The sequence below is a fragment of the Cricetulus griseus genome, assembly GCF_003668045.3.
Source record: "Cricetulus griseus strain 17A/GY chromosome 1 unlocalized genomic scaffold, alternate assembly CriGri-PICRH-1.0 chr1_0, whole genome shotgun sequence".
NCBI lineage: Eukaryota > Metazoa > Chordata > Mammalia > Rodentia > Cricetidae > Cricetulus > Cricetulus griseus.
Window position 1 is genome coordinate 57637469 of NW_023276806.1, and position 144179 is coordinate 57781647.

The 144179-nt window shown below is 40.9% G+C and overlaps 1 protein-coding gene and 1 non-coding gene across 2 annotated transcripts; one reads left to right on the top strand and one right to left on the bottom strand.

Annotated features, from left to right (window-relative positions):
* Positions 1-12593: 12593 nt before the first annotated feature.
* Wars2 (tryptophanyl tRNA synthetase 2, mitochondrial) lies at positions 12594-84865 on the bottom strand. The gene is made up of 6 exons (XM_027393780.2): positions 84761-84865; positions 38486-38743; positions 26145-26225; positions 23690-23775; positions 15244-15362; positions 12594-13675 (listed from the first exon to the last, which is right to left on the bottom strand). The coding sequence occupies exons 1-6, from the start codon at positions 84848-84850 to the stop codon at positions 13227-13229; spliced, it is 1083 nt and encodes a 360-aa protein (XP_027249581.1). The 5' UTR covers positions 84851-84865; the 3' UTR covers positions 12594-13226.
* Positions 84866-112708: 27843 nt separating this feature from the next.
* On the top strand, positions 112709-112833 carry LOC113833228. The gene has a single exon (XR_003480795.1). It is a non-coding gene; the product is annotated as a small nucleolar RNA SNORA44 (small nucleolar RNA).
* Positions 112834-144179: the final 31346 nt, after the last annotated feature.

Consider the following 144179-nt stretch of genomic DNA (forward strand, 5'->3'; position numbering starts at 1 on the left):
ATTGACCACTTCATTCTTACACTGATTATTAAAATTAAAATATCATATCTGGTATACCTGCTTCTATCTATTTCCCAACACAATGACCGGCATGAACTTTATATCACTTTAGCCCGCCACAGCTTCTCAATTCCATATGCTATACAATAAAGTCAGGCATCCTTCCAATAGCCTATAAAGCATTAGCCTCACTACTTTTCTCCTCTGCCCTCATCTCCCATCACACTCCTTCTCTTTTGCCCTCTTCTAACCACAAAAGCTACTATCCTTCTCTTTAAATGAGTCAAGTGTGCTTCTGCTTCAAGGTCTTTGCATTTGCTATTCCTCTGGCTGGTTGGGTTTTCTCCCAGATATTACAACACTGCCTTCCTCACCCCATTGAGTCTTCTGTATACATTTTATAACAATATTTGCACATCTATTTTATCTTTTTTCCTTTTAAAAAATGAAAAATAGATCTTTCCCATAAAACACATTCCAATTACAGTTTTCCCTCTCTCAACTCCTGGATCCTTCCCACTTCCCCACCCACCTGATTCCATATCCTTTCTTTTTCTTTCTCTCATTAGAAAACAAAGAGCCATCTAAAAATAAAAACAAATAGAAAAAAATAGTTGAAGAAAACACACGAGAAATACACATTTGCAAACAGAAATCCTACAAAAACACAAAATCACAAAGCATAATATATGAGCAAAAGATCTTCAAGGTAAAAAACATCACAAAGCAAAACATTCTATAAAAACACTATTGAGTTCATTTTGTGCTGGCCATCTCCTGTTAGGCAGGTTTTGTACATCTAGTGAGACTCTGTAGGAGAAAAATAAGTTGATGTGGAATAATCTTTTTGTATACTGTGAAAATGTGTCTTTGCCAAGGCACCTTCTGATTGGTTTAATAAAGAGCTGAATGGCCAATAGCTAGACAAGAAGAGGTTAGGTGGGATTTCCGGGCAGAGATAGAGAAAGAAGAGGAGATGAATCGAGGCCAGGGGACATGGAGAGGAAAGAGAAGGTGAAAGATGAAAGAGAAGTAAAAAGTTTCGAGACAAATGTAGATTAATATAAATGGGTTAGTTTAAGTTATAAGAGCTAGAGGAACAAGCCTAGCCTATAGGCCATGCTTTCATAATTAATAATATGTCTCGTGTCATTTTTTGTGAGCTGGTGGCCCAAAGGAAAGCCCATATATATTGTCTTCCTTTGTGGTGTTTATCAGTTGGAAATAGCTTCCAGGTTAGGGGTGGGGCTTGTGTCCATTTCCCTTCTCAGTGCTGGAACCCCATCTTGCTTAGATCTATGCTAGCTGTGTGCATGCTGCCACCGTTTCTGTGAGTACATATGTGTGCCAGTCCTGTTGTGTCTAGAAGGCCTTGTTCCTTTGGTATCTTCCATCCCCTGTAGCTCTTACAATCTTTCTCCTTCCTCTTCTGCAGAGTTCCCTAAGCCCTGAAGGGAGGAATCTGATGGAGACATTCCATTTAAGACTGAGTGTTCTAACGTCTCCTCTCTCTTTGCACATTTCCCAGTTGTGGTTTTCTGTGTTGGTTTCCATCTAGTGCAGCAGGAAGCTGATGATGGCTGAAGACACTGATCTATGGGTATAGCAGAATGTAGTTGGAGTCGCTTTGTTTGCCACTCTGTTTTTTTTTTTTTTTTTTAAGCACTCTGTATTAGTTTGCCAGGGCTGCCATAACAAATATTATAGGCTGGGTGGTTTGGCTGGCATTGTTTCACAGTTGTGGAGGCTAGAAGTCTGAGGTGAAGGTAGAGACAGGCCTGACTTTTTCTGAGGATGACTTCTGCTTGTGTTTCCATGTTCCCCTTTTCCATGTGCACACTCCTGGTGACTCTCTGAACATCCTACTTTACTCTTCTTTTGAAGAAAGGTGAAGATTGAGGTTTCTGTCCCACCTGGTCCCACAGCCCTTTTGCCTCAATAAACACACGGATGGATGCTATATTAATTATAAAACTGTTGGCCAATGGCTAGGACTTCTTACTGACTAAGCTGTAACTACTAATCTATATATTTCTACATGGCCTTATCTTACCAGAGAAGCCCTGGCACATCCTATCTTCCCGGTCTCTATATGGCATCTCTTTGAGGCCTCCCTCTCCTCTCCAGCATTCTCCTCATCTCCTAGACCCACCTATCTTCCTGCCTCTACTGGCCAAACAGTGTTTTATTCATCAACCAATAAGAGAAAACATAGATACAGAAGAACATTCCCCATCAGAAAGGTATCAGTTGCAATACACTCTGACAGACTCAGGTTTTAGGCTTTTAAAACAATATATGTATATTGTTTAATAAATATAATATAAATTATACATATAAAATTTCATGTGTATGAGTATTTTGCTTTCATTTATTTCTGTACACCAGGTGTGTGTCTAGTGCCCTTGGAGTCCAGAAGACAGTGTTGGATCCCCTGGAACCGGAGTTATAAATGGGACTGTTAGCGGCCATGTGGGTTCTCGGAATCAAATCCAGATCCCCATTAGATCAACTAGTGCTCTTAATCACTGACCCATCTCTCCAGCCCTAACACAGCAAACTCATTTTAAATGTAATTATCTCTTTAGAGGGTCAATCACCCCCAAATAGTCTCAGTATAAGGGTAAAATTTTATGTCTTTTTTTTCTCATTGCTGTACAGCCAGGGCCTAGTATAATGGCCAGCAGACACAGCAGACACTAAGTAAACATTTGTAAAATGATGTAATACTTTTGCACACTTCTCTGCCCCTGAAACCATTTGAGCTGGCAACCTCTAACCTCTCTCCAGTCAGGGCTATTTTCAGTCAATAAGTCTCATTTTTGCATCTATCCTATGTGCAGTAGTGTGCTTCAAACTAGAATGATCTAACAACCAAAGGCCACAATGAAAAGAAACCAACTTTTTTGCAATAATTTATGCTCAAAAGTACTTTTAAAAAGTATATATAAAAGAGGCAAAAAGAATAGTAACATGCAGTGCAAATTTAAACTGCAAAAACCAGGGTAATTGGCAACACAGTGATCAGGGACAGATTATCTATAAAAAGGGGATAATGATTCAGAAGCACATTTGAAAGTTATGAGAAGAAAGACAGGGATCTCTGGGAGCCCCATGAGGCCTCCTGTGGATGGTTTGAGGCTCAGGAAGGAGGTACCTGCCTGGTAGTGCCCATGGCATGATGGTCCTGGGCATTAAATGGAAGCCGAGATGTAATTCTTGTAACATGAGTTCTTGTAGAGCCTTATAGAGGAGCCCCTCTCTAGTGTGACCACCAAGTTCAATTTACTCTCCATAAAAATGCAATAAAAATCTCACTTGCCTCCAGACTGTGGAATACTTTTAACTCCAAATTATTGGAATGGAGATTGTAATTAACAATATTTTTGGAAAAAACTTAGATGAAGTTCTTGAAAAGAAAAAAGAAGTGGAGAAAGGAGACAAAACAGTACCATTTTGCCAGAATGGATAGTAGTTTAATGACACTGCAAGATTAAAAGAAAAACATAAAGTCGGGGCTAACATGATTTTATAGCAGCAGATGGTAGACATGCAAAGTAAGTTTTGAGTTCCTAATAGTGGGTAGGAGAATTTAACATACACGTAGTTAGTAAGGAAGCTGGGCAATGCTATCTACCACATTATCATTATCGTGGTTTAGGTTCAAGTAATGTCCCATGCTTGGCTAGTTTTTGATGCACAGAACATTTCTTACGTACTGAGCCATATTTCCAGCGTCTCTCCACTGAACACTTCTGTGTGTTACTCTATCCAAAGTGTAAAGCTCCAGTGCTGAAGACAGGAAATAATTTTGCTTTGTCTACTAATAACAGCACTTTTTGAGTGTTTTTCCAGACAGGGTTTCTCTGTGCAACAGACCTAGCTGTCTTGGAACTTGCTTTGTAGGCAAGACTGGCCTCCAACTCACAGAGATTCTCTTGCCTCTGCCCTCCAAGTGCTAGGATCAAAAGCATGTACCATCACTGCCCGGTTGATAACAGCATTTAAAAATATTAAAATTTATTTATATTTTATGTATGGGTGTTCTTTGTGTATACCTGCATGCCAGAGAGGGCATCAGATCCTATTCTAGATGGTTGTGAGCCACCATGTGGGCCCTGGGAATTGAACTCAGGACCTCTGGAAGAGCAGCCAGTGCTCTTAACCACTGAGCCATCTCCTCAGCCCCTAATAACAACATTTTAGTAAGTGTTGAGTTTGTTAGTTTTCTGTTACTGTAAGAAAATATCTGATATAATCAATGGTAAGGAGGGAAGTTTTATTTTGGCTCTCATCTTTGCAAATTTCAGCCCATGGTCAGTTGGGCCCATTGGAGTTGGGTCTATGGAAAGTCACCTCATCATGGTAGAAATCCGGAGAAAAACTGTTCACCTTGTGGCTGTGACACAAAAGCAAAGAAAGAGGAAGGGACTAGGGTCATGACATTCCTTTCAAGACCATGCTCCCGATGACAAGAAGACTCTCCCCACGATTTACCTCGTATACAATTGTGAGGACAGTTATCCAAACCAAAGTAGAGTTATCTAAGGATTTCAATTATCTAGTTGTCTCTTGCTAATGAGAATAATGGCATACTAACTTTATTCTCAAAACACCATTCTTTTATGAATTGCATCTACTGTATCCCTTCCATTAAATCATCCATCATGTCTAAGATGTGAAGAGATTTTGCATGAAATATGTAAACACAAGAATTTTCACTCTTATTCAGTCTACTTTCCACATTAATTAATGCACCACATTAATCTAGTCTGGTCAAGGGTTCTGAGCACTGAATGTTATAGAAGTTTCCTTCCATGATGTTCATGTCAGTTACTTTCAGAAATAATGTGAACATTCCTAACTTGTGCTTAATACAATTTTATGACTTTCTCACTCATAAATTTAATCCACACTCAACTGTTTTTATTTCTAGACCATATAACCCTTTACAGGCTACTAAGTACTGTAATTTTACTACCCACTGTGTAAATAACTACCTTGTCTTATTTGTCTCTCTTGGCTTCAGAAACTCTTCATTAATTCCAGTATTGGGGATGGAGGGTCTGTTTACTCTATCTGCAACTGTAACCAATTAGTTTCCCTTTTATGATTTGCATACACTCAAATGACCTTAGGTTTTAAAATTTCTGTAATCACATCTACAAACAGAAACAATCTAAGATAAATTGTTCTGAGTGAATCTGATTTTTTAAAGAGGAAAAGACAGGAAATAGCAGAGAGTCAAGATAATAAGTGTTTTTATGACTGATTAACTCTCACCAATGTAAACATGTTGAAGACGAAGCCTGGCTTTTATTAATTTTGGGGGGTGGTTTATTCTCAACACAGTGGTTCTTAAGTGTCTATATATCCATTTTGCCTCCAGTTAAAAACTCATAGCTAAGCTTCATTGCCAGTTTCTCATCCAGTAGCTATTAGGTGGAGACTGGATTTGCATAGTTAACAAGTACGTGCACATCTGGTCTTGGGTGTGGTGATATTTTGTTTATGATCTAACAAATAAAGCTTGTCTGAAGATCAGAGAGCAAAGCTAGCCACAGCCATAGAGGCCAGGTGGTGGAGGTACACACCTTTAATCCTAGCTGTCTCACTAGGTAGCCATTCAGACCAGGTGGTGATGGTACACATCTTTAATTCCTGTACTTGGGGGACAGAGGCAGACAGATCTCTGTTAGTTCAAGGACACCCTGAGCTACATGGACTTGATCCAGTCTAAAAGAGAAACAGAGCTCACACCAGCGGTGATCTCAGTACTTGGGATCCACAATTTTAGATCCCAGCACTAGAGGGGAGTATAAGGTGGGAGGAGACAGAGCTGAGTGCAGTCTGAGTCAGTCTGAGGAACAGTGCAGTCTGAGGATGCAGTCTGAGGATAGGATCACCCCTTTAGTCTGAGCATCGGTAGAGGTGAAAACTCTCTAGTGACTGGCCACTTTGCTTCTCTGATCTTCGGCTTTAACCCCAATATCTGTCTCTAAGTTTTTATTAGTAAGAACAATTAGAATTCGTGCTATACACTGGTGATCATAGTTACTGGAAGTCTGCCTTAGCACATGGAATGTTGCCTGCACAAGGTTAAAAGCAAGCTGTGGAGGGACCATTGGGCAAGGAACTAGAATTGTTAGTGCCTAGTGAAATGTAACACATAGAGCCCAAGAGGAAGCCGCTTAAATGTGACAAAGGTTATTAATCATATAGAAGGGCAAGTGTGGTGGGTAAGACAGGCAGATAGGCAGCAGGACTTACTGAGTCCAGACAACCAGTGTTGAGCCTTTCCACCCTTCCTTTCTGTTTTCTATCAGTGAGTCAAGTGTGCTGCTCTAGGAAGTGAGGCAAGGAAAAGCAGTTTCCTTTATAGGGCTTAGACTCAGAAGTTGCTTGTCACCTTTAATTTTCTTGGATTTTGGCTAGAACAAATTCATTGTGTTGGATAGTTTTATGTCAACTTGACACAAGCTGAAGTCATTTGAGAAGAGGGAACCTCAATTAAGAAAATGCCTCCAGCAGAACTTGCAGGAGTAGTAGCCAACCAATCACTGGTCTAATTTGAGGCCTACTGCCACAAAAGGTAGCCCATGTCTGACACTCACTGCCTGGATGACCAGGAACTGGAACCTGGATAGCCCAGAGACCTAGGACAGAAAAAGAATCAATAAAATGTTATTCTTAGTGCTATTCTACTATACTCACAGGTTGGTGCCTTGCCCAATCATCATCACAGAGGTTTCTACTGGAAGCTGATTGGAGCAGATGTAGAAACCTGTAATGGGTCTTTTTCTATCCTACCAGCCAGCCCCCAAATGAGACTTATTATTAATTATAAAAGCTTGTTTTTAACTAGCTCCTATAACTGAAATTAACCCATTTCTGGTAATCTATGTTCTGTCATGTACCACCCATCCTGCTTCTTCCATGTCTCCTGGTATCTCTGTCTTTCTTCTTCCCAGAGTCCTCTCTGTCATCAGAAGGCACAAGTGACCTCTTTCTGTCTAACTATTGGACATTCAGCTCTTTATTACACCAATCACAGCAAATACATCTTCACACAGTGTGCAAATACAGTGTACAGTGTGCAAATATCCCACAACAGAGACCCACAGTCAAACATTAGGCAGAGAGATATCCCAAATAAAAGATCTCCATTGGGTTCCTCACCTTGGAGCCTGGGAAACCCTGCAGAAGAAGAGGAGGAATAATTGTAAGAGCCAGAGAGATGGAGGACATCAGAAAACAAGGCCCACAGAGTCAACTAAGCAGGGCTCACAGGGACTCACAGAGACTGAAGTGACAATCACAGAGCCCGCATGGGTCTGTGCTAGTTTCTCTGCATAATTATTATGGCTGTTTAGATTGGTGTTTTGTGGGACTCCTTACAGTGGGGTAGGGGTATCTCTGACTCTTTTGTCTGATCTTGGAACCATTGTCCTCCTACTGGGTTGCCTCACCCAGCCCTGATATGAGGGGTTTTGCCTAGTCTGATTGTAACCTGTTATACTGTACTAGGTTGATACCCCTGGGAGGCCTGCTCTTTTCTGAAGAAAAATGGAAGAATGGATGTGAAGGAGAGGAGAGAAGGGGAAAGGATAGGCTGGAAGGAGTGGAGGGAGGGGAAATTGCAGTTGGATGTATTGCATGAGAGAAGAATTTTTAAAAATGCCTCCATAAGATCAGGCTCTAGGCAAGCCTTGTAGGGTATTTTCTTAATTAGTGATTGATGGGGGAGGAGCCCAGCCCATTGTGGGTGGTTTCATCCCTGGGCTGGAGGTCCTGGATTCTATAAGCAGGCTGAACAAGCCAGTAGTCAGCAAAGTCTTCCATCTTCCATGACCTTCTATAATTTCCAGCAGAAGGTGTTGGCCAGATTAGAGTTGGGTCTTTCCACCCCCAAAATTCTGGATTAAAGGCTTGTCTTCCCTACTCAAAGATCTGGGTTAAAAACAGATCTTCTCACTTCAAATTAAGCACAAAATCCCTCACAGTTGGGCCCCTCTATTTTTGAGTTTTAGTTAATTCCAGATGCAATCAAGATGAAAACCAAAAACAGCCACCATACTTACCTTACTGCAAGTCAGAAAACATAGGACTTACCTGGGGCTGAGAACTCTGCTGAATTTCAGAGAGACGGCTCCATCACTAACAAGGAAGAAGGGGAGGGTGAATGCCGGAAAAGAGCTAGCAGTTACTCAAAATCTATGACAAATCTATGAATAAAGTAATGAAAACCTGAGCAGTAAATACAATAAGGTCTTTTATGCATATGTATGTATGCTAAATAAAAGAAGAATCAATACTGGGTTTGCTAATTTGGGTTTCATATGGATCAAACAATAAAATCCTTTCTGTTGACCTAGATGTGTCCATCATATCACAGTGCATTGAGAACTCTTTCCTTAATAGATGGGTGTGGAGCAATGGATGATTGATGAATATCCAGTTGTAGACTATGTCAGGCATGGCATAAAAGTCATGATAGTGGCTAGCACAGAAATAACTATAGGGGCTGAAGAGATGGCTCAGTGGTTAAGAGCACTAACTGCTCTTTCAGAGGACTGGGGTTCAATTCCCAGAACCCACATGGCAGCTCACAACTGTCTGTAATTCCAGTTCCAGAGGACCTGACACCCATGGCAAAGCACCAATGCATATAAAATAAGAATTAATAAATTAGAGAAGAAAAATAAATAACCATAGGGCTGACAGTAGGGGAGACACATGGAGATAGTTACTATAGAATGGTGTGAAAGGACACAGGAGTTCAGACATGCCGTGACTACACAGAGGTCATGCACTTCTGACTTCAGTGGTGTCAAGTATCAATGGAGACTGTGGAAGAGAGTAATAAATGTACAAAATCTCAGAAAAGACCTTCCCTTTGGTGACAGTGGCAATGTGTGAATTATAAAGTGCTCAACCAGAAGGATTGCTTGGCCTTGGGGATATATTTAAAGAAAGTGATGGATAAGAGAAGCAGGGGTGGTAGCTGGTCTGGCATCACCTTAGATGCGAAGAAGAGGAGCAAATGTGAGATGTCCCAGGGCAAATGTTCTTGACCATTCTACACACTTATCAGAGAATTGTTCTTGAGCTGAGCTTGCGGCTGAGTAGGATTGAAGCTGAATAACACCAGCAAGCAGAGAGGGCCGGGCTAACAAAGAAGAATCTGCCAAAGGGTCAACATCGCTCAGAATCTCATTATTCATCCATTCTCTCTGTAAGGACCCAGGGAAGAAACCACCCTGAAGCAACTTGGTTATCTTGTATGCACATGAGTAGATCTCCTCTTCCAGGACACACATTTTCTTCTGGAATAGTGCTTACGAACAGGATACTCCTTGCTCACTGACTATCCATGACCAGAACACTTCTATACCTAGGGCTAGCTCCCATAGCCACGTCTAGATAACTCACAAAGTTTAATTCAAAACAATCATCAGACAATACCTTCTTATTGTGAGCACATTTCGGGATAACACATTTATTTGAATTGACAAAGTTCAAAGAGCTTTTCTGTGGGACATGCTAATGTGGTAAGACCTGACAGTAAGAGCCAGCATACAGCACTTCTTCATCACGGTACCCATGCACCTAAAACAGGACATGGCTTTCTTCCAAGGTAGAGCCTATAGTTTTAAATATTATTCAAAAAGGGAAAGCTGTTAAATCAGAGTTCAAAATAGAAACATAAGACACATCATCTGCTTATTAGAAATACCTTTTGAAATGATAACAGTAAATATGTTGGTTAGGGTTGAGAGTATTCTACAGAGCCAACACACTAATATTAGATATGAAATATTTTATTTATGTGAAGACCACTGAGTGTGACATCTTGCATGGTTTGAATGTGGTTTAGTTGTGAAGTTTCTGGTGGAATATAATCCCAGTTGTGAGGTATGTAGAAGCACAGGCTGGAGAGACAGCTTGGCAGTTGAGAGCATTCATTGCTCTTGCAGAGGAACTGAGTTGGATTCCCAGCACCCACATGGAGGTTCACAACCATTTAAAACTCCTGTTCCAGGGGATCTGATGCCCTCTTCTAACCTCTATGGTCAGCAAGCATGCAAGTAGTGGATAAATACATACATGAAAGAAAAACACTCACATATAAAATAAAATAATTAAAAAAACCAACCAACAACAACAAAAGAAAAGAAAATATTTTCTCCTATCCCTGATCTATGGCGTGTTTCCCCTGAGTATTCATGTTGATTTTCTCACTCCCAAGCTATACCAGCATTTGCAAGCTTGCATCTCCGAGTGTCTTCTGCTGAATAATAGGTGTATTGCATTTCCCTCATTGCTCTCACAAGGTGGATCCATCATAAACATGATGACAGTGTTGAACTGTGTATCTGAGAACAAATTTGTAATGCACAGGACCCCAATCTCCTTCCTAGAGAAAGAAACAATCCTCATGTAACCAACAAAACAGAATTGCAGGTGCTGGAAAATTGTAATTGCTAATGATAGGCAATCTGTTCAGATCAGTCTCTGGGAAGAACAGACTATTCTTCCCCTGAAAAAAAAAATAAAAAAACCACCAAGTTGACAGAATGAACAAAAGTGATCACACAAGGACAACACATAACAACGCAGACAAGATCCTCATGTTAGAGAGAGACCAAGAACTGCCACATGGCACAGTCATCCCCTTTAACTCACAATAGACACAGGCCACTTGGCTGGGAACAAAGGCTGAGGGCTGTGCTGTGGGCACAAATGAAGTTTTAGGGAATAATTTATAAGAACAGTGAAACAAGTAGGAAGAACAGGAGAAACAGGGGGGTGCAGAAAAGGAAAATGTAAGAAATGAGAACATAATGGAGCTGAGGGGAGAAGACAGTGGACTAGCAGGGTCAGACCACTGCTTAGGGCTGGCTACTCAAGGCATCCCTCAGGTCTCCATTAGAAGAAACTTGAAGCTAATAACATGATTGTGGCTTTAGACACATCGCTGAGTAGGCTTTCTCACTTTAAAGAGTAGAGTTGAGAACTCGTATCTTATAGGGTTGATGTAAATGTCACATTGCATCAGAATATGCTCAGTTCTCAGCGTATGGCAATGCATAATGCTTGATAGTGCGTTGTGTAAGTTTTCTTTCTTTCTTTTCTTTTCTTTCTTTCTTTTTTCTTTTTCGTTCTTTCTTTTTTTTTTGTGCAAACTATATGGTTAAACTATACTGTCTTCAGGAGGACCCCTCCAGGAAGAGACCCATACCATGTTCTTGATTTATTCCAAGCACAAGTAAGCTCCATGCCTCACCGCAGTGTTGTCCAATAAGCAGGTCCACGCTGGGCAAGTCCTCTATCTGTGCTATCTGGCACCATACCAGTACACTGGGATGCAGCGCCTCCTAGTCCCTGTCATCTAAGTGACAATGATATGTGTTGTGAAATCAACCTTAAAATTAAAAAATAAGCATTTATTTGTGTGTGGACAGGCTTGTGTATGCCACCGTGGTGGGTGTGTGTAAGTCACAGCACAGATTTGGGAAATCGGTTCTCTCTATTTACCATGTGGCTCTCAGAGACTGGACTCCAGTAATCAGTCAGGCTAGGTTGGCATCAAGAGCCCTCTTGCTGGCCCTTGCAAAGTCAATCTTGATATTAGGCCTTGGTGTGCAAGCCAGAACTGCCATTTCCATTTTCAAGTGTGAACATGGAAGTGCAGATCTAGTTTTGGGTGGTTTGTTATTTCCTAGAGACTGAGGTAGACATGAGATCTTCCCTTCATGGGGGATATCAGAGGCTTCAGCCCTCACTCCCACTGGAGTCTAGCAGAGACAAACAGGCATCTCTGCAATCTAGAAACAAGGCCTTGGGACCCACTTTTGGGGATTTGAGGGGTAAATGTTACCAAAGCGAGCTGGATCTGGATTTTAAACACACAGCTATTAGCTGATACAAACAAAATCATTATTTTAGGCATTGTCTTTCCAGTACCCACCTTCAGAACTGGAATGTTTGGAGGTTCAACACTTTGTCCCTTTGGGCTTTGGGAAGAGTTCTTAAAAAATGCTGGTCGTGGGAGTAGGGAGAAAAGGCTTCACTCTTAGATTTGATTCTTATTTAGTGATACTGTACGAGCTAATACTACAATCTGCCCCTTGGTTCCACTATGTGTAAAATGTAACTCTTCTCCAATGTGTTCCAGAGGGAGGGGTTGCTGAGTCTAAATTGAGGTGATCGTAAAAATCAAGTGCATATTAAGAACCTGATCCAGCTGGGTGGTGGTGGTGGTGGTGGCTGAGGTGGCGCACACCTTAAATCCCAGCATTTGGGAGGCAGAAGCAGAGGCAGGTGGATCTCTATGAATTCGAGGCCAGCCTGGTCTAAAGAGCAAGTTCCAGGACAGCCAGAGCTACACAAAGAAACACTGTCTCAAAAAACCGAAACCAAACCAAACCAAACCACCCCGCCCCCCCAGAACTTGGGCCCTGTATAATAAATAAATGAAAGTGTGGCAATACATAGCTCTCAAATGATGACCTCTTGAATCTCTGAATGTAAGAACAGGTACTTGCTGGAATAAGTCAGTATGGCTTCTTAGAAAACAAGTAGAAGCTAAGTAGATTATTTTATTTATTTATTTATTTATTTATTTATTTGTTGTTGTTGTTGTTTGTGTACTTACACCATGGTACACAAATGCAGATCAGAAGACAACTTGTCAATTTTCTCTTTGCACCACTCTGATCTTGGTGATTGAACTCAGACTGTCAGGCTTGGCAGCAGGTGCCTTGAGTCTGAGCCACCTTGCTGGCCCAAGTTAAGTCGCTCAAATACATGAGGACGAACATCATCTCAGTGACACATGAGCTGTAAGAATCAACCTATCTTTATGAACTCAAATTATAAACTTTTAGCATGGGACCTCTATGCACAGCTGTAAAAAGGGTTCAGACATAGATAAAGTCCACCCATTACACTAAAGACTGTACAAACAAGGGCACATCAGAGCTCAGTTATTGTATAGCTGTCAAGTGTGTAGGGATACTTCAGACCCCAAAATGTACTTCAATTAACTGGGGGATAGAAAGCTGCACCTACTTCAGCTCTCTTCATTAGGGCATTTGCTGATGAAATTGGAACATTGATTGGAAGCATTCATCAAATGAAGCTAACCATCAAACCAAATATGTACAGACTAAAATCTGCCAGAGGGAAGTTGCCTTGACGGAGTGTAGTGACTGGCTGATTTCCTATAGAATCCCTACCAATTTCTTCACCTCCTCGAACACAGGATAGGCTAATTCTTTGGCTTTTGCAGACCCAACAAGTAAAACCTTCTTTAAATGGTCCTTATCCATTTTCAGTTTCTCAATTTCACTCCTGATTGGAGCAAATTTTTCAATCACAGCATCCGCCACCAGCAGCTTGTAGCGCGCAGTGTCCATGCCTGCGCTACTGCGCACCACCTCCTCCACCGAGAGGCCTGACACGGCTGCATGGATTGCCACCATGTTGGAGACGCCAGCTCTGCTCTCTGGCTCATAGGTGACCTCGGATGTAAAGTCTGTCACAGCTTTTCGGAATTTCTGTACGATCTCCTCTGGGCTGTCTGTTATTCCTACAGTGGCCAGTTTGTCAGGGTCTGATTTTGACATTTTGGCAGAGGGGTCCCGGAGGGATTTCACTTTCTTCATGGATGCTGGTGAAAACAAGACAAACCATCAAAAATGTTACAGTCTAGACCTCGAAGACACCAAAAACCACCAGAGATATCTGATGCACAAATAGTACACCTCCCTTGGGTGTTGGTGGCGCACGCCTTTAATCCCAGCACTCGGGAGGCAGAGGCAGGTGGATTTCCGTGAGTTGGAGGCCAGCCTGGTCTACAGAGCCAGTTCCAGGACAGGCTCCAAAGCTACAGAGAAATCCTGTCTCGAAAAACAAAAACAAAAAAAAAACTGGCACACCTTCACCTTGAAGAATTTGAGCAATTTATCAAATGTGGAAGTAAAGACAGCAGAAACAGGTCTTGCTAAAGCAATATCCACAGCATGTACGGGCAGTGGTTCATCCAGTGTGTAACTGACACAAATGGAATTATGTCGGTTACACTGCTTATGCTGTGTACACCTGTGGGATCCAGGGTTGGAACCCAGGTCACCAGACTTGCATGGTGAGTGCCTTTATCCTGCAAGCCATCTCTTAGGCTCTGTGAACATTTAGAATGTATTTTTAAATGTGTGTGAGTGGACTTGTGTACAGATAAACATGTGCCATGGTGAATTTGTGGCCACTGGGCAACTTCTGGGTATCTCTTCCTTCTGCAACTATGCAGCATCCCCGAGGCTGGCTGGGCCATTCTGTCTCCACCTCCCACCTTGCTGTAGGAATGCTGCAACTTTAAGCATCTCTGGCAATCCTTTCACATCTTTACACAAAATTATATATTTATAGACATATGCAAACACACAGTCATAGAACGAACACACACACACACACACACACACACACACACACACACACACACACAAACACACACGGCATCCTAAGCTGTGCTTCATAAGTCATTGTTATTGATAACTGTTTCGTTTATGGCTATTAAAGATGAAACTGAAGTAGGTAAAACAGTAATAGGCTGGACATTGAAATCTTATTGCTATAAAGAAGGGTGACGTCAAAGCCCGGGATACCCTAACAGAGCTGAGGCTGGCATTTCAGATGCAGTGTTAGACTGTCTATTCCAGCTTTCCTGTTAACTTCAGAAAACAGTGCTGGGGGGCCATCAGTTCTCTCATTTTGTCTGGAATATGACTGAGCAGTCCTCATTCTCCTGACATTTGTCTTACTGTGACTGTTAGGAATGGTGAAGTCCATGGGCTTTGGGATCAGAAGAGCTGACAGGACTTACTTAGCTCTATGATCAACTAGACATGTGACTTGAACACAGAGTGAACCTTGCTGAACCTTAGTCTGGGTATGTGTAAAATAGGGCATGTCATTTGTAAAATCTTATTTTATACACCCAATCTATTGAAACTAAAATTATGTTTTTTTTAAAGTTTCTCCCCATATTTCACAATTTCTTTTCATGTTTTCTACAATCCAATATCATCTTCTAGTCCCACATAATCCAAACAATAAGGATTCCAGTTAAGAATCCTGAAGCCGGCCTGTGAAAAAGCCAAATTTAGTCCCAATGAAGCTCCAGGTCTCCAGGCCACTCTTGAGTATGTATCCAGATCTCATAACCATCCACTTGTTACTTACTGAGAATGGACTTGGGCAGTGGAAAGAACTCCCCATACTTTTGGTTGAAACTTCGAGCTAGATCCTGAACAAGTTCCATGTGCTGGACTTGATCCTCCCCGACAGGAACGTGTGTGGACCTTTAATAAAACACAGACAGAAAAACTCAGCAAGCCTCCTTCTTAGCCGGAAATGATATTGCAAGCAGCTGTATGTCCTGTGCCTGCTTCACTGTCGGTGTTCAACAAATGTTCATCAACTACAGAGGGAACACCGAGACCCAAGTCTTTATCTGTGTGTCGGACAAATGCTGAAGAGATGTTTGTCTACTCTCGTTCTGTTTCTCCCATTGCAACAGAGTATAGCCATCAACACCAGCAAGACAGGACCCTGCCAGGAGGGAGCCATGGCATCTTCAATAGCACATGCGCTGTGCATAATTGTGTTAAAAGCCACTCCTCATCCCTCACCCAGTCAGCACAGATTACTTCAGCCTAGACCAGATGCTTTTACCTCAGAGCTGCGGCTCACACTTGAAAGATACCCCCACCCATTCTTCAAATTAGAGATGGCAGACAGCTCTTCCGGCCAGAGATTTCCTCCTCATCAAACAAGGAATGATTCAAGATCTTTCGGCAATTGAATCTCCAGGACTGATGATAATGAAAGAAGAAGAAAAAAACACACACAAACCACCTTTCACAACTCATTGTAGATGTTTTTAGAGAAGGAAGAACATGATTTGAGAAAAAAGACTGAGGCAACTTGAATTTTACCTAAAAAAAAATTTATTTATTAAGAAATGAGGATGTGCGACTGGAGACATGGCTCAGCAGTTAGGAGCGCTGGCTGCTCTTCCAGAGGACCCAGGTTCAATTCCCAGCACCCACACGGCAGCTCACAGCTGTCTCTAAGTCCAGATCCAGGGGAATCCAACATCCTCACACAGACAAATGTGCACATAAAATAAAAATAAATAACAAAATATTTTAAAAGAAGAAATGAGGGCGTGAAAAAAAGCCCCACTCAGAACATACAGAATCTATTTATGATGATATCATTCCTGCATGTGCAGTTCAAAGCATGGGATTCTGAGGAGGGGGGTTAAGAAGAATGCCTGTGGGTGGAGATAGGTGATTTCAATGTTTGACGATTGGCTGTGGGCTTAGGTTTGATAGCACAGCTATAGCTTCAGATCAAGGAGTCTCTCCCTCTTTCCGAGCCTTCCATTTCCTCTGCAAATTGAGTCAATGATGGTACCATCCTCTTCTGGCTGTTTCTAGGGTTATCAAATGTACCTCCTGATAGTGAGAGCTCCATACATGGAAGCAATTGATATGACAAAACTCATTAATGTCTGATAGGATGAAGGGCACAATGGCAAGAGAGAGATGTAAATGGCCTTTTGGGAGGCATACTAACTTCTCAAATAAGATCTTTATTTTAATGGTCAGCTCACCTTGCAAGACAGAAATACCAATGCTCAACCTCAGAGATGGCCACAGAGCCGGTGACAATCCAGACTTGGGTACAAAATATATGTGAAACTGACAGGTGACTCCCAAATATAAAGTGTTTGATAGGACGTCTGAGAAGTTGGACATGAGAAAACCAGAGCAGTGAGTGAAAAGGTGAAGGTGTGGCTGAGGCTGTGAACCAGGAAGTGCTTCCTCCTCTTTTGAGGTCAGCAAAAGCAGTTCAGGGAAACTGCAGAGGGCCTGGGAGAGCTGAACCAGCCAGAGCAGAATGCCGGTGGCTCTGCGTGGTAGAAGTGGCATGGATACTCCATACCCTCTGCTCAGTATGGGGCTCCTCTCTGGGCTCCACAAGCACATGACCTGCTTTTGTCAATTTTTCTTCGACTGGTCTTTGCTACTCTTACCTAATAATTACAGTGAGGCCCATATGCAGAGGTCACCTTGGCTCCCCCAGCCCAAATTAGCCAACAGAGCAGGTTAAAAAGCAATTACAGTAGCCCATAGGAAATCACAATGGACTGCAACTAACACAGAAAAAACAATTACCATAATCAATACACTTTAAGCACATCAAAATGAATATTTCCACATGTCAAAATGGTTCCAGATTCCCAAAGCCACCCCACTAAACAGAAAACACATTTAGTTTTCATAATGACGCGGTGTGCGTCTTGCCTGATGTTGGATCCTTGACTCTTTTCTTACAATTCTGTGGGGTTTTGATATTTTTTTTTACAAGAGGATTAAAACCATTTTAATTTTTTTCACCTGTTTCTGTTGCTCCACGTGGCGCTTGCATCTGACTTTGGTTTGTTTGTTTCGGGTCCCTCCTCCCTCTGCGGCCGCTGCCGCTTTCACCTCCTGTAATTTATCTCGGCCTTCGCTTCTCATCCGTTGAGTTCACACTTTACATGATTCAGCCTGTCTTTGATTCCACTCACTTATGGGGCTTATTCTCTTCACGTTTTCAACCTCTCTCCTCATAGTCTGCCTTTCACTTCAAATAATTTAGGGCTGTGCTTTTAAAATTTATATCCGACATAATGATATCCATATTAATACGTCCACTCTTTCTCTCCTTCCTTTTTATTCCCTCTCACCCCGGCTGTGCTTTCTCAGACACAACATAAAACAAAAGTCTTTCATAATTTTGATTGTTATAACTTCTGTCACATAATAATGCCTCTGATCTTCTTCTTTGGTAACTGAACCGTTTTTTTTCTTCTGCTTCCATCCTTATGGCCTCAAAATTTACTTGGGCTCTGTCCCACCCCTTGGTAGCATTAGTGTCCAGATGAATGAGCCTTGCCTATGTAGATCTTGCTTTTCCCTACTTGCTTGGCTCTGCCTGTGAGGATACTCAGCAGGCTGGGAAAGGGGCTTGGAGTTGTCTTTCTGTCACAAAGGATTGGTTCCCCCTCATTGATTGCTTACTGGACATGCTGCGATGATTCTCCGTTACAGCAATTACTTAGTAGACACTGATACTAATTAGATACTGAGAGAAACTAACTTCTGACTAGTCCTCTCCTAGGACTGCCCACCTCGAGCAGGGCAACATCATAATGAATGTGTGGTTACCTCTGACATGTCACTCATGCATATTCTATCTACTGTGAAGCTGTATTTCTTTCTTTACCATCACTACCATGCTCTAGGCTGGTGCAATGGCCTCTGAGCAGACTGTCCCAGCTGCTGGTCTCCTTTAATGCAGCTTCTTGCATTTAACGTTTCCTTTAGCAAGCACTGATGACACCCAATTCACTCTGTCCTTAAAGTACAGACAGCTTCCCACTCTTTGTGGAGCACATGTTGGCTTGTTTGTTGTCAACCACAGTTCACTCCCCTCTCTGGGAGCTCTCAGTTTGAGGGGATAGAAGCCTGGAGATTCCATTCCTCAGATTGCTTTCCAATGGAGCTTGGTTTAATAGGGCACTATGCCCTACAGCTATTCCAGAAAGAAAGAGAAGGAAGGACTATGCAGGCAGTATGATAGAATGAAGTTGGGGCTGTGGCTTTCAGCACATCGGAAGATTCCAGGACAGCCTGGGCTCACTGGAGGAAGTTTAGGAACCCTAAGATTTTAAGACCTGCTGTAAAAAAGCTGACTCCCAGTGCAGCACTCCCACCCCCCAGACAATAGGAAGACTCTCCTGCAAGCCGAAACCACCAAACTGAAATTCCAGGCCACTTATTCTCCTGTCTACATTTTGTTGTTTCTTGGCTTCCTTTGTACTTTAAATGTCCCCCAGAGACCATGCTGGTCCCAGTCTGTGGAGCTACTGGGAGATGTGGAACCACTTTGGAGCTGGGCCTACTAGAAAGAAGTTAGGTCACTGGGGTGTGGCCCTTGAAGGGGGTTTGGTGACCCTGGTCTGCCTCCCTAGACCTGTTTTTGGTCACCATGAAATAAAGCAGCTTTGTCCCACCATATGTTTCCACTATGACATCCTGCCTCCCTCTAGACCCAAATCGATGAGGCCAACCAATCACGTGCTGAAATCCCCGTCCCCAAGCCAAGACTGACTTAAGCTGACTTAGCTCAGGTATTTTGTCACTGCAAAAAAAGCTGACTAACAGAGTTTGGTTTTCTACTTACAGGTTTTAAAGGCCCACCTCTTCATTCTACAGTGTCATTTCAGACTATTTTTTAAAAACATTTATTTACTTAGTATGCGTACATGTGCACACACACATTTGGGCATGATGGTAGGCTTGTGGTCAGAAAAAAAACTTGTAGGAATCAATGCTCTCCTTGCACACGGGCTCTTAGGCTTGTGCTTAGGTTGTCAGGCTTGGAGATGAGTGCAATGCTCTTTTGAGCTTGCTCCCTAGGACCATATATATTCTGATCTACAATCTCTGCCTTCTCTCCTTTTTTTCTCAGTTTAAACTCTAGGGAAGCATATGTAACACGAAGTCAGGTAATCACTCTGTCTATGCAGAATTAGCAGATTTTCCCTGAGAGTTAATTTCTCTCTTTTTGAAATTTAAAAATTATTTATGTTACTATTTATTATTCGTTTTGAGGATGCCTCACACACACTAGGGAAGTGCGCAGACACTACACTACCTCACTCTGAAAGCTAATTTCTTTATGTGGATACCACCCACCTATCTTACAGAGCCGTCTTGAGAATCTGAATGGCATAATTCTATTAGCCACTAGGATGCCCTGGAGAACACTGCTCAACACTTGTCAGTCTTCCTTCTCTTCCCTTCAAGGGCATGTACGGTGGCACTGCCTAGAATTGCTGCATTACATGTACTTAAAAAAAAAAAAAAACCTGCTGAAGCTGGGCAGTGGTGGCACACGCCTTTAATCCCAGCATTCAGAAGGCAGAGGATCTCTGTGAGTTGGAGGCCAGCCTACAAAGCTACACAAAGAAACACTGTCTCAAAAAGACAAAATAAAAAAAAAGCCTGCTGAATATAAATACATTGTGTGTGTGTGTGTGTGTGTGTATGTATCTTTATATATGTGTACATATATAGGAAGAGAAACAAAAATAAAAGTAAATATTTACTTAATATGAGGTTAGCTGTTTATTTTTTGAAATTTCATGAGTATTATATTTATATCATTTCCACTCTTCCTTCTCCCCCCATCCTTTCCATGTTCACTCCATCTCTCTCTTAAATTCATGACATCTTCTTCTATAATTACTGTTACACACACATAGACACAGACAAACAGACAACCCCCCCACACACACACACCCTCCCTACTGAGTCCATTTAGTGTTTCTCCTATGTGTATGTGTTTAAGACTGACAAGCTGAGATTGAAAACTATTATTGGCTTTGTCCCTGGAGAAGGCTAATCTCCCTCCCTGAGAAGTCATTAACTGCCTATAGTTCTTCTTGAACCCATCTAAGATTTCTCCCATTCACGCTGGTATGTCATCTGTTGTTGCCATTGTGTAGGTCTTGTTTAGGTGACCATATTGTTGAGAAGTCATGGCTACAGCTTCCCTGTTGTGTCTAGAAGACATTATCTAGCAGTGGGCCTTGTGATCATCTGATGGCTAGCTATTTAAAATTAGGCACTCAGATAAGCAAGGAATGTATAAGTAAAAATTAAGAACTTTTGCTACTTGAGTGTTCTGTCTTTCTTCATGTATTAATACTATTTTGATGGTGCTAGAGACAGAATCTAGGGCTTCGTGCACACTAGGCAAGCTCTCTACTACTAAGCTACATCACCTACAATCTTCTTACTTTTATTTTGGTACAGGGTTTCACTAAGTCACTCAGGCTAACCTTGAACTTGTGACCTTTCTGCTCAGTCTGATAAACAGCTGGGATCACAGCCTGTACCTCCAGGCTTGACTTAAATTTCGGTTATTTATCATGCTCTCTGGATAAAATAATCTCAGCTCTCCATCCCTGGGTTCCTTCAACAATTCCAATGGAAACAATTACACATGTCTTTTATAAGTCTATCTGAAGCTGCTTCTCTATTCCTGTCCTCGAGTTTGTTCTCTGGCTTACTATACCACTCATTCTAATGCTGACTTTGACAAAAACAAATATGACACCTATATTTGACTTGCACTAACATTTTATGAAGAGGCCTACAGATTTTCTGGTGGATAGAAACCACAGATATTTTACCTGTCCTTCAATCTATCAACATACCTATGTTTATAATATAAATATTCCTAGACATTCTGGCAACTACTTTTCACAGATACAGAAAAATGTGAAACAAAACAAAAACCAAAAACTACTCCCAACTGCATAGGTGGTCTAGCCTGAGACTAGACAGAAGGGAACACTGGACTGCTTCTCTTAAAAAGGCATATGGATGTCCACATCTGTAATCTAATCATGGCATTAGAGATGACAGGAAACTTCTAGGCTAAGGAAGGAGACCACCATCTTGAAGATACACAATTGCATAGTTTTATAAAAAAGCAATTTTTTTATCTGTTTGCCCGCACAAACTGTCTCTACATATCAAAACATGGATGAGAACAGAAGAATTCTGCCACTATCATCCACCCTCCTTTCTGAAGTCTGGAAGAAATACTATTCCAACCACTGAGGAGATCAGTAAAAGTTAAGGAACACTTACAGAATGGGAAAGAAATGCCTATCTTGGAAACACTAAGTATTTTTATGAGTGAATCTTGCTGATGTTGGAAGTAGACTGAGACAGGAAAGCCAGCAGAAAACGTTAAGGTTTATCTGACACATCTGAACCACTTACAGTTTTGTGTATGATATGAGGACATTCACAACCTAGGACTTGACTCTAAAAAGGGCAGCACGTAAAACATACTTTGACATCTTAGGAAGCTGCTTCGCTAATGCCAGTCTTCTAAGTGTCCTCCTGCATCTACAAACTACAGAGTCTGTGTCATGTGCTATGGATTCTATGCAATTCACTCAGTAACTCCCAGAGGGGTTCCCTGTTCATCTGATTTGCAAATAAAAGAACTACAATATCGTTTTGCCAATTAGATTTTGGGCAACTGATAAATACATACATCAGTTGCCTCCTGACACTGTTTAAATTTTTGCAGCTTCAGTTACCTAAAATCAGCTGAGGCCTAAAAACATAACATGAAAAATCCCAGAAGCAAGTAGTAAGTTTTAATATGCACGTCACTGTAAGCAACACCCTGTCCTCCCAGCCCGTTATAAACCACCAATCAGCACTTCCATGATGACTATATACTTGGAGCCACAGAGCTCTCACGTCAATGGGCACAGCTTCACAATGGTTAAGTCACACCATACTGGTCCCAGAGTGCGCAGTCATTGTTGCTGGCAAATCAGACACATGGAAGGGAACTGGTGAAAAGATGAAGCTTTCAATGTAAGGAAAAGAAAGCAATCATGTATTAACATTGCTAAAATCTATAATAGGGGCTAACCTGCCTGAGAAGTTACAGAGTTGGAAAAAATTAAGTCTGTGCTAATTTTACCATACTAAGAAAGCATGATCAGCACTTACCCCCACTCCCTTCAGCTCACTGATGTCATTAAACAGCATGAGAAGCAAGGCAGGTCTAGGACAGAGCTGTATCTAGGGAACAGGCTGTAATTCCAGCTACCCAGGGGCCAAGGCAAGAGGAACACACATTTGAAGCCTGTGTGAATTCACAGAGTGAATTCAGGGCCAGTCTGAACAACTTAACCAGACTCTGTCTCAGAAGCCAAACACAAAAATGGGACTGTAGATCTATCACAGTGGTAGAGTGCTTGTCTAGCAAGCATGAAGCCCTAAGTTCAAGCACCACTAGAGGAAACAAAACAAAACAGATACAGGGGCAGAGCCCACACTCACATAACTGCCATTACAGATTGGCATTATGCCCGTTCTTGCCCACGGTCCTCCCTTCCTCCTTCTATTTCATCCTTTGCCCCACCCCACCTTCCCTTCTTTTCTCCTCCTTTGCTTCCCAGCCACAAGATGAGCAGTTCTTATCACTGCCATCTAGCACCCCACATAGACTCAAAGTGACAAGTCTGCCTGACCTTAGACTGGGAGTATCTCCGGGACTCGCTCCAAGCCTTACCAGCTACCGTGACTTTGGATTTTCTGCTGACCAATCTGTGCCTCAGCTTCCTTTTCTGAAGAACAGGGGTGATGATGACAAAGTTTACAAGACTATTAGGGTTCACACACAGAGATCACTTAGAAAGATCGATAACATGTAGTAGGCACTCTGTGCTAGCTCCAAAAAGTCCATCACTGAAACACACACAGATTTAATAGGCAGTGCTGACTTGCATACCTGGTCCTTTTTTCAGCCCCTTCTCCACAAGCCTGAAGAGTTAAAAAAAACACTATTGTGTGGCACATGCCTGCGATTCCTACACTCAGGAGCCTGAGGTGGGAGATTACACACTTACAAGGAGCGATGGCTATACAGTGAGACCTTGCCACGAGCAAACAAATGACCTCCACACTCACAGCCTTTCTCCTCTCATGGTGGAGTCCCTAAGCACAAGCCCAGGGCTGGCCCCCCTCCTTACTTGTAACACAGAATGTCTGCCGCCTGCAAGACCGGGTATGTGAGCAGGCCTACTGTTCCATCATGCTTCTGCCTCGCGGCCTTAGCCTGGAGAAACAAGGAGGAAGAGAGAGAAATCTGACTTGAACCTGATTTTGTTGCTCAATTAAGAAACTTAAAGGAAGCAAAATGTGCACTGGAGCCACCTGTAATAACACAGACTTGGGTCCCTTTTAGCAGCTCTAGGGTCATCTGGCTGCTTATCATGTTCATGCTCCAGGCTCCAGGAGAAGTAAGAGGGGGCTTTTGACCATTTGCATGTTATTTTATTTTTGGAGCTGGGGCAAAGCCCACCCAAGCTCTACCACTGAGCTATACACACAGCCCCTTGTCCCAGGAGGGATCCTGGACCAACTCTATTTCACATTCATTCCACTAAGGACAAAGGAATTTTCTAGATTCCAAATCAGCCATGTTCAGAAATCATTATAAAATTAAATTTCTCAAAGTTAACAGGAATCAACTCTGCCCCTCATCACAAATATTACTGGGTGAAGTTCATAGAAGATTAATCTAGAGAAGAGTAATTTGGAAAAAAACAACAAAATAACCTAATTTTTGAAAAGTTGCTATCAGTGTAGGCAAAACAGCTCAATGGGTTAAAAATGCTTGCCACAAACCTGATGATCCAAGTTTTAGCCTCAGGACCCATATTCTGGAAACAGAAAACTTTTCCAGCATGTTGTCCTCTAATCTCTATATGCCATCACTGAAGGCACATGCCAAAGCTTGCATGTAGAGGTCAGAGGACAACTTTGGAGAGTCAGCTCTCTCCTTCCACTGTGGGTTTTAGGAATCAAATCCAGGTCATCAGGCTGGTGCTGAGTCACCTTGCTGCCCAATTTGTGGATATATTATCACTATTATTTTTTATTTATGTGTATGTGTGTGTCTGTGTATATGCTTGCCGCATGTGCCTGCAGAGCCCTGAAAGAGGTACAGGATCCCCTAAAATTGGAATTAGAGGCTGTTGTGAGCCACCTAATATAGGTGCTGGAAGGGTGAAAAACACTCATGACTCCTGAGCTCTCTCTCCAGCCCTGTATCTTTTATATTAGCATACTGGTCCTTGTAAGTATAAAGGAAGCAAGGTGATGTAGAGAACAGTAGTATTTACTGAGTGCTGCTAATATGCTATAGATGCTTTACCTATCAACCCTCCAGATAACCCTGACCTCAGCAACCCTGACCCCAGCCTTAACACCACTCCTTCTGTGCTCACTGTCCCAGTCAGAATTGCCCTTAGCATATCTTCCCAGGATACTCAAATTCTGCCTCAGAGAACTTTTTACACTTAATTACTAGGTTGGATCCGAAATTAGTGGCATAGCGTTAGACTAAAACAGCAAAGTCTTTCCTAAAATTAAAATATGTTAGAGGACCCTATAAAGCCTTGTTTCCAATTCCTGGGATGTGGTCAACCTGCAGCATCACCATTAGTGTCTTATTTAATAGCGGGTCTTTGAACAGCCACAAAGCATCAATTTTTGTTGTAAACAACAGAGCAGAAGTTCATTTTTCCTAGTTTTGGATACCAGGAAGTTCAGGATTAAGACAAAGACTAGAGCTAGAAAAGAGACACCTGCTCACAACCCACCTCTGAGACTGATCAGTCTTTTGTGTCCTTATTTCCTTGCTTTGTGAGAGAGGAGAAGGGGCTTGTTTTAAAACAACAACCCTCTCATGAGGGACCCATCCTTCCCATCTGACTACCTCTCAAAGCCCCAGCTGCTGGGGGTTGGGTTTCAAAGCAAGGCTTGGGAGAGAGGCACCCATGTACCTAGACCATTCAGTCCAGGCACAAGCACTTCAGGGAGCCTTCTCTCTGCAGTTTAGGGAATAGCTTCTGAAGACCAACTTTTGAGGAAACCAGTATCCTAGAAAATATGCTCAAAAGAAGCTGAAACTAAAACTAGTGTTGACAGAGTTGGGACTACCTACTTCGAGTTAACTAATTGCAAAAGTAAATGGCAATAATACATGATGAATTATCTAATTTACCTTTCCTGGTGGAACTTCCTAAAACAATAATCTTAATTTTCTTTTGTGGGTTTGAACTGTTGCCTAGCCTCAACTTGTTTAAATGTTAAATATGTTCTTTCTGGGATGCTTGTTAGTTCCAGTGGAGATGGGAGACAACACCAGGGGCCAGTATTCCAGAGATTCTGATTGTTTGTTAATTATAATGTGGTAGGTTCAAGGTCATTACCAAGTCTATCCAAATACAGATAAAACAAATAACAAACAGGATTCTGAGGTCAGGAGTCTTGGTGAACCCTTCTAGTATCTGCATAACACAGTGACATGGACAGGTGAGTGGCATACCAGGGTGAAGAGTGAACTCAGGACTCCTAGAACCTGGCCCAGCTACAAACAGAAACCTTCCTTTCCATTAATAATCATGTCCCAGCACTTACCTTCCACTGGTGTAAATGCTGCAGTCGAGGCAGTCTGACCATGCAGGTGAGGATCCAGCTTAACTGAGTGTGTTCAGACACCTAAGGGGGGAAAATAGTAATAAAGGAGGTTTGTCATCTTGCACATAAGCAGAACTAATTAGACAAGATGCATTGGCTGAAATAGTTGAGAACGACCCAAGTCAAGATTATTAAAAGGAAACAGGTGAAAGGCTGGGTTGTGGTTCCTGGTGCATAGATCCTTACGTAAAGAAGTTATAAAAAAAAACAAAAACAAAAACAAAAACAAAACAAAACATCACCACCACCACAAAAAAATAAGCAAAGGAAAAAACCACCCAACCCAACTAATACAAACACCAGTCTATTGTTTAAGTCCTCAACATCCCTAGCAAGGAGGTGACCAGGGATGGTTCAGTGTCTTCAATGTGGATTCTACTACATCCAAGGGTATCCATCCCCTTGGAATGCCAGGCTTATCAATAAATCTCTCCTCTCCTCTCCTCTCCTCTCCTCTCCTCTCCTCTCCTCTCCTCTCTCTCCTCTCTCTCTTCCCCTCCCCCTCTCCTCTCCCCTCCCTTCCCCCTCCCCCCTCCCCTCCCCCTTCTCCTCCCTCTCCTCTCCTCCCCCTCCCTCCCCTCCCTCCTCTCTCTCCTCTCCTCTCCTCTCCTCTCCTCTCCTCCCCTCTCCGGTCCAAATCAGAAGTCCTCACTGACCCCTTTAAATCCATGAAGACAGCCACAATACTTTCCATGTAGATGGCAAAGAAAGGCACCTAACTCCAATGAACATTTTGGCCTGTTCACATCTGCAGTGATGAGAAAGTGGATTGGCTACATCACCTGTCCTCCAAAGGGGAGTCTTACAGATCTGAGTTCCACCTCTTTTGACTCCTTCTCCACCTTCATTACTTTCTTTTGTTTTCCTGGCCCCCACCACTAATCAACAAGAAAATACAAACTCTCCTCAACCTAGCTTTGTTTGAATCAAGTTTAATCAAGTAAGCAAAGCCTGGCAACAATTGGGATGATTCTTGGGTCCAGGCCATATTCTAACTGATGACCTAGAATGTAAGTCCTAAGCATCCCATTTCTGGGCCCTGGGGATTCCGAGTCTATTGATTGTGGCATTCTGTGTCCATATGATTCCCTTAAAAAGCAGAGACTCTTGCCAATTCTGCAAAGTGGCCCCAAATGTGTTCTCTGTGGGTTTTGCAAAGGGAACATAAAGGAATGGGGATGAACCAGCCCAGGCCTGTTTCACTAGCAAGGAACCAACATCTGGAGTAAGATATTCTCTCCCCCCCCCCCTTCAAGTTATAGAGAAGGAAGAGTTGTTTTTCACGTGTTTGACAAGGAATTGCTTTTAAAGTTTTGCAAGTGGCTGGATGGAATCTGTCATCTTTCTTCTAAGAGGCATTTGGGTTTCAGTAAAGGCAATGGCTATGACAGCACTGTCCAAGAAAATTGCTAACTGCTGCTGTAAACAAACAGCTCTCCACACAAACAGTAACCCAGGATGTAGCCAAGAGGATTGGAGTCGCTTCCAGTCACCAGAGAAAACACATTCCCATTGAAACACAGATAACACGCACTAGTGTTAGGCATGAAGAAGAGTGAAAGAGTCCTTTTTCCTCTTTATTGAAGGAGGAAAGGAATGAAAACACAGCAAGTGACTTTGGACGACATGTGGAGAGAGGCAAGAAATGCTTTCTCTTCCACATTGGTTCCAATGCTTAGCCACAGCAACGTGATAAAAAGCTTACCACTGTGTCTCTATAAATGAAAGTATTTTGCTTGGAGTAGCTTTTTGTTTGGCCATATGGAATGAAAATTACTTAATATTCTGCAGAGATTTTTATGTTTTCAAATTAGCATTACATTAATTCAAATAGGTTCCAGTAGAGAAAATAGGTAAAAAGTCAAAGCAAATTAACTTTTTGCCATTCATCTTCAATAATTATATGAGAAATAACCATCACAGTCAAGACAATCACACGGAGAGGTACAGTTTCCTTTTTGGAAAAAAAAAACAAAAGTGGTAAATACTTAAATTATTATTTTCCTATGTTGTGAAGCCACAAACTAAACAACTATATGATCTATTTTAGTCATAGACAAACAAAGGTACAGGGCAATGAATGGGCCTATTAACCATCCACCAACAAGTCTGCAGCCACCCACAGAACAAGACACATCATTCTTCAGCCACTGCAGTTTGCCTGTCTTGTTCATCCCTGTAAAACACAGGCTGCATACACTAGTACCGTATATACTAGGTACTGGCTGCAGTATGAACTTCCCCAGGAGCTGCAGAAAGAATAGAGTTGTAACCCAACTTGTTGATGCAGGCAAAAGCAATTCAAGGAAGCGGCTGCAATGGAAGCTAGATTACAGTAAATGAAGGGTAAGGCTACCAGACAAGATATGAAGATGGACACACAAGGATGGCAGTGTAGCTTAAAGCTTTGTCTTGAGAGCCAGCTTGAAGGCAATGCTGGGGGAGCACAGGTACTTTTATACCCTTAAGAGAAGCATGGTCCTCATCTGGGGGTAAGGCTGTCCTCTTGGACTGAGTGTGTAGTTTCAGGAGAAACTCACAGAAGGGAGGAATGGGACCTTTGCCTAGCCAGCCAGATCACCTCACACACAAGAGCTTTGTCTTTGGAATGAGATGACCTGGGTCTGAATCTTAGTTCTGTTACTTAGCTAGGTTACTCTGGGTAACTAGATACTCTAGTATCTGAGGAAGCTCTTTGTGCTTCAGTCTCACTATCTATAAAGTAAGGTCAACAGCAGTATCTACCTAAGAGTGCTTAGAACAATACTCAGCACAAAGTCAGTTACTACTACTACAGATATTAAAACAATACTGTCTCCCCATTCCACATGGTCACCTCAGAAGGCCATTCTTCTTCCCCTCTCTCTTTGCTCTTGTTTTCTATGAAGCTGGCCTTGTTATGTTCCCTCAATTCACAGCAACAAGGAATTTATTGAATGTACTGGGTAATGACATCCTGCACAATAAAAGAGACTGACTAGGCCTGGCGTTGGTGTCGCACACCTTTAGTCCCAGCATTGGGAGGCAGAGGCAGGCAGATCTCTGTGAGTTCGAGACCAGCCTGGTCTACAAGAGGTAGTTCCTGGGCATCCTCCAAAGCCACAGAGAAACCCTGTTTCGAGAAAAAAAAATCATAGAAACAAACTGTTCTGCCAGATGTGGTGGCTCACACTTTTAGTCCCAGTTCTTGGGAGGCAGAGGCAGCAGAATCTCTGGCAGTTCCAGCCCAAACAGTGTTACAGACAAACAAACCACTTTCCCAAACCCAAATCACTCCAGACTAAAAAACATATAAACTATTCTGTGAAAAAAGAAAACTGAAATATATTACTTTTGTAAAATGTTGTTTTTTAAGCCACAAAACCAAACAACATTATATACTCTCAATGAAACTGTAAGTACAAAATATGGGTTTGTGGGAAAATAAGTATCATTTATGAACTACTCTGATCATATGAAGTTCAGGATTGTTGTTGTCTATGATGAAAGGAAGAATATGTGAGGAGGAGAGATGAAAGGGCTGTACAAGGATTTTTTTTTTTTAAAGTTCAACTTTATCTACAATTGTAAAAGTTTATGGGACTAGAAAGATGAACCCAGGTCCTCTTCCAGAGGACCTGGGTTCAATACCCAGGATCTACATGGTGACCAAAATCCATCTGTAACTCTAGTCCCAGGAAATTCTACATCTTCTTCTGGCATCAGACACACAAGTGGTACACACACATGCAGGCTAAGCACACATACACATAAAATAGTTTATGTGGTGTGTGTATATGTGTGTGTGTGTGTGTGTGTGTGTGTGTGAGAGAGAGAGAGAGAGAGAGAGAGAGAGAGAGAGAGAGAGAGAGACAGAGACAGAGACAGAGACAGAGACACACAGAGAGACACAGAGAGAAACTGTAGAAACCAGACACTGGGTATCTTTCCTCTATTGTTTCTTCACTTCAGTTTTTGAGACAGGGTCTCTCACCAAATCAGGAACTCACAGATTTGGCTAGCCTGGATGGTCAGTGAGCCCTTGCAAGGGTCCATCTGTCTTTGTCTGGTTAGTACCAGGGTTACAGATGTGTGACTGGCTTTTATGAGGGTGACAAGGACTGGAATATGGGTCCTCAGGCTTACAGGGCAGGCACTTTACCATCTTAACCATCTCCCCAGTCCCATCATTTGTAGCGTTTTTTAAAAACTAAAAGGAACTGAAAGTAAAGATGAGAAACCATTAACAACACTCATCTCTGTGCTGAGAACATGAATGCTCCTTATGCCATTATCTGTATTTGGCTGTATTTTTAAAAGAAAAAAGAAAATAAGAAAAAGAGCACAGGGAAGCTGACTCCAGAGTATGTACTTGCTAGATATCAAACATACCTAGTCAATTACCCAGTTCAGTAATTCTTGGGTCATATCTCTAACACACCCTCAGGGTCCCTCAGGATGTCCCTATGTCCCACGAAATTGCTACCTTCCCACAAACAGGTCCTGGAAATGTTCGTTAGGACACTTGGAAGACTATTTGGACTCACAAATTCCCATTTATTGCTTCCTCTCGGAAACGTGCAATTTCATGCTGAGTTATTTTTATTAGACTCTTATCATCCCCATGACAAATCCCTTTAACAAGAACCTTGTTTGGGGATCTGATTTTAATTAAAAGAACACTGTACCAGCAATATACTCTCACTCTCCTCAGTTGGATTGCCTCCTGTCAGTACTCCGAGCTTGCCAGTGAACACTGGTCTGTACATTTCACGAATTCACTAACTTTTTCTTTGCCCACTATTTCCCAAGTTAAATATACTGATTCTATCTGCCTGCTTTTAACTCGAAATGTACCTCTAAGCCCTATGGCTTATTGTGTACATCTGTACCTCTGTGCATACTTTTCCTTCATCTGAAGTATTTTTGTCAGCTTTTTAAGGACCAACCAGGTAACAGATTGCTCTTGATTTTGAGTGCCTCACAGACATTGTATCTTTCTTATTTACATTCTGGTATCTATAGCTTATCCTTAACTTTGTCTCTTTTCATTTCAGAGTCTAACCTGACAGGTCCTCTCTCTGGAACCCCCCATTCTCATGTCAGAGGAAAAAAGCAAGAGAGCTAGGGCAAGTGTGGGATGCCTTGTGATAGAGAGAAAGGGAACAAAGTTTGATACCACACAAAAGTGGTCAAGAGAGGAAGCAAAGATAAAGCGGCTACAAAACAACCAGAACAAATAATGAAATGGCACTAAGTTCTTCCCTGTCTGCAATAACCTGAATAAATGGATTAAAGTCACCAAACAAAGGATATATTGGCTGAATAGGTAAAAAACAAGATTCAACTATATGCTGCCAATGGAAGACTGAGGAAACACATTAGCTAAATGTGAGAGATTTTCCATACAAACAATAACCCAAGAGAACAAGGTGGCTTTATTTATGTCTGACAAAATAGCCTTCAAGTACCACTCTTGTTTGGACCTGGTGTACACTCTACTCCTCATTTTCCAGTGGCTAAGGCAAATCAGTAGGTAGTCCCACTTCTTGAAAAACCAGAGGGTATGGAAGTGATAGCATTTCTGCTTTTAAAAATCTGAATTTTAGGAAACATGTACCTTTCATTCCCAATACTTAAAGCTCCTCCGAACAGATCTGTAATGAAATTAACAACATGGCTCTTTAATACTGTAAATAAAATGTGCAGGAATTCCCAAGTTTTATATACCTCAGTCTTAAGTGTGAAAAACAAAACTTAAAAACACTTTGAAGATAATAAAGAGTAGTTCCCCAACGTTAAGCCTGATGAGCATTACTGAAAACATGAGAACTCGACCACAGGTAAACAGAGACTTTTTTCTATAAGCTGTATTAACTACTTGACTTGTTTCTGGGACAAAATACCCAGGAAAAGCAGTTTAAAGAAAGGCTTATTTTGGCTCACAGTTCTAAGGTGTCATGGCAGGGAAAGTATGGCCACAGGAGCAGGAGGAAGGGGGGGGTCACACTGAATCCAGTGGGGATGCAGAAGGCAATGAGCGCCTGCCTTCAGCTCACAGTCCTCCTTTGAGCAGGTTCAGGACCACAGCACAGGGGATGGTACTGCTCACACTTAGAGTGGGTCTTCCCACTTGAATTATCCCAATTAAACAGACAAGTCAACTCTTGCCAGTTGTCCTCACAGTATGTGCATGGCCCCCCTCCCACACAAATAAATAAATATTTTAAAAAACTTTCCAAGTACGCAAATGACATTTCAAAAAGGACCACAGTACTGCTGTTTATAGTTATAAAAACAGGTTTGAAAAGAAATTCTGAATATTCTTGCCAAGAAAATGGGTAAATGAATTGTGACAGAGCTAGGACACTGTACAACAATAAAAAAATTGAACAAATCTCAGAAATGAAATAAGGACCAGAATAATAGATGCAGAAAGATATGCAGCAGGATACCATTTACATAGTTTGAAAATGTGCAAAGAAATAATACAGATTATTTATGGCCATATCACATGCAATAAAAAATATAAACACATATGTGGGAATGATAAATATCTAATAGATATAGGGGCTGTATCTAGGGAGGCAAAGTATCGAATGGAATTTGAGTGAGCTAAAAAGTTTCTGTTATATTTGCAATGTTTTATTTTGAAAATCAAAACCTGTATGAAGGAAGTTAATATTTCAAAAGGCATCCATCCATCTTCTTACTTTCTGAAGTAGTTGAGATACTTCTTTAATATCTAATATTCTTGAATATCCAAAACATTCCTTGCAAAGGAAAAAGTTTCCAAAAATATTTTATTAAAGAAGATAAAATAAGACAGCTATTAGCTGGATGGCCATCTGCTAATCCATCCACTTTATACAAAACTTTTGCAACATCAGGGAGCCTGTAGGCAACAACAGGCACACATGGCTGGTGATAGAAAGTTAGCTTTTGCCAAATGGGGGATACAGAGTTTTCTTTAAATTTTCTTGTAGACATTAAAGGGGTTTCAGAAAAATTAGTTATTTGTCAATTATGCCACAAATAAGAAGAGGTGACAATGACATTTATGCCAATGAAAGAGGCTATACTTTTCTACTCTTGATATGAATGTGAGGCAAGATCTCTTCCTGTAGGCATAGTCAAGCTATGGCTTGTTCTGGTGGCCCGTCAAATTGTCCTGTTCCTTCTCATCAAGCCCTACAGAAGCTAGATGTAGGACAGGAAAAGGTACCTGTGGTCCAGGTAGGAACTTTGTAGAGAAGGAAACACATGCAGAATCTGTTTGCATAATCATTTTTGCAACTTGTGGTTTATTCCATAGGCCATTCAAAAGCTCATCTCCCTCAGGAACTCTAGAGGTATTGCCAATTTTACAAATACATTCCAAAAGTCTGTTAGTCTACACAGATGTTTGTTCCTTTTCTATTACAAGCCGAGCATGCACTCCTTGCTGGTAGCTAACAACCTGGAGAGTTTTGCAATCATGAATGCATGCTCAAATGCATTTGCAAAAGACCAGGGTACATGGAGCCCATGGGGACTGCCTCATTTCTGGATCTGGCTTTCTACTTCTCAGGACAGAGAGAGGGAGCCAGGTATAACTTTGTGTGCACAGACTGGGCCAAGATCCATCTAGTCAATTCCTTTGGCCTTTGTTCAGAAACTGATTCCCCCATAGTACCCTTTAATTTATTATTATTATTGATTTTTGTTTCCTGGGAAACAAAATATAACTCTAATTAGAAAATGAGGCTACATTCCAAAGCTTCAGACTCCATCCTGCATCCCTGACTTTTCCTGAACGGTTCTGGACTCTCAGTAACTTGATATCTGATACCCCAAACTCTCCTTTTGTCCTGACCTCTGCTGGAAGCCAGTGCTGAAGTCTGAGTCTTCTGCTTTTTATCTTCCATCTGCAGGGTGATTATATTGTGGGGAACTGTCAGGGAGAGATGTGGAGACCTGTCCCTCACAGACATCTGCGGGACTCAGATTGGATCTGTGCTCAGGTCTGCCGAAAACAAAAGACAGTGACTTTGGCTTTGAGATGGAAACCTCTGCCAAATACACACATAGGTGTTCTCCCCACAGACACCCCTTCTCTCTAACAAAATGCACTTGTGAACATATTCATGTGCACACACACACACGCACACACACACACACACACACACACACACACATACTCATGGATGAGAAGGTCTGAAAACTCCCCACATATGGCAAACATATTTAGGAGAAGCCCTATGACTACAGGCCAGTGGGAGAGGAAGAAAAAGAAAATAATGGGGAAAATCTTCAATATGCCTAAACTGTTCCAGTCAGGCTGCTGAGAAAGAATGCAAAGGATTGCAGATGAAAATTATTGTTAAAATCAGCATTATAACATAGCCAAATTCTTTCCCCATTTTAAATGATTACTAGGACTTTTTCTGATGTACAACCAGGGCACATGGGAAAATCATCATTTAACCCAATGGCTATACCTTAGAACACCACGTTATATGGTAGAAAAAAATATTCTTATCTAACTCAAAATTTCAAAAACTATTTGTGAATAATTGTATGGTGGTGTCAGTCATAAATGACTTAACTGGCTTCAGTTCCCAAATCTTGATAATTATTTAATACGTTTATGTTCTCTCTGTTATATATTTACCAACCAAATGCCTACACACCACAAAACTGCCAAAATAAAGGAAGCAAAAGCGGGGGGGGGGGGCTAAGCATTACACAATGTAGATAAATGAACTATACATTATCTGTGACCTGTCTCTTATATTAGGACTTGATTGATCAAAATTTCTCAAAATTAATTTTTTTCAATACATGCTTCTGAAAGTCATCGATGAAAGTCAAGTAGATCACAAACACAAAATAAACTGGTGCTAAGTTTATGTCACCCTAGCAGTGTGGCAGAAAGGCTAGCCTGCTGTCCTCTGGGGCCCCACTGTTAAAGTCTTAGCTAAACTGGGGTAGCAACTGACCTCAGGGCAGGCAAGAGGCTCTGTTCACACCTCCTAGTAGAAAGATGCCTGCAGTTACCACACAGGTGATGGACTGACACTCTGTGAGATGAGGGCCAAAAGCCTAATGGGCGTTTCCCACTGGCCCCCTGCCTGAAGTTTCCGAGGAAAGAGCACAGGGAGGGTCGGCAGGCAGGAGCAGGGGAAGATCCTGCCCCATTGATTTATAAACATGATCACACACTCTTCTCACAGATATAACAAGATGACTCTTTTCTGCCCCTGCTTATTTTAGACTTTGCAGGTTCACTATCTCATATCTTTTTAACATTTACTATTAAAAGTCAAAAGATTACACATGTTGGCAAAATGTGGGAAAAGGGAACTTCCTCCAGGGATTGGTGGGAGTGGGAAGTACAGCCATCTTGGAGAAGGGTGTAGAGGTAACTAAAGGAGATCAAATAAAACACCTACGTGACCCTATACTGGGTCCCTACCCCAAGACTGCAAAATCAGGACTTCAGAAGTACCTGTCCTTCCGTGCTTATCACAGCACCTTTCACACGCTACAGACCCACATGTCAAGATATGAACAAACCCGCCTGGATGTCCATCAACAGACTAATATACAGCTACTATAGAATACTAGTCTGTCTTTAAGAAGACGGAATCTTGTCATTTGCAACAATATGGATAAACTGGATGGGCATGTGCTAAGTGAAATAACAGAAAGGTATAGAAAGACAAATGCCTGCTGGATCACCTACAGAATGGAAAGAAACTGAACTCATAAGCAGAGAGTAGAATGGTGGTTATCAGGGGACAGTAGAGGGAGAAATGGGAGATGTCAGCCAAAGCGTAGGGGCTGCAAATTATAGTTAGACATAAAGAACAACTTCAAGAGACCTATTGTAGAGTTGGTGAGACAGCTCAGCAAAGGCATTTAGCACACAAGTCTGACAGCCTGAGTTCCATCCCTATAACCCATAATGGAAGGAGAGATTTGACTTGCAAAAGTGTACACACATGCACACCAAAACAAACCCAAACCAACAAAATACTCAAAGTATAGACCTGGGTAGATGACTCAAAAATAATTTTGGGATTAGATGGTAATGTATATTTATCATCAACTTCAATAAGTGTAATAAAAACATGGTATTTCTATACAACATTTTCTTAATTTATAGAGAGGTACACGGAAATATTTAAGGAATGTTCTGATCTCTCACTTAAACAGTGCAAAGTTTCTTACATTGTGGGTTACTCTTTCTTAAGTGTTATAAGCTAAAGAAATTATCTCAATGACTGTACATTTTATATGCTTGTAGAGGTCACCATCAAAAGTCTGTTACAAAGAAAGAAATATTTATAATATGCTAATGTGATATTAAAATATTATCAAATGGAAATTATTCCTGGAGGAATGAGCCGAAAATACAATTGTTGAATGTGGCTTTAAAATAGCCATTAATTTCAAGATTACTTCAAAAAGCAACTTGGCAAGCAGTTATTGTGGGGAGATTAGACACATTCACCCCTAAGAAATATGGAAATAGGAACTTGTGGCTGAGAATGCTGTTTTTAGAAATAAGATCAAATAAGGATCAAAGGAAAGCCTGTATCAAAACCAGCTTAGAGAGAGTGAAGCTGATGTGCTCTGAGGTGACTCAAGAGGTGGCTTGAGGATGAGCAGCTCTGCAGTGTCAGAGGCAGGTGGAAGGGCTGAAATAAGCTGGAATTATAAACTATAAGCAGTTCTCCAGAAAGAAAGTGAAGTGCTTCCAAGGTAGGATGACTGACAAGGCAACAGGACTGGGAACCAGCAGCCTGAAGAATGTAAGACTGGGGCAGGGCAGATGACTCAGAGGTTAAGAGTACTGTCTGCTCTTGCAGAGGACCAAGGTTCAGTTCCCAGCACCTACATGGCAGCTCATAACCATCTGTCACTCCAGTTCCAGGGTATCCAGTCCTCTCTTCTAGCCTCCACAGCCTCTGCATGCACAAGGTGCACATATTCACGCTGACAAAACACCCATGTACATAAAATAAAAATAAATAAGTCTTTTTTTAAAAGTAAAACTATAGGATAAAGATAGCATAATAAATGTATGCAAATATTTGATAAGTAGGTGTGCAGAAGATACAGCTGATTTATTGGTGCTTTTTAAAAAGCAGAAGTTAATGAATTCATGGAAATTATCAAGAAGTCCACATTTGCCCAATATAGACACTTTACATTTATCCAACATTAAACTTGAAAAGTCATAAGCAAAAGCTTCCTGGTCAATTGTAAATCAAAACTAAACTAGGTAAGTTGTCTACATGACCTGTTTAATGATGACATCATTTCACATGTGTATATGAGTGACAAGCTTAGATTGATGACTATTTTTTTAAAGATATTCTTCACTTAATATGTGTGCATTCATGTATGTCTCTGTGTACTTGTGTATTTTGCCATGCTGGGGATTCAACTCAGGACTTTGAACATACTAGACAAACATTCTACCATCGAGTAATAAGCCCCTACCCTATTTGCTTTCAGCTGGTTCCTCTGTATGATTCACTGAAGTAAATTCTGGGCTAATAAAAACACATGTTAAAACTTACACTCAGTAGAAGTGTATGATCAAGAAAAGGGACCCCTTGACCGAGGCTATGTTGCAGGTTAAAGCAGATATGTAGTAAGGGTGTGATCCAGGAGGAGTTTTTATATTCTTTGCTAGTGTGTATCTAAATTGCTCTGTCTCTGGGCAAGATCTCTTCCTGCCTAAAGATAAACTGACTCATCCATAGTGAAGGTATGAGTCAAATATTTTGGCTTTATTTATTTTGGCTGTCTGAAGACTTTCTTGGCTTGTACACAAGACACTGGGGCTTTGTCTTCAAATTTCTTGGCTTGTTCCATCAAATCCTTTCAAAAGCTATTATACCAAGAATGAACAATGACAATTATCCAATAGGCCTTCCAAATTCAATATCCAATAAACCACCATTGGAAGTATAAAAAGTCATTGGTCACAAAATTCAATCCTGATCCCAGGGAGATTAGTCAACAGTGGGAAGTTATTGTATCCAGCACAGAAAAATGATCCCAGTGTCCAAGAACTAACGGGACATAACCTTGGGGTGGATGAAAGACTATAAAGTATAGCAGGAGAAAGTTGAAAGACAGTACTGAAATACAAGGATATTTAGTGATATGAATGCATGTAAATAGTAAACTGGAAACATCACACTAGATGATGTCATGCTGGAATAATTAAGAAGAGATTGTGAACAGGAGCTTAGAACTATGAAAAAAGCCAAGTCCTCTGGGCTCTGGTCTGAGAAGCCGACCTGAGACTGCTGGAAAAGGATACTTTTCTCTGGGTTTATGCCACAGGCAAGAAGAACAGCAGTCATGTCCAGTGTGCTCTGCTGGAGGACGCTAGGGTCCTGGGGGACGGTGATGGAGTGGAGATCAACGATGCTGTATAACACTGTGTCATACTCCTCCTGCAACTTCACCCAGCTCTCAATGGCTCCAAGGTAATTTCCCAGGTGGGGGATTCCTGTAGGCTGGATGCCAGAAAATACTCGTTCCACACTGTCCTTCTGCAACAAGGAAAAGAAAAACAAACATAGTTGCTTTGGAGACAGCATCCATGAATTCTATGTACCTATTACCATATAATCTTATCTCTACGGACTGCAGCCTGATGCTCTTTACCATGCAATGCTTTGTGCGTACTTTGTGTAAACCACTATGCTGGGTGCTAGTAGAGACAAATAGACATTAGAAATGTTTTTTCTTACTTCCAAAGCGTACAAAGATGCCTAGGAAGAGGTCTGCTTGGCCAAAACATTGTGATCTAGTTGGTGATAGAGGCTGTATTTATGCAAAGCTGAGGTACAAATGGACAGCAGTTCCCAAGAGGAAAAGCTTGGCTTTGGTCCCAGTGAACCTGTGCATATAGACACCATCTCATTAGAAATTAAATGAGCCTTAGAATTTTGCGTGTGACTTCACTTTTTGTAGTTAAAAAAAAAAAAAAGAAGGCCACATCAGGTTAAAATCCACTGTTAGTCATTTTTTATTGTTGAGATTATAATTTAATAGGTATGGCCTTAGGTTAGAATTAGAATTAAAAAGCATTTCATTTTAATATTTTAAAGTTAAAGTTATTTTCATGCTTATTTTGATGATCATTTAGTTTTAATTTATTAGAATTTTAAAATTCTGCATATTTTTCTAAATTATACAAATATTTTGTCTTAATCATGCCTTTCCTTAGAGTTACATTTTCTAGTGTTGTTATAAAAAATGAGAAGGAAGAAATGAACGAGAGTGAAATGATTTTTTCCTGAGTGGTTTATTGTCATATGGTGATGATTCAACCGTTTTGAACATTTATCAGTAAATGCATTGACTAAAGGTGCTATCAAACTTACTGTTGTTGCTTTAGTCAGCATTGCAAGAAAATCTCAGCCTCCATAACTTACTGGACAGCTATGCTGCTAACATTTATGCTCAGTTCTTTATGTACAGGAATACATTTAATTGTGTGCCTAACAGAGAATGGTTGTTACGCCTTCCACTTTGTAGATGAGAAACCAAAGCTCACAGATATCAACAGATTGTCCATGGTCACACACAGCAAGGAAACGGCAGATGTGGGATTTCAAAGTCTACATGGGGTGGTTTGAATGAAAAAGTCCCACATATGCTAGGGTAGTATTTGTGAACACTTGCTTCCCAGTGGGGGCACTGTTTGGGGGGAGATTTCTGAGGTGCAGCCATGATGGAGGAAATATGTCACTGGTGGTGGGCTTTGATATCACATAGCTGGAAAAGGGCTGTTTTGTCTCCCTGCTCTGGAATGCCATTTCTGTCACACAAAGGTATGAAGAATCTGGTTAGAACCTGAACTGAGAGATGGGTTGAGGCAGAATAGACATCTCTATGACACTACACTGTCCATACATCATACTACAGCTGTATCTTTTTACATAACAATAGCTCCTGAGAGCTAATCTACTTTAAATACGTGAGTGTCAAGGCTACTTAAGTTTTTCTTTTCTCTTTCTCCAAGAACTCCAAATTTGACAAATATAATCTGTTTTTTTTTTTTTTTCAGCTAGTAAGATGACAGTGCCAAAGTAGGATGTTACATCATATCTCTATGGTCCAGCATCAAGAATCTGGTCCAAGCAGTCAAGAGGAGATCCAAAAGATTTGTAGCTCTGAGGATATAAAAATGCCATTCAAGGAACTATGAACAAGTATAATCAAACCACTCCCAATCTCATCCCTGCTTCCCACACATGTACCCCCTTTAGTAAAATCTTCAAATCATAATTTATAAATGGTACTTAAAAATGTTTTTCAGTTGAGAATTGAGGGAAGTAAAGAGGGAAAAGGGGAAGAGCAAAGGGGAAGGAGGGAAGAGAAGATGGGGTCAGAGAAACAGAGAGGGGAGAGAAAGGGAAGAAGGGAAGAATGAAGAAAGGGAGGGAGGGAGGGAGGGAGGGAGGGAGAAAAGAGAGAAAAGGAACACATAGAGAAGCTTCCTCCAGTACCCAGTAGCTCCGATATGGGAATGAGCAAAGGGTTTTCAGTGCACTGAAAAATGATTAATGGGCATCAGGGCTGATTGATGAAGAGGGAAAAGTAAAGCAGAAAAACAAACTCTGAACTTCATAAATGGAAGCAAAGATACCATCCAGAAATACTTGACCAGGAAGAAGAGTGGCTGTTTATGGTAATAGAAAGGGTTATGGAGACCAGGAAAATTAACCTGAAAAAAAAGAATCTGAATAATTCCATATAAATCCCTCTATGGTCAAAACTCAGAAACTGTGCCCCAGGAGAACTGGAGAAAATAAATTCTTGAGAAGACTAGAAGAGAAAAGCACAAGAGGATCGACTGTGGGAAAAAGACATCATGAGCAGTGGGAACGGATTAACCATGAGCTAAGGCATCTTTTCCATTCTCTGGTTTCTGGGATTCTGTGCATCAATGCACGGGGAATGATGTTACCAAGAAGTAAGCGCAACAAGAAATGTTTTGTTCAGTTTTCAAGGAACTATTAAACAAATACAGCCTCTAAATGGGATCTGGATCTCTGGTCTTAAAAATATACAGAGAGGGTCCTGCTCTTCTGAGCTGAGTTTATGTTGCAGTCTGTTCCTCAGCAAGAGCCAGCAGGCGGTCTGACGGCATGGCAGGGGAGATATGCCTGGTACCATGAGATCACGGAGTTGGAATGTGGAGTTTGGGTGGTGGGAGGATGGGAGGGGGGTTCTGTGTTCAAAAGCACTATAGTCAGAGAAGAATGAAAATGAAAGGAGCATGGGCTTCCCAGTGGACAGCAGGCAAGCCAAAATAAAGAAAGAAAGAAAACACCCCGCCCCCCCCCAAAGAAAACAAAAAAACAGCTCAGGACTAGCCCAGAGGCATGCACTCACCCAGATAGGTGACAGAGCAAAGGGACTGCTTCATGATACCTCCTTGTTATTTTTTTTTGTTTTTGTTTTTTGTTTTTATTTCAGGCATATTTCCTTTACAGAAGCCACCTCCAGGCAATTAACTGGCTCACTTTAGAACCAACACCAGTAACGGATAATGATATAGTCCAGAAAAGAGGGTGGAGAACCCAAAGGTGGCATGGGTTCACCAGTTTCACAGAACTGAAACTCTTCTTACATAAGGCCATGAGCATATCCCAAACCTAACATTTTATTAATGTTAATGACCTCACTCAGAAGCAACTGAAAAATCTCAAACTGTTAATTATTGCAAAAGACAATGCTTGAGACCACTAAAGAGAACTTCTGCTGTTAATCCCAAGTGAGCAGGTTATATCAAAAGGGTAAGGCCACCTACTAGCCATGAAATGGTTTCTTCTTCCGTGTGTGTGTGTGTGTGTGTGTGTGTGTGTGTGTGTGTGTGTGTGTGTGTGTAACATTTCTTTATTGGAGGACACCTTTCAGGACTCAGATCTCTCCCTCTACAATGTCCCTGTGGGTCCTGGGGATCAAATTCAAATCATCAGGTTTGGCAGCAAGTGCCTTCGCCCAATGAGCCAAGGCACAGCACCATGAAATACATTAACTTGAAAACAGTGGTGGGAAACAAAGACTCAGCAGTCCCCACAAAGTCCTTGCCATGTCCACCTAGAGCATCAAATGCTCAGTCGTCAGACTTCTTAACTATGGTCAAAGGAGGCAGACCCAGAACTCAACTGAACAATCTCCATGTCTAGCTGGTTATTAGAATGGCAGTGAAGGACCACCAGGCCAGCCGGGGCTACATAGTAAGAGCATGCCTCCACAAAATGTTTTAAAAAGAATGGCATTTAGAATTATGTATGCATTTCTTTAGCATGTGTGCATGTGTATGTGCACACACTCATGCGTGTCCATATGTTGGGGCACACCTGTACCACAGTGTGTAGTTTCATGGAAATACATCAGAGGACCACTTGCAGGAGTTCTCTTCTACCACATGGATTTTGGGAAATGAATTCAGGTCTTTAGGTTCTGTGGCATGTGCCTTTACCCATGGAGCCATTTTGCTGGTCCAAGAATGGCGATTTTCACAGACTGCAATAAAGTAATAACATTACCAGCTAATGTGGATGGGAATACCTTTCTATAAGTCTGTTTACCTTTTCGGCTGTATATAAGTTAAAAGCACTGTTTAAAGCCCCCCCCCCCCTTAGCACTTGGCTAGATTCTCACTCTGCCATTTGTAATGTACCACTATCTCAGTTCTAGACTCTTGAGACATACTTTACCCCTTCCTGAACATCTTTCTACTGACAGTTAAAGACTTCAGAGTTGAAACAGAGGAGATCCTGTGTGGAAAAATATCAGGTGGCTCTCTGGAAGAGACAGCTGCTCCTTGGAAAGCTTTGACTGTGGCCCAGCACTGCTCTGCTACAGTCCACTTCGGCTTCCATAAAGTATTAGAACCTTGGTCTGTTGAGAAACACTCACTCAGCACCGAGGAAAATAGGTTCAGTTCTGCCTAGAAACAGAACTAGATGCACAGCTGGGAATCAACACAGTAAATGCCCAATTAGGACAAAACAGGGCAATTCTTCAGCCCCCTGCAGCCCCCCACTCCCCAAGAAACAATACACAGGCAACAACTAACATGCAAGGAAAAAAGAGCAAGAAAAGGGAATGACTGACCCATTAGACAGTAAATTCACTACAAACATCTAGGATGAATGGTTATACATTGCTAATCTGGGGAAAGGGTGTAAAAGGGATAAACTTAGATTATCCAATAGTTTCCTACAGGCTTATTTAAACCTCTGATTTCTCTCTTTCTCTGTGTGCACTGTGTCACTTTCATCTTGTGACAGAATGCTTTGGCATCACTTCCCAGTGAAGGGCTAAAGAGCCTGCAGAGAACCAGGTGAGAGGGATATAAGCTCCCCACACCCAACCCAACCTCACCCCACCCCAGTTCTGTGCTCCCTCTCTCAAACTGCCCTGCACTCAAGATTGGCCGGCCTTTGAATACCTCCATTCTTACTACCTCCTGCCCCATTCCATTTCTCAGAGGGGAAAGGTATCCTTCAGTAATGTTCAAAACAAAGCCAAGGGCACATCTCAGCTGGGACCAGAACTCTTGTTCTCTATACATGGCCAAGCAATGGTTCATTCTGAAGACACTTACTTGGTGTCTCCCTCTTTCTGAGTAAGCACTGGTCACCCTGTTGAAGGCTTCTAGGGATTACACTGGATTTACCTCAAGCCAAAACTGCTTCTTTTTTTATTCTTAACACACACAGTATTGGATTTCATTACTGCATTGCCAAACAAAATTTGTTTTTGTTAGTTCTGCTCTCCCCTTCATTGCCAAGTCCCCAATTCCCCTTGTGCCCTTCCACCCTTCCAACAGTCTCCTTTCCCCTTTCAAGTCACGTGTGCCCTATTGCCCTCTCCACATCCTTCTCATTTCACCACCTACACACACACACACACACACACACACACACACACACACACACACACACACACACACAGCATAGGAGGAGCCACATATGAAAGAGCATATGTAATTTCTGTCTGAGTCTCGGTTACCTTGCTTAATCCAATATTTTTCCATCTCTTTCCATTTTCCTGCAAATTCTTTTAAGTATTTCACGATGCTTTCTCACCAGTGCTATGCACATGGGAATTTCCAGGAAGAAGCAGAGCCTCTTAATGCAGCTTCCTCAAATGGAACAGCATATGAAATGAACATATGAAATTTGACTGTGGGTACTTGTATACTTTGGATTTCCCAGAGATGGATAATCAGTTAGTCTTAGAAATGCCAATGAATGAGCCTGACCTAGCAGTTATGGACCAGATGGACATGAAAGATGATGTTATGGCAAAGGCTGCCGCTGTGAGAGTGGAATACAGGTCCAGAAGCCAGATTCCATCATTGATACTATAATGTTATATCCTTGTAGATATTCTGCTGGTGGAAAAAAATCATATGGAACTTATTGGACTATTCACATCACTCTAGAACCAGAATTTATGTTAGCTTTGAAACAAACTCAAGAACTCCTATGATAACCTCATCAGGAAAGCTGGGAAAGTCCTCAAGCCAGTATAACCAGTGACCACCTTGTTTATTATCAGGGTTCTAAATGTTACAGTGCTCTCTCTACCCCAGAAGACTTAAATTTTAAATCCTGACAGCCAGAGTGTAATAAGTACAATTTTTAAAGATCATTTTATGACAGCAGAATAATGAAAAATGAAAGAAGAAAAGACACACAGGGGGCGGCCACTCTAGCTATTGGCATTGAGTATGGTGCTTTCCACGGCCACCCCTTGTAGCTGCCAAAAGCGCTAGGTGTAAGGAAGCATAATCATTTAGAAGTGCATGGACTTTCCATCAAGGATACCTGGCAAGAACTCCCTGTGTTCACTCTTGCTGGGGAGCAGAAGTGCTTTCAAGGAGAGCCTCTTACTGTATGAAACTTTACAACTCCCATGAAGGCTGTTCCATTTGTTATGCACAAGATAGCATTTCTGTATCTTCCCAAACTCCCACACACAAGACTCTTGACCTTATTAGGTGTTGGCCTTTGCTATGGGGTCTGTTCTATGAAATTGCTTCCAGAATTCTACATCTTTACTTTGTAGAATACATCCTCTACTACTACGGCTACTGCAAACCAATTTCAAGTTCACACAGAGTTTTTGTTTTGTTTTCCCCTCACCCTTAATAGCGATGAAATTTTTTTCTTCCACACACATACAAGAAAAAAGTAGGGTCTTTGGTAACACGAGTAGGATTAATGTCCTTGTAAAAGAGACTTCAGAGAAAGCTCATTCTTGTCTGTCCTTCCATCCCTTCTGTTACATGAGGGATCAACCCCTCCGGAGGGGAGAACAACAGGCACCATTTGGAAGCAGAGAGCAGCCTTCTCTAGGTATCAGAGACATATTGGACTACCAGCCTCTAGAATGGAGGAAATGTTTGTTCTTTATAAATTAGTCTACAGTGTTTTGTTAATGACACTGATTTGTTTTAACTTTTTTCCTTTTTTCTTTATGCATTTTTATGGTACTGGAGATCAAATCTAAAATAGTACTTATGCTAGGCAAGCAAGCAAGTATTCTACCACTGAACCAAGTCATCAGCCCTAGATTGTAATGGTTTTACAGATTTTTTAAAAACAAAGGTTGTTGTATATAATTTTTTTATGTGACCAATACATAGAAGAGTGCAAGGAAGAGCGTGGCATGTGGTTGGATAATGGGGGAGAGTTGAGGAGCCCTTTCGTTGTGCTTATCCCAACCAACATCAGATATTACTTCATAAAGGAACCTGAATCCACTTGACTCAAGGCTTTTCCTAAGAATTCATTTATATTTTTAAATTAGTGACAAATAGACAGTAGCACAAAGCTCTTCAAAAAGAAAGGCTGGGATAAAAGAGGAAATACTACACATTGAGTTAGCAAAAGTTTTCATTTCTTCTCTGGGATGAGGCTCCAACACAATGGGCAGTTCACACCATCCAACCACTCTGAGGGTCCCGGCACACTCCTTGGTGTACACTCTGTTCATCACTGTAGAATGCCTTATTCCTTTACTGCTAGGAAAACACTCCCTGATCACCATCCAACAATAAACTCTCCCCAATTCTATACCCACTAAATACACCCACACCAAGACACATGCAAGTACACATGCAGACAGGCACACACACACACACACACACACACACACACACACACACACACACACACACACACACTTTATCAGCCATAGTATCCCTCCCACAAGCAGAGCAGATCTCTACTTCATCAGTTTACATTATTGCACAAATCACACCAGAAACTTGGCAAATATTTTCTTATTTGCTTAGTAAATCTTTTTTCACCTAGGATACAAGCTCCTCTAGGGCAGGGGTTGTCTTTTTCATCTTCAAATCCCTAGAAAATAGCACAGTGCCAGGTGCATTATGGGCACCAAATAAATGTTAGTTAAATGTAAGACAAATGGTTTCTCTATCTCTCTGGAAAGATAACTATTTAAAAAATGAACCAAATGTTTCCATTGCAAGGCTACACAAATTTAGTTGTAAGAGTTTGTGTAAAAGTTGCTTTTCTGAAACTCTGAAACTTAATTCTCTAAATGGTAGTTAAGCTCCTGGGAGGTAACTCATCAAAGGCCCTTGTGCCCACAGTATCCCTTAAGGATGGGTTTTAACAGCATAATCTTGGCTATACTCAAACATCCACGAAATTATTTTTGTGGGAAAATGAAATCCAAGTCCTACACTGGGACATCAAAACCCATCCAGTGTTGTCTCCAAGTCTGTAATAGTAGGGGGAACAGTGTTGTATAAGGCGAAGTTTACTTTTTTATAGTCAATTGCTTCTAATTAGATTGGATGATTATTAGATATGAATGACAGATTGTGCCTTATGTAGAATCCAGGACTTTTTATAACACTGATAACTTAAATAAGGACTACTTAATGCAGTTGCCCTGAGGAGCATCCCTGGTAGAAAAGACGAAAAGCAGGAAGAAGATATCAGACCAGAGGCTTTCAGAGTAATGTGTATTCCTAGTACCAGGAATATCATTTGGGCACATATTAGAATCTCCTAGATCTACTCATGAAGAATTTTAACAGGCTTACCACAGAAGAGAAAATGGAGAAAGTTGGAAGGTCTGGGCTTTAACACGTCTCTGGGACAATTGTAATGCAAGCTAAAGTTTGAAAGCTTTTGAGCACTGTGATGTCTAGTGTTCAACTGAACACCTAGGAAGCAAGTCTCTGGGCATATTTGTGCAGGATTATCTAGATTACAGTCAGCTTCCAAGAATGCCTTTGAGTGGTTGCCTTGATTACCTACATTGATGTGGGAAGACTCATCTAATTGTGGCAAGATCCATTTCCTAGGTCGGGAGTCAAGCACCCTCTAACTGAGTACAGCACACATATATTCATTGCTCTGTTTCAGGCAATGAATGCCATGGGACCAGCAGCTTCAGCTCCCACCACTCTGACTGTACACCAGCGTGGGCTGTAACCTGAGTTAAAAATAAACCTTTTCTCTCTTAAGTAGCTTCTGTCAGAGCATTTTATCAGAACAACCAGAAAACTAAGGCAGACACCAGTGGTTTACTCTTTACCTACATTCAACTTTACAAAAGTATAGAAGGAAACATTATGTATGAATGAAAAGGAGACCATTCCATCTAAGCCTCCAGTTCTCAGTCTTACCTTGGAGCTTTAAAAGACACCAATGCCCAGATCCCATAGATTCTGATTTAATCAGAGATTTGGCATTAGTATCTTAAGTTTTAATAGCTCTCCAGGGGATTCTAATGTGAGATCAATGTGGAACAACCAATTATTTGATAATTACTACATAATTATTCTCCAAAGCTGCCAACTTGATCAGAAATACACACACACACACACACACACACACACACACACACACACACACACACACGGTTAAAGTGTGAAGAGTAAATTCATTTGCTTAAAATTTAGATCACAATACAGTAAAACTTCTGAAACAGTTCATCACTAATAGATGGCTACAAGTAGCCATGTAGCATTCATGAAGGTTATCGGAGAGGGATGTTGCTAGCTATTTCTGATCTTATAATGGAAAGAAAAGACACCCTGACAAGCAAGTGCACCATCTTCAGTAGCTGGCGAGTCTTACTTGGCAATGTCCAGTTTTATAAATCTTATATGGCTTGGGGATTCAGAAAGCATGAACAGCCGGAACTTCACAAAGGGATCTTTAAAACATGCCAAGTATAAGCAGAAGACAAAATTCTCTATGGCTAGCACACTCTGTTCTATCCATGTCTCTGTCTGGCAATCCTCCTTGGCTAGAGGAGTCTAGATTCAACTCTCAAGTTCTTTTGTAATTAAGTGATGATGTAGCACTAGATATCCTGTACTCTTGCATGACTATTTCTAAATAAGTATTCTAAAAATAAAACACTTGTAGTTATGATCTCCATAGACGGTTAGGTAAATTCTGTAGGGTACGAATTGCGTCTTACGATCATCAGTTTGGTTGGTTGACTCAAGCCTTAACTAGTAACAAACAGGTGGCCTTAATCAAGTAAAGCTGAGAGGCTACAAATTATTACACAAAATGTATGAAATTCTAGCACTAGGGAGGCAGAGGCTGGCAGATCCTGACTTGGAGGCCAGCTTGGACTACAGAGTGAGTTCCAGGACAGCCAGGGCTACACAGAGAAACCTTGTCTCAAACAAACAAACACCCCCAAACCATGAAGTGATTCATGACAATTTCAATGGTTCTGAAGCTTTAGAAGAGACATAAGGTGAATTTCATACATGGAATGTACAAAGAGTACAGAAAAAAACAGGTCTCGTGATTAGGAATCGAGAAACAGTGCCAGTCTGCCTGGATTCAAACCCTGCTCAATTGCCTAAGTAGTCATGAACATCCACAAATGAAGACAGCAACAGTACCTACCTTACCCAGCTGGGAGGCTTCAGAGGGTTTGTTAGTATGGAAACCAGTGGTACCTGGTTCGCATAGTAAGCTCTCTTCATAAGTTACCTAACCACCTATGGGGACCAGAAATATGAGTATTTATTTTTATCCATTTGCTCACTCAACATAAGGACATCTGTCCTATGGAAGTAGTCCACGAATACAGGATATCTAGTAAATGTCATCACTTAATTATAAAAGAACTCCGAGCACTACTATCCACCAGTAGGAGAAGTTTTAAAGAAAGTACAGTTTTCATTTTATGTAATACAAAAAGATTATATAATAGAACAGATAATATAGATACTGTATGTATTGATCCAGGGAAGAAGCCCAACTCTGTAGCCAGAACATGGCAGTCTAAAATGAGCTCTGCTGGGCACCTGTTGTACTTTGCTGTGGGAATCAAAGCATCTCTTTGTATTTAAGGGGACAAGGACACTGCTTAGCCCACAGTCATTCTGTATAAGTGTGGGTTAGCTAGACAATGCTGATAAGGAAGTTAGAATACTAGTGGCTAGGAGGGGATGGGGTAACTCACAACTTACTTTTTGATATTTTATATTAGTTTTCTAAGGGCATCAAATTAAAAAAATACAGTTTGTCTACATATAGCTTGAGTGATTGGCATGTAACTATGAGAGTCTCATACCAACGTGAATATCAGTAACAACCACATTCACTTTGTGTCATGGGAAGTAAAGTTATATCTAATGATTTATGCAGCTTGCATATTTAAGTTATTAATATCTGCAAACTGGAGCTAAACTGGAAACAATGTAGCATAATCTAAAGAACATGAGTTTTGGTGATCAGAGAGTGCTAAGGTCAAATTCCTCCTGTGCCTGCTAATATTACATCACTTAATGTGTCTGATGCTACTTTTTTTTTTTTTTTTTTTTTTTTTGAGCAAGGAGGCCCAACACTTGCTAACACTTGGTGAGTTTTCAGTGGGTAGCATAACAAGGGCTATGAATGCTGTCTCGATCCTTGCAGAAGCTCCTATGTAGTCATTTTGCAGAAGAACAAACTGAGCCTCAGAAGGATTGAGTGAGTAGTCAATGGACAGTAAGTAATAGACAGGCCGTGAACCACATATCAACTCTGGCTACAAATAGCTCTGAGGAGATGGTGCTCAATAGAATTATTTGCTTTTACGTCCTCAAGCCACTAATATTATTTCTACCTTCTAAAATACATGATCTAAAACCTACTTTAATTTTATGTCATGAAAATGGTCAAAAGGGACGTGTGACTCTCTCTCCTCCCACGTTCCCACTAGAGATAACTGCTTGATGTACTTGTGTTCATTGAGGAGTGGTGGCCCGTACCAGCGCAGGTGACAAGGACAGTGGTTCGTATTCATGTGGGCAGCAGCTTCGATGCTAATTCTAAACACAGGTGGTGAGAGAGACAGCCAACAGGAAGGGGGAAGGACTCGCCGCTGACATGAGCAACTGGGAAGATTGATGGCTTCCCTCTCTCCTTTTCCCCAATGCGTCAGCCTGGGGGCAGAGATGGAGGAGCCGCTGTGCTGGGGACAGTAAAATACACAGCACAGTGTCTGCCTTGCTGCAATGCTGATTAATGAGACCAAAATGACACAGAAAACAGGCAGTGCTTCGGAAGGAGAATTCACAGGCATTTCTTTCTTTAATGATTTTGACAAAGCGGTTCCCACAAGCCATCAGGTTTGAAGTGGAGCAACCTGTGGTTAGAGGGAGGCAGGGGCTGTTTGTAGGCAAAGTGTAGAGTAGGGGGCTTGTGATAAAGTATATTCACTTATTAGCCAGCTGGCTCCAAGTGTGTCACAAATTCCTCTTCTCTATCTATTTGGCTGGAAAATTCTGCCAAGTTCTAAATATGGTGTCTACTTACATAACTTAAAAAGAACCCTAGAATATACAATTGCAAACAATTCACCCTGTTTAAATTACTAGGCTTTTTAGAAAACAGTATTATTTTTCATGTTTCACTGCAGCTACATAAGATATACAATCAAACACTATTATATTATTCAGAGCAGAGGAATGTTAACAGTAAATACTATTGCCAACCTTTTACAGCCACCAACATGGTATATTCATTTGCATTTCCAACCAGCTGCCTATCAAGCATAACACTGTATCCCAAACCACTTCCTTCCAAACCTGCTCAGTATAGGAATGACATAAAATCACTCCTAATTCCTTCCTCTTCCTCACTATGTCCTATGGATTCAATCCCTGGCTCCTCTCATCACTATCTGTGTGATCTTTAATATTTGTGACTCATTTTCTTCTACTTCATGAGATTATTACAAGAATTAAACAGAAGAGAATACTCTTTTACTTTTAGTAAAAGTGCTTAGAAAGCAGCCAGTAATATTAGCTAGCACCATTATAGGCTAATTAACTACAAAAGTAATAGGGACCACAGTCATATCCTCATCTTTCCTCCAATGTTTGAATTGCTTTGGACTTTGTAGGACCCATACCATCAGATGAACTGTCTTTTCAAAATAGGGATCCCCCATTGTTTTTTTTCCCAGATTAAGCCCAAACCCCTTGCTTTAGTGTAGGGATCCTTCAGAGTATAACATTACATGCCACCAAAGCATGGCAGAGGCAATCGTCTCCATGAATTTATCTTAATTAAGCAAATGAAAAATCTCATGAGAAATTTTGGGTTGGTGATTTGCCTTGAACACTTCATCTTTAAATCAAGCATTCTTGCACTAGAATCAGTTACGTTTAACTAACACAGTAAGAATAGTCAGTATTCTTTAGGATCTGTAGTCTAATGTCCAAAATGGAAGAAATGTTTATATATAACAGCTGACATTGTTTCTGGGCAAAATTGAATTTACAGTATTTCTATTGCTTAGTTATGTTTCCCTACCAATTCATGTATGTATGGACCTAAATAAAATGACCTTTTTTTTTTTTTATATGAGTCTTTGCAGATATAAATAGGATGAGGCCATACTTGATTAGAGTGAGCTCTAATCAGTTTCCTTATAAGAGAGGATACAGAGATTAAAAAGGAAAGGCAACCATGTTTGATGAAGAAGTTGGAGTAACACAGCCCCACAGTAAAGAAAGCAGGGTGAAGACACTGCTTCTGTCTGCCTTTGATGCCAGAGCTGTAAGAGACACTCCAGTTGCACTTAGCAATGCAATCTTAAGAAACAAGATGCAAACAGATGCACAGTCTTCTGAGAAATGGCTGCCATCCCTTCTAGATTGAGTCTGGCCACTGGACCTCCCTTCCAGAGCTGCAAACGCCAGTGCTGTGGGCAAGGCAGAGCAGGAAGGAAAACACTGCACTGCCTATGGTGATTGGCCAAACCACAACTGTATATAGGTAGTGGTGCTGTGTTGCAAGCAGCATTATTGGACAGACCACATCAAATAAACAGCACAGATCAACTTAGAGGGTGTAATCACAGATGAAGTTGCTGTTATTTTGTTCTGGGATCAGTTCAAAGTTCCAGGGTCATATTTGCATTGATTCCTTAAAATTATTGCACATGGTTTTGGCTTAAACTCCACTTATTGCTTCCACTTTAAACAGCACCACTGGAATTTCCATTATGGGTAATCACTCAGAAAAATGTAAATGTGAATTTAGCAAATGACATTTCTTTTTCTGATGAAAAGTACTCACTGTATACCATCTTTCTAATGGAGTATCAGGACACACACTACTTGAATGGCCATGATCTACTGCTGTTCTCTAAAATAACTTTTGTTTCCTTTGAATTTTTAACAGATTCTTTTTTTTCTCTTTTTGGCATAACCCCTATAGCACAAATGGTTTTGAGATATAGGCTTCTTTTAACAAAAACAAACAGTGAACTGTTTCTTTAGCTTCTGAAAAACCAAGTACACATGTTTGATTTTTCTTTGAAGCTCTTTAGAAAGAATTCATAAAACTCTGTGTATATAATTAATAAACTGGGGGAAGGGAATTCAAATTTGCAAACCAATGTCAGCTGATCATTAATCCACCATCCCTCTTTATGTTCAAACGCTCATGTCAATAATCTCTGGAGTCTCTCAATGACAGCCCATAACGTTAGAGAACAAATAGCCCAATATATTTTTGACATGCCACATTGCTTCCTGCAGGTCCTATCTTTGGGTCTCTTATAAAAGCTTAGAATAAAACTGGCAACGTGCATCCAGATGAAGAGAGGACGTTATCAAAGAGGTACCAGTATCAAAAGCAATTCAGAGTTTCCAGTTCCTCAAACTCACTAATGAATGTTAATTTTTGCATGTGTGAGTACTCCCACCTCTTCCACTGAAACTCTGCCATCAAGGTCAGTTTTCTACTTCTGTTCAGTGGCGACATCCTGATTATGACTTACACTCACTCAGTGTGTTTGTATGTATATAAAATAACTTGACAGCCCTCGCTGTCTTTGAGCCTGACCAAATTCAACATCCTCTAATTAAGAAAGCCTTTCCTTTCTTGATTGTTTATAATTTTTTTTCATTCTGTTAAGTTAGTTCATTACATATTAGTGAATATACCTGAAGAAGCCCTCACTTGTAAAATAGCAGCACCGAGGTTTTGTTGCTCATTCTAACAATGCGTTCTCGGAGTCCTCAAGGTGTGAGTATATAAACCAAGACAGCTCTCCTTCTTCCTATTTTACTTTGGTTTTCGAACAACTCCAGAAGGCTGCCTCTATTCACCAATGGGTATTTATCACATTACTTTTGTAGCATATGCTTTTATTCCCGTATACCTTCTACACAGATCTACACAGATTTTATTTTTACCTATTTATTTTTTGTTGGTGTGTTTGTGTGTGTTTTGGCAGGGTTCTTCTTCTTCTTCTTCTTCTTCTTCTTCTTCTTCTTCTTCTTCTTCTTCTTCTTCTTCTTCTTCTTCTTCTTCTTCTTCTTCTCCTTCTCCTTCTCCTACTTCTTCTTCTTCTTCATTTTTCTTTTGGTTTTTCGAGACAGGGTTTCTCTGTGTAACTATCCGGGAGACCAGGCTGACCTTGAACTCACTGAGATCCTTCTGCCTCTGCCTCTCAAGTACTGGGTTTAAAGACGTGCACCACCACACACAGCTTTATGTTGTTTTTTAATATAGTAACATTCTATTTCTGAAAATATGCTTTGAGTCATAAAACTCTCTCTCTCTCCCTCTCCCTCTTCTCTGTTTCTAATGTAACCGCACTGCAATTTACTCATGGAGCTCTCACTCTCTGCCTCATAGGTAACACACTGTAACTTATCTACCCTACAAGTCTCACCAAGCAGTGAAATTCTGATCCCTAACACCATCAGAGTGGGTGAGTATCAACATATGTAAATGAATAAGGTGAATGGAGCAGAAACGGAGACTCTATGGGGTTTACAGAATGCAGCAGTTAGAAATCTTGTCCTGGGTTCTGAGGCGCTGAGGGATCCTAGCATAGAGGAGGATGAGCAGAAGACATAATCTGAGATCAGCATTGGGGTTTTTCAAAGAATCGCTTTCAGGCTGCCTACACAAAGACAACAAAATAACAACCACTAGAACATCTTCCTGTGGTCTTTGTTATTTATTTAAATTCTCTAATCACTACTCATATTTACATATCCATTCCTCCCATTCCCTTGCCCTCCCATCCTCCCACGTTCCCCACCACACCCCCAACCCACCCCCACCTCCTCCCCAGGGATAGTGAGGCCCTCCACGGGGGACCTTCAAAGTCCGCCATATTGTTTGGGGGAGGGCCTAGGCCCTCCTTGCTGTATCTGGGCTGCAATAGTACCCCTCCATAGGGAATGGGCTCCCAAAGTCCATTTGTGCACTAGGGTTAAAGACTGGCTCCACTGCTAGAGGTCCCATAGACTGTCTTGGCCTCCTAGTTGGTACCCACATTCAGAGGGCTTGGTTTGGTTCAATGCTGTTTCCCCAGCTTTATGATTAAGGTCTCCATGCTATCAGTAGGTCAGGCCCACTGTTTCTGCAGGTTTCTCCAGCCCTGCCTTTGCTCATCCCTCCTCCCTCTCCACAACTGGATTCCAGTAGTGTGGTTCAGTGCTTATCTGTGGGTGCCTGTTTCTGCTTGGAACAGCTACTGGATGAAGGCTCTAGGAATGGGTAGGCATCAGTCTCATTATCGGGGAAGGGCATCAATGGCATCCTCTCCATCATTGCCTGGCTTCTTAGTTGGGGTCATTGCTGTAAATCCTCTGATATTTTCCCTGTGCCAGACCTCTCTCCAAGAGGCATCTCCTTTCTTGCCCTCCTCTATTCCTCCCCTGCCTCAGTCCTCTTGTTCTCCTCATCCTCCCCTTCTTCCCTTCCCACCTCCTTCCTCTCCCCCCTCCCACTGTAGTCAGGGGTTCTTGTCCCCATCCCCTTCTTCGAGGGACTATGCAATCTTCTCTTGGGTCCTCCTCTCAGAATACTATGCACTTAAGAACTAGTCTTATAAGCCTTTATAAACAATTTCAAGTCTCTGTACAGTACAAGGAACCCCTTTTGAAGGTTCACAGTGGATTTCATGTGATACTTTCATATTTATTTTATCAATGTGCTGTTAAACAAGTATCCAAAGGGATACAGGAGCTCTGGGTATGAATTCAGCCTGATTTGATGAGTTCTGCATTTACACTGAGTATGTGTCTAGTCTGCAACACAGGGCATTTCTGTTGTTCTGGAGTCAAGCACTGTGTGTGTCCACCAGGAACACAGGGGTAGTCCTAATCCACCAGAGGAAGGAACACAGCAGGGTGCCATAGGAGGGGGGATGTTTTGAGTTGAGTTATGGGATGGGGTTCATGGGAAAACTGAGTGGAAATGTGTTTATGTTTTTAAAATCTGAATCTTTAAAAAGAACAAATTAAGAATCTCAAAATCAGAATCAGATGTTGGATGATGATTCAACACAACAAGTAACATCTGAAAACAAAATATTTTGAAATCTAGTTGGTTCTTTGTTCATCTGCTGCTGCAGTGGTTCAAGGGGTCAGGACTTCTACTGTGATGGTTCCTAACAACCAAAGAACAGGGAGAGAGGCTCAGTCCTTTCAGCATCCTCAAACAGCAAATGGCTAATGCTGACTGCTACAGACAAATGCTTGTTGAAGCATTGTAGTCATTTAAACTTTCTTTTCTGTAAGTAACCAATTTGGAGTATTCGTGTGTTAATTCAAATCAAAATAAGACACGTAGTACTTTTTATGAAGAATACTAAAAATACAAACAAGCCATAGTTTATTAGCCTCACCATATAAAAATGTTTTCTGTATACTATAGTTGTTTAATGTATAATTACTAGTGTTTCTTAAATTAACAATTTTTGTATCTGTGTGTTTATTATTTTCCTTTGAGTTTTATCATTATTGTTTCTGTTCCTGGTTATGGAATCCCAAACCTTGTCAAGTTTAGCACATCCTAAAGTCCTCACTGTGGAATTACTGAATAAATGAGTAAATAAATGATAATCACTTTTCCTTTTGTTATGATAGAGAAATTAGAGGCCAGAAACATCTTTATTTTCTTTTTTTTTCAAATACTATATGTCTCTGGGCTGGAGAGATGGCTCAGAAGTTAAACACACTTGCTACTCTTCCAAAAGACCCAGGCTCGGTTCCCAGCACTTACACTGTGGCTTACAACCCTCTGTAAGTCCAGGTCCACAGGATCCAATGCCCTCTTCTGGCCTCCATAAGAATCAGGAATGTACACGGTATACAGATATACATGTAGGCAAAATACTCACACACATAAAATAAAAACACATCTCTATCTTTTCACTTCAAAATCTTTCCCTGGTGAAAAGGCACATGCCATGACATGAGGAGCGTGATGTCCACTTGTCTAATTCAAGACTGCAACAGGCCTCCTAACACTCAGGTGAGACCTTTGTTCAGCTTTAAATAGGGAGCTGTGAGTTATCTCAAGGTCTCTAGGACATTCTGATGAGGAGACAAGGACCAGAAGTTGCAGGTTTCCTGGGGGCCACTGAAACTACCAATCCTGACCTGTATCTGGCATTCCAAGCAGGGCAGTTCAGAGCTATAAGAAACAAGGTGAATGCTAGCTTTAACTGCCCTGGCTTTTTATTTAGGACTGCTCAAATGAGTTTTTTTTTTTTCCACCTTTGTAATTTTAGTTAACATATTGATTTTCTAGATAGAGTCTTACACTGTAGCTCAAGCTGACCTTGTAGCCCAGCCTGGCCTTAAACTCATAACAGTCCTCTTGCCTCTGGCCCGACACACCTGACTTCTTTTCCTGCCTGCTTACCAGGTACTTAAAGGGTTTCTTACCCTGTGTGGAAACATAAGGAGGTATGCCTTGACCTCAGGGTATTTCTCACTTTCACACTATTTAAACACTCTAATGAGAGCCCTATATCTGCCATCCACCTTAATTTTGCCTACAATTTGGTTTCTCACCCACACTATTACTAAAACTCTTAATTAAATAATTTATTAATTTTGAGGCAGGACCTCACTATATAATCCAGGTTGTCCTCAAATCCCTTTGCCTCAGCTCTTCTAAAACATTTCTGGAACCACATGTGACCCCTCACCCTAGTCCATGCCTTCCTTGCACTGATGCTGCTTTCTTCACAGATCTCTTGGAATCTCTCAATTGACACAACTGTCATACTTTCAAAAGTCTACAAGAATGTCATGATAAGATCTACTATTTTATATATTAACTAACAATATTGACAAGAAGAATTGAAAAAAATCATAAAACACTGTTTTCATTTCCATGAAGCTTCACTGTATGGTTTATATTTTAGGACCCTTCATTTCTCCAAGTTTGACTTTGTTATTGGTTCCTGATTTGTTTATTCTCAGTAAGTAGTTTATTCTCAGTAAGTGGGGATGTGCCCTACAGCAGTATCTAACTTCCTCCTGTTCTGGTAGGTGATGTTCATGGAAAGAGAACGCCCTCTCTTCATCTGCTCTTGCTCTGGGTTTGGATGGAAGGACGCTGTGTGGAACTGATCCTCTTCCAAACCTGTGGCCGGGCCATGTGCTTACCAGGGGAGCTTAGCCTAGGAGTCAGCTCAGCCTGGTCTCTTGCACCCTCTATCTAAGGTAGCTGGTAATTTACACTTCAGAATTTGGTGTAAGTACAGGGTGGAGAGCTTGGGCAGATCAAGTTCATCAGAGCCACACAGTGGTTCGTCAGACCCAGGCCTCAATGACACCGGGTAGTATTTGGCTTCCTGCAGGCTACTGCTGCTGCACTCATATCTCCACTGGACCTTTCTGAGGAAGCAAACCAGTAGTTAGGGAACATCCCGGAGCTTCCGGCAGACGTCTGCATTCTTTTCTCCTCTTTGCTTCATTACATTACAATAGGGCTACAATACCTGCTTCTAATAACAAGTCAAATACAGAACCACATAAAAGGGCTTAAAAATGCCCTTTTCCTTCTTTATATTGGACCCAGCTCAAGACATCAGTGTTCAGATCCAGAAGTAAAAGGGTACACCAACAAAACTGCACTCATTCTTGACCTTGCTCTTGCTTCTACTTGTGCTGACAGCATCCTTCTGGATCAGAACATGGAAACATAGCAAGTCTTTTCAGTCACTATTCGGAACCTTTCCTCTCCTTCTAAAAGCCTTTCGGCTGACCTCCTTGCCTCTATTCTCTTCCTTCTGAGAATCAGATGGCACAGGATTATTTAAAATCATAAACTCAGTGAGCAAGGGAGGCCAAGATCATGAAGTGTAAATCTACAGAGACGGCTAAACCAAACTTGTGGGAACTCATGAACTCTAGACTGACGGCCATGGAGCTTCCATGGGACCAAAATAGGCCCTCTACGTGTGGGAGAGTATTGTGGAGCTAGGTCTATCTGAGGGGCCCCTGACTGAAGAACCAGTATATATCCCTGGTGCATGAGCTAACTTGGAGCCCATTCCCTAGGTTTGGATACCATGTTCAGCCTTAACTCTGGGGTGGGGGTGGGGATGTTCCTGCCTCAACTTAATGATCCAGGCTTTGTTGACCCCCATGGGAGCCCTTAACCCTGTGGGAGGAGTGGATGGGGGTGGGCGGAGAGGGGAGGTGAGAGGGGTGGGAGAAGGGATGGTAGGGAGAACTGCGGTTGGAATGCAAAATGAAATTAAAAAAATAAATTAAAAAAAATAAAGCTAAAAGCTGACATAAAAATATAAACTCAAATAGCAACACAACTCTGATCACTACTGCCTTCTCGATCATAAGACACTAATATTATGGAACTTAAATTCCAGGAGAGGACCTGAAAACAAGCAGAAAAAATATTATAAATGAAGAATGTGATTAGGAGCAGGAAGGAAAAAGAGTAAGATAGCAGCACAGTGATGGAGCATCTACTTCAGAGAGAGCATTCAAAAAGATTCCCGGAGGACATAACATCTGAACTTTTCCTAAAAAGTAGGAGAGAAGTGAGACATGGTAGTGCATGTCTGTAGTTCTAGAACTCAGAAGGTAGAAGCAGAAAAATTGAGTTCTTGCCTCAAAAAATTTAAAATAAAAAAAAAAGGTAAGGGAGAAGATATTTTAAAAAGTGAAAGGCAAAAATAAAACCCACAAGAACAAAACAGAGACCAGTGTCTCTGAAGTGCAGTGATCAGGGGGAGACCAGGAGGGGAGGCCAAAGAGCAGGGAGCAGCAGATGACTTAAGGTCTTGTAGGTTATAGCAAGGAGCCAGACTGGGAACTGACTCAGGGTGGTAAGGAGGGATTTGATCAGATATGCATATTTTAAGGATTACTCTGGTCTCTAGATCAAGAAAAAATGGAAGGCCATCAACAAGACAAGCAAAGAAGCCACTGGAGGAGCAAAGGCAAGCAGTGACAGTGACTTTGATTAGCCAACTTCCAAGAAAAGAGAAAGATATGGGCAGATTGGACCCATATCTGGAAGGGAATTAATATTTGCTGATGGAATGAGCAAGAGAGACGAAAGAGGATAATGGAGACTGAAGAAAATGATGGCACCAAGGATGAATCCTAAACCCTGCTTGTTAAAACTAGCACCTGGGAACATTTTCTATAATTGAACAGAAAAAAAAAATCCACAGAGTAAAAATCATCAAAAGTTCTTTTTCATATTTTCTGTATTTTATTTCTATCCCTTATTTCCCTGAAGGATCCCCTTTACCCATTGCTTCTCAGAGGACCCGACCCCAACTACTGGACCACTTTTAGCTGGGAGAAGCCTGCTTTATAAATAGCTCTTTGTGAAGCTAAAACACTGAATAATTTTAAATGTTCTGTTTCAGAGAATGAAAGCTTCGGGTGTTCCCTAGTCTTCAGGGATGCTTACTAGGCTGATGCAGATAAATGTGGTACACAAGGGAGAGCTGGAACTACATGGAATGCAACACCATACAATGGCATTGAAAAATTTACTTATTTATTTATCCATTTATTTATTTGATTTTTTGAGAAAGGGTTTCTCTGTGTAGCCCTGGCTGTCCTAGAACTTGCTCTGTAGACCAGGCCAGGTTGTCCTCAAACTCAGAGATCTGCCTGCCTCTGTTTCCCAAGTGCTGGGACTAAAAGCATGTGCCACTGAACCCAGCAACTTATTTTTAATTATATGTGTGTATTAGTGTATGCCATATATGTGTGGTGCCAGAGAGGGCATCAGAAGCCCTTGATTTGGAGTTAGAGGCAGTTGTGAGCTCCCCTGCAGGTGCTGGGAACTGGAGCTGTGCAAGAGCAAGTGCTCTTAACCACTGAGCTATCTCTCCAGTCCCAAACTCTGTCATCGAAGGCCACGAAAGCAGGTGTGATCAGTTAGAGAAGGGATGTGGTGGAGAACTCAGGCGGTATCCGAGGAACTTCAACAGGCTACTGTGTGGACATGTTTGCATCTCACTAAGTACATAGCAAGGAAATGAATGTAATTGCTGGATGTATGGTAAGAATATGATAAGAAGTTTTCTTTCACAGTGTCTCCACTTTATCCAACAACAGCAGGTTATATTCTCTTCTCAAGTGGAAAATCCACCAAGACAGACAACATCCTGTGCCACAAAACACACCTTCACAAGTTTAAAGATCAGAATCATACAACATTTGCCCTTACAACACAATGGAATCAAGCTAGATATAAATAAAAGAGTTTGAAAAAATGCCATGTACATGGAGATTAAACAACACCCTTCTAAATAACACAGTGATCAGAGGAAAAATGCTCAAGAAAAAATTTAAAGTATTTTGAATGGGTTGGACAGGGTGGTACCACCCATAATCCCAGTATTCAGGAGATAGAGACAAGAAGATTACAAATTCAAGGCCATCTTGGGCAACACAGCAAGTTCTAGACCAGCTTGGGCTACATAGTGAGATTCTCAAAGTAACAAAAGAACACTGAGTTAAGGGAAAATTAAAATATAGTTTATAAAAGCTTTCAATAGGCAACAAAAGTAGGGTTCAAAGGGAAACTTATAGTAGTGTATGCACATATTAGATATGAAAAAATATTTAAAATCAATAATCTAAGACTCAGCCTTAGGAAACCAGAAAAAAAAAAGTCAAGTGAAGTAAGCAGAAAATGAACATACAGCCCAACTTCCTTCTAAACCCTTACACTTATTTGGACAGACTAATGCTGCTCTCAGCTTTGGTCAGAGAAGCTTCTGACTGCTGCACAGGGCGATGGTGAATGCACAGACTCACAACTGGTTCATACCACTGAAAACAGCGACTGTTGAGTCATCGGCCCAAACCAGGATATTTATAAGACCCCTTTCAAAGACCAGGGAACATGGAGGAAGAGGGGGTGGAAAGACTGTAAGAGTTGGCAGTTAGGGAGGAGTCCTGTGGAAGTCCTCTGTCTTCTGGACAGAGCAATCCTGAACACACAGCAGCAGCTACCACATAAAGCCTGCCTGGAACAAAAGTGTGAAGGAGGAGGGAGACTGGCTGGAGAGAGGGGGGCGGTTAACAGAAGTGGGAGGGGAATGAAAGGGATAGTGAAGATGATTATTATGACAATGACACAGAGTATCACAATCATACGTATCACAGTGTAAAAGGAACAAAAGGATAAACTCTCAGAGAAGCAGGAGAGAGTAAACAATGCACATTAGATAAAATATCAATGTTACCAGGTTATGAGTGGAACTCTTAGTGGTACAGAACTAGCTTAATATCCACAAGAACCTGTGTTCATTCAGTCCCCCACAGTACAAAAAGGAAGGGAAAAGCCAATGAAATTGAAATTAGGAAATGAGTAACAATTTTTGTTTGTTTGTTTGTTTTTTGTTTTTAGAGACAGGGTTTCTCTGTGGCTTTGGAGGCTGTCCTGGAACTAGCTCTTGTAGACCAGGCTGGTCTCGAACTCACAGAGATCCGCCTGCCTCTGCCTCCCGAGTGCTGGGATTAACAAAGCCAGAAGCTGATTCTTTGAAATGATCCTTAAAAAGGATCACCAACTAAGAAAAAAAAGTTTTATTTTAAAAGTCTCTACAGAAAATCAAACAGGCAAAGAAGGGGGGGTGGTAAAATTAACATAATTAAAAGGTCATGTTTTTGGTCCTCTAAGGATGTCAATCATATTAGTAGCAGTATGCATGGATCTCTGCAGCTTTTCTTTCTCTGGCCACGCTATGTGCCACTGGAATAGAATGCAGGGAAAATACTCCAGGATGTAGGCACTGGAAATGCCTGTCCACCTAGGACTCCAGCAACTAGCTACATGGTGAGAGCAAGAATAACACACAGGGCTACGGCAGCTCAAAAAGCTTCTGTGTAACCTCATCACAGACGAATAAACTAAACAGACCACTAGACACTGGGAAGGGAGGGAGGAGCAGGGACTGGTGGGGATTAGAAAACAGGTGTGAGATAAAATTAGACAGAAAAAATACAAACAGTTCTGATGTTTGTAACAGAATGGCAACCATAGCCTACAATGTTTTATGACCTATTTCAAAAGAATTTGAAATCTAAAGTTTCTCAGAACACAGAAAGGATGTCTGATAAGATGCAAATGTTAATTATCCATATGTCAATATACATTGTAACATTAGTTAAATCATCATATGGCCCTATATAGATATGTAGAAATATTATTACTAATTTAAGTACATTAATAAATAACTTTTGTATATAAACAGAAAAAGAAACATTACATGAATAGACTAGTGTACAGAATAGGAAAAAAAAAGTCCATTCTAGATAGTCACTGGATAGGAGATTACTACCCAGAACATAAAAAACTCAAAGCTTTGAGTAACAAAAGAACAGACAATCCTATCAGTAAATGGACAATGAACTTGAACAGTTTTCAATGGAATAAGGAGAGATGATCAATAAAAACATAAAAAGTGAAAAGCCCACCAGGGAACTGTAAATCAACACTCAACTGAGATTCCATTTTAACCCCAGTTAGAACGGCTACTACTAAGAAAATACACCATAAAAGCTGGTGAGAGTGTAGGGGAAAAGGGCACTCGCGCGCGCATGCGCGCACACACACACACGCACACGCACACACTCACAAGTTTTACAAAGAATACAATCATGTCATTTGCAGGGAAATGGATGGAACAAAAGAGCATCATACCAAGGGAAGTAAACTGGCCCCTCAAAGACAAGGATCACAAGTTTTCTCTTATGTGTGCAAGTGAGAGGTGAGAAAAAGAAGAACATGAAGGTAAGTGGAGGGTCCCTACAGATGTGGAAGGGTGGTGATGGGGAGAAATGGAAAAGAAAAGCAGAGAAGAATACCAGCAAAGTGTAATATATGCATGTGCAAAAATAAATAGAAATATCATAAACAGATACTAATAATATAAAAAATAAAAGGAATATCACAATAATGGACACCAAAAGGCCAAAAAAAGGAATCCTGTGAATATAGAGCTCTATGTGCATAGATTTAGTAACATAGATTAAATGGATCAAATCCTTAAAATGCACAATTTGTTGAAATTTATACAATACGAAATGAGCAATTTGAATGGACCATAACCCTTAATGATCTAATAAGCATCTAAGGACTGTATCAATTCTCTACAATCCATATAGGACAGAAGCTGAGGGAATAATCTGACTCATTCTGTAAGTCTAACAGTACATAACAGTACATAACAGTACTCTACAGCAAACATAAATATAAAAATACAAGAAAACTATAGACCTATATCTTTGGAGCACAGATCTAAAACTCCTCAATAAAAATATTAGCAAGTCGAACCCCAAATTTCATAAAAAGAATCACACACAAGGAAAGAGAATTTATCATATACCTATTTGTTAGAAGAAAATTCCCACTAAAATCAGGAACAAAAGATTAATGTGAACTCTCACCACCCATTTTCAATATTACTGCAAATCCTTGATAATTAGGTCAAGAATTGCCTTTGTTCACAAATGACATGACTGTCTACACAGAACATTCAAAAGAACTAATAACAATAATAAAGACTCTACCTCCTAGAGTAAGTGATTACAAATAGGTGGCAGGACACAGGTTTAACAATGGCATTTCTATAGGCAGCAAGAACAAGTAAAACCTGAAGTGACACTACAGCACGAGACTGGCAAGGCAGCTCGGTAGGTGCACTTGCCATGAATGCCTGACAGCCTGAGTTTGATTCCTGGGAAAAAGCCTGATACTGTGGCACACATCTGCAATCCAACATTCCAACCATGAGATATGAGGCAGAAACAGGAGAAGCACCCAGAAGCTCTCAGACCAGCTAGCCTGGAATATGCAATGCAGCAGAAACAGGAGAGACCTGCCTCAACAAGGAGGAAAGCAAAAACTCCCAAAAGTTATCCTTTGACCCCCCCCATACACATATATGCACACGCTCTCTCTCCCTCCCCCATCATATTCTAAAATAAAAATATACAATATATTAGTACCTTCAAAATGCCTATATATAACTTTAAGAAAAAATTATTATAAGAAAAAATACACATATAATGTATATGCTCTCTCTCCCTCCTCCATCATGTTTTAAAATAAAATATAAATTATTGCTTAGTTAGGCCCTTCCAAAAATGCCTATATATATCTTTAAGAAGATACACACACACACACACACACACACACACACACACACACACACACACACACTCATATGGTCTACAAGAGGAAAACAACAACACTCTAGTAAAGAATACCAAAGAACAAGTATTAAAAAGTCAATTCAACCCTAGTTCAAATTCCAGCAAATTTGAACTCTAAAGTTTACATGGAGAAACAGAAAAGCCAATTCAGCTGAAAAAGAGAGTTGAAGTGCTAACACTGCCCAAGATTAAGACATTATATTGCTACAGCAATCAAAACAGTAGACTGTAAACACAAAACAAAACAAACAAAAAAGCTTTAGAGGATGGCACTCCCCATGTTTATTGCACCCCTTACTAGTCAGGACAGCACAGACTGGTGAAAGGACAGAGCTGGGGGGGCTAACACTACCTGTGTTTAACTCAATATAATGTTACAGTAGTCAAGACAGTGTGCATGGGTAGGACAGATAAACAGATCAATGGAGCAGAACAGAGCACAAAGTGTCAACTGATGTTTCTCATGTAGAAAGAGACAACTCAGCAAAGAAAAGAGTGTTTTCAACAACTAGTCCTCCTTGTGCAAAACAGACACAGATACTAAACCTTTGACAAAGAATTAACTCAAAATGAATCCCAAGTCTAAATAGGAAATGCAAAACCATGAGTCTCCTAAAAGGCAGGAAAACCATACTGACAGTGGGCATGGTAATGACTTCTTGGCACCAAAGGCATAATCCATGAAGGAAATAATTGATAAACTAGATACAATTAAAATTACAAACTTCAGTTCTACAAAAATTGAACCTCATGATAATGAAAAGACAAGCTACAGATCTGGAGAAAATATTTTAAAAGCTGTAGAGTCAGGGAGGTGGCTTAGTCATGTGCTTCCTGCAAGGGTTAAAGACAGACACAAGTGAGTACTGTTGCTTGAGCCCAGGACATGTGCACTTAATGTTTATTTTACTTGAGAGCACAGAAAAGGAAGACAGAAACCTTCATGGTTTCTGTAGCAGCAGAAGGGGTGGGTACTGCTTCACACCAATGCTTAAACCAAATTGGAATTTACTGATATTAGGAAAGAGAACAACAGATGTCATTCATATACATATATATTCATAATTTCATATATATATACATATGTATGTATATATATATATATGAAATTAAGATAGCATAAGGGTACATGGGAAGGGTTGGAGAGAGGAAAGGGAAAGAGGAAATGACATAATTTTAATTTCAAAATCTAAAAAATATTTATAAAACAAAAATAAGGTGAAGAACAACAGAGCAGGACAACCAAAGTCCTGGTCAGTGTGTGTGCCCTGTACACACACACACACACACACACACACACACACACACACACACACACGTACATACACTTAACAGAACAATGCTACTGCCTTAGTTAGGGTTTCTATTGCTGTGAAGAGACAACATGACCATGGCAACTCTTTAAAGGAAACATTTAATTGTGGTGGTTCACTTACAGTTCAGAGGTTCATTCCATTACCATCATGGTGGGACATGGTGGCATGCAGGCAGACATGGTGCTACAGGAGTGGCTGAGAGTTCTATATCTTGCAGGCAACAGGAAGTGAACTGTCTGTCTCCTGGGGCATGGCTTGAGCATATATGAGCCCTCAAAGCCTGCCTCCTGTCACACTTCCTCCAACATGACCACACCTACTCCACAAGGCCACACTGCCCATTAATGTCACTTCCTTTGGGAGCCATTTTCTTTCAAACCACCATGCTTCCTTACATGACAATAATGGACTAAACCTCTAAACCTGTAACCCAACGCCAGTTAAGTGTTTTCCTTTATAAGAGATGCTGTGGTCATGGCATCTATGAACAGCAATAAAACTCCAACTAAGATACCAGCATAGAGAAATCAAAGGAAAGAGAAGCACAGAAGACTCTGAGAGGAAACTTGTCCATGATGAGAAGATGAAGGTGGCAGACCTCCTTGGGGAACATGAGTAGCATATAAAACCTAGAAGCACCATATGTGTTTTCTGATGACAGCCAGAATTCAAAGACAGCCCACCTTCTTGGGTCAGAGCAAGACCTGCCTGGGAATCTGGAACCTGCCTTTGTTTTTTTGTTTTTGTTTTTGTTTTTGTTTTTTTTTGAGATATCAAATAAAACTTGTTTGAGATAGCAGCCTGAGGATTGTCCTTGACACAGGAAAGTAATTTTAATGTCAAGATTTTGAATTTTTCCTACAATCTTGTCTCACTGTAAGACACACAATGGCAATTCCCTACAGTTTTTGTTTTTGTTTTATTTTTTTCTAATCCATCTATAAATTTATGGCTGGGAACATCCTGAAAAGATCCAAAGCAAAGCTGCTGTATCAAAGTCTAGCATTACATGGCCTCCAGCTACCTTAAAATGCAGCCATACGCTCTCTGATGTCATAGTCTCCTCTCTATCTCAGGGAAGACAAAGGACATGCCGCTGCCATTGCTTCCTATCCAATAATAATAAAATAATAATAATAATAATAATAATAATAATAATAATAATAATAATACCAGCCACAATTGGCTCCAGTTGGTGTGAATAATGAGATATGGATGTCATTTTTCTGGATAACTGCCAGCAGTGTCATTAGCTGGCCAGATACTGGACTCCCTTATAAAGAAGATGATGAATTCCAATTTAAATGAGGTCAGTTTTAAGAAGATTTTAAATTGGGGGCTTGCATATGGAATGAAACCATCTATACATTAGAATCCTTCCCGCAGTAAGTCAGAGCTGTCCATGAGAAATGAGGCAGGTTGGGATGGAGAGAAATGGGCTTTGGAAATCAAGCCTGGCCCAATTAAAACACAGTCCTTTGTGGGGACGGCTATGATAGAGGAATCTTAGCTTTGACAAGCTGGCAGTAATCCTTGTGATCTATTTTACTGGGATATAAATTGTCACTGCAAAAATGAAACATACTACAAAACTGGAGTGCAGACCCTGCCTGTGATCATTAGGCAGAATGGACCGAGAGCCTCAAGCCTTTGATGCCCTGACATTATTTTCTGGATGGTGTCCAGCAACCCAATGCAGAATAGCTTTTTCTCTACTGTATCCAGATGGTAAATGGAAGAGATCAAATTCAACAGTTTCGGGGCTGACCTTAATGGATGTGAAAGGCTGGCTCCTCCACTAGCTTTCCAGGGATCGACGATACAAAAAGGCCTTTGAACAAAGAGACAAATAATTGCTTCCCCCCACACCCCTCTTTCTTCAAAACTAAGTCATAGAAGTGGTAATCTGGTTCAAATCCATCTTTTGGTTGAAAAAGACAGCCAAATATCTGATCAATTCTAATCACACATTCTTATGATACTTTCTACTAAGTTCAGATGGATGTTACTGTTAATATTTTGTAAAGCTTTCTCACTCCTGTCAGGAAAATATGCTCACTCCTATTGCCATCAAAACTTACTGTGTGTGTGTGTGTGTGTGTGTGTGTGTGTGTGTGTGTGTGTGATGCTGGGGATTGAAGGTGTGAGTGTATGAGAGTGTGACTACATGAGTGTGTGAGCATATAAATGTATGTGTGTGCACATGTATGACAGTAATTGTGTGTGAGTGCATGTTTACATGTACACTCATGTACATGTAAAAGTGTGTGAGTATCTGAGGGTACATAATGTGTGAATGATAGCGTGTGTGTGTGCAAGTATATGTGAGTGTGTGTGTGTGTGGGTATGGGCAAACACATGCACATATTCATCTATAAAACATTTTCCTAATTTGGCTTCCAGGATGCCTCTTTCTGCTTTTTTTGTTTTGTTTCTGTTGGTTTATTTTGTTGTTTTGTAACAAGGTCTCACTATGTAGTTCAGTCTGGACTGGAACTCTATGCTTCCGACACTGGCTTCAAATGAAGGTTTTTCTGACGCAGTCTCCCAGATGCTGGGACTGTGTATCTGTAGCACTATGTCTATATCTTTATCTTTTACCTATTTGGCTACTATTATCTTGCTTGGTTTTTCTCATCATCCCAACATCTTTTATTTTAATTAAAAAAGTTACAGCTCTCTCTCTCTCTCTCTCTCTCTCTCTCTCTCTCTCTCTCTCTGTCTCTTTCTCTGTCTCTCTCTCTCTCTGTCTCCGTGTGTGTGTGTGTGTGTGTGTGTGTGTGTGTGTGTGTGTGTGTGTGTGTGTATCTGCCACCATTGTGAAGGTCAGAGAAACTTTTGGGAGTTGTTACACCATGTGTGGCCAGTCACACTCGGGTCATCAGGCTTGGTCGAATTCACAGACCCAGCTTCTGGATTGCTTTTCTCCTCTCTGCTCTGTCCCCTCCCCATCCCCTCTTTCTTCCCATATTTTTTCTAAACAAACTGGGATTGCATACCCAACCTCATGGTAACTTTAGCATACTCTACTTAGAATTCCTATAAGTCTATCTCCATCTATGCCTCTGACCCAATCTTTGTTCTGAGGTATTTGGTTAAAAGTTTCCTGGAAGTGCTCACCAGGCATTCCAAATCAGCATACCTAAGTGAACTCCAGATCTTCTCCCCAGATCGTGTTTCTGTCACACACAGTGTTACCACCTCCGTTAAGTGCGAGTTCCTTCTGTTCATTTAGTTGTACTGGCTAGAGTTCTTAGAACCACAGCTGATTCTTTCATTCTCTTCCCAATTAGTCAGGAAATCTTGTTAATTTTACTTCCATTTAAAATACCCAGAATCTTATCACTCCATCTCTACCACGAAGCTCAACTCAAGGCACTGTTATTGTTTACTTGAATCTCACAGTTGCCTCATAACTGATCTCATTGCTTGTATTCTTGCTTTCCAAAGTTAAACTCTTTATCAAAGCACCCACAGTGAGGCTTTAGTACCTATGGCAGATGTTACCAGGATAAGGCCTTCTAATGACTTCCCAACTCAGTAAAGGCCTTTGTATAACAGCCCTGGCTGTCCTGGAACTCACTCTGTAGACCTGGCTGGCCTCGAACTCACAGAACCGCTCGCCTCTGCCTCCAGAGTGCTGGCATCAAAGGCGTGCACTACCATTCCTGGCAATGTTTTCATTTTTTTTAAAGACTCTTTTATTTTATGTGTATGGGTGTTTTGCCTACACGTATGCAAGTGCACCATGTGCATGCATGGTGACTGTGGAGCTCACAAGAGGGCCTTGGTTGCCCTGGAATTGGAGTTACAGATGTTTGGGAGATACCGTGTAGGTGCTTAGAACTGAACCTTGATCCTCCCTAAGAACAGCAAGTGCTCTCAGCCCTGGAGCCACCTCTCCAACCACAAGGCTACCCTTCTATTCTGACTTCATGCCCTGCTACTAAAACTAGGCGGCACAATGGAAAGACAATCAAGGACTCATAAAGAATTTCAGAGACATGAGAGCGGGAGAACTGGCTCTGCCCCTTGCTGCCTGTGGCATTGGCTGAGCTAGCAGCGGGCAGTGCTGGAGGGCTCAGCCTGGTGGTGAAGATTAGGGAGAGCTGGCAGGCTGACCAACTCAGCCACCATCCAGATGCAGTTGGCTATCCCAACATTCACCCCATCTATGAACTTCTAGGGCACATGAAGAGGCCAGTCCTGCAAATCCAAAGTTGCAAGACTTCCATAACACTGTGCAACAACAGGATACCCAAGAAGAGTCCCAGTGAGGATCCAGTATTGACAGTGTAGCAAAAGCCAGGGGCCTTGAATCAGACTAATGACTCATTGCAACAAACACTTGCAAGTAGAGATGCATGGACTAAAGGATGTGCTGTTTGACTCACTGTGACACACTACAGCTTCCACGATGAGATTTTTCTTTTTCCTTTTTTTTTTTTGTCTTTCTTTAACTTTAATTTATTTTGGGGAGGGAGGTTGCAAGGGAAAAGGGCAGATATGAAGGGATGGGTAGATCAGTGGCATTGGGGTACTCTCTTAAATTTACTGCAAGTTTGGGAATCTGGTTGTTGTCAAGCTCTACTATCTGAGGGAGTTCAATGATCAGGCATTTGAGCCATTTGGCACACTAGCTTCAGATACATTTGTTTGATTTCAACTCAACTGTCTAGTCCATGCTGTACCTGAGGTCTTGTTATTCTGCCATTTTAACATCATAAATGTCAATATTCTTCCACTTGGACTATGCACCTACGAGCAATCTCAGAGTCCCTTGCCACTGTGTCTCAACACCCAGGTGAGACTCCCATCATGGATTAAGGCTAGTAAGCTCACTAGATACTTAAATGCTAAACAGCTTTGGCAACAATAAAAATGTCAAAACTCTGTAGAATCTATGTATAAAACCAATTTCTAGTTTTAATTTCTGCTAGGGTCTCAACACTGCCTACACAACATTTTTAAAACCTTAGTCTATACAAGGTACCTGGTGCTGTCTTACAGCCCTACAAACATTGACTCATGTGATTCTCACAGCAACCATCACAGGTAGATATTATTGCCTTCATTTTTACATTTTTCTTTTTATAAAAAAAGAAAAAAGGTAGTGGAGCATACGAGGCCCAAACACTGGTGGTCAGGCTGAAGAGGTCATGCTGTTAACTCTGATCTTGCTCATCTCACAGATGAAGACAACAGTGTGCTTGCCCCAGAACCCCAGCTTCCATTATCTAATTATCAAATGGAAGAACTTGGATTAGAACAGTGTCTGAATTCAGAGCCCACACATGAACCCACTAGTCTACACTGCCTCCTCAAATCTAACCCCTTGAAAGAGCTAATGCTCAATGCCTTTAGAGTCCCTTCAGTGATCTCACCCTTCCAGCAAACTCTAGACCCACCCCCATCTCCACCTTCTCCTAGAGATGGCTTTCTCCCCTGCTGTTCACAGCCACTCTGGTCGGCATTTATTCATTCTTCCAACCTCTTCATCTGTACACTTGCTTTTATAGTCATGCCCAAGTTTCCTCCACCCTAAAGACTACCCCAAAGGTTGGCTTAGGATGTCATGATTAAAACCCCCTTTACCTTAGAGAGTTTGTGCTCAAGCAGGCTACTTAAAAGGGCTTTCTCGTCTCTTGTCTGTGATTAATTTCCAATAATGATTCTATAATTACTGATGTGACCATCCCTGAGTATAAATCAATTGCAAATTCTATTTGATAACCTTCAGTCTTTATTTACTCTATATCAATGCTTTACCCTTCAGTTTACCTTTGAAGTTCTAGCCCTCTTGGAGCCCCTAGGTTGACCCTCTGATGATTCTTCTACCGATTTTCCTTTTACATTCAACTTTTGCCTGTAGTTGAGGGTTTTTAGCAAATTTTTCCCACTTTTCATACCCACCCATCCTCCCTCCGTTTCTCCCTTCCTTTTCCCTTTCCTGTGTGTGCTGTATGCATGCATGTGCACCTGGGCATGAACCTGTCTGTAGAGGTCGAGGTTGGAAACTGGCATCAGGTGTCTTTCTCCATCACTCTGTGCCTTATTTCTGAGAAGGGGTCTCTCACTGATTGGCTAGATTGGATGTCCAGCAAGCCCATGGGATCATCCTGTCTCTGCCTCCCAGTACTGGAATTACAGGCCCACAGCCATGTCACCTTTTACATGGGTTCTGGGAATCTGTCTTAGCTCCTCCTACTGCTTGTACATTACCTACTGAGCCATCTCTCCATTCCCATATGACTTTCTTGCCACAGAGGACCAAAATTTAAGTGCTATTCAAATGATAGTAACTTCATTAGTGACCATGGCTTTGCAAAAACACTTCTTGAAGAGCTAGCCACTTCCCTCTCTCTCCATTCTATCTAGTAGGTGAGCCAATGGAAATGGCTGATCCTGTATCCTGCATCCACATGATCTAAAGGGAACATGTAACTTTCAAGATGAAAAATATCACTGAAACCTGATCAAAAGGCCCACTAGTTAGCATAAAATAAAATCAAGAGAACAAGCTATGTCTCTATTTAAGTCATAAATATGTTAATATATTCCCAATCAAAATTAAGGACACATGGTCTGCTGAAGAATTTCTGCTTCCATTTGCGAATGTGAAAAACAGCTGCTAGATGTCATGTCAACACTGAAACACTGGAACATCCAACACATTTCAAGGATTTTTGAGAACTAGTCCTGGTTTTACAGGATGTTTGGTCATTGAAATCACGTATTAAAATAGACAATGTCTTTGAACCCCAAAATTTTATGTTGAAACTTAAGTTACCAATGTGATGGTATTGGGAAATGAAGCAGGGAGGTGATTAGGTCATGAGGGGGTAAGTCACACAGATTACTGTCCTTATGAGAGATCCTAGAGAGGACTCTTGCCCCTCTCATCAGTGAGAGGCCAGCTCCCCATGAAAGGAGGCCCTCACCAGAAATGGAACTCACCAGCACCTTGATATTGGACTTCTCAGCCTCCAAAGTACAAGAAATTATGTGGCTGTTGTTTAAGCTACACAATCTATGTTACCGTAGCAGCCTAAATACTTAGACACATGAAATGTTACACCAGTCCTAGTCTCCCAAGAAACATGACATTCTATAATTATTCTGTTATTACATTGGGTTGATTTAAGGATTTACTAAACATATACATGACAAATTAGTATGTGAGTATAGCAATAAAGTTTCTCTGAGCAGATGTCGAAGTGCCATTAGCCACTGTGAAAAGAACACAGCAGTACTTGGTCATATAAAATCTTGCATTATGCTAGTCCACTCATAACCACGCTGCAACTAAAAAGCAAGGCACATTGCATTAGAAGTTTAGAAGTTTAAGCCTGACTTTACCATGTCTATCACATAACTGAAGTGAGAGGCAGGGTTGCTTTCTATGAGCACACCAACATCAACAGAGCAAAAAAGTGCTAGGTATGGTTCAACAAGCTGTCTTTTTTTTTTTTTTTTTTTTTTTTTTTTTTTTTTTTTTTTTGTTTTTCGAGACAGGGTTTCTCTGTGGCTTTGGAGGCTGTCCTGGAACTAGCTCTTGTAGACCAGGCTGGTCTTGAACTCACAGAGATCCGCCTGCCTCTGCCTCCCAAGTGCTGGGATTAAAGGCGTGCGCCACCAACGCCTGGCCTCAACAAGCTGTCTTAAAGAGACTTTCAATGTGATTGAATGAGAAACAAGTCCACAGTTAATAAATGAGATCACATCTGTTTCATGAAAGGTAAAATGCTTAATTATAATAACAACAGTGTAATAGTAATTATTGTATAGGCAACACAGCATATTTTATTGAACTAGACAGCCCCCCGAGGCAAAATTATTTTCAAAATAAAAGCTTTTCATCTTAATTGTGAATATGCTCACACTCCCTGTCTACAGAGGTAGCAAATTTAAGTACAACAATTTCAGTGTAATTAGCAGCACCATGCAAACTAAGACTAGAGCTGGCAAAGAAAAATTCAGCCACAGCAAGAGGTTAGAAACCTATAGCCCACTTGGAAAAGTCACTGAAGTAAAAATTGCCATTACCTTCCAGTAACATTAATGCCTGGATACATTGGGAAATAACACCACTCACCACTTGTGATAAACACTGAACATCAAATGTAATCAATTAAACACAAAATATATTAAAATGTATGGTTTCTGTTCTACAACATAGTTGATATCAATGCTATAGATTTTCTTATATATCACTGCATTGATTTGTTTTACACTGACTTCATTCAACAAAGAATTACTGGGAGTTTCTATGACAGGACTCATAGTACCAAGGATTTAACTAATACCTCATTTATTATACATATACTTATCATAGCTACGACTTAACAGGAAGGGCTCATCCTCATTTTTAGGACATGTAGGGGCCAGAAAGATAACACCTTGGGAACTCTATATGCTAAGTGAAGCCTATAGGTCATCTGTGAAACAATATATATGGAACTGCTTCCCGCTGGAGTGTCCAAAAATAGTGGACAGAACAAAGGTATACACGTCCATCTGTCTCAAGCAAATGTTTTTAGACATAGGCCAACTATAAAGAGGTGTGCACACATTTCTATAGACAGAGACAAAGTCTCATACAATTTCAAAATGGGAACTATAATTTCAAACTGGAAGCGATTACCTCCAGTTTCAGAACAAAATTTTCTAGAATGTTTTATTAGTTTTTTTCCCCTGCCATTTGTTTTAAGCTACTCTATGACTGATGTACAAAAGCTGACCATAAGTTTTTGAGAGTGGTGAAACAGCTAGGCAGCATGATGCATGCCTATATAACCCTAGCACTTGAGAAACAGAGGCAGAAGATTGCAAGTTTGAGCCTAGTTTAAACGACAAAGTAAGATCCTGTCATAAATCAAGTAAAATGAAATGAAAAAGAATGGTAGAATACAGGAAGAGATAGATGGGAAGAAAGGCCTTTCAAAAAAGATACATTACTGAGTAAAGGGGTGGCTCCAAGCAAAGGGAAATTTTATGCAGCTCTGGGTCAAGGATCCATCTTAATAGCGATGGCCTGCAGAAGATTTTAAATGTCATGAGGAGTACAGTCTTTATGAAGAGTTGTAAGTCTGCTTCTGCTTTTGGGAAATTAATCTGGTTGGGTGTCAGGGGAAGCAAGGACTGTGTGGTGATGGGGAAAATCCTATTAAGGTTGATAAAGTAGGAACAGCCCTCATCAAAATGGGACACCTACTGAGTACTAAACATCAGCGAAGGGACTTTATATATGTGGTAGTCTCAAATCCACACAGAATTCCTACAATGTGAGCATAATGACACTTTTGCAAATGAGAAAAGCAAGTTTGATGAGCTCAGGTAAGTCACATGGCATCACACAGACATGCCTGTGGGAGCAAACAGTCACTTGGTTTCTGCGATGTGACGCTTCCTTGTAATGAACAGCCCAACAGAACACAAGGAATGACATGTTCATTTAACTTTCTGATGTCAATAGTTAACATTCATGTAAATGTTTATCTTTTACAAACTTTCTTCACAGACTTACTGACCTTGCATGCTCCAGTTAGTGGCATGTGGTGGCTAGAGAATTACTACATATAGGAAGCCAAAGTTGTCTGCATAGGCTTTTTCTTTTCAACCAAAAAAACTAGATATGCAGCAGAGTGCAGCTACACAATAGTCTAGTCCTTACTAGTTCCTTAAAACTCTACCTCTTTACTGTATACTTGTCCCTAGCCCAAGGGACTTTTTCCATCTTGTAGTATTTCTTTTGAACTACCTGTTAAGACCAAATCAAGGATTTAAGCAAACATAGCCACTTCCCTTCACCACCGTATTTTTATGTGTTCCAAAAATGACTCCTGAGAGAGGATGAATATGAATAGAATGTCCAGTCTCCATTAATGGGGAATATAAGATAAAGTTAACAAAGAGGGCTTTGCTAGTGTATGATCAACTCTGCTCAACGGTGCTAATTTTAAAGCCTCAGCTCATCCTAACAAGTGCACTGATTGGTAATCACTCAAATCCATACTCTATAATTAGTGAATGCTAGACCTCTTTAAGCGCTCCATTGACAAGTGAGACTCCCTTAGAAAGGAATTCCTTATTCTCTGCAGAGAGGGCCTATGACACTAACTACTTCCACCTCTCATGCCTTGCCACCATGAGCTTCTACTCCTGGGAGAAAGTATTCTAGCCATAAATCACAACTACAAGCTAGACAGAGATCCCCAATCTTCCACAGATTTAGCACTTTCTACCGCCATCCTGCCTGCAGGGCTCCGTCCAGGTTGACCTTTCAGTTACAGGCAATACATAAATATAACTTCCTACATGCGCCTTGGGACTCATGTTTTAAAAGCCTTTTTTTTATATAAGGTAATCTTAGTGGCAGTGACCAATGGAGACAGAGATAAATTTACAAGACAGCTTTGCTCTGTTTATATAATTCATGCAGACAAACAAGACCTCAAGAATAGCAATAACATAGGTTGATTCCGAATGTCTACCCTGTATGTCACCATGACAAGAAAAGTAGTTTCAATGGAATACTTGTAGGCTCCAAAGAGGTTATCAGCAAATTAAAACGTATGGTTTCTTTTAAATATTTCTGCCATTTTATAGTTCACATATAGGGTTCAGAGTCAGGATAAATGGACTCACATGTTGATTCTTACACTTGCCAATTATATGATCTTTAGTGATTTATTAAATCCTCCTAGAATTCTTATCTGTGGACCTAGTTGAGTCGGGAGGATTGATAAGCTAGTATGTATCTGACAGTTTAAAACTAGCCTGGGAACAAGGCAGGCATTCAATTAATGTTTGCTAGCACTACGTCCTCCCCTCATTGTTACTTATCATTACCCTGAACAGCAACTGAAATCATAAGTCCTATCAGAATAGGGCCCCCCAATGAATTAAGTATTAAACTGATTTACTAGAACTAGGGAAAATACTCACTAATTTGAAACATGAAAGAACACTGATATATACTTAGATTGCTCATTATCACTGATTTTTTTTTTAAGAGGGGGACAAAGCATAATGGAAGTATTATCAGGGAGTATAAATTTTAGACAGCTAAATAATGAAATTCTCTGTCTTGTATTCAAGATTAGATGTGAATATGTGAAATATTTTGGACAGTAGAGAGTGTTATATTGGAATAAGATATTATTATTGAAGAGAAAAGATTCTATTTGAAAATGTCAACAAAACTCTACAATTTAACATCCCAGGAAATGATACCAGAGAGGGTTGTATTTGACCATTCAGGGCTGCACTCTCACTAAAGTTGTTTCACCAATGAGTCAGTCAGTACAGGAGACAGGAAAGAGAAGGAATGGACATCCTGGATGCTGGCTGCTGGCCTGTCATATCAATGGAACTAGTGAGAACTCTCATGGTTAGACATGTTATTGACTTGACTCTACTTCTCAGGAGGCCAAGGAGCAGTCAAAAGACAGTTTGTTAGCCAATCAGAAGTAAACTCAACTGATAATGGAGGGGCAGTTCAAGAGAAAAAAATTAAAAAAAAAAAAAAGCAAAAAAAGTGCTGGAGAGATGGCTCAGAGGTTAAGAGCACCGACTGCTCTTCCAGAGGTCCTGAGTTCAATTCCCAGCAACCACATGGTGGTTCACAACCATCCGTTATGAGATCTGGTGCCCTCTTCTGGTGTGCAAATATACATGGAAGCAGAATGTTGTATACATATTAAATAAATAAAATCTTTTAAAAAAAGCAAAAAAATTGGCTGTGTCAAAAGAAGAGAGAGCTATAGACAAATTTCAGTAAATGAAAAGAGGACCAAGAGAACTCACGTGATGGGGCAGTGCAATGACCTAGATAAGACCTTGCTGTGCTTGGTCAACTCCTAAATGGCAATAAAAGACAGGTCTTGCTAAGAAATAATGAAAAAACCTACAAATGCCAGGTCAACTAAATTAAGTCAAGCTGGAATCAGTGTGTTGTCTCTGTCTATAAATCATCTCTGCACCTACCATGTTACACCAGGGCATAGCAGCTTCAATCCCAAAAGAGTAAATCTTTCCTAAGAAAAATCTAGGAGAAAGACTTAGGCTTGGACTATAGTGTTTAGAAGAGAAGCTCCCAGATACTAGGGAAGCTCCCAGATACTAATGTCAAGAACACAATCAGGAAAAGTGTTCGTTGTGAGGAGGCTGGAGATCAGGTCAGGCCAAGATCCAAGATGAAGCTGTGGCATTGCCACGTGCCATGGAGAGTTTGTTCTGAGAAAGCAAGCTAGGAGAGAAAGAACAAAGAAGATGGAAAGAACCAGGGAAGGAAAACAGTACTTGATGACTACCCTATACTCATGGAACTTGGGTAAACAGAACAAATACTATGCTCTGCTTATAAAGTAGTCATGCTCAATTTTAGGTCAGCTTCCTAAAAAATAATCTATCCATCACATGTGGTCCTGAGCAACAAATTCCTTTTTATATTAAAGGATGCAGTCTAAGCTTGTTATCTCCTGTAACCTGGCAAGATTTCCAGTAGAGGGATTGGAACCCCAACCCAGACTCAAACCCTCTGACTTACAATTCTTACAATTTGCCCTGTCTATAAGATATGCTGGGACAAAAATGGTGCAGAAATTGTGTGAGTGGCCAACCAATGACTGCTCCAGCTTCAGACCCATGTTATGAGAGGGAGCTTATTCCTGACACTGCCTGGAGGATCAGGACCCAGAGACCTAGGATTGAACTAAACATGACTGGCAAAAGAGAAAAAAAGTCAGTGAAATGATTCTTAATGATATTCTTCTCTACTCATAGATCATTGCCTAGCCCAGTTGTCATCAGAAAGGCTTCATCCAGTAACTGACAGAAACAGATGCAGAGACCCACAGCCAAGAATTAGGCAGAGCTCTGGGAATCCTGTGGAAGACGTGGAGGAAAGATTATGGGAGCCAGCGGGGCCAAGGACAACACAAGAAAACCAACAGAATCAAGGTGGGCTCATGAGGGCTTACAGAGACTGAACCACCAACCAAAGAACTTGAATGGAACTGACCTAGGCCCTCTGCTATATGTTACAGTTGTGTAGCTTGGTCTTCTTGTGGGACCCCTAACAGAGGAAGCAGGAGCTGTCTCTGACTCTGTTACCTTCTTTTGGGACCCTTTCCTCCTACTGGGTTACCTCATCCAGTCTCAGTAGGAGAGGAGGTGTTGAGTCTTACTGAAATTTGATGTACTATGGCCAGCTAACATACATGAGAGGCCCACACTTTTTTGAAGAGAAAGGGAGGAGTAGTGAATAGGGTGGGGGGCTGAAAGGAGAGGAGGCAGGGGAAACTGTTGGGGCTGGAGAAAAATGAATGAGTGAGTGAATTAATTAGTAAAAAAGAAATTCAATATTGTATGATGGGGAGGTCCTTCTGTGTATATGATTGTCTTATTGGTTGATAGATAACGTACTGTTGGCCAATAGGAAAACAAGATAGGTGGGACTAGGAGTCAGGAGGATTCTGGGAAAGGTAGGAGAAAGTGCAGAGTCACCATGTGAGCCTGGGGAAGACAGGATGCGTCCGCTGGCGTCCGATAAGTCTTATAAAATATATAGATTTATGATAATTAAGACTTAGCTAGCATATAAGAAATCCTAGTCAATTGGCCAAGCAGCATTTGTACCTAATACAAATCTCAGGGGCAGTGGGGCGTGTGTGTGTGGCTAGGGAATAGAGGAGGAAGGATCAGACAAGAAGGACTATGGGTGTCCCTCTACTCCCTAAACTATTTCACTGATAAGAGGTAATTTAGGATAAAGTGAAAATGCAGAGGCAACTCCAGGTTTGCATCCCAGCACTGTTCTCTACTAGTTCTGTGTCTTGGGAAAGCCAACTATTCTCCCTGAGTTTGGTGTCTTCTTTCATAAAATGCATAGAATAAAAGTTAGAAAAACCGTTGGAAGGAATAAGATGAGGTTTTCATAGCACAGATCAAGATGTTTTAGCATACAGCATGTGCTGACTAAATATCATTTCCTCTTCTAAAAGATATAAATATATGTATGTGTAGGCATATATACATTAGTATATACATCTATATACACATATGCACATATCTATGCAAATATGTGTATCTATCTATGTACATACGCATACACACAAGCTCCTTTGTATAGACAGTTCTGCACATGCAGGCATGAAACTAATAAACTGAGAAGGAATCTGGACGGTGGTAGCACTCTCTCTTCAGCACTCCCTGCTCACGGCAGCCCTAAGAATTATCTATGGTTCTTCCTCGGTGTTTCCAGCAGAAACCTGCAGTGCTTTTTATTAGCTTTCCAAACACTTGAGGCATTTATATTTATACTAACTCAGTCCACATAGACAACTAACCTAAAGGACATTTTCAACAAATGTATTTAGTTCTTGAGATGAATAGAAACTGTAAGGTGATCCACAGAGCGCCCCCTTGCACTACTTAAAAAAGCAGAACTGAAACAGTCTGATCAAACCGGCACAGCTCTCAACTAACTAGACCCTGAGGTGACACTGCAGATGGAGCATCCAGCACAGACAGAACTGGAGAGGAACTGAGTCAAAGGTTACCAGGAACACCCCAATGTCATGGCATTATGATCAGAGAAACCTAACCAACAACAGTCATGGCATGTGGAGTGAAATGCCCATGGTAAACTTTACCATCTCAGTCCCACCACTAATTAACTGGGAAAGCACTTAAACAAATCTTATTTTCTAGTTCTTAATGCAGTAACACCTGCCTCGCTACCTAGTCAGAAACGTCTCTTCTGTCTACTTTTGCCAAAGCCCGTAACTCTGGTCTAACCACGAGAAATCCCTAGATGAACTCACATTAAGCCACCTTACAAAACATCTGCTTTGTACTCTTCAGTAGTGGCAAAGGCACTACTTTCAATAGTGAGAACCAGAGAGTAATCTGTGTTGGAGAACACACAGCAATGAAATGTGGGATCCTGCATTCCATTGGGGATGAAGCAATATGAGTACTGGGAAAACAGGCAAAATTAGAATTTGGTTTATATCTAAGGTGGTTAAGTTTCAGTTTTGATAATTGTGAGTTCCTAGTGCAAAGTCTACCACAGGCTAGACAGGAACTAATTTTGCAACTTTGGAAATCTTAAGCTCTTTTAAAAGTTTTATTATGTGACCAGAAATTTAAGACAGTGGCTCTTTCTTCTTTCTGAAACATGTTTCTTTCATCTAATGGTTACATTTCGACCATTAGCAGGAAAAAGAATAGGGCAGTGTTGGCCAAACCTAGGATGAGGAGGGCTAAAAATGAAACGAGGACTTTTTATATGTGAACTGAATGATTATAAATAATCTTGCAAAAATCTTCTAACCAAGAACATTTCATTGTTTTCAAAACACAATCATGAATGAGTGCTTAAAGAAGGGCAGATTCTGTGTTTGGCCAATGATGACAGGCTTAAATGTACCTAATGCCATCAGCCTTTAAACATCACGTCAGATTTTCATTTCTCTGACTTCGTGATTACTCTCAGCTCATCAGATTTCAACAGTTTTCTGTCAAGCAACACCTGACAAAATAAACCATTTGCACATAAATTGTAGACATCCACAATGAATATGGTATGATGTGCTCTTATTTGATTTTCTTCCCCCACTCCCCTCTTTAAGATACCAGAGACTAAACCCAGAACCTCTCCCATACTAGGCAAGCACTGGCCACACCTCTAGGCCCTTTCTTGATATTTTGTGTTTGAGTTTACATGTAGCCTCAAGGAGTCAACATGTCACATTCCTCATCAATGCACATTTCTTATCCAAGATATTGTTTAAAAAAAAAAACATTAAAAGAACTTAGGATTCACAGTCCATTCAGTCACAGATTCTAACAAAGCACATTATGGCTCATTTATGTCTTCTCCCACCTCAGGGGGCACGTGAACAGCCTAAACCAACAAACAAGTAATCATTCCTTGGTTTGGTAAAACCACCTATATGATAAATATGCATTTTTCTATTATACTATGCTCTTACAAAATATTTTTTGTTTTCTACAAAGGTTATGAGATGTCATAAAAATGTCCAGTGCATCTGGTTTGAGAATCCAATTCTTCCTTCACATATTTCTGCATCTGCTCACAAAATCCCTTGGACTTCAAAGGAAGTTTTTCAATAGAAAAAGAAGACACACAGAGGAAAAGTGGCCATAAATTTTTAGGAGTCCTTTTCCAAGGCCACTTTAATAATGGCCATATAGGACAGGTATCTCTTTCAGAAACCTAAAATGCCTAAACAGCATCAGTGACTACAGGTTTGTATGGAGATTTATGCTTTCAAATTTTTCTGGTTATAACAGTGATATATCTGCAATTTGAACCACATGAGACAAATGCTTGAACCACACGTAAATTACTTTTAATCACTATTTAGGATGAACAAAAACACAACAAAGATGTTAAAGGTTGTTTCCTTCTAGCCTTTATTCCTGTGTGTGAACACATGGACAAACACTATTGCAATCATATTCTGAATATAATGCTTAATCTTTTCCATTAGTCTTTCAGGAGGGGTTCATTAGTGTTTTTACACCTAGGTCATCATGTGTACTGGGGAAGCACCCTGCCACTTAGCTATATCCCCAGCCATCTTCTTACTTTTTATTTCGAGACAAAGAATCTCACTTAATCACCCGGACTGACCTTGAACTTACTTTGTAGCCCAGGCTGGTCTCCAACTTGTGATCCTCTAGCCTCCACTTCTGCCTCCAGACTATCGGACATTACAGGCCTCTGTCATCAGGCCCAGCTTGCCTTAGTCTTCCATGCCATCATTTTTAAGTGATAATGCATTATGACACAGCAGAAACAGTACTTTAACATTTAATTCTTTTTATTTAAAGTGAAATTCAGGGTTTTAAAATAGTAATCTGTCCTAGAAGTTCTTGGTTGCATACAATTTAATATGCCTATCAAATTTCTATTCTGAAGAATCAAATTCCCAAACCTCAAGGAAAACAGGATTTGAAGATTAAAGCTGGAATCAATTCTTACCTAACATTGTTTCTGAAAACTTAAAGTAACATTTGAATAGTTGTTTGCCCAGTCTCCAATATATTGTGTCTTTTATTCTTACAGAATCCTGTGAGGTTTACATTAATGAAGAAAACAGAAGTTCAGAGAATGAGTAACTTATGGGATGATTAGAAACATATCTTACATGTTGGTTTTCATCTGCTCTCACTGGCTATACTTTATCTTCACAGTCATGAACCCACAGGCTTGAAAACATTAACATGCCAATCAGTTCAACTCTTCCTCTATCCCATCTGCTACAGAAAATGGGCCCAGAGGATTGAGACTCGATCTATAACACAGTTAGTAAACGCCAGAAAAAGCCAGGAACTTCTAGGATGTTTTCCTAACTTCCAGGCCGGCTTGCTTTTCAGTGCATCAACTGTGACAAGACATTCTTGTGTGACATTTGTGCATTAATGGTGATGAAGACGCAGAGTGTCAGAACTCACATAGAAACTCAAATTTCCTTTCGTCTCTCAGACCCTACTGCCGTGATAACCTAAGTCAAAAAGCCATATTCAGGGATGTTTGGTGCTTGTTTGAAAGCATATCCCCTGCCACCGTCTGGCTTTGAGGGTAAAATGCAAATGTATTTTTGTCTCAACACAAACTATCACACTCAGCAGCAGTCGTGGTGACCCGCAGCGCTGTCAGGCAAGCAACAGTATGAAGCACCTTGGCAGCTTGTTGCCGCTGGTGACAGGACCTGGTAGATACAGGCCTAAGCATCAAGAAAGGACCAGAATGGTGCACCGGTACTTGCTCACGTCCCACGCTGCTAGCTACTGCACCAACCTAAACAGACCAATTCCAAGACACCTTTTCTGATTTCTCCGCTGCGCCGGGAGTAGCTGTTAGGGAAGGGGGGATAAAAACAAGACAGAACGGTGCTTAGAACGACCTCAGAGCAACTAGGTCTCTGATAACTTCACGCTCGTCCAGGGATGGCTTCCTGCGTTGCCTAGCAACGGTGGCCACGTGGCCGGGCGGCGCGGGCCTTCCAGAGGCAGTGCCTTATTCTGTCACGTGCGTCTGCGACGTCCCCGCGTCCGGGGCATTCATAGGCTAGTGGACCCCGGAAAGTGCAGAGCTTTCTTTACAGGAAGCAAGGAGGAAGAAATAAGTGCTGGGAGGGAAGGGGAGCGGGAAGGCGCTCGCAAGACTGGAAGCCTACCGCGGCCAGCCAGCCGGCTCGGGTTACCTGGGGAGCAGGAGCAGCTGCGGGTCCTTTGTGAAGTGCCCGGATGAGGCTCCAGCACTCACGCGCCTTCCGCACGGAGTACAGCGCCATCTTGGGAAGGGCGGAGCCGCCTGGCCCGGAATGACGTCTGCGGGCAAGCCCGAGCTGTGCTTACTGCGCATGCGCTCGTCCTCAAGGCGGCTGCTGGCGGATCTAGCTGCCGGGCATGTTTCTTGTGTTTGCAGACCAGGTGCGGCCTGCAGTGAGGTGGCACTAGGCTTTAGTGTTTTCCCTACAGACTTCCTCTTTGTGCCAACTACTTGGGGGAGACTCTGTCCCCTCCGGAGAAAGTTGTTGCTCTTTAGACATAGAAATAAAGGAAACCACCCACCCTAATCCAGGGCCATAAAACAGACCCAAGGAACCTGGCCCACTGGTTTCCTTGGAGACTAAAGGTGGCAAAAATTGGCAATCCTCCACGCAGCTGTTTCGAAAAGCAGTCACTGACTGACTCTGGAAGAGCTGTGTCCCTCTCCCCCTTTCTACTACAAAAACTTGTCAGATCCCACATGATTTGCTCTCCTGTACTCAAGGATACTGAACCTAAGGGCACTGATCTCTAAGATAAATAAAAATCTGCTCTCACGGTTTTGAGGTCAAACTGAGTCTATTTTATTTTCCTCCATTGACTTATTTCTTACAGGGGAAAAAACGCCAAGTAGGTTGCTTTTCTGACTTAGCTACCAGATGCAGCTGTCTATTCATGTCTCTTAACAATGAAGCCTGCTTCTCCTGCAGGACCACACGTGGCTTTTTGAGACCTATGTGGTGGCCATAGTGTCCCCAACTTTACTCTAGTGCCCTTTGAAAAACACTGATGATACAAGGATATGTGTGTGTATCTTGCCTTTAGAAAGTATGGGGTATTGGGTAGCAGACAAATAACACGGTGCACACAAATGAGGTGATGAGGAAATGCTTCTTGGTGGTTCAGTAAAATGAAACCAAAGATTCGTGGTGAAAGTGTTTTGTGTTAAGACTTCTGTCAGTGGACCTGAAAACTCTTAGATTAAGAATCAGTAAAAATATAACTGGAGCAGATTCGGCACAATCCCATTTCATTTCTTAAATTAGTCTAAGAAACACATACTGGAAATTATGAAGGAGTCATGGGAGATTATGTTGTATATGACGTGCCTATACTCCTGAGGAGTTGAAATCTAAGAATAAGATGAAACTCAAATCATATAATAAAATCTCCTAAGTGTGCAATTGACCCTGAAGTTCAAGCACAATTGTTGTAATTGGAAGTGAGCAGGGAAGGAATTATAGGTATGGGGTCATAGTTCATCCCTTAACAGAACATATCAACGTGATTTTGGTTTTGTCAGTTAAATTCAAGGTGCATGTACTTCCAAGTGCAATGCACTTTAACTGCATACCTAAGTGTGGACCTGAGGAAAGACTTGTACTACAAAACATGGTAATAGGAGTAAAAAAGAAAACAACAACAACAAAAAACAAAATGCAAGCAAGCAAACAAACAAAAACCCCTGATACAACTAGATAGAATTTAGAAGAAAAAAGTGGTCAAGAAATGGAAATAAAGTGGTCAGGAATTAATAGAAACCCAAAGCATATGGCATAGCTAAAGCCCAGGACAAAGCACATCAGGAGAAGAGATAAACAATATCCATGGCAATGTGAGGTTTTATAAATGTCTTAGGTGTTTCGTGTTCACACAGGAAGCAAATTATAACAATTTGTATAGCTATGTAATTGATGAGATTATAGGAATTAGCATTAGAATTCTGGCATTCTTAGCCATCCAGATTGCAGAATTGAAAAAAAAAAAAAAAAAAAGTTGTGAGACAGCCGTGCCACTCCAGTTCTGTTTGGGAGTCTTCTGCCCAGGCTCCTATGACTGGTAATATTTTCATGGGGAATTTTTCCAGGACATGTTCCTAGTAAAGACAGTTTATCAGGACTCTACTTCTGTACCACGATTTTTGAATAAATCGTCTGCTCTAGTGACACATTATTATGAAAATATCTCTTGTATTATTACGAAAATATCCCTACATACTTTTGCTGGACCTCACATCCAGCATAATAATATACCTTGAATCCTCTTAAGACTGCTATGCCAATGTGTACAATGTGTTTGTGTATGCTGCCTTTAAGAGAACAAGAGAAGGAGGAAATGATATCATTTCAAAAATAAAAGAGAGGGAACCATGTAATAATCAACCTTGCTTGCCTTGGATTTTCTATGAGCTAATCCATAGTTGTAATCTTCCATGTCCCTGACCCAGAGAGCAATGTATGTGGTTACTTGTGTGTTACATGTAGACATTTGTTGAAAGCAATGAATAGGTTGGAAGCAACCTTTTAAACAAATCCACCACAAATGTTATAAGTAGCAGTTTGATATTGTTTGATAGTTTTGTTTATTCCCGGGACAGTTCGAGTCAGTAAAGTTTCATTCTTTGTAAAATGGTGTTAAAGACTTCTATAAAGCATCCATCCCTTCCCCCACATAATGCTTTCTTTACTGTTCAATAAATACAGAACAAAAGCCCTTTGCTAGGGACACACAGACATAGCACAGATTTACATGACATCATTCAGTCAGGCACAGATTCAGATACATTCAACAGACAGATTACATACATGAGGCAATGGAAGACACAAGGAAAAATCTGGGCTTGCTCTTGGTAAAGATTTATTTATGTTAATGCACCATCCATGCATTTTCAGTATTTTGAGGTAATTCTTTGTAAACTGTAAGATGCGTAGTAGAGACTTAATAGTTAGTTGTTGCCTGGACAAGGACTATACAATATTTATTATACTCTAAGAACTTCATAAACATTAACATTTCTCCAATCGCTTAGGAAACTACCTTACATGGAGCAGTTATATGTTTTAAATCTAAATTTTATTTTAACAAGTTATATAACTTATGGTTTTAAAAAAATCAGAATACTTTTAAAGCCAGAAGCACCAACTGACATTAAAAAGACACAAGACTTGTTAGAACCAGTTCTACTTATTTTCGTACTTTTTACAATAGTGTTTTAGTATTGAAGGAAGAGTAACCAACGAGCTGCCACCTTCTAAACCATCTTCCAAAAGAAGAGTATACAGGTATTGCTTAGTTTAACAAATATCTTTAATAATGGCAACTGTGAATATTTAAAAAGTTCTACAATGCACTTTAAAAATATTCCCATACAAAATACTTAATACATTATAAAGGTTACAATGCTAAACTTGTTCATACAGAAGTTTATCCAAGACTGTTGTTTAAATGACACATTGCTTTATGACAGCATCATATGACAACATTTTACTTCTGGGTTCATTTGAGTAAGATGAAGTGTTTTCTTAAAATGCGATATAAATTAGTTCCTTGATCAGTCTTCAAACATTGTTAAAATATTAAACTTTTGAATTTTTAAATTTGTAGCACACACCATGTGTGTCTACATGTGTTTGTGTTTAGGAGTTTGAGCACTTGTTTAAAATTTGATTTCTCATCAACACTTTCATTTTATAGTAAGTTCTGGTAATTTTGCTCTCTTCTTAACATTCCCTGAAAATCCTCTCTTGCTAGAAACAACAGATTAAAACCAGACTGGCAGTTGAGGAGCTGTTTCTATTGCAACCATGTGTGTCAGAAAGGAGGATTGGGTTTCTTCGTTCAAGAACATCAAGGGAACCTCCACCTCAGCAGACACACCTCCACTCCTCAGTAATGGAGAGTTTATACCTAGTTAGATTTAAATGGGATAAGGGAAGAGTTTAAACCCACACTTAGCTCCAGTATTATAATCAGCCCCCAAGTCTCAAAGTATCCAGTTTTGTTTCTCTAATTTAATTCTAAGTGTCAGGTTGGTATTAGGTGTTGATCAAGGTAATGGAGAGGTGCCCTACATATTTATTCACTTAAAGAAAAATTTGGCAGACTGCAAAAATTAGATAGCTATTGTATTCAAAATTTACCCTAGGCATAACTCACTCACCATGACCCTTCATATTGAGTATGTTTTTTTTTTTAATGTGGAGGAGGAAATTCCACAATAGAAGAAAAACTGATAATTGTGGGAGTACAGCAACAGCTTTCTGACCATGTCATCTTATGCTAGAATCATTATATAAACAGAAATAAAAGTGATTTGTGGGATCCTACCCTTGTGTGAGATGACTGCCATGCATGTCAAAGGATGTGTGAAGCTGAAACAATGACTTGGTTACTGTTCTTTTTTGGTTTTGGCTTCACCTTAGTCTCGTGATTCATTTCATAGATTATGAAACTGGTCCATACATTGTACTTGTCACAAACCATTACACAAATAGGAACAAGAACATACACACACACACACACACACACACACACACACACACACACACACACACTTCAATTCCATTTTCATACTAGTGCCTTGCTAAGAAAACTGAGGTTAAATCTAGGAAGGTTTCACACAAAACCACATCTTATGTGAGGCTTTATGATCAGAACACTGAGTATCTAGTTTTTAGAAACGTGATGCTGGTCTCTTCATCTCTATATTAGAAGATACCATTTCTCTAGGTTTTTTTGGGGGGAAGGGTGGGTGCAGGGGTTTTAGAAACTATCTCATTGTGAAAATCATTAATAGACTCATTGTATACTTTGAAGGGTCACTTAGCAGTTTTAACGGAGACATCACTTTCTCTTCTGGACTGTGCAATCCAGTAAGATCAAGGGAGAAAGCAGGGAATGCAGATAGCAAGAACTTTAAGGGCTCTTGATTCCTACTCCACAGTATTTTGATTGAGGCTACTAGAAAGTGGGGGAAGGGGAGGCGGGGAAGAGATGGAGCATTCCCAGTAGGCAATTTGGATGCATCGATCTTCAGAATACGGACTCCTGTGGTTTTTAGTGCATAGCAACAGGAGGAAAACTAATTACATAGGATTACATGGGATGCAGGCCCAAGGGTGGCTGTTAATTTTTCATATTCTCTCCATACCCTTTCTGAGGCTGTAGTTTTAGCTCAAGAGAATGGCTTGAAAGAAAGGTAGAGAAGACAGATCCTTAAATGTGGATCTCAAGAGAGAATCGAAAGAGGCTGCTTTAGTGTTTCCCACCTGCACTGTTCATCTTCCAAGGAGGAAATGGAACTTAAAATTAGCAAAATTAAACTTTTGAAAAGTATTTTACTTTGTTAACTGTCTTTGAATGCTCTATCTTTTCCCCAGATGGTATGGCCCTGAAGACAAGATCTATATGCTCCCTACAACAAATTCTATTTTTAAGCCATCCTTGCCTCTCAGTTACTTCATAACTGGGATGGACAGGTTTCCTATTTCCAAATTGAGCTTCCACACAGTAAACTTCAGCAAGGTTCCCCCAAAAATGTTTCCTGGAAGCCAAGCATGGTGACCCATGACCACAAATAATTCTACCCTTTTGGAGGCTAAGGCAGGAAGATGGCTGTGAATTTGAGGGCATCTGTCCTCTAGTGAGATCATGCCATAAGAAAAAAGCAAAACAAAACAAGCAATTGTGTCCTTGAATAGCTTAAGATAGGATCTTTTCTGTTTTGCTTAATCAAACTATATCTTGTCCCTCTCCTGTCTTTCTACAGCAGTGATTTTCAATTTCCCTAACGCTGAGACCCTTTAATACAGTTCCCCATGTTGTGGTGACCCCCAACCACAGAATTATTTTTGTTGCTACCTCGTAACTGTAATTTTGCTACTGTTGTGAATCATAATTTAAATATCTGTGTTTTCTGATGGTCCTAGGTAACCCTTGGGAAAGGGTCATTCCACTTAAAAGGGGTCATGACCCACACAGGCCGAGGACCACTGATTCAAAATCTTCACTATGACTACCAAAACTCACACAAAATGTATTTTCATCTTCCTGGAGTTAAAATCACAAGATTTTGATCTCTCTAAAAGTAATGCATCAACATTACTCTGTGGTTGTAAAACTCCTTTTCAGTGAGTGAGAATCCGCTGGACTCTCTCAAACCCACTGACACTTAGAATTATCCATCTTGTTTTTTCCCTTTAATAAAATAGAATAGTGCGAGATCTGAGAAAATCTGAATGCCGGCCATGTTACTGATCTCCACAAGTCATTTAAACTTCAAATGCCTTTATTTTAATGTAGATAAGTGGGGGTGGAGGAATGTATTGTTGGAGGATATACATTGTAACATGTCTGTCTATACAACTGACTTCTGATGTTCTAAAATGAAGTAATTCAGAATTCACATGGAGTTCTTATCTGGTGACTCTATGCTCATGGGCAATACTAGGAGACAGATAACTGAGAACTTTTCGAGTCTGATTCAGACAGGTAGGCCCAACTAAATAAAACTGCTCTACCTGTCATCCCAGCATGGAAGGTTTACAGATGGGAAAGAAAAAAACAAACTTCTCAGCCACCATAAACATGGAGTGGTGTTTTCACAACCCTCAAAGGGCTGATAAAATATCTTGGCTTGATTTTCCTCTCCAGCTCCTCTGGAAGAAGTTCCTTTAGCTCTCAGCTATTTTCTTGTTTCTCTTTCTATTTGAATGTACTCAAGATTTTCTTATTGGCAATCACAATGACTTATATGACAATTGCTAGCCAGAGAGAGAGGGATAGAGAAATGGAACTGGTGTCACCATCCAGCACCAGTTTGCTGTATTTGAGTACATGCCTGTTCTAAATTAAACATCACTGCTTCTGTCTCCTCTCATTGGCCCCACCCACCTTCTGATGTCCTGTTTCCTCAAATTGCTTAACCTCATAGGGGGATAAAAAGGTTTATCTGGTCTCCAAAAGTCCCTTTGCCAAGTCCAGAAATAAAGACCAGGATGGAGATGCTGGGTGGTGGATGTAGAAGGGCTAATGGAAACCCTCAGTACAGACCTACTGTCTGTTGACTGATTTACAAAACTGGGGATAACCCCAAATCTTAGGTTAACTTTTATTGCAACATCAAAACTTCTGGAAATAAGACTTTTACCATATCAGATTTATATGGCAGAGTGTTTGGTACATCCGTGAGGGGATCAGTAAATATGGTCAGATTGATTAAATGAACAAATGTGCCCACTCGAGGGGGTAGGAGGCAGTTCTGTGGTAGGATATTTTAAAGATAAACAGTTTAGGGAGCTAAAGCAGAAAGGGTTGTAAGTGTGTGTGTGTGTGTGTGTGTGTGTGTGTGTGTGTGTGTGTGTAAGCTAAACCCTGGAAGCACTTTAAAATTCTATGATATATGCTTACTTTCTTGTGGTTTGCTCTTTTGGCTAAATCAGTGTATATAAAATATTCTGATTACTTGAGGGATATTACTTAGGTTCCAGCTAATGCTTTCTATATAAATCTAAATCATGGTTCTTCCTCCATTTTGTTCCTCTTTTTTTGTTTGGTCAAATCCCTGTGGGAAGAAATAGCATTCCTGTGGGTAAAATAATTTCTGTGGAAATTATTCAAAATCCAATTTCAGTAAATACTCCGTGAAGACATGATGTATTTCTGGACCAGTCCTTGAGCTTGCATCATCTCCCTGCTTACTGAGAAGTTCTGTTGGCCAGCATTTCATTTTAAGCATACATCCAACCAGCGGGGTAAATGTCTCTTGGGAGCGTTAAGGCAACGGGAACCCAGAAATAATGTTCCTGGAGATAGTGAATGCACTAAAATAAATAAATAAACAAACAAACAGTGGACTTTGTTTCCAGCAGGGCTGTGCCATCACCGGAAGAGACCTTTCCTCCTAAGCCTGTTTTGTTCTTTTAACAATGAGGTGACCAAACAAAATGGCTCCTACACTTCCTTTCAGTCTTTAGCTATATCAGTTTATGTTCACGTAGCATTGCGTTCGGAACCCAGCGATCCCCGTGCTTCACAAATAACACCTAGGGATGTCTAGTCAACCCCCCCTCCAATTTTGATAAATGTTTCCACTGCAACATAAATAATTCTTTTATTATTGAATTATAAGATTATTAGAATTAGCATGAATCTATCCTTCTCCCCAGCCTGTTGTGATTTTGCTTAAATTAAAGACAAGCTCTATGGAACATGAACCATGGAGGGTACATTAAACAAAGTTTATTCCAGGTGGGGGAGGGGGAGAGTGTGGGAGAGAGAGAAATGGAAGAACAGAGCAGGGCAGAGAGTAAGAGAGAAGAGAGAGAGAAAGAGGTTGACTGCTGAAAAGAGAGAGAGAGGAGCGTAAGAGAAGAGAAAGTAACTGGGCAGAGAAAGTAACTGTCTTTTAAAGGGGTCCTCTACACCTGCATGCAGACTTAGTTCCCATGGAACTCTGGGCTGACCAGGGTACTGCCTGAGTGGATTCTGCCAGGTAACAGGGGAAAGCCAGCATAATGCCTGACCCTTTCATTCCCACCTTTACTTACTATAAAAAAGGTGGTGTGTTAGATATGGCAGATTAAGGAATAAGGGCGTTGAATTCTCAAGACTGCTTCCTGCTGACCTGGGTGCATTGACCATATTCGGGGGACCTGAGAATGCTGGGGTACTGCCACTTCCTGGGCTTCCTAGGGTAGCTGGTTGCTCCATCGAAGTTCAGGCTGGATGGAACTCTGGCACCTCTTAGACCTGGCAAGATGTTGGCAGAGCAGAGGACAAGGTTAAGTTTGGGAAAAACTTTTTTCTTAGGTCCTGGTACTTGAGGGGAGGATTGTAAGATGAGGAAGGGGTTCCCGAGGGGTCCCAACATGACGGAAGGGAGTCCTGGGACCAGGGAAAGATTGAGTAATATTTATTTGGAGTGAATCTGACCTGTTTGTTTGGGTCCAGTTCAGCTCCCTGGAACTTACAAGAATCCTTAGAGTTTGTGGAAACATAAATTTTAGACACATTAGCAGCATATTCATGTTAGAAGCAACTTGGCTGAAAGCATTAACATTTTAAAATTGACAGATTTTTTTAGGACAATGAAAAGCATCTTAATCTTGACCTTGTAGTTATGATCGTATAGTGGTATTGTAGAACTTTACTGACTGTGAACAGTAGCCTGAGAAACAGAGAAATATGGAACATATTTCATTCTTTTTAATGTCTCAACTCACTTTATAATCACTTAAGCCTTTTTATCCTCAGACCTTCATAACTACTCTCTCTTACTCTCTGTCTCTCTTCTCTCTTACTCTCTCTGCTCTGCTGGCCTATAATAAACTATAGTTAATGTATCTCTTGTTCTCATGCCTCATCTTGCACCTTTTTTCTAATATAAGCAAAAGAATAGCACAGCCCCTCCCCCCACACACACAAGGCATTGGGAGCTCTAAGGAAGAAGGGGGTGGAAAAATTATAAGAACTAGAGGTGGCAGATAACTCTGTGGAAACAGTATTTTCCAGACACAACTAGGGAGGTGTCCTGTCATAGCCACAGGTCTTTAACATGCTATCACCATCTTGCCTTGGCCCTCATTGTCTATTCCTCCTTCACAGCCATTCTTCTCAAAGTCAACATTCTTCTGTCTAAAACACTGATGTTCAATGGAACACCAAGAAACAATGCCCCTTCAGAGCAGTAAGTATCACAAGGGAGAGTTAGATATGAGATGGTGCACACAATTTTAATCCCAATACTTGGGAGCCAGAGGTAGGCTAATCTCTGTGGGTCTGAGGCTAGCCTGGTCTACAGAGGGAGTTCCAGGACACCCAGGACTGTTACACAGAGAAACCCTGTCTAGTAAAAACAACAAGGGAGAGTTCTTATAAACTTATGAAATTGTAACAAGATAGAGGTATTCTGGAGCTCAGGCATGGTGATTCAATTCTCCCTCTCAGTTATTAAAAATAACTCCAACCAGAAACTCTCTGAGCCTGAAGGGTTATTGGTGGGATAAAGATTCACCCCTCTGTGTCTGCTGTGGTTTGGGTATGGTTTGTCTCCCAAGGTTCATTTATTGAAAGGTGACAGAATTGTTAAGAGGTAAAGTGTACTGGGAAAGTTCTTTAGGTCACTGGGGCCATTAGACTAAGGAATGGTGGCAACCACTTCCGCCTCTCTAGCTTCCTGTTTAGTCATGTGGTCTCTGCCTCTTATAGGTGCCCCCTGTCACCAGTCATAAGATGCTCACCAGATTTGTACCTATGGAATTTCATAACTATAACTTTATAATCTCTTTCCTTTATAAAGATGTTTTCTTTCTATATAGATAGGATTCTTTCTATATATACCTGCCTCTGCTATATCATTGTAGTAGTGACACCCAGACTAGAAGATAAGAAAGAGTCATTGAGCCTGTCTTAATGCAGGTAGAAAAGAAAGGAACAAGTTGCCTCTGGAGTCCTCAGAAGAAGCACAATCTGTCTAACACATTACCTTCAAGACTACCACAAAAGCTACAGGGTAATACACCGTGCTTTAAAAAGTATTTTTATTTTGTGTGGATGTGTGTTTTGCTGGCATGTATGTCTGCCAAGGCCCAAATAATACTTTGGAAATATATTCCACCTAGCCATGAGTTCTGAGAGCTCAGAACTTCTATTGTCTTTTAGATGTTGGCTGATTGCCGCCTCATGGCCATATTCCATAGGGAATAGCTCCTATTCTAAATAACAAAGACTTGGGCCAGGGCGAGTCTACACCCTCCCTGAGGGCTAGCAAGGAGTGCTGGTACAGGGTACCTGAGGGCTTGAGTACCTGCTACGAAGGAGTGTCTCTAGAATTAAGAGAAATATTTGCTATCAGCCCTCTATACATGATAAGATATGTCTTCTGCCTTCATCCCCACCTTTGGATGGGTACTTAAGATGATGGAACAATAATTCATGACCTTCAGTATTTACTGGGAGCCCTCTTGTTATGACCAGATAGATGTCTCTGTCTTGTCTTTAACACCGTTAGGGAGATAGCTTTCCGCATCCATACTCCTACACTCATGATCGGACCCAGGACTCCTCTGCTGGTTCCAATCGCAACCCAAAAAGACACCAATCCACAGTAAATGGCCCCTGCAATGTGGGGCTAATACAGACCAGACCAGACCATGACATATATCTATGTGCCACATGTCTGTTTGGTGATTACAGGGACCAAAAGAGGGTGTTGAATACCTTGGAACTGGAGTTGCAAATGATTGTGAGACACCACGTGGGTGTTAGGAATCAAATCCTAAACCCAGGTCCTCTAGAAGATCCAACAGTGTTCTTTTTTTTTTGTGTTTTGTTTGTTTGATTTGGTTTGTTATTTCTTATTTCTTCTCTCTCTCTCTCTCTCTCTCTCTCTCTCTCTCTCTCTCTCTCTCTCTCTCTGCAGACAGGGTTTCTTTGTGTAGCTTTGGAGCCTATCCTGGCACTTGATCTGGAGACCAGGCTGGCCTCGAACTCACAGAGATCTGCCTGCCTCTGTCTCCCAAGTGCTGGGATTAAAGGTGTGCAACACTGACAACCACCTGGTTTTGTCTTTTTGTTTGTATGTTTGTTTGTTTTTCCTGGATCTGTAAGCCAGACTGACCTTGAACTCAGAGATTTGCCTGCTTCTGCCTCTTGAGTGCCGAGAATAAAGGTGTGGGCCACCATACCTAGCCCCTGGAATGTGTTGTTTTAAGCTACTAGATATTCTATTTCTTGTCAGGGGAACAAGGCAGGGCCAGTTTGCTAATGCATTATCCCATAAGTAACAACTGTGTACCCTTCCTTCCTGCTCCTGAGAGTGTATTTGCTCAGATGAGATAAAGAACCCAGCTTTTGCCCTAAAAAAACTTGCAGACTAGCAGAGGCAACCCTAGTGAATGCCAAATCCTGAAATCCAGGGTGTGGAATTTCTACCTGACTAGAAACTGATGCTTCTGCCCCTGGGAAGAGCTGTCGAGCATCTACCTGGGGTGTTTCCTGTCCCTGAATCTGCCATCCAAACATCCACACACTGGGGGAAGGTTTCAAGCAAGGCTCACTGAGCAAGCATCTCACCCAAGGAAGGGAATTTAAAGGTCAGCTCAGCTGAGGCTGTGGGTTGTGCAAACCTCTAGTATGTTAGCCATTGTTCCTGGATCCTTTAGGTGCCTCCTGGAGCTTGGCTTGACTTCCTTTTTGTAATTCTTGGTCTGCTTTCTTATTTATTTATTTTCTTGAGATAGGATCTTACTCTGTAACCCAGGCTTGCCTCACATTGTGACACCCTTCCTATCTCAGTCTCCCTGTGACTGGAGTTAGAGCATGGTACACACATGGTGGCTGGCCTGACTTTGGATAATCTTTTCTTAGACTTTTAACAGCTCTGCTAGACTCATTTGTCCACTCATATTAATAAACTCAATCAGCGCCCACAAAGTTGATGGACATCTATTGTGGAGGAAAACACCAGAGAAGTCATGAAGAAAAACTTTGTCTTACTTTATGTACTACTTCTTCGCCAAAACATTGAGATTTAAATGTATGCATTGTTCTTTAATTTAGTGATTTCAAGTGTGTGTGTGTGTGTGTGTGTGTGTGTGTGTGTGTGTATTAATATCAGTTTTAAACAGAGAAATGGAACTGGATAGATGGCTCGGAGTTTAAGAGCACTGGCTGCTCTTCCAGAGGACCTGAGTTTAGTTCCCAATACCCACATTGGGCAGGTAACTCCAGTTCCAGAGGATCTGATGCCCTCTACTGGCTTCCTTGGGCACCTACCTGCAACCAGATGATATATGAACACCACACACACACACACACACACACACACACACACACACACACACACACATGGGGAAACATTTTTTAGTTAATTTGAGGCAGTCTTGACTTGCATGTAAGACAGAGGCCTGATAGTACACACTCATAGACGTGCTATCCAGATTCTATAGAGTAGCCTGTTTGTTGTAGGTTGGGGCTATCTCATCTGTCTTGCCTACCCATGTTCTCAGCTCTTTTGCTAATCAGTGCCAGCTGTGTTGTGGCTTCCTTTTCCTGGGACCTGGTGTCCCTGCTCGGCTCCATTACCCCTTGCCTCCCACGCCCTGGTGTGACACAGACTTTTGCAGTGCTCTTCCCAGGAATCTATTTAGAGCTAGTATCCTTTGCAATTCATGAGGAGTCACAAACCAGTGATGAGATAAGAGGAGGGATTTGGAAGAAAACATTGAGCATGGACGAAGCCAAGGGGGAAACATGGGTGTTTTCATTTGCTTTCCTAAACAGGATCTAGACAGCATGCTCTTCTTCAGCAAATTGAATAAGTAAAGCCACAAAAGACACACCCTTCTCGCAAGATGGGGATAGTACTCCCCCATGTCCCCTTTGTGCCCTGCTCTCTACATTCCACAAGCTGTCTCATACCCTGTCATACTATTGGCCAACTGTGTTCTCTACGGACCCCTAAAGTCTTCCGGAGAAGTGACCAGCCTCACTCAGTGTTACATAGCATAAAGAACACTGTGCACAGCAAGCATTCAACAAATGCTTGTTGGATTGAGTTGAATGAGTTAAAAGCATGTGGGTAGCAGTTTGGACACACTTTAAAGTACCTGAAGTCCGACTACCATTCGGAAAAACTAGAAAATCATTCTCAATTCTGAGTATATCTATAAAACATAACAGTATTCATACCACTCTCCAATAAGTATTCATCAATGACACTTTCAGCCTGGTTTGCTGAAGAGGTGTGCGGGCAAAGCCTATCATAAACACACTGTTGCAAGCAATCACCTGTTAGCTCATGTTTGCATATGAAGAAGGGACATGTAGAAGAACACTTCTGTAGGGTCGAAGGTGGAAGACAAATGTCAATTTGTTTTCACTTATCCAACCCAGACACCAGTCATGCATTTGGTCAGCTAGAGACTGATGCAGGCACCCACGGTCAGGTAGGACAGAGCAACCTAGGAGGGCAGTCAGCTGCCACATGGAACAGCAAGTGTTCTTAGGCAGGGTGGGGAAGTATTCCCACAGTGGGAGTAGCCAGGGTGGTGTCAGAAGTGCCTGAGCTTTATCTTCACTTGTTCAGGATCAGAGGATTTTAAGAGCTCTTTCGATAGCAGCACTCTTTGAGAGGCAGCTCCTTTTAAAACCTCAATCAAGTCACTGCCCCACAGGTTGGTGTTTTGTACCACACCTGCCTCTTGTAAGCAGTTGAGGGCTGTCTTCTCTGGAAGCAACAGCCATCTGTACTTTACAACAAACAAGGAGCTTCCTGTTCTCTGGGATCATCGACTGACTAATAAATATTCTAAATTGTATATTGAGTTTTAAAAACTCCCATAGGCCACCCATTAGTTTAAGAAGATGCCAGTCCTGTGGAATGACATGACAAAGCGCCACGCTGCAGTTCCTTGGTGTTAGCCTAGCTTATTGCTCTCTCCGTGGCTGTGTAATTTGGGGGATCAAGGCAGTGTGGCAAGTTCTAAAAAATTCTTGGTCCTCAAATAAACATTGAGCACATCTTCCTTGATAGCAAAGCAATTATGCACCCATGTTTTTCAACATATGATTTTAATGGGAGGATCTATTTTGTAACCCCAGTATCTAGAGAGAGTAAACCATTAATAATGTTAAGTTTGTAGTTAGGGGGTCAGATACTCTGTGCACCTCTAGTCTAAGCTTTATACAACTTTCAGATTTCCTGGTAGGTTGCCTGAGAATTTATGTGGGTCCTTTCAGTTGAGCAGAAGAGAAGTGTATGAAATGAAGCTGTATTTTCAGAACTGCTACACCCTAAACAATGCATACTGGTTTTCCTGTTTTGAGGATAGCTATTGAAAAGGAATGATATGGGAAATAATTTTTCTGGGAATAGTTCTGCACACCAAGCATCTCAAGAGGGAAGAGAGGGAGAAAGAAAAGGAGGGAGGAAGGGAGGGATGGAGGGAGGCAGGAGTGAAGAGAGGCATAGGAGAAAAGGAAGAGAATGAGCAGAGAATGGAAGGGAGAGAGAATAATGGCGGAAGAGAGGAAGGACAGAAGGAATGAAGGAGACAAGGAAGGAGTATGCTGAGGAAAGAAGAAAGGAAAAGAAGAAAGAAAAGAAGAAGAGAAGAAGGAGGCAAGTCTTTCGTTCGACCATCAGTTTCCAAATAATGACATGGAGACTTCTTGTTAATTATGAAAGCTTGGCCTTAGCTTAGGCTTGTTGCCAACTAGCTCTTCAAACTTAAATTAACCAGTTTATATTAATCTATATTCTGCAACATGGCTCATTACCTCTCCTCAGTACTGTATGTCTGATGTTCTCTGTGTCTCGCTGTTGAATTCCCCGCCTCTCACATTCTTCACCCGACTTCCCCTCTCTACCTGGAGGTCCTGCCTATTCTCTCCTACCTAGTTATTGGCCGAATGGCTCTTTATTAAACCAATCAGAAGTTGCCTTAGGGAGGTGAGGTACACACAGCGTGATCAAATATCCCACAAGAAGGGAGAGAAAAAGGGAGGAAAGGAAGAAATGTAGGAAGAGAAGAAGGGGAGGAAAGACGAGAGGAGGGGGCATAGAAAAGAAGGCAAGAAGGATAGGTGAAAATCTGCTTATCAAAAATAGTCTTTATATTAAGAGGCATGCATTCTCAGGAAAATTCAAATGGTAGGGCCAGCCTGATGGTTCAGCAGATGAACTTGCCAACAAGCCTGGCAACCTGAGTTCAAACCTCAGAACCTACATTGTGGAAACAGAAATAATTTCTAAGTTGTCCTCTGCCAGACAACTCAGACACATGCACACCATGGCATGTGCACACCCCAGCACACATACCATACCTCTTCATAACCACCAGACATTAAATAAATTAAATAATCAGATTGTAAAGGAAAGGACAAAATAAGACCTCGGGATTCTCCAATATCTTTCCTCAACCTGAATCCCATTGCCATGAGAAACACTGCTAGTCCCTGGTGGTGCCTTTTACAGAAATATTCTATATAGCTTTTAGAGATACTACATATTCTAGTGCAGTGGTTTTTAGCCTATGGGTCATGACCTCTTTGGTGTCCAAAGATGTTTTTCACAGGGGCCACTTAAGAACACCAGAAAACACAGATATTTACATTATGATTCATAACAGTAGCAAAGTTGTAGTTATGAAGTAGCAGCATAAATAACTTTATGGTTGGGGGTCACCACAACATGAGGAACTGTATTGAAGGGTCGCATCATTAGAAAGGTTGTGAACCACTGAGCTAGTTTTTTTCTTGCCTGTAGAGTATTGCAGCTTGACCATCTCCCCCGATCCCCCCAGTCTGGTGGATCTTTACCTGTGTACTGCACAGGCTTTAAAAGGATAAGCAGCAGAGATATTCCATTGAATGATGACATAATTGTTTATATTGTCATCTTCTAGTAGCATCTGAATTTGTTTTTGCTATTATTTGTTTTCTCTCTTCTTGGGACCAAATCCAGCCTTTGTGCATGCTATGCAAGTATTGGAACCACCGAGATAGATGTCCAACTCTGATTATCTTTTGATGGCTGTGTGCTTCAGTGAAGATTTGTAAATATTATAAATAATAAAGTAAGTCTGACATTTCAGAGTAGATTTCTAAATATGAAATGATGATGAGATTCTATGTTTTTATATGTTAATAACCCCTTAATTTACCTTCAAAATGTTAATAGTAAATGAGGACATATTTTCAATTTCTCCCATCGCTGAGAATTTGTTTGATTGATTTTTAATAAGAACATGTATACAGCTTTATGCCCCTGCATTCAGGGAAGAACCTTTGGTGTTTTATTTTCATAGACTTCTGTGTTATCCAGCTTTCTGTTTTGGTGACAACCTACCTGAGAGAATCCATTTAAAAGAGGAAAATCTGGGTCTGGTGGCACACACGTGAATTCTCATTCACTCAGGAGGGAAATTCAGGCAGTGGGATCTTCAATCTAATGTGGACTATGTAGAGATCCCCTATTTTACAAAAAAAAAATAATGAGAGAGGATGGGGAAGGGAGGGAAAGTTGGCAACTGGGATGCAGAAAGAAGTAGAAACGAGTTGAGGATCCCAGTATCCTTTGGAAGACCATGCCTCTGATATCCTAACCTCCTTCTGATAGACAACGGCTCCTGACAGTTCCACAGCTGTCAATAGCATAATCTCACAGGCTGGGGACCTGGGGACCTGGTTTTTAATATATGAGTCCATGGTGAGCAATTAAGATTCATTTTATCTCAACAATTATGCCATGTAGACTTGAGACAGAAAGAAGTGTTTTTTTTTTTTTTTTTTTTTTGGTTTGGTTTTGGTAATTAAAAATCAAGAAATTCAGAACATTTATATACAATAGATTTTAGAATAAATTTTTACTTGTAAAATAAAAACCTAGAGTATCAGACTATTGATCACCAAAAGACCATGGGAAAGGAAAGGAGTCACTAAAGCTAACACTGGGCAGTGCACAAAACTGATAGGGCTGGAAGGCTGTTCACCCGTGAGAACAACAGATCATACTGTGTGTTACACAAATCTAGGAGGCCAGAGGTAGCTGCAGCAACAGCCAGTGTCACTGCTCTCTAGTCACAGGATGTTAATAGACATGCATCAGGTAGATTTGTATTTAGTTCTTATTTCCTGTGCCCTAAGCACACCCGTGCCTCTCTCATTTCAAGTTCTAGAAAGAAGCATGTTCAGTTCTTCTCTCATCTCATAACCTTGGAGACCTGGCTCCCTCAGGACCCATCTATATGTTTACACATTTACATGTTTTCCTTAGTTCAGAAAACTCACTGGTGCCACGCTCTAGAATCTTTAGAAGAGGAGACACACAGGGCAAGGGGTATGTAAATCAACATTAGATGGAGGGAAAACATTTGAATTTCAGCGGTGTGTGTTCTGGCTGGCTCCAGAACTGTTTCTGTCAGGTTTTGTATAAGCAGCTGGTGGAAAGGTAGAGCACGCCAGCACAAATGGAGTCTTCGGAAATGGAGCAGGAATTTCTCTTCAAGGAGTCCTGGAATAAAAATATGGCAGTTCCTCAGGAAAATGGGAATGAGTCTACCTCAAGATCCAGCAATTCCACTCTTAGGCCTATATCCAAAGGATACACATTCATACAACAAGGACATCTGTTCAACTATGTTCATAGCAGCATTATTTGTAGTAGCTAGAATCTGGAAGCAACCTAGATGCCCCTCAACTGAAGAAAGGATAAACAAAATGTGGTACATTTACACAATGAAGTACTACTCAACAGGAAAAAAAAAAAAAGAAACAAAAAAAACAAAACAAAAAAAACCCCAAAACCCAAAAATGGAATCTTGAAATTCACAGGCAAATGGATGGAACTAGAAGAAACCATCCTGAGTGAGGTAACCCAGCCACAAAAAGACAAACAGGAACCTTCATTCAGTAGCTGATGGGAGCAGAAGCAGAAATGCATAGCTAAGCACTAAGCCGAACTCCTGGAATCCAGTTGCAGAGAGGCAGGAATGATGAGCAAAGGGGTCAAGAACAGGGTAGAGAAACCCACAGAAACAGCTGAACTGAACAAGGGGGAGCTCATGGACCCCAGATGGATAACTGGGAAACCAGCATAGGACCGACCCAGATGCCCTGAACATGGGTGTCAGTTAGGAGGAGTCCTGGGCAATCTATGGGGCCTCTGGTAGTGGATCAGTATTTATCCCTAGTGTAGGATTGGACTTTGGGAGCCCATTCCACATAGAAGGATACTCTCTCAGCCTAGACACATGGGAAAGATCCTAGGCCCTGCTCTAAATGATGTGACAGAGTTTGAAAATCCTTCATGGAAGACTTCACCCTCCCTGGGGAGTAGAAAGGAGATGGGATAGGGAGTTGGTGGGGGGGGGAGGGGAGGAGGGGAGGAAGAGGGAACTGAGATTGATGTATAAAACAAGATTGTTTCTAATAAAGAAAAAAGAGAGGAAATTAATAAAACCACATCCTTCAGTGTGGAGGAAAAACCCAGTGAGGCTGCTGATAAGCAATAATTCTGAAAGAATTGTAGTTTAAGAAGATGAAAAATAAGTGTGTGCTTACGGGAGCCAGTGTAAAATCACATAAAAACCTAGTGAAGTGGAATCAGACAATACCCAGCCCTTATTCTTTGTTGTGGATGGAACTGTCAAATTCATACATCAAAGCCCAGTGCTCAGTAAAATGAAACGTAATTGTTTGGACACAGAACCTTTAGAGACTTACTTAAGGTAAAATAATGTCATTTGCATTGACTCTAATTCAATATGACTGAATCCCTTTTAAGAGGAGATTAGGAAACAGATACTTTACAAAGGCCAGGCAAAGACACAGGAAGAGATAGACATCTGCAAGCCGGAGAAGACAGGCCAGCCTTGATGGCACCTTGCTCTTGGCCCTTGGCTCTTTTCCAAAACTCTGGAAAAATATATTTCTGTTACTGAAGCCATACAGTCTGTGGTATTTTTTTGTTATGCAGCCCTAGCATGTGAATACACCCATGGATACAAAATACTAAAGCACACTTACACAAAAATGAAACACTATACAATGAAAACCACCTACTACGATAAGGCAATCCTTATTTTTTAAAAAGGAAAAGAAACAGAAACAGCTCAATGTCCTCTCATAGAACCCTGGAAAACTAGGGTGCATCGCTTTAACTGCAGAGTATCATACAGCCATGAAAATAGTATAAAGATCTCTATCACCTGTTAGAAAGTGACTTCCAAAAGATGTTTGTTATTAAAAACAAAAAGCAAGATGACACAGAGCATAAATAACATGGTACCTTTGTGGTGAAAGAGAGGTGTAAAACCATGAGTAAGTATTCCCTCATTTTTATAAAAAGTAAAAGATAAACCAGTATAGTGGCATCTTGTTCCACCAATAGACTTGAAGTAATGGCTTTAGGATATGGCTTCGGTGTGTAGACGTGAACCCTTATAAGGACAAGGAGGGGCTCTCTCTTGGGTTGTGGACTGAGAATCCTGTATCACAGACCCTGAGCCTCCAGGGGGCAGAAGACCATGGAGGTTATTTACCGCCATAGTGTGAGAGGTCCCCAAATAAATATCTGATATTCTTTATTAGGGTGTTGGTGGACTTCCTTTCATCTGCCTTCAAACCAGAAATGAAAGTTTTCCCCCCCCGAAAGTATGGGCGAAGGCAACAGATAGCTATGATATGGGAGAGATGTGAGGTCCCTCCATATATCTTCCGGAATAGGTTGAACTTTTGAATCATAAGGACTTTAAGATTCAAAACTGGACACCGGGCCGGTGACATGGTTCACTTGTTGCCAAATCTGGAGACCTGATTTTGATCTCTGGCATCCACATGGCAGAAAGAGAGAAGTGACTCTTGAAAATTGTTCTCTGACCTCCACATGAGTGCACCATGAAACACACAGACTAAATAAATAAATGTAATAAAATTAAAACATGAATTAAACTCAAAAGACAAATGAAGCAAACATTGACCATAACCAGGAATGAGAAAACTCACATATCTCATGTTAATACCATAACTATGTAGGCATGAAAAATAAAATCAATTTGAGCAGAATCCATGTAACATTGAGTCTGAGAACCAAATGGTCTGTCATACAATCTAGAACCTATTAGGAGAGCTGATAGAATAGGCACTGGAGTACTGGGATTCTATTTGTCTTCAAGAACAAAATAGCATTTAAGAATACATTCTGGTAGTTGGATACTCATGCTTAAAACGAGAAACATAACTGTGGAGTGGGAAATGGAGAGAAAACCCTGAAATAGGAGGAGAGTGCATGCCCTGCCAGGAGTCCTAGAGGCACCTGGAAGCTGCTTTTCTTTTTTCTTTTTAAATAAAATTATTTATTTATTTATTTATTTATTTATTTATTTATTTATTTCACGTCACTGCTGCAGTTTCCCATTCCTCCTCTCCTCCCAGTCCCTCTCACCACCCCCCAACGCTGTTCTCATCCACCAATACACTCCTCCCCCATTTCTGTTTAGCAAAGGGCAGGTCTCCCATGAGTATCAACAAAACATGGCATATCAAGTTGCAGTAAAACTAAGCACCTCTGCATGTATTAAGGCTGAGAAATGCAACTCAGTATGAAGACTAGGCTCCCAAAACCCAGTAAGAGTCATACATAGCTCTTGTTCCTGCTGTTAGGAGTCCTACAAGAGGACCAAGCTACACAACTGTAACATATATGCAAAGTGCCTAGGCCAGTTCCATTCAGGCTTCCTGGTTGGTTCATTCTCTGTGAGCCCCTTATAAGCCCAGCTTAGCTGATGCTGTGAGTTTTCTTGTGGTGTTCTTGACCCGTCTGGCTCCTACAATCCTTTCTCCCCCTCTTCTGCAGGATTCCCTGAGCTCTGCCTAATGTTGGGCTGTGGGTCTGCATCTACTTCCATCAGTTGCTCGGTGAAGCATCTCTGATGACAATTGGGTTAGTCACCAATCTATGTGTATAGCAGAATGTCATTAGACATCATTACATTGACATTTCCCTCCTCCAGTCATGTTTGGTTTTATCCTAGGTCTCTGGGTCATCCAGCCTATAGATCCTGGTGCTCTAGGCAGTGTTAGGATGGGCTAACTCTCTTGGCATGGGTTTGAAACCAGGCTGGTCATTGGTTTTATGCCATCCCTCACTCAAACAAGAAAGCTTCAGGTGCAAATGGCTAGTTGTAACTTTGAAGGAGCAGAGGAACAAGGCAGCTGCAGACATCACATAGGCACTCACAGCCTGGGAGACAGGTCTGCAGTGAGCAGATGCAGGCCTGCAGGTACCTTTAAAAATATTGTTGTTGCACTTTTAATTAGTTGTAAAATTTCATACAATATATTTTGATCATATTCTTTTCCCTTCCCCAAGTTTCTCCACATCCCCCACCCCCCTACTCACCCAACTTCATGTTTTTTCTTCCTCCTCCCTCAAAAGATGACAAAGCAAACAACCCCCCCAAAAAACCAAAACAACAAACCAAACAAACAAATACAAAAACATATTAAAAAACCAACTATGAACATGGTTGAACATAGTCCTTGTTGTATGAACGTGCATAATTTGGGTATATACCCAAGATGCTGGATCTTGAGGTGGACTGATTCCATTTTCCTGAGCAACCACCATACTGATTTCCAGAGTGGTTTTACAAGTTCACACTCCCACCAGCAGTGGAGGAGTGTTCCTTTTTCTCCACATCCTCTCCAGCATAGATTGTCATTGGTGTTTTTGATTTTAGCCATTCTGACTGGTGTAAGATGGTATCTCAGAGTTGTTTTGAGTTGCATTTCTCTGATGGTTAAGGATTTTGAACACTTTCTTAAATGTCTTTCAGCCATTTTAAATTGTTCTGTTGAGAATTCTCTATTTAGTTCTGTGCCCCACTTTTTAATTTCATGGAGAGTGTTTTGGTAGCTAGCTTCTTGAGTTCATTGTATATTTTGGAAATCAGCCCTCTGTCAGATGTGGGGTTGGTGAAGATCTTTTCCCATTCTGTGGGCTGTCGTTTTATCTTACTGATTGTGTCCTTTGCCTTACAGAAGCTTCTCAGTTTCAGAAGGTCCCATTTATTAATTGTAGATCTCAATGTCTGTGATACTGGTGTTATGTTCAGGAAGCAGTCTCCTGTACCAATACATTCAAGGGTATCTCCCACTTTCTCTTCAGTGTGGCTGGACTTATGTTCATAGCAGCATTGTTCGTAATAGCCAGAACCTGGAAGCAACCTATATGCCCCTCAATTGAAGAATGGATAGAGAAAATGCAGTACATTTATTCAATGGAGTACTACTCAGCAGAAAAAAGCAACAGAATCTTGAAATTTGCAGACAAATGGATGGAACTAGAAGAAACCATCCCGAGTGAGGTAACCCAGTCACAAAAAGACAAACATGGTATGTACTTACTCATATATGAATTTTAGACATAGAACAAAGGATTACTAGCCTACATCCTCTTCACCAAAGGAACTAGGAAAGAAGAAGGACTCTAAGTGAAAAATGCATGGTCCCACAGAATGGGAAGGGCCATGATCTCCTAAGCTAATTCAGAGCATGATGGTAGGGGAGAGGGAGCTGGTAGAATGTGAGGAGGAGAAGAGGAGGGGAGAGGAGGAAATGGAGGAGCAGAAAGGTTGAGTTGGGGGAAGAATAGAGGAGAGCAAGATGAGAGATACCATAACAGAGGGAGCCATTATAGGTGCAAGGAGAGATCTGGCACTAGGGAGATTTCCAGAGATCTACAAGAATGACACCTGGCAATCTAGGCAATGGTGGAGAGGTTACCCTTAAATGTCCTTCCCATATGATGAGACTGATGACTACTTTATATGCCATCCTAGAGCGCTCATCCAGTGGCTGATGGAAGCAGAGGCAGACACCCACAGCTATACACTGAACTGAACTCTGGAACCCAGTTGCAGAGAGGGAGAAATGAAGATCAAGGGGGTCAAGACGAGGCTGGTGAAACCCACAGAAACAGCTGACCGGAACGAGGAGGAGCACCCTCGTTCCCAGTCTGCTCCCAGTCTGCTGTCTGGGAAGCCACCACAGGACTGATCCAGATCCCTGAAAGTGGATGTCAAGGAGGAGGCCTTGGCACCCTATGGGGCCTCTGGTAGTGGATCAGTATTTTTCCCTGGTATAAGGAGGGACTTTGAGAGCCCATCCCACATGAAGGGATGCTCTCTCAGCCTGGACACATGGGGGAGGGCCTAGATCCGTCCTAGGATGATGATGTGGAATTTGGGGAGCCCCTGTGGAGTACCCTACCCTCTATGGGAAGCAGAGGGGCAGAGGGGAGGGTGCTGGTGGGGGGTTGGGGGGAGAGGGAGAAGGGATTGACATGCGAAATTATAATTTTGTAAAAATTAAAAAACAAACAAACAAAACAAAACAAATAAAAACAAACAAACAACAACAAAAAAAACCCTCAACTATCCCTGAGTATGAGCCTGCCTTGGAGTGTGGTCGATACACCACACTCCGTTGGAGAAAATGAATTCTTCCGTTGTCTATCAGGTATCAGTTGCAAGCAGCTTCTTGGTTAGGGGTGGGACTTTGTGCCCATTTCCTCTTCTCTATGCTGGGATTTTCTGGCTTGAATTTGTGTCTTTCTTGTGCATGCATCATAGTCTCAGTGAGTTCCTATATACCTCAACCCTGCTGTGTCTGGTCTTGTGTGAAGGCCTTTGAGAGTCACGTTTGGGACAGTTTGAGACTCCCAAAGAATAACATGTAACACACTAATTATATAATTATGCTGAACATAGTAATTCATTAAGAAAAACATTTATTTTTAAGATCTGTGCACTCATGCTGATACCATAAAGGAAATCAGGAGAGGAGAGTCTCTCCTTTATAGAAGAATGTCAGTTGTTGTATGTAAAGTGAATGTTAAAATCACAAATTTAGCATTTTTCAACACCAGTGAAATCACTGGTTCAAACCAAGGACATTGCTGGCTAGCTGCCTGGGCATGACAGAACTCGAAGACTGAGACAGGTTATCACAGAGGGAAAGAGACTTCTCACAACAGAAGAGCAGATGCCTCAGCACAAAGTCTCAACAGCATGGCCAGTGGGGTCGACACTGGGGATATCTGTTATGATACAATGGGAGATGTACACTGTCCCTTATGTAGTAGACACAAAATATTTAACCTGTCTCCGAAGACGAGAAATTAATTAGATCCATATTGTTGGGAGTCCTTCAATACCACTAGTATGGGTTTTTGACAAAATGTTAAAGCCATAAAGTGAAAATTTTGGGTGGGTGTGTCTGTTCTAGAATAGGAAATAAAAATACACAAAAACTGAATACAGTGCACATCCCTAAATGTGTATTGAAATAAATAGCAAGAAAAGGATATTAGCAGGTCAATTAAAAAATTGAGTTTAAGTTGTGTAGTATGTGATGTTGTCCTATCAGGCCTCAACTACATTGGTGTGAGACCAGTAACAACAGTGAGCATTTCATTTTTCAGGCACTTACAGAGTATTTAGATTTGCAGTATCACAATACCTATACCTCAGATCAAGTGTTCCAGCAAACAACATCTTCAAAGTTTATAATTTTAGGTTTTACATTTATATGTATACTCCATTTTGAGGTAATTTTTAGCACATGTTGCATTATAGATTGAAGTACATCTTTTAAATGAATGTAAATTGTTAACATATCAATGATGGAAAGACTGCTCTTTCTCTGCTTAATTGTATTTGCCTCTTTGTCCAAACCAGTTCACCACATGTGTGTTTTTTTCTTTCTGGGTTGTCTTCTGTTCCATGGATCTCTTTGTCTTTCCCAACACCAGTACCACACAACCTCTTTGTTTAATGTCTTGAAGTCAAGCAGTGTGAGTGCTTCAGTTTTGTTTTGTTTTTCCAAAGTGCTATGGAGTATTCTAATGCCTTTGCCTTTTCCTGTAAATTTTATGACTAGTTCATTGATTTCACCAAAGAAGCCCATTCAACTGCTGGAGATGCAGTTGAATCACAGTGTAGTTTTGGAAAGACTTACATGTTAATTATTTATTCTTTTAACCCTTGAGCCATATTCAAGTCTTTAATATTTTATAGTTTGTAGTACACAAATAATCAATCCTTCATTGGCAGGTTTCCATGTGTGGTCTCAACCCTTTCTAGCAAATGTACAGAAATGGGATTGCTGGATTTTATGATAAATTTATTCTTTGTTTTTTTTTTTTGATGAATGCCTGTAGTTTTCCATAATAGTTGAACTAACTTTCTTTCCTACCAATAATATACAAGTGTTCTCTTCCCCACATTTATGTTTTTCTGTCAACACTTCTTTCACCTTTTTTAAATAACCATTTTAAAGATGACAGGGAAACATAACAAGATACTTAAGATCCCAGAGCTGTTAGCTGGTTCTGCTGGGATTTCAAATCCAGTTCTGCTAGGGTAAGAGTCTCACGTGCCTCATCTTGCTTGGCTCGGGGTTGGAAAACCTGGCCAGCTATTCACACAGGACTGTATGGAACACAGGAAGCTTTGTGATGCTTTTCTCCTGCAGGGACTCCCTTGGCTGTTCATCTGCTCAAAGAGAAGGAAAGGAAAGTCCTTTAGGACCAGACTGTTGAATGTGTGTCGGAGTTGGTTTGATAACCCACCTGGGGTGTTTTAAATTTGTTCAGGGGTCAGATTTGAGCTCAGACATTCCACATGGCTGTATTCTACCTGAAGAGAAGAATGGGTTTTAGTCAGTAAACAACAGTAAACTCAAAATTTGCCCAAACCTATTTCCTGATGAATTTCTGTCCAAGCACACTCCAGTTACAGCAGTCAGGAGAGAAACACGCTCACTCTGGAGGCTCTCCACAGCTGTGCGGGGCTTCTCCTCAGAAAGATCTAAACTGAATGGAAATCTGATGAAAAGTTTTGATCTCACACAACCTTCCTAATTTGTAGTATAGGCCAAGCAGGCATGTTCCTTGAAAAAGAGATGATAAAGTTATACTGACCCCACAATGGCCCACACTGCAGAGGTCCCTTGTTGTGAGACTTCCATAAACAGAGAGTTGATTTCATGTTACTGGGGATAAACTCTGAATCTCAGCAGGAGCAGGAGACTTGTTGGTGGAGGAAGTCAAAGAACACCAGCCCAGATTGTCCACAGCAGGGGAAGGGTTCATCTCAGCTGTCTTAAGACTGGATCAAGGCTTAGCATCAGGTCATTGGTGCCGATCACTGGGGCAAAGAGGGTTATTTTTATTAAGTATTCATGTTTGTGTAGGAGCTTTCAGTCATTAATCATTTAACTCTCGGGGCTCATGGGACTTTTGCATTGGGAAAGAAATAACACCATCTAATTTTACAGCTACAGAATTGGAAGCAGCACTATCCACTGCTGTTCCACCTAAGGAGGTGAAGCCATACACAGGAATCTGGGGAGCCAGAGCAGGAGGTCCCTGTAGGGCTGAAGTGAGGTGTTCTGTTTTGATACAAAATTAACTGATTTCTTTTTTCATTTTTAAGGCAACATTACAGATGCTAACTTGTATTGAAGTAAAAACAAACAAACAAAAAACTTGCCTCCATTTCAGACATTATCTGGTTGAAATTCTGCTGGGTCTGCACACTGTTTTGAAATCAAAATGTGCATTTATGTAGCAAAGATTATAAGGCATTGCCTGCCGGTCCTATCTTCTCAGAAAAATGAGAACATCAGCAAACATTCTTTGTGGGAGTGAGTACCTGATGGCAAACCGGACTACAGGAGAATTGCATGGAGGTTGTGAGGCCTACCATTAATCTCCTGGCTTCCTGGAGAAAGTATGTTTTGAAGTTCAGTTAAAAGATGCCTAAATCACTGTAGCCAAAAAATCCTTCAACCCCGACCCTTTGAAGCAGCTGTCCTATTTCTGTCCTCGAGCTGTAAACACCTGGAAGTATTACAAGATGGGGGAACTTCCAGAGAAACTCATAAGAACATATATTGAGGAAATAAAGAGAACTCTGACAGTGCGAACTTTACGATCTATCAACTGGCCAGGTGTGGTGGCATGTGTTTTTAATCTCAGCACACTCGGGAGGCAGAGGCAGGAGAATCTCTGTGAGTTTGAGGCCAGCCTGGTCTACAAAGTGAATTTCAGGATAGCCAGGACTGTTATACAGAGAAATACTGTCTCAAGCAACCAAAAAATAAATAAATAAAAAAGAATCTATCAACTGTGAGGCAGGTGGCAGGTAAGGGGCACACAAGTACAGAGGGGGTGTTGTCAATGGAGTCATTTGAATCTTAGATAAAGCGCAAAAAGCTCCTTAGGGTTCTGCGTACCCTCTGCTCGGGCAGGGAATGAGTGAGGGTTAGGATAACCACCTTCCTCCAGCCTAAGGCAGACCTTGGCTTAAATTCATGTAGAACTTAGTGGCTGCAAGTCTCAGGTCAGATGGCATGAACAGAGCCAGCCTCAAAGACTAATGATGGAAGTAAGAGCCACATGGCACCAGGGCAAATCCAGAGGATATGGGTCTGAGATTCATTCAACTCTAGGAGTCTTCTTTAGATAAACAATGCAAAATGTAGACTTTAATATGAGGAAGTCGGGTAAATATTTAGTTAGAAAGAGAAATCATCAGCATGTTTCCAGGGTCTATGGCTGTTTGTGGCCCTGGGATCTCCAACCACATACCAACTGGAGGGACTTGGACAGCCCAGGTCAGCACAGTGCCTGTAGATGCCACTCAGTTTTCCTGTATATTTTACAAAAGAAAATAAATTTAAAAAAGAGAGAATTGCAGCAAATCATTAATTTGAAAGAAGCTGACAAATAGCACAAACATTAACAAGTCCAGGAAAACAGTACAAAGCTTTTAGTAGTTGTCTGTCATGTACAGATATAACCACCCTGCAGAGTCTGACAGTTGACAGATGACAGCTGTTCTATAGAGACACACTGAGCAAGCAGAATAGGCACATTTTGTCTCTTCTCTTCAGTGTGGTTAATCAAAATTTGCTTTTTACAGTCAATAGCTTAAGAAACTTTCCACAGTGCACATTCTTGTATCATTCACACAAATGTATGATTGTCACCAGATTGAAATGCTTTTGTTAGAATTTTGAGACACTCAAGAGTCACAAGATCTAGACAACTTTTCCATACCTGTTTCTGGCTATGCATTTTAAGTCTTCTTTCTCTGCATCATCATCCTAATTTTGGAGCTGGGCATTGTAGGATGATACATTCATGTTTCAGGATGATACATCTTGGTTGTCCAGATCACTGGGTAAGTAGCCAGTAAGAAAGTTTCTGAGATCCATTCATATAAATATGAACTAGCAACCAACTCTACAACAAAATTATGTGACCCATATAATGAGTTCCACTCTACTCAAGCTAAACATGTCCTCAACTCAAGTGCATACCACCCTATCTGGAGGAAAATGTGACAGGGGAATTCAGAGCAATATAAAGTAGTTGGCATTAAGCACTTTAACCTGATGAACTGTATAAAAATAAAAACACAGCCATGTAGGTATATAACCAACACTGACAGAGGCCTTGTGAGAATTCATGAGGCTGGCTTTAAGATTCCCTGCTTCTATGTGCCTTATCAATGTTCTGAGGCTTTTTCTCATATAGCCATGTCTTTAAAATTGTTACTGTATTTTGCTTATTTGTGTGTGAGCATATGAGGAGGACAGAGGACAGTTTGTAGGAGTCAGTTCTTTCCTTCTATTGTGTAGGTCTCAAGAACCAAACTCAGGCTTGGTGGGAAGCATTTTTAACCCCTGAGCCATCTCACCTCTCAATATTTCAATATCCTCATAACTAACTGTTGCTCAAAGTGACTACTGGAGAGGTATGGGAGCTTGTGTTCAAGACACTCTGAAACCAGTGTCTTGTCCAAAGTTAAACATGAAGTATGTCCTGTCCAGCAGGGATGAATCAACATTAAACTGACAGGAAGGTAGATGCATCCTAGGAAAAGGAAACGCCTTGCCTCCTTTGTCTGCAGGCTCTATCTGTATTCCCAGCTCCTCTCTCGAGTGGTTGTGATGTACTGAGCTCTGATCTCTTTCATCTTTCAGTAAATCCCCTCTGGGAATGTCAGACCATCCCTCCTCTCTCCCTCTACAAAGGAGACAGGAGAGTAAGTGGGTGAGCTAGTCAGACCTGCCTCAGGGCTACACCACATGATACTGGGCTGAGGTACCACAGAGGCCAATGAAGGCAGAATTTGGGAAACCGGGGTTCATAGTGTGGTGGTCATTCCAGAAATGTAAGCCCTCAGAAACGTGCTGCCCCGGCTCTGGAAGACGGGTAAAACAAATAAAGCTGCCGCCTATTTGGAGCACACACTGGGCCCTTCCACATCTGCAGGACATTTAGCTCCTTGCATCTGGTAGTGTTTGTGCAAATATAATTCCATATTCACTAATAATTCCTGGGGCTAAAGCCCCCCCCCCCACCATGTAACCTTGTTAATATTCTCTCAAGGTCTGGTGTGAACGCCTCATAGCATTTTGATTAGAATTCAATCTTCTGTTTCCCCCCCCACCTCTCTGTCTCTTTGTCCCTCTCTCTTCTCATGCTTTTCTGGCCCCTGGTTTCCTGGCCACCCACATGAGGAGGCAGTCCCCCGCCCTTCCACTCTCCATTCTCAGTTTCAAGGAATTTCCTTGTGTCAAAGGCAAAGTGTGATTGACATATTTTCCCCCTCCTAAGCACAGTCATCTCAGTTTGACTTAACCATCTCCTTATGGGACCCATACAGTCATTACCTGGGTGAGAAAGACCTCCTCCTTGCCCTGCTTAAGGGCCAGCTGAGCTCCATGCAGCTTGGCATTTTTATAGACTTAAATTCCTGCTCCCCATCTCCTTATTTGCCTACTTTGGGGGTGGTGTGTTGCTATTGGCACTAACCAGTATTCCCTGACAAACTGCACCTTGAGATTGAAAGAATTTTAGTTATTCACACTCAGGTAAACCAGCTGCCTCCTTTCAGTGCCCTCTGCCTGCCAGGAAAGGCATTTAATCACTGTTCTTCAGACTTGTGGGGAAATGGATAGCACAGTAAGTTTTCACCGACTCGGGGCAAGCCTCATTCCTTGGACTCATTAGTCTTCATGACCAACTTGTTTGTCTCTCAGGAGAAGAAAATAAAAAAATAAAAGCAAAGAATTATACCTTGAGGGATAATATTCAACCCACGAAGAAGCTCTTGGCAGGCAGGTTCTTGACTGGATGGAGCTGTTGGCTTTGGAATGTATGGGCTTTCTCAGAGTATTTAAGGCAGGCAGCTTCTATCAGAATTCTCATGGCCTCTAAGTGCTTCTACCCTTCTTCTCATAGTGAACTGTGACCTTGGAAGGTCACACTGGCCTTTCTTTTTGGAAATTCCCTTTTCTATGAAGGAGCCACATATACAACCACACCCTGTCATTTCCCATTACAGAATCACTCGGCTGTCAACAGAGCTAGTGCCATGCAGTAATTTTCTTCTTCTTCTTCTTCTTCTTCTTCTTCTTCTTCTTCTTCTTCTTCTTCTTCTTCTTCTTCTTCTTCTTCTTCTTCTTCTTCTTCTTCTTCTTCTTCTTCTTCTTCTTCTTCTTCTTCTTCTTCTTCTCCTCCTCCTCCTCCTCCTCCTCCTCCTCCTCCTCCTCCTCCTCCTCCTCCTCCTCCTCCTCCTCCTTCTGTTTTGTTTTTTCAAGACAGGGTTTTTCTGTGTAGCTTTGGAGCCTATCCTGGCACTCGCTCTGGAGACCAGGCTGGCCTTGAACTCACAGAGATCCGCCTGCCTCTGGTGGGAATAAAGGCATGCGCCACCAACACCCAGTGCAGTAATTATCTTCTTAAGGGCATGTTTTCTAACCCCCAAATCTCCTTTTTTCCACAAGGGAATAAAGTTCTAGGAGTTTTATTTCTAAAAATTCAGCAATAGAGAAGCTCAGTTATCAGGTTGTAAAGTTTATAACTACAAAACCTAAGGAAATGCATGGCATAAAGGCAGAATTCCCTTGCCTCAGCACAATGTAACGAAGATATTGTTTATCACCTGCTTTATGACAAGCAAAGCCTGGAGCCAGCCTGAAACAAGCCTACCTTCTGGCACTGCCGGTCACAGCACTGTGTGTTTCACTGATTGTACCCTTTAACTGGCACATGTTAACACCTGTGCATATTTACATGCTTTATTCATGTAGTTATTGTACGGTAATTAATACATATACACGTGTAATGATCAAGTCAAGTCAAACACTTCCATTTCCTTAAATATTTATGATTTTGTTGGGAACATTCAAATTCCTCATTTCTAGTTCTAACCCCCCCCAACATTCTTGCCTTCCCTGCTTCCTACCTTGTAGTAATCACTGCTCTGTCTTCTGATTCACTTTTTAGCTTTCATATGTGATAGAACATGTAAACTCTCCCATTCTGTGTTTGCCTTATTTCACTTAATGTCTTCTAGTTCTACCTGTTACCACAAATGACAGGATTCCATTCTGTTTTAGTATGTAATAAATAGTCCATATATACCATACACATATGTATTTATGTACACACAGTTTCATTTATGGAATACATACGTATTGCATTTTGTAAACTTTATGCACCAATTATAGGGATGGTGCTACAGTAAACAAAGTCAGGCATCACCTCGATAAAATATTTTCATTTCTTTTTTTTTCATTTTTCATCTACACTACGGTCTATGATGGTGGTGATGATTTACATTCTCACCAAGTGGGACTATATTGCTTTTTCTCCACAGGGAAGTGTTTTAAGTTGGTGTTAATCCCTGTAGCCTTGGGAACTCTTTGCCTTACAGGAAAGGTAAGTTACTCCCATTATATTTATACCTGGAAGAGTGTGTGCTAGCCTATGTCATACCCAGACTACCATCCAAGTATAAAATGTAATTATGGCATGGTGTATGGAAAGAATATTACCCAAAATCACCTGCCTTAAAAGGTCTAGAATAGAACCTGAGACATTTCTGTCTTTCCTCGGTTTACCATTACGGACTTTCAAGTGCCACCCATTGAAGCGGTGGCCCGACCAAGTCCTATTGTCCGTGCACAAGTTAGCCTAAGCTGTTTCTATGCACAATTTGCGTTTTCAGCCTGAAATATCAGATGTTGTAGATGTTCTTGTCTGTAGAAAACTTAAACATTTAAAATGTCATATGCAGTATATCTTGGAGAGGTTATAGGACCAAATAGAGTACAATATATGTACTCTATTGAGTACATCTGGGATACACAAGCTTAATTTCTAATTACCTGCTTTGGACTCAAGCCCCAAACCATGTACAGGAAGCTAGGTGAAGCCTAAATCTAGAATTAGTTAGTTCTAGATTTAGTTCATATTGTCTGTGCTTTTATTCTGGGAATTGTGCATCTTCCATTGACTGTGGTTATTATTATGAGTTTCTGACCCATTTTGCTGAGTGGGCATTTTGGTCTTTGCTTTCTCCGCTAGTTTGAGATCAGCTAAATGATGCTAGAACTTTGGTCTTGGGACCACTTGGTGATAATTTCCAGATGAGACAACTGGGTTGGCTCCAGTTTGTCTATGGAAGGTCTGGACTCTGACTTCACCAGAAGACACTCTTCCTGAGGTGACAAAGAAGGTGGCTAAGAAGGTGGCTTGTTAGGGTTGTCGGATGTGTGGCTTCTGGTGGTAGAAGTGTGGGCATTTGAAGCACCTGCTGAGATGATGTGGGTGACCTTATGGAGGAATGTTTTCTCACCTGAGGAAAATGCAGACACACCATAACAGTCTTGAGATTGTAGAAGGTAGGGCACCAAAGGGCAGTAGAGGCATGACTTCTGACTTAGGAGTGGGCCGCACTCTATATGGGTCCTGAGGTGGTAGGGTTAGTGTGTTAGAGGAGAGCATAGCTGTAACTTCTAAACAGGGGAGTAAGTGCCACACAGTGCTGAGACACTGGAAGGAGGGCGCTAGTGGGTAGGAGATGTGGCTTTTTACTTGGGGACAAGGATCCTGGAACATTAGTGGTTAGGGTACCAATGCACAGGAAATGTGACTTCTGACTGGGGAGGAACGCATGTGAAGGTCAGGGGGCAACTTTTTGTGAAGTTGGTTCTAACCTTGCAACTTTATTTAGGCTCCCAGAGTCAAATGGAAGCTGCCAAGCTTGCTTCGGAAGTTCTTGTATCCTCAGAGTCATCTTGTTGGTCCTTAAACTTTTAATGTGGCTAAAAACATATGTGGTTCTTATGTGTGTATACATATGTAAATTAATACATATTATAACTTCATTAGATGGTTACATAATTATGAGCTGAAATGTTTTTTAATTCATCTATTTATTTTACACTCCAGCCACAGCCATCCTCCTTCTTCCCCTTCCCCAGCCCCTCTCCCCATCCCACCCCTACTCCCAGCCCCCAAGCCCCTCCTCTTCTGTCTCTATTCAGGAAAGGGCAGGTCTCCCATGAGTATCAATAAAACATGTCATATCAGTTGCAGTAAGACCAAGCACCTCCCCATATATTAAGACTGGGCAAGGTGACCCAATAAGAGGAGTAGAGTCCCAAAAGCCAGCAAAAGAGTCAGAGATAGCCCCTTTTCCTGCTGTTAGGAGTCCTACAAGAAGACCAAGCTATGTAGAGGGCCTATGTCAGTTCCATGCAGGCTCCCTAGTTGTCTGCTCAGTCTCTTTGAGGACCTGTGAGCCCAGGTTAGTTGATTTTGTGAGCCTTCCCACGGTGTCCTTGACCCATCTGGCTCCTACACTCCTTTCTCTTCCTCATTGTTGTCCTCGTGCTAGTCCTTGTCCTCGTCATCCTCCTCCTCTTCCTCCTCTTCTTCAGGAGTCCTGAAATCTGCCTAATATTTGGCTGTGGGTCTCTGCATCTGCCTCTATCAGTTGCTGGATGGTGTCTCTCTGATGACAATTGGGCCAGGCACCAAGCTGGTCACAGGAGATAGCCAGTTCAGGCTACTTATCCACTATTGCTAGGAATCTAAGCTGGGGTCCTCCCTTTGGACTATTGGCTGCTTGCCCTGTGCCAGGCTTCCATCTTACCTTGAACCGCTCCCCCAAAGCAATTCCCCTCAGCACTCTCCGTGCCCTCCAACCTGGTCAATGAGCTGAAACATCCAGTAGTTGTCAACAGGAGAGTTTTTAGTAATACCTATTTCTACCCTATAAGCTTTCTGTTCATAATTTTTATGATACACAATTTTTACAATCATATATATGTAAAATATAGTGAAAATGAAAGTTGTGTTTGCCTACATCTCCTTGGAAGTTTTCATTTATAAACCTCATCTATCCCATTTTTTCTTTGAGAAGTTAAGTAAGGGCTTTCGAAAGTATTGGCTAATTGTCATTTGCATAAGAATTATGACTTTAAAGATAATAGCTTTTGGAACTCTTTTCTGAGCTTGGAGCATTTCCCACCTTGTAACTGCCAACTTCACTGTGCCTGGCTCCTTTGCTAACCAGATGGATTCATGTGAATCCTCGGCTTTGAAGGTGATGCTTCCCAGGGGTCCATGTGCAATGCACCAACCCACAGCTGACCATGGGCAGGAGGGCTCCCTGGCTGAGCTTCTGGCAGGCATGGCAAGTATCATTTAGAGCCACAGTGTCTACCAGAAACAGGGGTGTTACCGTGCATTGGCAGCAAAGGTGTTTTCACTGGAGCAGACTGTGGTGCAGTTTAATGTGATTGCTCGCCCTGTTGTTTCTAACTTTGCTCCCCCAGAGAGTTCTGTGACTTGTTTGATATTTGTAACATATTCTGCTTAAGCTAGCCATGAAGGATTCTGCTGTTTGCAACCAAGAACTATGTGTGATAGTATTACCTCCATCTCCATTTTCCAGATAAAGAAATTGAAACTTCAAGAAATGGAGGAAACAAATCTCATGATTACGCAGCTAATAAGTAAATGGTAGATAAGACACAAGCCTATGGCTTTGGCTGAAGTCTGGACTCTTCTGCAATACCACACTTACACAAGTTTTTATAAAAGTATTAGCAATTAACTTTAAAAAAGCTAAAGCATGTAATATTCAGAGGAATTTAAATTTAAGATATTCTAATATTTATCATAAAGTAAGCTTTGCCATAAAAATAGACTCTGTTATTTTAAAAATAATTATAACATAACTATGTTTTCATCACCAGTCATAGGATCATTCACAGAAGATGACAATACTGGGACAGAGAGACTGATGGGTTTAACGTGTGCTGGTCAAGGAGATAATCACAGAACTAGGAAAGAAGCCAGGCTTGTTGACTCCTACTTCCTTCAAGCAGTGGAAGTTGAAGTCATGTGTTAGCCTACTTAGAAATGCACACACCAGACAAGTGCACTGTCTAAGTGAAAACCTTGTTTAAATATACTAACAAGTAAATGTTAAATATATGGGAGAACACTTAAAATATTGCCAACCAGTTTCGAGAACACTCTAAACTACACCATTATCAACTCTTGGGGAGGGTAGCTAGGAAGTCTAAAATAGCTTTTGAGAGAAAACTCATGAAAACATTCCCCAGGGTATAGGGATTACATTTCCACCCTGCTCTGAAATTCAAAATTTAATCAACCAAGTTTGTTTCAAGGAAATGATTCCTTCTGCAGGAATTAGAAAAACTGTTAAACTCCTGTTAATCCATAGAAAAATACAAGGTTGGGTGTCTAAGTGTTTTAAGTAAAAATATTCCCAAATAGGTATTACTAGCTCCATGTGCACAGTTAATGTTTGTGTGTGTGTGTGTGTGTGCGTGTGTGTTTTTTAATGGAAGATGTGTTTTACTCAACAGACCATTTCTCTTTTCTTGGGAAGCATGGGGGTTTGTGTTATACAAGGAACCTTTGCAGTTCTGATTCATTTCCCCTTAAATCATCCAAATATTGCTTTTTATGGGCTATGTAGTGGCCAAACAGTCTCTAAGGGGGTGCTAAAACTTTCAAGCCTTGCTTCCCTTAATAAAATAAAGTTTTTAAAGGAGGAAGGAGGTTCTGTGTGGATCTATATGGACTGTGAAGCTCTCCACTGTGCTGTCCAAGATCTAAGAGGTGTAAGTGTACTCTGAATGTTCTAGATTCCCTTTCCTGTTTAATGGCAGTCTCTGCACAAAGACTTCACATACAACTTAAATCACATCTTCCATCCAGAAGCATAAATGTTGTCACTGAACCAAAGCAACTGTTATTTTCTCCATCAGAAACCACAAGGAGGTGTTTCAGAATGAAGGCATGGAACTACTCTAAACCACCAGTGCATTATCTAACTCAAGAGATAGACGCTTGTTGGAAAGTTGCTCTGAACTAAGAACAGTCTACTTATTCAAGATCCCTGAGTGATTCAGATGGTGGAGTGTACAGTTCACCGATGGGTAACTCCACAAGAACAGCAAGGGAGCTCTTTCCCTTTTGTCTTAGTCGGGGTTACTGTTGCTGTGATGAAACACCATGACCAAAGCAACATAGGGAGGAAAGGGTTTTTTGGCTTATACTCCCACATCACTATTCATCATATAAAGAAGTCAGGACAGGAACTGGGCAGGAACATGGAGGCAGGAGCTGATTCAGAGGCCATGGGGGGGGGTGCTGCTTAGTGGATTGCTTCCTCTAGCTTGCTCAGCCTGTTTTCTTGTATAACCCAGGGATGGCACCACCCACCATGGGCTGTGACCTACCCATTGATTACTAATTAAGGAAATGCTGTACAGATGGACCTTATGGAAGCATTTACCCTATTGAGGTTCTCTCCTTTCAGATAACTCTAGCTTATGTCAGGTTGACGTGAAAGTAGCCAGCACGCCTTTCTTATCTCCATTACTAAGATAAATGTCTCTGGCTTATCTACAGACATCAGATCATTTTTGTCTTAAACCCTTTATCTTTGTTTTCTAATAGCCTAGTTAGCTGGAAAGAAGGCTTGGGAAGACCAAGACTGAATGAAGTATTTTCCCAAACAACAGCTTGCTACTTCACCAATTTGAACAGCAAAAGAAATCCACTCTGCATTTTCAGGTAATTGGTAAAGCCACTATTTAAACTTTAGACTGGTCACACCATAGCTACGTTAAACAGAAGTCTATGGAAACCATTCAGAAATCAATTCATTCTTACTCAGTGCCAACTCTGGGCCGGTAACATGCTCAGCACTATGTTTGTAAGAGTGAACCACTGAGAAACTGGATAGTGAAGGATCTGTTTCAGGGGGTCACGGCTTTTCAATAATAAATACTACTTCTCCTTTGTGGTCTGTGTATGTTTTTAGGAGAAGGGAACGTGGACGTGTGCTAATACTTACAGAATACTCTTCATCTTCAGTCCTGGGACGCGCAGTCAAGTCTGCACTTTCTTTCGAGCTCTACCTGGCAGCTGATACATCCATTCACTGATGACTAAAGATACCCTTAGTCTATCTCACCTTGGTCCCACTCATTCCCAGATTCTGTCTTAGTCTCTTCACGACAAACATCAAAGTCATTTAACTTGTATTTTCCCAGCTCTTTCCCCCTGCCACTTCCAAATTTATGTTAATTCCGTACGTTTAAGGCAAAATCCCTCAAAAAAGGATCTGCAACTTTTTTTTATTTGTATTAGAAACAAGGTTGTTTTACATGTCAATCCCAGTCCCCCCCACCCCCAACAACTAACACCCTACCTATCCCATCCATACCCTTTCTGCTCCCCAGGGAGGGTGAGGCCTTCCATAGGGGGTCATCAGAGTCTATCGTATCCTTTGGGATAGGGCCTAGGCCCACCCCCATGTGTCTTGGCTCATGGAGTATCCCTCCATGTGGGATGGGCTCCCAAAGTCCACACCTATGCTAGGGATAAGTACTGAACTACTACGAGAAGCCCTGTAGATTTCCGAGGTCTCCTCACTGACACCCCCATTCATGGGGTCTGAGTAGGTCCCATGCTGATTTCCCAGCTTATCAGTCTGGGGACCAAGTCACCAGCCTTGTCTGGACCACTTTGCTCATCAGTCCTCCTTCTCTGCAACTGGATTACAGATCAATTCAGTTCAGTGTTTAGCTGTGGGTGTCTGCTGAATGAAGGCTCTAGGATGGAATATAAGTTAGTCATCAATCTCATTATCAGGGGAGGGCATTTAAGGTAGCCTTTCCTCTGCTGCTTAGATTGTTAGCTGGTGTCATTTTTGTAGATCTCCAGACATTTCCCTAGTGACTGATTTCTCTTTAAACCTATAATGGCTCCCTCTATTTTTGGTATCTCTTATCTCGCTCTCCTCTATTATTCCCCCAACTCAACCTTCCTCCTCCCTCATGTCCTCCTCACCCCTCCTCTTCTCCCCTTTTCATTCTCCTAGCTCCCTCTCCCCTCCCCGCAAGGATCTGCAACTTTTGAAAGAAGATTTGAAAAATAATATTAATGGTCTTTCAGAAAAAATAATATGTTAGAGGACTCTGAAAAAAATTTACAATGCAGAGAAATAAAAAAGAATGTCTTTCATAAGATAGAGCATTACATTTTGAAACTTCAGTAAGTGAAAGGGTTTGATAGTCAATAAAAATGGAAAACACAAGTAATATAATAGTTTAGAAACAGATTCAAATGTCTATCAAGCTTTGGCTTATCGTGAAGATGACATCTCAAACTGGGTAAAGAAGGAAGAATTCAAAGAATGATTTTGGAGAACTAGCTGGTCACTAGAAAAATATTAAAACTATATTTCTCTCATCTGAAATAAATTCCAGATGTATTATTCAAATGTAAGAAATAAAGGATTTAGAGAAAGACATGAAGAATAAGAAGGATCACATTTACCTTACTTCCTAAAATAACTAGAAAAATGTAAGAAACAATGATTTTCAAACATTGGATGACTAGGTACATCAATCCCTGGGAAACAAGACACAATGGCAGGAACTCTGAAGTACCCAGTCCACTGCCTGGAGAGTTCCCAGGCCATACAATGGAGAAAGGGAAGCTAGCTATCTCAGTACCTAACTACACAGAGAAGATGAGGCCCAGAGGCCCAAGGCTGCTAGAGACCACAGAGTGGTATCCTAGAGAAAAAGAGGACACAGACAGCAAGTGCTTATAATTTCCGGGTCTTCTGAGAGAAATCAACCCCAATATGCTTAGCAGACATGTAGGGCTAATTAGAGGAGTTGTCCAAGGCCAGGAAAACAGCCATCTGAAAGGACTAGAGGCATGCCTCTGAGTAGGTTCAAAATGGTCCTGTTTATGGCTGGAGAGATGGCTCAGCAGTTAAGAGCACTGGCTGCTCTCCCAGAGGTCCTGAATTCAATTCTCAGCAACCACATGGTGGCTCACAGCCATCTGTCTGGCACAAAGGCATACATGCAGATAGAACACTCACATGCATAAAATAAATATGTAGGTATTTTTAAAAAAGAACTAAAGCACAAAGATATATATGCATGAAAATATCACTGCTCTTTGCTATGAAAAGACAACATGAACAAGGCAACTCTTATAAAAGAAAGCATTTAACTGGGGGCTTGCCTGCAGTGACAGAGATTTAGTCCATTATCATCACAGCATGGCAGCAGACATGGCAGGCATGATACTGCAGAAGTAGGTGAGAGCTACATCCCGATCCACGAGCAGAGACACAGCTCCTCCAACAAGGCCACACTAATCCTTTCAGGTTGTACCACTCCCTAGTGACTAAGTATTCAAATATATGAGCCTATGGGGGACATTCTTAATCAAAGCACTACACTGTCATACAACTCTAACATGATAGCAATTTTCTCTTTTCTTGCCTTCAGTCTCTTGTACTTGGCTTGGGGGGTTATTATTATGTTTTTATTTGTTTTAATTTTCATTTTTGCCTTTTTTGTTTGTGTGTGTGAGAGAGAACATGAAATTGGGTGGGTAGAGAGGTGGGGAGGATCTGGGAGGAGTCAGGGAAGGGAAAATCATAAAAAATATATCATATAAAATTATTTTTCAATTTTAGGAAAAACTGAAGTTACTTGTATAGTGGGAAATTACCAATACAGAGTCGGGTAGAAATATAAGGGTATTTAATAGGGAAAAGCCTTACTTACAGAGCAACCTAGCCAGCCGGCGTGGCAGTGGTCTGTCCGCAAGCCCAAAAGAGAAAGCAAAAGAGAAAACACAGTCACACTACATCACCCTGACCATGCCCTTGCAAGCGTGGTCAGGAACACCTGTAACCAGCCCCTAAGTAGACGTGGCTACAGCTTCCCCTACATACTTGTGTCTCTAAACTGATAGATCTGTAAGTCAGTTCAGTTTTTTGAGAATTTATCAGTGCCCTTTGAAGCTGGATCCCTATCTTAATACTCTCCATTAAAAGCAAACAAGGAGTAATCAAAAAACAGGTGCTGTTTTATCAACAAGATAATTCAAGTGGTCTTTTCAGAGACATAGCCCCTGGCAAAGGCTCACAGCTAACCTGAGTACTAACATAACATAGAAGAAGAGCGGCTGCCAAGTATCCTCAATAAAGGGAGAGACAGTGAATATTTTAGGGCTTAAAGTCGATCCTCTGCCACAAACTACTCAACTCTGATAACAGCACAAGAGCAGCCACAGACAAAAACAAAAGCACACATCTATGTACAGATAAAAATTATTTATGGATAATAAAATCTTACATATTATTTATGCATCGCAAAATATAATTCTTTTAATGTTTTCCAACTCTTTAAGCTTGTACAAATTAGGGAATGAAGAGATGGCTCAGCACTTGTATGGTTTCGGTACACCACCGCATGCAGTGCCCATGGAGACCAGAAGAGGGCATCAGATCCCCAGTCATTCGAATTATGGATGGTTGTGCCCTGTAGTGCTGGGAATCAAACCCACGTCTTCTAGAAGAGTGGCCAGTGCTCTTAACTGCTGAACCACCTCTTAAGCCCTTGTATTTTAATAAAATAGACTGTTGAAATCTGGTTCTTTAGAAAAGCTATTCTGTTCTGACCATTTGCATTTTTGCCAAGAGTTTAAAATCTGTGTGTTCTGGTTCTGGGCTGGTTTCCTTGGGTGTGACCTCCATTCTCCCGTTCTGTCCATGTTGTGAACATATTTATTACTGTCTCACAAATATTCACAGATATCGGGCAACTGGCACATCTGGGTAATAATCTAATGGCTCAGCTAAGGTTAGAATACAGATGTTTTACTCTAATTTCAAATGTGTCCCTTTGTTCTACATTGTTTCCCCTAAGTAATTCAGAGGATGTCAGGCTATGGGGATTAGATTAGAAACACGCTAACTTTGCTGAGGTATGTGTAGCTAGATGGGAAATGCTGTAAAAAATCTGAAAGTTCTTGGGGAGGAGTTACTAACCCCATCCCTAGCTCATCTCTTCCCAGATATACGTTTTCTACTGAAATGCTGTAAATAGAGGACAGAGATGTTGTCCTACACCCTACAACACACAAGTCATGCTTCCTCCTAGGCTTCCCAGCAGCAAAGACTTCTCTGAGCTCAAATGCCAACAGTAATAGACTGAGACACCGTGACCTGGAAGAGCCTGAGAGAAAGCAGAAGCAATCTGAGGCATGTGCCTGATGACTGTAAAATTAATTAGCCGAGCACAGAATCACACACACACACACACCACACACACACACACACACACACACACACACACACACACAACACACACACACACACACACACACACACACACACACACACACACACACACACACACACACACACACACACACACGGGCACACACAGGCACACTGATTAGAAGCAATTATAGAAGATCCTACGCTTATAATAAGCAAAAACAAAATTACCAAGAAATGGGAGGCTTATAAAGGTGAGGCTTTCAGCTGCCATTGGGAAAGGCACACAAGCACAGATGAAGCAGGCCGTGTTCTTAGGGAGGAGCTAGCCTTCGCAAACAGCAGCAGACCTTCCCTAAATTAATCTGTAAATTTAACATGCCCTGATTTTTCAAAACAGAAAAGGAAGTTTTTGAACCAGACAATTTGATAAAAAAAACTATCATCTAGGAAAACAAGAAAACCCTAAGAAAAAGAAGCATTGATAAGAAACGCTCTACTACATTAAAGAGTGTATAAAGCTGCTATGAGAGTGGTGTGACAATAAAACGGATTGTGGATCCTAGAAGACCACAAAGGCCATGTTGATTTTATATGATAAAGACGATGTTTTAAAGCTACGAGTAATTGATAGGCTAAGTAGTAACTGGTGCTGGAACAATTGGGGAGCCATTTGGGAAGAAAACATCTGGTTTGATTTACCTCTTTTTTGATGTGGAAGAAACACAGAATTTAAAATAACCGGAAAGAGGCAAACCTGGTCTAACTATGCCTGTAATCCCAGCACTGTAATCGAAGCCCAATGATATGTATCATCGAAGGTTTGAGGCCAAGCCTGGGCTACATAGTGAGTTCCTGAACAACCTGGGCTAAATCGTAAGGCTCTATCTCAAAGCAAACAAACAAGAATGGTAATGTAAGGAAACCCATCCTTATGATACCTGAAATACACAAAAGTTATTTGCTTTTCTGCCCATCAGCTTGTCAGTTTGCTGGCTACTTTTTGTCAGCTTGACAAAGGTCTAGACGTCCCTGGCAAGAGGGAATTTCAGCGGAGGGAAAGCTCCATCATGATCTGCAGACATATCTGTTTGGTATTTGCCTCTCTGCCCCTCTGCCTCTCCGCCTCCTCCTCCTCCTCCTCCTCCTCCTCCTCCTCCTCCTCCTCTTCTCTTTCTCTTTCTCCTTCTCCTTCACCTTCTCCTTCTTCTTCTTTCCCCCCTTACAAAATAGTTTTATTTAAGGTTCTGGTAGAAATGCAATAAGGGAAGTATTTCTGTGTTTTGACTGCCAGTTGAGGACTAATCAGCCTTCTCATAGAGATATTAAAAACACTTTTATTTCCCATATTTAAATCTTCAGCAAATCTGCCACCTAGAAAATAATTTAAATGTTTTAAAGTTGACCAGATTCATAATATTAGGAAACTCAGTTACCCATTCATGGTCTTTTTTGGTATATTAACAAATCTTTTTCTGTACTTTTTATTCATTGAAAATAGGGTTTTTTTTCATATAATATATTCTGAGTACAGTTTCCCCTCGGCTGACTCTTCCCAGATCCTCCCCTGTTTCCCACCTACCCATATCCAAACCCTCACTATCTTCCTTACTTTCCTCTCTCTCCTCTCTCTTTCTCTCCTACAAATAGTAATAAGAAAAAAATAATAAGATAAAGTAAAATAAAAACAAACAAAGCAGAACAGGACAAAACAAACAAAGAATACATAAAGATGCTGAGATACACATCATCACCAGACACAGAAAACAACTAAAACCAAGATCAGAAATCATAACACAGAAACAAAAAATCTGTAAGGTTAAAAAATTCCAAAAAATACCATTGAGTTAATTTTGTTTAGCCATTTACTGCTGGGGATGGGGGCCTTCTCTTAAGTATAGATATATGGGAATTTTCTTTTCTTTTTTTTGTAGCTATTATACATTGTATTAGAGCTATCTTTAACTTATTTGGACTTCCCCCAGTATTCCATATTCTGTAACATACATAATAGGTGATATGTTTACTTTTTAAATATGCTCTCTTCTCTTGAAAATCAAGGGAGGTTTAGCCACAGTTCTCTTGGAGGAAGTCAGGGAAGAAAAGCATCAGAACTCAGTCCTACTTCTCTGATGGGCACACAGAGGCTGGCAATTAACTTTGGACACCTGCTTCCTTTAACATCCTTTGTGGTTTGTAGCATGTATCTCCTCAAACTGCTTCAAATTCACTTCAGACTACGTCAGACTTTTCAGGACCAGGATACATTATACAGTGTCAATGGTTGCTCCTGTTACACTGGTGGGACTGGTGGTTTTTTATTATTATTATTTTATTAGTTCAAATTAGGAACAAGTTTGCTTCAGATGTCAATCCCTTCTCCCTCTCCCTCCCCTCCCCACCAACATCCCACCTGCCCCTAGCCATCCCCCTCCACCCACCAGGCAGCATAAGGCCCTCAAAAGGGGCTCCCCAAAGTCTAACACATCATCCTGGGCCAGGCCTAGGCCCTTCCCCATGTGTCCAGGTCAAGAGAGCATCCCTTCACATGGGATGGGCTCTCAAAATCCCTTCTTTTTTTTAAGACCTTACATATTTAATACAGTGTGTTACCCCTGTACAAATGGAAAAAAATTAAGTTCAACATTTCTAGACCAATATGGCTGTTAATTTTTGTACAATGCCAATTCAACACGGTAAACTGGGATACTTTTTTCCAAAGTTGACAGTACAGCTAAAGTTTCCAAAAATTCAAATAATGTATATATATATATACATATATATATATATATATATATAAAAAGACCAATAATGGCAGTATGTTATGCATCAAAGCAGCAATAGCTTTTCCAGGTTGTGCAGTCATTTGAACAAAATTGTAGCGACATCCAGCACTCTCCATTTAAAAAACAAAGTAAAAAAACAGAATCTCAGAAAAACAGCACAGTTCTGTTACTCTTGTGGTACCTGGCACCATTTTTTTTAAAAAAATTAGCTTCTCAGTCATCATCTGGAAGGAAACTATTCTGAGCAACATCATTAAAAACAGCTCTGATAAAGCAAGTCCACATATGAGTGAGTACATATCATGTTTGTCTTTTTGTGATTGGGTTACCTCGCTCAGAATGGTTTCTTCGAGTTCCATCCATTTTCCTGCAAATTTTAAGATTCCATGTTTTTTCTGCTGAGTAGTACTCCATTGTGTAAATGTACCACATTTTCTGTTTCCATTCTTTAGTTGAGGGGCATCTAGGCTGCTTCCAGTTTCTGGCTATTACAAATAATGCTGCTATGAACATGGTTGAATAGATGTCCTTGTTATATGAATGTGCTTCTTTTGGGTATATGCCTAGGAGTGGAATTGCTGGATCTTGTGGTAGACTTATTCTCATTTTCTTGAGGAGTCGCCATACTGATTTCCAAAGTGGCTGTACAAGTTGGCACTCCCACCAGCAGTGGAGGAGTGTTCCTCTTTCTCTACATCCTCTCCAGCATAAACTGTCATTGGTATTTTTGATTTTAACCATTCTGACAGGAGTAAGATGGTATCTCAGAGTTGTTTTGATTTGCATTTCTATGGGAATTTTCTTAATTCGAATTGGTGTAATGGATCCCAGCCTACTGTCGGCAGTGCCATCCCCAGGCAAGCCAGAACAAGCAACAGTTAATGTTCCTTCATGGTCTCTGTTTGCTTTTATTGATGTCCCCAGGTTACCATCATGAGCTATTGCCCTGGCTTCCTTGGAAGATGGACTGTAAAAGTGTAAGATGAAATAAGCCCTTTCCTCCCCAAATTGCTTTTGGTCAGTGCTCTATCACGGCAACAAAAAACCAACTCAGACACAGAGTTTTAGCAATCTCCAACTGAGAATACAGAGGAATAGTTATTCTTGTGTATCTGTGGGGATGTGCCATCTATACAATCAGCCAGTCTCTGTTGAATTGTCAATGGATCTATGTTTTTGTTGTTGTTGTTGTTGTTTTTTGAGACAGGGTTTATCTGTGTAGCTTTGGAGCCTATCCTGGCACTCGCTCTGGAGACCAGGCTGGCCTCGAACTCACAGAGATCTATCTGCCTCTGCCTCCCGAGTGCTGGGATTAAAGGCGTGAGCCACCAACACCCGGTGGATCTATGTTTTATACCAGGAATCTCATTCTACATATAAGAAATGTGTAAAATTATTCAGGGACATCATCAGTAATAATTGTTATCATCTCCAAATGGTAATTAGTTGCAGACTACAAAATTGTAGGAAATTTACATCACAGATACTACATAGCCATGAGAAACACTAAATTAGCTTCTCAAGTTGATGCAAGTTGATTTCCAAGACATATCACTAAGAGGCAAGGAGGGACACAATGCATATAAACATCAGCTAAATGAATCACTGTTCATATGAAAGTGAAGTTGGGGCAATTGATATACACAGAGATAGAAACACGCATTTTCTTAGCCATGCCATTGTGAACATACTGTATTATGTATCACAATTGTGCATGACTTTATTTATGAGCTAAATAAATGAATGGAAAAAAATCAGAAAAAAAGAAACATGCATTTTCTGATAGATGCAAAAAGTTTCTTTGGGCTGAGATGTGCAGAGATAAAGAACATAGGCTGCCTCTTCAGAGTTGGGTGAGCAGGGCTGCAGGACCAGAAGCAGAACCTCCCAAATGCTCTTTCACCTTTGAAACTCAGGACAAGTGCAGCACTTCTATCAACTGGCAACTGTGTTTTACAACAACTCCACAACCACTATGATCCATAGATTCCTTGGCAAATTCTTTTCCCATTTCCCACCTTGCCTGGCCTCTGCAATCTGCCCTGCTTGAGAAGAATCCATTACCTTTATTCTATAAGCTGGATGAATAAGCAAGGGCTTGCAATGGACTGCTTTTAAATCCATGGGGACAGGGAGTGTAGTTTATTTTAAAATTGGGTGAGATTCAAAAAAGAACTGCCAAAATGATTAAATAGATTGTAAAGACTTGTTTATTAAAAAGATGGAAAGCCCTGAATCTGTGTCATTACTAACTGACAGCAGGGTTAGGTTGTGGTTAGCATAAGCAAGTACTTGCCACACTCAAATGCCAGAAATAGGGAAGAGAAATTGAGGCGAAATTGAAACAGAATAAATCAAGATATATCCAAATGAAAATATTGGTTCATCTACCCACCCACACACCCACCCACCCATCCATCCATCCATCCATCCATCCATCCATCCATCCATCCATCCATCCACCTGCCTATGTTTTTCCAGAGCAGCTCCTCCAGGGAAACAATGATGATTCCCTGTCCTAGAACATCTCTATCTTCTCAGACTTATGAGCCCCAGCCAGGTGCCATAATTGTTCACCGTAGGGATCACTTTTGACTATTTGTTATCTTCCTGCTGAGTCCCTCAACTGATGTGCCTATTGCATAACTTGGATCTCCTATCCACTAGCTCTCAATTCATGTTTATTTGGGCTCCAGTCTCAGAGTGCTCAAGGATGTGCATGCTGACACAGCAATACATAGAAAAAATTGTGTGCATGTATGTGAAATCATCCGTGAATCTGTGTGTGTAGTTTTTGTTTACAGTCATGTGTCACTGTGTATCTAACTAAGATGCATATATGGGTAAGATGAGCCAAGATGCATTTGGGGAATCTCTCTGGTAGAGTTTCCAAAACAAATGCCTAAGTGTACATTGTAAAATCATTTGTGGTTTATGTTTATTTTAGGGTTTCCCTCCTTTTAGGATGAGGGCACTGAACTGAGACTGAAACGTGACCCTGATGAATTCCTTAGCAGCCACATTAGGTGAGGCTGCACCCCTGTGGACAGAGCACAGCCTCTGAGAGAATGATCAGGACACCAGGCAGTTTCTGGGTCAGATGGAAAATGGGCAGTTATGCCTTAGGCTGTGGCAAGAGAAGAATTGCTCCTCTCTGGACCACAGTTCTCATAGGAAGACTCTGAGGAATCTTAATATGCTAAAGAGCTTGGTCACATGGTAGAGAGAAGCTGGACTCCACCATGTGGAACAAGGCCAATGCCATCATCAATGAGAGATCCAGGCTCATCGCTACTACGTCATCATGGATTTGGTTACAGGTGACAGAAAACTCGAAAGTACAGTGGCATAAACACAAAATAGGCAAAAGTATATTGCGGGTGACTGGGAACTCTGTTGCCTCCCATTCTCCACTCTTAGCATCTACCTCCAGTATCAAAATCTGTATTAGAGGGACTGTAACTCAATAGAAGGATTACTTTGTGTGCCTGAAGCCCCAGGCTTGATCCCCAGCATTTCATAAACCTGGAATGGTGATGTCCACCCGTGAGCCCGGTACTTGGAAGGTATAGAGAGGGGGTTCAGATGCCCAAGGTCATCCTAGGCTACATAGCAACTTCAAGGCCGGTCTGAGATACACAAGGCCCTACTTCCAAAACAAGACTAAGAACAACAAAGTTCATATTACACTAATCTTGAAGAGCACACTTACAGCCCATAGGCATTTAAAGACCCTGTTTATTAATCAATAGAGAAATAGATACAGCTCAGTTATTATAATCAGGATGGGTCTGCTGACACAGCTCAGTGTATAACAGCAACTGCTGCCAAGCCTGATGCCCTAAGTTCAATTACCAGGACATACATGGTGGAAGGAGAGAACCGAGTCCCACAGGTTGTCCTCTGACTACCTCATGCCCATTATAGCATAGGCACAAACACATATGAAATAAATAAAATTGCAATAAAATCATGGTGGATTTTTTAAGTCCTTAAAAAGCAATTATATTGGATGGTCTAATGATGTTAGACTAAAGAATAAATAATTAAAACAGGCACCAGACTAACATCAGCACTTAAGCTTACTCTTTACACTTTATACAAACTATTTTCTTACTCTAGATTTCCACAAATACTTTTTCTGTTGTTGGCTGTGTCATGGGACAGGCATGGATATTCACTGGGGCCACAGAATCTAGGAGAAGACACTCTGGGCTCACTGAAATGTAGTTACACATTGTCATGAGTCAGGTGACTGCACACCAAGCACTCATTAGCTTTATTCTTTTCCATTATTTTGTTTTTTAAGCCTTGTTTCAGTAATGACTTGTTTTATGGCGATTGTGTGTGTATGTGTATGTGTGTTAGCGTCCCTCTTCAAGCTTTGCTCATTTCTCTAAAATTGATTCAGCTAATACAGCTCACTTAGATTCCATGTAAATTCAGCATTTTCTTTTCAATTTCTAAAGGGAAACACTGTATTAAAGTTTTACTGAAATTTTTGAGAAAATAAGTTCCATGCCAATTTGAACTTTCTAATCTACTGGAAACAAAAATAAAGATCTTCCTAGGTCAGCAGTTGAATGTGCTGACTCCTTACAGAAGACCCTGGTTCACTACCCAGTACTTACAAAAGGTGACTCACAACAGGTGTAAGGGATCCAACACAGTCTTCTGGCCTCCACAGGTACCTGCACGCATGTGGTACACATAGACTTCTATGGGCAAATATACCAAACATAAAAATAAATCAATAAACGTAAGTCTTAACACAATAAAAACAAGCAAAAATCCTCATGTTTTAAGATGGCTTCTGTAACCACTGTGGTTTCTTATATCCCTGTTTTTACATTAGCTGGAATGTAATCTTGTGAACTTAACAACCTTTAAGAGAAGCTGGGAAAGACATCCTGCTAGCCTGGTTCATCTGCTTTGCAACTATAACCACTTTATTTGTAACTGAAGAAGGAGAAGAGAATGAATACTAGATGGAAAAAGCATGTTTTCTGTAACTGCTAGACAAAAAAAAAAAATGTAACAGAGAGCCGTCTCCATAAAGAGGGGCTGCTGCAGCTGAAGGTGATTTGAGTGCACATTTCCACTTGGTTAGAGTTGAAGCTATACCAACAAAACGAAATGAGCTGTTAGAGTCAGCCCTTGACACTGTTGTGGGGCATTAAATAAGGGATCTGGGGAAAGGGAAATCAACACCCAGAGACAGTAAGGCAGTGCCCACTGACTACGAAGAGGACCCACGTGCACAGCACTCCCCAGAGCAGCTGAACTACTTCTCACCAAAGCAACAGACCCGCAAAATACCAACTAGGGGTCCTCTGAGAAAGAAAGGTGTTTCAGGAGATAGCAGGAATAGATCCAACAGAAATTGTGGTACCTTTTACTAATGCTGAAATTGTCACATTATGGATAGAAAATGAACATTGGCAAAGAGCTTGCAGTAATCCTTTAGGAGAGATTAGCATCAAGTATTCTAAACAGCAAGAGATTTCAGCTTATGAGGAGAACTAATTGGGTCCTTCCTCACATTGTATGGGGGAATGCCAATTTCTGGAGTCCCTACATTCTATACTGATGCAAATAAATCAGAAAAGGCAAGGTATAAGTCAGGAAAAATAAGTAAAGTGGCTGAAAACCCTTATGATTCAGTTCAAAAATTAGAATTAGAACTATATGCTAATCTCATGGTATTTTTAGATTTTCCAGATCTCTTATATAGTTACTGACTCTTAATATCCAGAAAGAGTTGTTTTACATATTGAAGCCACTGAATTTATTCCAGAAGATTCAGGATTAATTTGTTATTTATTCAATTACAAGAAATAATCAGGAATAGAAATCATCCCTTATATATAACATATAAGATCCCATATAGACCTACCATACCCTCTAGTATAAGGTAATGATAAAATTGATCAGCTATTGATAGGAAATGTGCTAGAAGCCTCAAAATCCATAAGAAACATCATGTTAATAGCAAAGGTTTGAAGGAAGATTTTTCTACCACTAGCCAACAAGCCAAGGAAATTTCCTACTTGTCCTTTGTATAACCAAACTCCACTACCTGTAGGAAGTAACCCAAAGGGTACTCAAAAACTGGTTTGGCAGATGGATGTGTTTCAATTTGCAGTTTGGAAAATTAGAGTATGTGCACCATACTATAGGTATTTATTCAGGATTTCAATGGGCAACTGAAAAGGCTGATTCTGCAATTATACACTTACTAAAAGTTATGGTCACCATGGGGATACCTGTACAAATTAAGACTTTTGATGCTTCAGCATATGTCTATAGTAAAATGAAACAGTTATTTGCATATTACAATATAAAGCATATTACAGCTATACCACACAATCCTACAGGACAAGCAGTTATAGAAGATCTAATTACACTTTAAAAGATATGCTTAATAAACAGAAAGGGGGTAATAAAGACCCCAGAGATAAACTGCACAATTCTTTATTAAGTTTAAATTTTAAATGCTAATGAGAAAGGAACTACAGCTGTGGAGAGACATTGGATAGTAGAAAAAACTGCTGAATTAAATCAGACTGTATACTTTAAAGATGTGTCGACCTCAGAATGGAAACCAGGATATGTGTTAGGTTGGGGAGGAGGTTTTGCCTTTGTTTCCACAGGAGAAGAAAATCTCTGGATACCATTGAGATTGATAAAGATTAGATTCCAATAGGAGTGATTTCTTGATTAGGAGAATCAATACTTCATCAAACCACATGGTCATTCCTTCTAAATTAACTTATAAGACTAACAAATGTCTTTCATTGGATCAGGCATAGCCTGTCAAAAATGGAAACTCCCAAAGTTAGGGTTGGGTCAGGGTTTTGTTTTTATCTTTCCAGGAGAATAAAAGCATTCAACTAAAGAATCTGAAGACCACTGGACAAAAAGAGTACATCTGAAGTAAAAGGACAAATCATCTAGAAAAAAATGTCCCAAGACAAAGAGTAAATTGGGTTAATGGTATAATACATCTCCAACAGAAAAAGTTCATAAATCTTCCCAAATGTTTGTTTCTGCTATTCTCAACAGACATATAAGGCAAATGGTCTTTTTGTGGACACAACTCCATTAGAATTTAAAGCTTGCTTTAATTGGAGTTGGAGTGTGTCTTTCTCCTCTAAACACAAGCATGATTGTTAAAGGAAAATCCAAAAATCTCTGTCTCATGTCAGAAGAACAACCTAATATGGGACAGAAGAAAACCAAAATTAAGGGACTATTCTATTGCCCCCAATCTCATAATCCTTTGGTTTTATTTTAAATCTTTAAAATTTTCTTAACGTTTAAATATTATCTAAAATTGAAAAGATCTCATAAGAACAATTTAAGAACACACCTGAAAGCCCTAGAACAAAAAAGAACTAAGTATGCAACAGGAGTAAAAAGCATGAAATAATCAAACTAAAGGCTTGCTGTAATCAGTGTTCTATTGCTGTCAAGAGACGCCAGGACCATGGCAACTCTTACAAAAGAAAACACTTAACTAGAGTGGCTTGCTTGCAGTTCAGAGATTTAGTCCATTATCATCATGGTGGGAAGCAAGACAGTCATGGTGCTGGAGAAGACGAGAGTAGAGAAGGAGCTTCATGTTGATTCCACAGACAACAGGAAGTAGTCTGAGACACTGGTCATGGCTTGAGCATATATGAGACCTCAAAGCCTGCCTCCCCAGTGACACACTTCCTCCAAAAAGTCATAATTACTCCAACAAAGCCACACTTCCTAACAGTACCAATCCCTTTGGGGGGCATTTTTTCAAACCACCACAGTGCTGAAATCAATAAATTAGAAACAAAGAAATCAATACAAAAAATTAATGAAACAACGAGTTAGTCCTTTGAGAAAATCAACAAGATAGACAAACCCTTATCCAAACTAACTAAAAGACAGAGAGACAATATCCAAATTAACAAAATGAGAAAGGAAAAGGACCTAACAACGAACACTGAATAAATCCAGAAAATCATAAGAATATATTTTTAAAAAGCTGTATGTCATCAATTTGAAAAATCTGAAAGAAATGGATAAATTTCTTTATAGGTTCCACTTACCAAAGTTAAATCAGATAAGCAATTTAAACAGACCTATAACCCCTAGTGAAATAGAAGTAGTCATTAAAAGTTTCTAAACCAAAACCAGCCCAGGGCCTGATAGTTTTAGCACAGAATTCTACCAGATTTTCAAAGAAGAGCTAATACCAGTATTTCTCAAATTATTCCACAAAAAGAAGCAGAGTGAACATTGCCAAATTCATTTCATGAAGCAATAATAGTCACTCTGATATGCAACCAAACAAAGATTCAACAAAGAAAGAGAATTACAGACCAATTTCCCTAATGAACATTGATCCAAAACTACTCAATAAAAAATTCGCAAACCAAATCCAAGAACACATCAAAAAGATCACTTGCCATGATCAAGTAGGCTTCATCCCAGCGATGCAGAGATGATTCAACATAAAAAATCTGTCAATGTAATTGACCATATAAATAAACTAAAAAAAAAACACCCACATTAGATGTATAAAAGATCTTTGAAAATATCTAACACTCCTTCATGATAAAAGTCTTGGATAGATCAGATATTCATGGATATACCTAACCAAAATAAAGGCAATATACAGCAAGTTGATAGCCAACATAAAATCTAATGGAGATGAACTCAAAGAAATTCCACTAAATTCATAAATAAGACTAGGCTTTCCTCTCCATATCTACTTGAAGTTGTAACTAAAGCAATAAGACAACTAAAGGAGACCAAGGGAATACAAATTGGAAAGAAAGAAGTCAAAATATTGCTATTTGCAGATGATATGATAGTATACATGTGCAACCCCAAACATTCTACCAGGGAACTTCTACATCTGATAAACACCTTCAATGAAGTGACTGGATGCAAGATTAACTCAAAAACATCAGTAGATCTCCTATATACAAATAACAAATGGACTGAGAAAGAAACTAGGAAAACAACACTCTTCACAATAACCACAAATAATATAAAATATCTTGGGGTAGTTCTAACCATACAAATGAAAGACATGTATGATAAAAGCAAGTCTTTGAAGAAGGAAATTGAAGAAGGTATCAGAAGTTGGAAAGATCTCCCATGTTCATGTATTGGTAGGACTAACATAGTAAAAATGGCCACCCTACCAAAAGCAATCTACAGATTCAATTTGATCTCCATCAAAATTCCAACTCAATTCTTTATAGACCTTGAGAGAACAATACTCAACTTCATATGTAAAAAAAAAAAAAACACCTAAGATAACTAAAACAATCTTATTCAATAAAAGAACTTCTGGAGGTATCACCATCCCTGATTTCAAGCTACACAACAAAGCTGTAGTAATAAAAACCTCATGATATTGGCATTAAAATAGGTGAATCAAAGGAATAAAATTGAAGACTTAGACTTAAATACACACACCCATAGACTCATGATTTCTAGTAAAGAAGCCAGAAATATACAATGGGAAAAAGAACGCATCTTCAATAAATTGTACTGATCTACCTGGATGTCGACATGTAGAAGAATGAAATAGATCCCTATCTATCACCCTGCACAAAACTGAAGTCAAAGTGGCTCAAAGACTTCAACATAAATCCAGACACACTGAACGTGATAGAACAGAAAGTGTCAAATAGCCTTGAACAAAGTGTCACAGGAGACAACTTCCAGAGCAGAACACCAAAAGCATGACACTAAGATCAACAATTAATAAATGGGACCTCATGAAACAGGAAAGTTTCTGTAAGGCAAAAGTCACCATCAATAGAACAAAACCAAAGCCCACAGAATGGGAAAAGATCTTCACCAACTCCTCATCTGACAGAGGGCTAATATCCAAAATATATACAGAACTCAAGGAACTAGACCTCAACAAACTAATTAAAAACCGGGCACAGATGTAAAAAGAATTCTCAACAGAGGAATCTAAAATGGACAAGAATCACTTAAAGAAATGTTCAACATCATTAGTCATCAGGGAAATGCAAATCAAAATGACTTTGAGATTCCATTTTATACCTGTCAGAACGGCTAAGATCAAAAACACAAGTGGCAGTTCATGCTGATGACGATGTGGAGCAAGGGAACACTTCTCTATTGCAAACTTGGAGTGCAAACTTGTGCAGCCACTTTGGAAATCAATATGGTGGTTTTCAGAAAATTTGGAACACATCTACCTCAAGACCCAGCTATACTACTGTTGGGCACATACCCAAAGGATACTGCATCCTGTCACAAGGACATTTGCTCAACTATGTTCATAGCAGCTTTATTCATAATAGCCAGAAACTGGAAACAACCTACATATCCCTCAACCAAAGAATGGATAAAGAAAACATGGTGTATTTTCACAATGGAGTATTACTCATCTGTTAAAAACAACACCATCATGAAATTTGAAGGCAAATGAATGGAACTGGAAAAAGATAATCCTGAGTTAGGTAACACAGACTCAGAAAGACAAACATGGTATGTAGTTGGAGGTTTTTCCCAACCTTGTTCCGCCACACCACCCTTGAGCCCCAAATAAATGCACAGAGACTTATAATAATTTATATACTGTTTGGCCAATGGCTCAGGCTATTTATTGGCTAGTTCTCTCTTAATTATTAACCCATTTCTATTAATCTAAGTATTTCCACATCATCTTATCTTACTGGAGATGGGCCTGGACCTGTTACTCCTTCCTTGGCTACATGGCAGCTCCATGTGGCTTCTCTCTCTCTCTCTCTCTCTCTCTCTCTCTCTCTCTCTCTTTCTCTCTCTCTCTCTCCTGTCCCCAGAATTCTCATCTCCTAGCCCCACCTATTCTTCCAGCCTAGGTACTGGCCAATCAGCATTTTATTCACCAACCAATAAGAGAAACATATATACAGAAGGACATCCCCCATCAATGGTAGGTACTCACTTATAAATGGATATTAGCTTTAAAGTAAAAGATAATTATGGCCGGGCGTTGGTGGCACACGCCTTTAATCCCAGCCCTCGGGAGGCAGAGGCAGGTGGATCTCTGTGAGTTCGAGGCCAGCCTGGTCTCCAGAGCGAATGCCAGGATAGGCTCCAAAGCTACACAGAAAAGCCCTGTCTTGAAAAACCAAAAAAAAAAAAAAAAGATAATTATGAACAAGGCCCACAGACCCAGAGAGGCTAAAAAGCAAGGGGGGCTTTAAAGAGAGACACAAGGATCTCCATGGGAAGGGGAACTAGAATAGATTTTTTTTTGGTAGACTTGGGGCAGGTGGGGTTGGGAACAGGAGAAATCAGGAGGAGTAGGGGAAGGGAGAAAATACTGGGAGAAACAAGTAGAATTGGAGGGCATTTTGGGGTCGAGATAGAAACTGCATGGAATCTATGAAATTAACCCTAGCAAAAACTTCTAGTAATGGAGGACAGAGAACAGACCATCTTCTGTAACCAGGCAAGGCCTCAAGTGGAGGGACTGGGGCACCAACACACCCACAAAACCTTCCACCTACAGTGTGTCCCACTTGCATAGTGTTCTGGGACCGAAGCCAAGCAGAATCACCATCAAAGAGAAAAGGGAGACTTCATCCAGCAACTGATGGGAACAGATGCAGAGTCCCATAGGCAAATATTAGGTGGAGCTTGGGGAGTTCTGTCGAGGAGAGGGAAGGAAGATTGGAGGAACCAGGGGGATCAGAGACACTGTGATAACATGGCCCACAGAATCAACTAACTGGGACTCATGGAGGCTTTCAGAGATCAGAGAGTCTGGAGGGGGGTCTGACCTAGGCCCTCTGCATGTATGTTATGGCTGAGTAGCTTTGTGTTCTTGTGGATTTCCTAACTCTCTCTCTCTCTCTCTCTCTCTCTCTCTCTCTCTCTCTCTCTCTCTCTCTCTCTCTGTGTGTGTGTGTGTGTGTGTGTTGTCTCTGATTCTTTTGCCTGCTTGTGGGACCCTTTTCTTCCTACTGGGTTTCCCTGTCTAGCCTTGCTGTGATGGTATGTGCCTTGTCTTATTGTGGCTTGTTATGCTGTGTTTGATTATTATCTGTAGGAGGCCTGCTCTTTTCTGAGGGGAGGCAGAGGGGGTGTGGATCAGGGGGAGAGGGGTATGGGGGGCAGACTGTAAAGAGGGGAGGGTGGGGAAAAAGAAAAACATTTTAAAAGGAGTATGAATTGAAGTAATTACATGCTCTTCACAGGAGTCAAATTAAAATTTCAATGCCAGGCGTGGGATATCTTCAGGTGAAAGTTTGTCTGGGAAGTCCCCAGAAACCTCCAAAACAATGTGAACTATTGCCATTGTTCTTGGATGTCCACCAGAAGCAGAAGTTTAGATTCTACTGCTGAGGACACACTCTGAATTCAGGACACAGAGAATCCAAGATGGGACTGAGCTAGAAGTTTTCTCTCTGCTGGCTAGTGTTCATTATACTAGTCACCAGCAGCATCCAACTGTAGACTTTGCAGGCTAATATAGCAAACTGTCTGGCAACAACACATGTGCACCAGTACAATAATGGTACCAAATGTTCTTGGGGTAGCCAACCAGGTCATGACTGAGTTTGGGGTCCACTCCATAGGAAAAAATACATGCTTGGCACTGTAGAACTGGGTAGGCAGGTAACAGGCCCTATGAGGTAGTCTTCTGTTGATGTTTTTGAAAAACAGGCATGCAGTTAAACTGCTTGTGATATACAATATATTGATAAATTGTCATGTGGTGCTTTACCGTGTTGAAATTGTTAGGAAAAATCATATCTCATTAACATATGACTTGCATTTCCATAATCACTACTTACAGTATTATATACTGTTGGGAAATACTATTTTAAGGTGTGTTACTTGTGTTTATGTTGCATTTGTTTAATTCTGAGAAGCTGTGTTACTGTGCCTGTCTAAAACACCTGGTGGTCTAATAAAGAGCTGAACAGACAATAGTGAGGCAGGAGAAAGGAATAGGCAGGGCTGGCAGGCAGAGAGGATAATTATGAGGAGGAATCTGGGAGATTAAAAAGATCTGGGAGTGAGAGAGGAAGGAGGAGGACTTCAGGGACCAGCCACCCAGCCACCCAGCCAGACATAGAGAAAGAAGGAAAGAAAAGGTATACAGGAATAGAGAAAGATAAAATGGGTGTGTGGAGGCTATACAGAAAAACATTTACCTTGTACTTACATAAAAGTTCTAAAATGTAAACCCTGATCAATTAGTGGACAACAGACATGCACACACAGTTCATAAGTAAAGAAATATAAGTGGTGCGCGCGCGCGTGTGTGTGTGTGTGTGTGTGTGTGTGTGTGTGTGTGTGTGTGTGTGTGTGTGTGTGTGTATTTTACTCTTTTGACTTTTTGAGGGGCCTACCACTCATCTCCCAAATAAATCACACACAGAGTCTTATTCTTAGTCATGAATGCCTGACCTTAGCTTGGCTTCCCATCTTTTCTTAAATTATTCCACCTATCTTTGTCCTCAGGGCTTTTTATCTTTCTCTAATCCTCTTTTCCTTCTTACTATATGTCTGGCTGTGTGGCTGGGTATGAAGAGGTACATAGAATCATAACATTAAGGCATGGCAGATTGGGGTAAGGAACTTAGATTTTTTAGCCTGACAGCAGCAGGAAGAGGGCAGGAGAGACCAGTTATTCCAGTTGACAAGCAACATGAGATGGCAACATGGACAAGAGGAGGTCGGCAGACCCAGGATGCATTTAGGAGAGATTTGGTGGAATTTCCAGATGCATTTGAGTGTCATTCCTAAACACTGAAAACACACACCAGATAGTAAAGGCAATTCACTAGCAAACATCAGTATCAAAACCAGACTACCTAGTACATGTACACAAACATTAATCCGTAACTTCATTTATGGACCAATAAAATTCTAAGTAAAAATAGGAGATATAATGTAGCAGCATAATACTAAGAGTTAAAATTTGTAAAGTGTGGATAGTCAAGACAAGCAAAACACTGTTCTAACATCTGCATAAATTAACTCAATACTTGTTCATAACTTAACTACTTATAGTAAGTCATTTACACCCACTACCACTATATGAAAACTATATTGTCATGACCCCCATTTTACTGACAAGTAAAATGTGGCCCAAAGACTTTGCTTGCCTGTTTATCTAACATAAAGCATGATGAGAGAGCTACTCAGCTTTGTTGAAGAACATATGACTCAATGAATGAATGGTCCCCACACAGTCAAACACATAGACAAAAGATTTGTGTAGAAAAGCCAGAGTTCAAGACCAGCCTGGTCTACAAGAGCTAGTTCCAGGACAGCCTTCAAAGCCACAGAGAAACCCTGTCTCGAAAAACCAAAAAAAAAAAAAAAAAAAAAAGAAAAAGAAAAGCCACAGTGGGTGTGCACAGATAGATGTTGGGATCACTGGAGAGAAACAAGTCATCCTATTGGAAGGTCACGGGGTCACAGTGAGGGTTGCCCATTGAATATTCTCTCCTTGAATGTCATTCTTTCATACTTGGTGTGTTGCTACAAGTCTGTTACTGTTTAGCACATACAGAGGTGGTTTTGTATCATTCAGTAGACGCACAAGTCAAAGAGGCAAAGCTCTGTTGAAGGTTGTAACTCACACACACCACACAATGGTAGCTCTGAGGGCAGACAGCCTCTGTCCCCATAAACTCTGTTTATTTTCTCCTCTAGTGGAGGGTGTAGTGTAGGTCAGTTGGACTGGTGCATCATGATGAATATTTATTGACCCAAACTGTCATGCTGACAGACATGTGGAC

Excerpts from the sequence above, each read along its gene's own strand:
- Wars2 (XM_027393780.2), bottom strand. The coding sequence starts at position 84,850 with ATGGCGCTGTACTCCGTGCGGAAGGCGCGTGAGTGCTGGAGCCTCATC. Across the intron at positions 23,776-26,144 it reads AGCATTTACACCAGTGGAAG|GCTAAGGCCGCGAGGCAGAA; the intron begins GTAAGTGCTGGG and ends TTGTTTCTCCAG. Across the intron at positions 15,363-23,689 it reads GCAGACATTCTGTGTTACAA|GTCCACACACGTTCCTGTCG; the intron begins GTAAGGAGGGGG and ends GTTTTATTAAAG.